A 136,779-nucleotide genomic window follows, 5' to 3' on the forward strand; every position below is an offset into this window, starting at 1 on the left:
AGTCACAGGCCCTGTCCAACCCCTTTGAGTCAAACACTCTAGGGCGTAGATGCCTCCATCATTTTTTATAAACTTTCCATGGATTTTTAACACCTCTACTAAGGCGACACTACTGGGAAGTGTTAAGATAAATCAGGTATTAACTCCCCATTCCTGAAATTCTGATTAGATCGAGTAAGGTGTGGTAGCACTAAAATCTTAGCACTTGGGAAGCAGGCACAGGAGGATTGCAACAGATTCAAAGCCACCCATGGCTACACAGTAAGACTTTGGCTCAAAAATAAAAAAGTTTACAGGCAGGAGTGGGAGGGAAGAGGACCTCCCAATAAAGGGTAAGATGTTGCAGAATATTATTTTAAGTAAACAAAGTTGTGCTACATTGTTTTCTGCTGCATCTGTTTAATTCTGTAAAGATGTGTTGCCTCTGTTTCATTTTGCCTGCCTAAAGCATCTGATTGATCTAATAAAAAGCTGAATGGCCAATAGCTAGGCAGAAGAGGGATAGGCAGGGCTGGCAGGGAGAGAGAATAAATAGTTGGAGGAGGACTCTAGGCTGGAAAAGAGAAGGAAGACAGAGAAGATGAGGGAGAAGAAGAAGAGCATGAGCAAGATGCTCTAGACAAGAAGCCAGACAGCAGCCAGGCAGCAGACATGAGCAGCAACTGAAAGAAAGATATACAGAAGGAAAGAAAAGTAAAAAACCCTGAGGCCAAAGATTGATAAAGAGAAACCAGTTAATTTAAGTTAAAATAGCTAGCCAGCAAAAAGTCTAACCTAAGCCAAGCATTCATAACTAATAAAAAGTCTCCATGTCATGATTTAGGAGCTGGTTACATTTAGGAACACTAGAGAGTTCTGAGGAGAGCAGGCAATCAGATGAATGCCATTCTCAGCCCTGATCAAAGGAGCCTCCATTTGCAATGGATGAGAACTAATGCAACAGCTTACAGCTGGTTAAGTGCTCAGAGCAAGTGACTGTTGAGTGCTGTGTTCTAAATGGTACATCGACATTACACATCCCAAAGCTCAGGGAGCGTCACCCAAGGGGGCGGGGGGGCAGAAAAAAGTGTAAGGGCTATAGGATGAGAAGAGCACTATAAAATGCTGTCATCTGCTGACATGACATGGATGTTGGACCCATGGACTCAGAGCAGCAGCAGTTACCTGCATAAGAACTGCACAAGATGGGGGCCCACCGACATGTCATCGTGAGTGGAGGCAGAGCTTTCGAGGGCCCCCTCTCACTGGGGAGCAGTTAATGTTTGTATAATAGTTTTATACATGTTATATATAATTGTATACCATGTTATATAACATATGTAACTGTATATTATATAACATATATGCTTAAAATAAGAAGGAAGGAAGAAGGAGGCTACCTGGTTCCCCAGCTCACTGGCTGCCCACCTGCCTTGCTTCCCTGCACACAAGCAGCCCTGTCTGCTCTCGAGCTGCACACTCAGCCCCTGAATGGACAGACCAGCTTGTCACAACCACCATCTCATTTTCAAAGGCTCCGAAATGTCGAGCTTCTTCACATTACTTTTGTGCTAGTTATGGCTGTTGGCGTCATCATTCAATCAAATCAGGAGATTTTACAGGCCTGCTGTGAGAATCTCTCTGGATGTCTTCACCTTTAGCTGAGGGGCATCTCAGGCGGTCACATCTGCTATCTGGAGGAAACAGAGCTAAATGAAAAGAGGAAGAACCAGCAAAACCAAGGGCCTGGCAGCTGAAGCTCGGCTCAGCCCACCCACCCGCCATGTCCCTCATCCTCATAGACGTCCACTTCATGGCAGCAGCTTGGGTTTGTGCCAGGTCACCAGTCAGGGCCAGGTGGTATGTCTTACGTGTACTTGCAATAATGCACTTCTTAACCTTTACATCTTGGGAATATTTCTAGTGACAATATACTTTTCAGAGTCCCATTTGTAGGCAATGATCCTTTTTTGTGTTGTTTGGTTGAGAAAATCTACAAAGGATTACTCTGAATTTATTTCATTTAGAAATTAATATGCATGGCACATATCAAGTGTTTTAAATATTCTTATCTATGTAGGAAGCAATTTTTTTTACTCAGCCTAGGGGTAGTACTTGGCAGAAGGGTGAATTCTAGGGCCCCTGCTGTCACTTTATATCTCAAAGGGACCCATGACATCTACTACCAGCCCAGGCACACGTGTGTGTGTGTGTGTGTGTGTGTGTGTGTGTGTGTGTGTGTGTATCTGGAGTCCAGAGGTCAATCTCTAGTGTCAGTTTAATTTCTGAGCTAGGTTCTCTCACTGACTCCTAGCTCACCGATTCATTGAGTCTTAGAGCCGGTGAGTGCCAGGGACCCTCCCAGCTCCACTTGCCCAGAGCTGGGTTTCAGGCACATGCCCCTGCAACTGGTTCTTGGCATCAAGCATAGATCCTCATGCTAAAATGGCAAACACTGTGCCAACTGAACCATCTCCCTGGCTCAGTACCCCTCACATTTCAACAACAAAGCATTCCCTGTTTTTCTTTTCAGAACAAAATTACATGTGTAGAACTGTTTTTCCTTTAAAAACAAAGTATGTTTGCCAGCATGGTAGTGCATGCCTTTAATCCCAGCACTTGGTAGGCAGAGGCAGGCAGAGCTCTGTGAGTTAGAGACCAGCCAGGTCTACAAAGCAGATTCCTGAACAGTCAGGGCTACAAGAGAAACCTTGTATTGAAAAACCAAAGAAAAGAGTATGTTCAATATATGTGCCCCAAAATGTTGGTGTGCATAAAGAAAAAAGCAAATAAAATCTTTCGGTATCCTAGAGTACTAGCCCTGCCTTTCACAACACTGCCGACCAGAGTAAGCTGGTTCAGTGCTTGACATTATTGGTTCCCACGGCAGATCCCTCTGTCTAGGCAGACTGTCCTCTTCCTTCCACACATTGCCTACTTTCCATCTCCTTTCCTGGTTCTACCTTACACACTACACGCTAGATGATGTCACAGCCGACTGCTGTGTTCACCACACAGAAAGGAACACTAAAGCCTGGTTCAATAGCTGGTAATTAATGAACTCCTTCCAGGAAGCCCTCCTTGACATCCTCGTTCCTGGGCAGTAGGTGATCTTGCCAGATGCTCTCATAGACCAAATGCAAGCATTCCCACCTTCCCCTGCACTGACCACGTGACCAAAGTCAATTCTTTTCTTTCTCCTTCAGGACTCGACACTCTGAGGCATGTTCTACACAATTTGCCATGGTGATAAATACCCTGGACCTATCTGCTCACATTCTCTCTAGAGAGAAACCCTGCATACTGTTCTGTAAACTGTCTTCTTGTTTTCAGCCTAGACGGTATTGCCATGTTACTCGGCAGAAGTCTGTCGTGATTTCAAACAGCTGCTTCCGTGGGAATCCTCAGACCTTCAATCGGGTTTGCACTGACCACTGCCATGCCATACTATAAGATCACATGACTATTTTGGAATATTCATGCTATGACATGCTATAAGACTACATGACTACTTTAGAACACTCAGTACAGTGGAAGTCATTGGGCTCTGAGTAAGAAGGAGATCACTCTGTTAGAAGGAATTCTAATGCAAGACTTTTCTTCTGTCTTCCCTCTGCTCACAAGGTCTTTTCTTATATAGTGTGCTTTGTGAATGAGTAAAAAATGTCTCTCATAGGCTCATGTATTTGAACACTTGATCACCAGTTGGTGACGCTGTTTGGGGAGGTTGTAAAATCCTTGCTGGGGGTATATGTCACTAGAGAAGGGTTTAGAACATTTATAGTCTAGCTATACTTGTGTCCGTTCTCTCTCCCCCCTCCTTCCTCTCCCACCTCTCTCTTTCTATGTTTTCTATGTGCAGATAAACCTACTTCCTGCTCTGACCACTGAAGTATAATTAATAAAAACTCAGGGTTAGAAATCGGGGTTCAACCTGAAGATCCAAAAAGCAAAACAGCCAGCCACTGGCTCTTACCTCGTCCTCAGTCAGAAATAAAGACCCTTCCTCCAGGAACCTCAGAATGAGACTGTTCATTCAGAGCTGTTTCCTCCCATTTTATAATCCTCTCTAGGGCTGGGATTAAAGGCATGACCATCCAGTTCTATGGCAACTAGTATGGCTACTGGAATTAAATGTGTGTGTTACCATAACCTGGTCTGTAAGGCTGGCCAGTGGAACTGTTTTACTCTCAGATCTTCAGGCAGTCTTTATTTATTAAAATACAATTGAAATGCCATTACATATCACCATTCAACATCCTCCTCATTGGGAGCTATAGCTCCCTAAAATATACACAAGCCAAATACTCTCCCTTAAGTTGCTTTGGGTCATAGCATTTAATACCACCAACAGAAAAGTAACAAATTCACTGTGTGGTAACTACATTTTAATGATTGGCATTGTGACCTTGTAGCCTTTGGCTACAGAGTATATTGTTTTAAAGTTAGTGAGTGAACACCTGTATAATAGGCCTCAGTGATCTTGCCCCAGAGAAGGACATTTCCTATGACATTTACTTTGCGCAGAAGACAACATGAAATACAGAACCCACACCTGACCTTGACTGCACAGAGTTCTCTAGACACTGAGAACGTTCTAGCCCAGGGGCCAGACAGTCTTCACGTCTCCCACCAGATTGAGTTCCCAGGGTTCTGATTGTAAACTCGCGACTGTACTAGGTCCTGTAGAGAGGGTAAATAGAAGAGCTTATATTTTTGTACTGACAAGATATTCGTGCCCAAAGCTTTGGGTCTCAAATCCAACCCACAGGAGATACAAACAGGCCTGCATCCATCAACAACCCTGACCCACCATCTGGAAAGTCAGATGAGTCATTGTGATGGCACTGGGAAGACAATTTGAGGACATGGACGGAAGTGACTAATCTCTCAAAGACCAAAGGGTCTTCAGGGCTATTGAGTCAAGGCACGAGGCAACTAGGCAAGTCTGTAGAGAGTCATCTTTCTCTCCAAATTTAAGCATCATCATTGCTGCATTAGGATGCAGACGTGCAGCTGAGTAATAGCTGGAGATTGGGGGCCATCAAACAGTGTGACAATGACATCAGTATTTACATATTCCTACCCCTGGGGTGCTCAGAGGCTCTTGACAATCTTCTAAACTATAAATGAGAATCTCTGTAATGCTCACAACATTCATCTCCAGAAAAGACACAATGAGAGCCAAATAAGACAGGAAGCCCAGCTTCCTCTACTTACCCTAGATTCAGCTTCCCTTGTTTGTTTGTTTGTTTGTTTGTTTGTTGCCTCTGCATCTTGATTGCCTGCTGTGGAGAAACAGTCAATGTTGAAGAGATTCTCAAAGGGCCACTAATACTGTACAATCAGCCCCAGAGTTGGGTTGGAGCCCCTGGACTATGTCTGACAAGAGGGATTATTTGTGTCACTCCTGGGTTGAGGCAATTAGAACAAATCTTTCTGGGCTGGACAGACACCTCAGCAGTTAAGACAAATACTGCTCTTCCAAGGGTCCCAAGTTCTGTTCTCAGCATCCATAGTGGGCAGGCTACAACCACCTACCACCCCAGCTCCGGGGATCCTACGCTCTCTGCTGACCTCCATGGGCACCTGCACTCATGTGGACATACCACAGACATAAACAGAGATTAAAAAATGTAAAATATGAAAGTAAATAATTTGTTAAAATAAACTAAATATTCTTCCATTGCTGTAGAGACTCAAGAGGTCATGTGAGACCTGGGTGACTCACAAGAGCAGGGACAGAGGAGCAAGTGCCCCAGTCACCAGGTGGGTGACAGACTCCACCTAGCATTCCTGATTCTCTGTTGGACTAATTCATGCTGAGCAAAGCTGCTGCGGTAGCGAGGTTTATTTGTTGCCTCGGCCCAGCTCTATCTATCCTGCCACATACACTCACTCCATCCGCCATTCTTGCCTCAACGGTCTATACTGAGTCCTCAAAGTCCCAATTACTCCCAATTCCCTCCCCAGCTGGGCACACGCTCAAAGGGACTTCCTCTCCAGCACCAAGATGAATCCTGAGTTGATCTCAGCCAAACGCAGTCCTTGAGGGATTGGGTAGGCTCTGGCAAGTGTAATCTGAACGGGGAGAAAGAAATGCTTTTGGCAATTTCAGGAAAGGCTTTCTTGAACATGGTCCTACACACATGGACAGCTTTAAGGCTAAGGACAGAACCGACATGGCGAAGATGGTGAGGAAGGCAGAAGAAAAGCCAGAGTTCTCGACGTAACGTAGGAGCCATGAGCTAACCAGCCAGCTCTGTCACTAATTAGTCTGCCCTGAATCAGTCGCTGTCTGAAAAGTGTCTGCCAGGGGAGTTGGCAGTTTCAACCAAGCTGTGATTAAATGGGGGAGAGCTTGAGGTCTAGCCTCGCCTCAGTCACACCCCAAGATTGTGTGCTAATCCAGACCCAGAGGACAGCCCACTTTGGGATAACAAGGACAGCAAACACACCTGTCTGATAGCTGTGTCCCCGGGAGCAGCAGCCTAGGGACTTCATCTGCTCGTTAGCACACGCAGCATTGCTACAAGGCAAAGCTCAGACCCTGCACGGCAAGAAAAACGAAGAAAACACGGGCCACCTCCCTACTGCCTCTGTCACTGTTCCAGGGCCCGACTCTCTATAAACTGTGGTGACCGTTCCCCAAATTACAATTGTCCCTTCCCCTCGTCTTGCTTTCTAGGACTGAAAGGAGGGCCCTGACTTCTTTTGGCCCCCCTGTGTGCTTTCCCTGATAGATCAAGGCGGTCCGGGAGGACTCTCTTCTACCGCGTACCACTCAGCAGCAGAGCCCAGATGCAGCTTCGCCGGAGCCTCGCTGTGAATCATCCTGAAGCCACAAGGCGACCCACCTATCTCGTAGCACTAGGCTAGTGCTTCACAGGTGTGGCGCAGCGTGTCGTGATACACACGTCAAATGGGGAAGGGAACTTGCTTGGGATGGCGAGGAGATGGAGAGTACAGGAGCACAGGACTGGTGGCTGAGCTTAAAACCATGCTGCACTTCTTCAGATTTTAAGTGGTGCTGCGAGAGAAGCGAGAAGCGGACCTACACAAGACTCTTGAGGTCTAACCTTGGAGCTAAGAAAACGTTACGTTCTCCACATTCTGTTGAGGACAGTGGGCCAAAGGTCCGTATGCCCCATGTAGTAAGGCAGAGGCTCTGCTCATGAGTGAAAGAAGCCAAGCCACGTGACAATGGAAATGGGATTAGGGGAATCGTTCTCTCTTTCATATCATACCACTAGATTCCATCATGGCTGCATGCTTGGTCACCGTCACTAAAACCCTAGCTTCAGTTCTGCTGCTGTGACAAAACACCCTGACCCAAAGCGACCTTCAGGGAGGAAGGAGGGTGATTTGATTTATTCTTCTAGGGGACAGTTCATCACCGAGGGGCACAGTTAGCATGTGCAGTCAAGAGCAAGGGGAACCAAAAGGACTCAGCCGTCTGCTGGCTTCTGCTCACGTCTAGCCTTCTCCCGTCCTGTATGATTCAGGAACTCATGTCCGGGGAATGATGCCACCTCCAGGGGACTCCGTCTTCTCACACCAACTCACATCAACAACGACCAGGCACGACCCGCAGACCTGACCACAGACCAACCCCATCTAAACACTTCCCAACTGATGCTTTCTTCTGGGGCAATTCTAGGCTTTTCCTGGCTGGCAGTTAAGAATTAGTCTGCACAGCTCTCCCATAAAAAGTCTGAAGAGAGCCGGGCGGTGGTGGCGCACGCCTTTAATCCCAGCACTCGGGAGGCAGAGGCAGGCGGATCTCTGTGAGTTCGAGACCAGCCTGGTCTACAAGAGCTAGTTCCAGGACAGGCTCCAAAGCTACAGAGAAACCCTGTCTCGAAAAACCAAAAAAAAAAAAAAAAAAAAAAAAAAAAAAAGTCTGAAGAGCTCGGTGCCATGGCACTGTAAAGCGCTAAGCAATAAGGTGGCTTTTGTGGAACTGCAAGCAGTTCCTCTCGAAGAGTAAGAGATTTTGCCGAGCGGCCACTTTCCCTTTGGAGAGCTGACAGTTCACCCAGAATGAAGAGGCCAGTACCACAGCAACAACTCAAAACTCAGACTGTAATTTCCAAGAGAGCTCCCTCCCCAAACACCCAAACACCATCTCATAAAGTCTGCTCCATGACCTTGAACTCCCAGGACAAGCACACTTCATTTTTCTTCAAATTACCTCCAAACAATTACATCCGTATTGTACTCATGGCCAGCAATCCGAAACCCAGTCCTCCAATTTGTCTGTAATGTGGAACATGACTTACTCATTCCCCAGGAGAATATTTTTGCCTGGTGTGTGTGGTGACATCTTTTAAACAGATTCTCACAAATTGAACTTCTTATGGGCTATGTAAAGTTGTTTAGCATGTGGAGAGAAATCTGGGTGGCAGAAACCCCAGTCCACCAGCAACATGCGCTAGCTCCCCATGCCCCCACTCCTCCAGCCAGACTGAAGCTCCCAGGTGAATGGGACAGACCCACAGTAGTTCTGCCCCTCTCTACTGTCACCCCTGCTACCCCAAGTGTCCCAAAGACCCGTGGGATGCTTATCATTACTTCTGTATCCCTATGGCAACAATACTCTATAGAAAGAATAAAAAGAATGGACAATTGATTTTGACTCGTGACTTTAGATCTCAGACTAGTATCATGGGGAAGGGAACTGGAATATCATGGCGGTGGGAATGAGTGGCAGAGGCTCTTCTCTGCACAGTGGAGGAAGGAGAGAAACCAGGACCTGAGCAGAGGGCTGCCTATAAGGGCACACCCTTGAGATCTAATGCCACCAGCTAGGTTCCACCTCCTAGGGGTTCCACAATCTCCCAAAACAGTGCCACCAGCTGGGGGCCAACTGTTCAAAAGACAAGATCTGAGATTCAGACCATCACAACATACCAGGCTTTTCGGGTGTCAAAATAAAGGGAAATTTTGCCTATAAAAAGCAACCCAGTTATCTTTTTCCATATGTCCCTTCTATTTTCTTCCAAATAAAAATATTAAAATATTGGAAGTACTGTGTGTGTTGAGCATCTAGAAGCAAGAGGTCAACTTCCATTATCTTCCGCCATCACTCTGCTCCTTGATTTTTAAGACGCAGTCTCTGACGAACCTGCAGCCAGCCTGGCTGGCCTCATTCTAGACTACAGGTCAGCACGGCCTCACACAGCTTTTTCCGTGGGTGCTGGGAGTCCAAACCCATACCTTGTTCCTGCACAGCAAGTGGTTTAGCAAGAGAAGCATCTCCCAGCCCAGAAACGTTGTCTTGTAGAGGAGAAAGGAGAGCAAGAGAGAGATTAAACCCCACCTGGCAGCCAAAACTTTCAAATGGGTTAGGGGATAAAGGAGTTGAGTTTTCTGCATTACATGACTTGTCTCTGGTCTAAATCACTCTTGACCGTATCAGCATCAACCAGGAGAGCTGCTCCACTTCTGCAAACCGCTGCCCGTGTACCCCACATTGCTCCTTCTCCTCTCCACAGTCCCCCTCTTCTGCAAACCGCTGCCCATGTACCCCACATTGATCGTTCTCCTCTCCACAGCCCCCCTCTTCTGCAAACCGCTGCCTTGTACCCCACATTGCTCCTTCTCTCCACAGCCCCCCTCTTCTGCAAACCGCTGCCCGTGTACCCTGCATTGCTCCTTCTCCTCTCCACAGCCCCCCCCTTCTGCAAACTGCTGCCCATGTACCCCACATTGCTCCTTCTCCTCTCCACAGCCCCCCTTCTGCAAACTGCTGCCCACGTACCCCACATTGCTCCTTCTCCTCTCCACAGCCCCCCCTTCACCACAATGATCTTGAGGGAGCCCCTAATACATTCACACCAAACCAGGACTCCAGTATACAGCTCAACCCTAGCCTGTTTATCTTGATTTTTTGACAAATAATTTATATACATATGTGCATCCTATACATTTTTGGGGCCCAATATGTTGTTTTAGTTTGTCTTTATAATACATAATGACAAGACAACTAATCAGCAAATCTATAACTTCAGGTACTTATCCTTCTTTTGTTCAGAAGTCATTTAAAACTGTCTAGCAGCTGTTAAATATATAATAGGTCATGGTTCGTAAAGATTTGTTTATTTTTAAGTGTGTGTGTGTGTGTGTGTGTGTGTGAGAGAGAGAGAGAGAGAGAGAGAGAGAGAGAGAGAGAGAGAGAAAGAGAGAGAGAGAAAGAGAGAGAAATTGTGTGTGTGTCTGTGTGAATGTGCACTTGAGTGTAGCAGCTGTGGAGTCCAGAAGCAAATGTGGGATCTTCTGAATCTGGAGTGTCACGTCCTCGGGAGCCATGTGACATGAGTTGGGAGACTGAACTTGTGCCTTCTGTAGGAGCAGTGTGCTTCCTTAACCACCAAGGCATCTCTCCAGCCCTACATTGGCCACCACTCTGTACAACTAGTCTCTCTAGCTTCTTCTTGCTGTCCAAATGAAGTTCACACCCCTTGATCAAAGGCCTCCTTTCCTTTAGCCACCCTTTCTCCTCTCCTGTTGCTAGTTGAGGGGAGAGGGTTTTTCCAGGCAGTGCCAGTGTCTCCCTAGGGAACGCTTAGGTCTCTCCAGGGAGCCCTAATGGTTTCATATCCCAGTCCTGACCCTCAAACCTCCACAAAAGGTTGTGGAGCATCTCCAATTGAACCTCTGATGATCAGACAAGTTTGGCAACAGGTTGATCGAGAAATCTTAAAGATCAGACATTACCAGCAAACCAGAAAATAGATATGGTAGTATCAGGCTCTCTGGGGAGAAGGGGAAATCACAAGAAACCATTTTGCCCATGCATGTAACACTGCCTGAAGATGGCATTTTATGGACTCTAGCAGGTGTGAGCCATAGGATTTCACTAGGAGAGGAGAGAGAAGAAGAGCCTTCCAAGCAAAGGCACTGTCTGCAGTCACAACATCTTGAACATGCTTGCTTTTGTCTGGTCTCAAAGCTAAGCAGAGGTGCACCTGATCAGTCCTTGGATGGGAGAGTACAAACAAAGTCTTGGAAGAAATAAAGAAGCACAGTACTCACAACATGTTGAGACACAGACCGAAAAAAAAATGAGATTAGCATCAGAAAAGGCCTTGCTGTGTAGTGCAGCAGTAAGCTTGTGGGTCTCAACTGCAAAAGAAGAAGAAGAAGAAGAAGAAGAAGAAGAAGAAGAAGAAGGAGGAGGAGGAGGGGGGGGGAGGAGGAGGAGGAGGAGGAGGAGGAGGAGGAGAAGGAGAAGGAGGAGAAGAAGAAGGAGAAGAAGAAAACACACGTGTTTACATTACAATGCATAACAGTAGCAAAATTACAGTTATAAAGCAGCAACAAAAATAATTTTATGGTTAGGGGTCACCACAACCCGAGGAACCACATTGAAGGGTCGTAGCAGTAAGAAGGTTGAGAATCACTACTTTAATGTATGCTGAAGGGATTGAGCATTGTCATAGTAGCAAACATTAAATCCTTCTTTAAACTAGGAGGTGGGTGGTGAGGACTTTAAATGCAGCCTAGCCCACTACTTCCTGTTGCTGTAATAAACACCTTGACCAAAGGGAACCTTAAAGGGATTATTTCACCTTAAAGGTTATAGCTCATTATCATTATTGAAGGAAGCTGAGGCAGGAGCTGACACAGAAGCCAATGGAGGAATGTTGCTTACTGGCTTGCTTTTCCATGGCTTGCTCAGCTTACTTTCTTACACAACCAGGATGACCTGCTCAGGGCTGGCACTGCCCACAATGGGCTGAGCCCTCCCACATCAGTGGTTGATCAAGAAAATGCTCCCTGGCTGCCCACGGTCCAATCTGGTGAAGGCAATTCCTCAGTTAAGGAGTCTTCTTCTCGGGTGACTCCAACCCTGGACAGCCTTCCCTTGGAAGCTTAAAACCTCACACACTAGGGCTGCTGAGACGGCTCAGAGGTAACGGTGCTGGCTGCCAACCCCAGCTACTCAAGTTTGATGCCAGGAACACATACGGTCAAAGAAGGGAAGCAGGTCCTATAGTTACCCTCATCTCCACGCATGCGCCCAGTCATGTGCATGCACACACATAAATAACTACAAAAGATAAAATTTTAAGTACACATATTCAGCTCCTGGGCCACAAATTGCAAGGAAATGTATCCAAGCACCAATTATCATTTTAAAGAATCATGATACTTCCCAAAAATAGCTCAAAGGCCTCGCCAGTATATACCCCTATCATTTAGAGGGCTGGAGAGACGGCTCAGTATTAAGAGGACTTGTTACTCTAGAAGAGGACCTCAGGTCAGTTTCCAGCACCCACCTGGTAGGGTCACAACCATGTAGTGCAATCTGTAACCTCAGCTCTAGGGGATCTCACACCCTCTTCTGACCTCCCAGGGCACATAAATATATGTAAGCAAACTGTCATACATACAAGATAAAATAAGTAAATCTAAAAATAAATTTCAAATCAATAATTTATTGCTATACAAATGAATCTAAAACCTTCTGTGGATGAAGAATGAATCAGTAACAAGTGCTGGATTGGTTGGGGGTCTTTATTCATGCACAGCCTCTCATTAGCCCATCAGCTAGATGTGGATAATAGGCACAATTGTATTTCTTGTCTTTGCAAAACTACATATACAGTTCTAGAAAATGCAAACCTGCGAGTTTGGGAATCTGCAGAGAGCAAAGAGTGAATGTATTTAAAGGATGGCAATGCAGCAGCAATCAAAATTGCATAGCACAAGCAAACAATAACAAGATAAAAACAAAGGAAGAACTGAATCAAATTCTATCTGGGTATGCAGAAAATTCTACGCTGTTAAGTAGTTTTAAGGGGAATAGAGATAGATATGTTTCTGAAGTGGTGGTTTCAATGTTACCAGGAATTATGAATACATTATAAGGGTATGGAAGAGACCTTAGCTTTCTCAGGCAAAGGGACATTGTCTTCTGATGACTTAGCCCATTATGATATAGAAGAGGCGATTAAACCAAAATGAACATGACAGAAAGATAATTGCACATCATATTTAAAACCTATTCCTAGCACCACCACCAATAAAAAAAAAAAAAGATCTAAATTTCAAACTAATAACGGCAAACAGAAAAGTAGTATTTCAACACAACTCATTATGCCAAGCCACATGGATAACTCAATAAAACAAAACTAGCTCCAGGTGCCTGGCTTTATACATCATCAGAGAATTCATTTGCTTCAGTTTGCCACCTACAACAGAGAAGAGTTTATTAGAGACACCTGGGAAATAAGACATCTCAAGAGGCTTCATAGCCGAAGCTCCTGGTCAAAGCTCACCACCAAAATTGAATGAGCAATGAGCGATAATTTCTTTGGTCTTGTTTGTAAAAAGAAAGTAGGAAAGAGGCAAAGAAGATGACAGGAATGCAGTGGGCTTACTAGGGTAAAGGGAGTCTGTTAGGACCAACTGCCTTCAACTTTGCACATAGAAGACCAAAGTACCCGAAATCTTTCTAGAAGTGTCCATTTGGGAAAGGACACAGAGCTAGCATCCCATGATTCTGCAACAGCAGATAACTAAGTCAAAGAAAAACAGGGCAAAGTTAGACAACAAAGGTATTAGAAAATTGGGACTTTTTAAATTCAAATTCTTCGTGAAATCCAAGCAACAGGAAACCACCCCCCCTCCCGCTTGGTAAGAGTTATTTATTTATTTTGTATACAATGTTCTGCCTGAATGTACACCTGCAGGCCAAAAGATGGATCCAGATCTCATTACAGATGGTTGTGAGCCACCATGTGGTTGCTAGGAATTGAACTCAGAGTCTTTGGAAAAGCAGCCAGTGCTCTTAACCACTGAGCCATCTCCCCAGCCCCCAGGAACCCTTTCTTTTTTTAATGGTTTACTTTGCTTTATGTTTTAAAAAACACTTATGAGTGAGTACATATGATAATTGTCTTTCTGGGTCTGGGTTACCTCACTCAATATGTTTTTTAGCTCCATCCATTTGCCTGCAAATTGTAAGATGTCATTATTTTTAAATATACAAAGAACTCAAGAAATTGATCATCAAAAGGACAAATAACCCAATAAAAAATGGAGTACAGACTTAAACAGAAAACTCTCAACAGAGGAATCTAAAATGGCTGAAAGACACTTAAGGAAATGATCAACATCTTCTGTCATCAGAGAAATGCAAATGAAAACACCTCTGAGATTCCATCTTGCACCTGTAAGGATGACCAAAATCAAAAACACTGATGACACCTTATGCTGGAGAGGTTATGGGGTAAAGGGAACACTCCAGCATTGCTAGTGGGAATGCAAGCTGGTACAACCCCTTTGGATGTCAGTGCAGCAATTTCTCAGAAAATTAGGAAACAACCTTCCTCAAGACCCAGTAATACCACTTTTGGGTATATATCCAAAGGATGCTCAACCATGCCATAAGGACATGTGCTCAACTATGTTCATAGCAGCTTTATCATAACCAGAACCTGTAAACAACCTAAATGCCCCTCAACCGAAGAATGGATAAAGAAAAGGTAGTACATTTACACAAAGAAACCCTTTCTTAATCCTATGTTCTGTAGTCATTTGTTAGCTAAAGCACTCCAGTGAAGTGTCATTTATGTGGCTACACCGGAGACTTAGGAAGGGTCACTTCCCCACTAGGGTGATAAATAAGCTAAATAAGCTAAATAAGAGAATTTTTCTCCTGATAAACTAAAAAATTAGCAAATGCTACATAAAGATCTCTCTCTCTCTCTCTCTCTCTCTCTCTCTCTCCTCTCTCTCTCTCTCTCTCTCCCTCATTGTTTTTAACCAGTCACTCAATTGATGGTAAGTGCTAGGCAAAACACAGTGAATTTCTACAGCTAAACTATGACTTCAGAAATAAGTCAGGAAAACTCCATCTAATGTGGTCGCTCTACAAGGCTTGCACTGGCTCTTAACACTACTCCTCCAAACTCAAGACAGGTGCAGGTGACAGTTACAAAAGAAAGACATTGTCATTTCCAGATAAGGAAGTATTTGTCTTCCTCTAGCTAAATTTGCAGCTCCATTGACAATGAAGCCTCTGCAGGGTCATACTGTTCATGTTTCACTTCCTGCTGAGTGAGGGAAGTAAGAGCTCCCTTCCAGCAGGCCAACCCTCTACACAGGAAAGTCACTGCTAAGGCCACCAACAAGTGCGCTAACCAACAGCACATTAAATGGCAACACTTCCTTTTTTATTTGAGATCAGATCTTGTTAGGCAGCCCAGAGTCTCCTAAATATTGCAATCCTCCTGACTCATTTTCCCAAGCACTGAGGATATAGGTGCACACAATCACACTGAGGCTTAAAACAAGACAAGAGCCTGTGTGCTCTCTATATAATATATGTATTTCTTGAATATGTGTTTCAATTTTTTAAAGATTTGGCTTTTTAAATTTTATACTATCATCATTTGAGATATTTTTGCAAAAAATAAGTAAAATCAAGATCCCTTCCAACATATCATCCAAAAGAACTGTGAACTTAGGTATACCCAGGACCCCATGCTTCCTGCCCCCTCTGCAGGTGTGCCCAGGACCCCATGCTTACTGTCCCCTCTGCAGGTGTGCCCAGCACCCCACGATTCCACTTTCCTCTGCAGGTGTGCCCAGGACCCCACGTTTCCAGTGTTCTTTGCACGGAGGCTCAGATCACTCCCCAGTCACTCCCAAGCATAGCATCCAGTGGCAGTTGCTTCATCCATCTTAAAGATTCACTGAGACACAATGGTGAACCGTGGACCATTATAAGTCTGCTCTTTCTCCGCCTCCGTTCTAGAAACTGAAGGGTAAAAAGATAAGATCAACTTGTCCTCATCAAGCTTGATTAGTCCAGGTGTAGTTACATAAACATAATGATTTATGTTTCACCCTAATGTGAAAAGTTGGTCAGAACATCCTGCAGGTTTAAAGCACTGTGTGTACTGGCTATGGTGCCCATGTCCCAGGTAGTTCACACAAACCACTTGGTTTAATTCTGAGTGAGCCTGTGAACAAAGCACTGTGACTTCCACGCTTTAAAGAGAGAAACAGGGGCCTGGAATGCTCAGTAGGCACCAGGGACCACACAAAGAATACATGCCAAAGAGAGCTGTGGGGGGGGGAGGGGGGGGTATCTGCATGAACCCTCTGCTTTTGGCCTTGATGCAGTAGAGATTTACAGAGGGGAAGTAAGGAGCTTCATCTTGAGTGGAGACTGGACAAAGAAAGCAGCACATGCTTCAGAGAGGAGTTGACCCTAGAACCAAGTCCAATAGAATGCTGTGCATGAGATGGGCAGTAAGCATCCTAGCCATCCCAGGGGTCTTCTGGAGGAGGGCTGGAGCCATGTGCTACAGATGTCCACAGAACTGGGAAGTGGAGAGCCTGCTTAACGTTGTAGAATTATCTGGTGTGCTGGAGCAACAGCTCAGTCGGTAAAGTGCTTGATTTTATAACATTCTTGATCACCAGAACTAATGTGAAATTTCTGGGTGTCGTGGAGGAGGGTATGTGTGTTGGGGGGGGGGTGGACGCGCATGTGCACACACATACAACAAAAAAATAGAATGATCTGGTGGCAGGGATGGAAGATGGACTGGAGGGCTGGGAGATAGAAACCAAAAGACCAGGCTGCTGCACTCATACAGGATAAAACCTCTTTCTTACCACTCTGATGGAGGGACGGAAAGGACAAAGCCAATGAACTCTACAGATTGTGACTGACTGACCTGAAGAGGGGGATGGTGGCATGGCAGGGAGCAGTCTCAGTGATGCCAGATTCTGGGAAAAGCAAACAGAAGGGGAAGCAAGGGTGGGGGGAGGGGGAGGCCATGAGATCATCTTTGACTTCATGGACTGTCAGGTTCCCATGGCGCATGGGCTAAGCATGGAGCCATATCCACTGTGGCTGAGGGAGCAGCACACATCAAACACAGTGCAGGAGGAAGCTGTGGACAATGGTACCCTAGCTTCCTGGTATGCCCATGGTGGGTACCAGTGCTGTGGCCCTGGGTGGGAAACCTTGAAGCCCCATGAACTAAGTGAGGTGCACATTCCCAGAATCACCCCCAAGGGAGCAGCTAGGAGTCCCTTCTCCTGGCCACAGCTTGCTCACCCAGTGGGTGATGGCATTCTACCTGCAAGATGGCCCCAGAGGAAGCCCTGTCCCTTTGCCCTTTGGTCCTTCAACAAAGAGGCTAGTTAGGATAAATAATTTTACCTCATTGTTCATGACTTGCTGAAGGAGTGACATGATGATCTAATTCTGCACTATAATATCTCCAAATAGGAACCCAAGTGAGCCGGAAGTAAAGGTCATGGGGGTTTCCTGTGGTCATTTAGTCTTTGGTAACTCTGCTCACTCATGCATATGTTTTGGTCATGGTGTTCTGTATTTATAATCACACGTGAGATTGTTTAAACATCATTTGCCTTCCTAGTCTGCCCATGCCTACTTGTGTAGCCTCAACATTCTAGTTGGCACCTGACATTCAGTAAAAGCTCATGCAACACCCATTGCATGTCAGGCGCCATGCTGAATCTTAGGGATGTGAGATGCTGGGGCCTGGTTCCTACCACTGGGTTGTTTAGAGCCAGTTTATCATCTTCTAAGGGCACAAATTCTGACTCTGTTTCAAGGAAACTTCCTGGGTGTCTCTGCACCAACCTCTGAAGAATTCAAGGCAAACACAGCCCATGCAAAGGAAGCTCCCACAAAATACCAGCTATAGACTGAGCCAGGCCACCACCACCTTCATGAAATCAGCTGTGTAAATTTTAGTCTGTCATGATTGTTGGCTTGTGGGCATAATGTGGACTCATATCATGAGTGAGTCATTGGATCCTCATGTCCGTTTCTCCCCCACCATTTTCTATGAAATCCCACATACATAGTCTCAGCATCTCAGAAGGTGCCACAGTCCAGGCTGGAAAGGCCAAAGGAGAGAATGCCCACCCCACCTGTGTGGCTGTGGAAAAGCTGAAGTCCATACTGGGTAAAGTTTCCAGTGTGGCTGCTTTGGGCTCACTCAGGTTTCTGTCACCAATCTCTTCACTGTGTAAGTAATCCCAGCAAGTGCTCTGTGGAAGTGAACTTGGAGTTGTCATAGGGACTTCAGAGGGAGAGGTAGACATTCACATTTCCCCCCAAAAGAAAGAAATTAGCATTGGCTTCACACAAGACAGGACCAGAAATGCTCAAGGCCCTTTGAATTGCTCTTACAGGTGATTATGAGTGATATCCGTTTCAATTCTTAAGCAAACGGGTGTCCTTATTCCATTAAGAGTGCCCATTGTTGCCGGGCTGTGGTGGCGCACACCTTTAATCCCAGCACTCGGGAGGCAGAGGCAGGCGGATCTCTGTGAGTTCGAGACCAGCCTGGTCTACAAGAGCTAGTTCCAGGACAGGCTCCAAAGCCACAGAGAAACCCTGTCTCGAAAAACCAAAAAAAAAAAAAAAAAAAAAAAGAGTGCCCATTGCTACTTTTCTTATTTGGACTTTGAGTTACTTCACTAGAACCTGGAAATCAGATATCACCTCCCATTTCCACCACATGCCTGGACTCCTAGAACAGTGTGGTCAAAGGCAAGATTGCATATTTGTCATTGACATTGAGATCATTATATTTTTCTGGCCCAAAACAAAAAATTTTAGAAGTCAGTTAAAGAAAGCAGAGCTCTAACACATGATCGGAACGAATGAATCTTGGGGAGCATCACAATTCACAGAACACTGAGTGTTTGTGTTGTGAAGATTCATTCCAACAATACCATGGGGTACAGGCAATAGGGTGTGGCTTCTGTGTATTCCCTTATAAGGAAGAGGAGGGGGCTCTCTCGCTCTTTTGTGTGGTGGTCAGAGATCAGATCACTGCAGCCATAGACTCCAGGGCAGAACGGAAGACTGAGGAGGCTCTCTATCTTGTTCTTCTTAAATGTTCCCTAGTCCAATAAATAAATAAATAAATAAATAAAAAGCCGGGTGGTGGTGGCGCACGCCTTTAATCCCAGCACTCGGGAGGCAGAGGCAGGCGGATCTCTGTGAGTTCGAGGCCAGCCTGGTCTACAAGAGCTAGCTCCAGGACAGGCTCTAAAAAAAGCTGCAGAGAAACCCTGTCTCAAAAAAACCAAAAAATAAAAAAAAATGTTCCCTAGTAAATCTTCGTTATCCTTTTATTCGGACTCTGGCAGATTCATTTAACGTCGCCGACATATTTTTATGGTTGCTGTTTACACTGTAACTTTATACAGACTCAACAGTGAACACTGAACATTCTCATCCCGAGTCAGGTAGCAATTCATCTATCAATCATCTGTCTATCTATCTATCATCCATCCATCCATCCATCCATCCATCCACCTATCTACCTACTTACTCATAGTGTCTCTGTCACTATCTCTTTTACTCCCCCACCCCTACACACACACACACCACACACACACACACACACACACACACATACACTTACTTGTTTTTACATGAGGTCTCACTGTGTAGCTCTGGATGGCCTGGAACTCACTATGTAGACCAGGATAACACTGTACTCATGGAGAGTCTCGTTCCTCTGCCTATCCAATGCTGGGATTCATGGGATACCCTCCCCGGCTTCCACATTTGTTTTATCAGATACAATTCATAAACAGATGTAATAACTTGTTTATCAGATATAATCTATATGCTACTCAATTTGCCCATTTTAAAGAACAAATCTTAATTATTTTTAATATTTATCTAAATTATACAACTATAACTATAATCACTATAATTTCAGGACCATTTTGTTATGGCTAAAAAGAAACCCCGTATACAGCACAGTTGCAACCTTTCTTCCTTGTCCGTAGACATCAGCTATATCCACAGCTGATCTATATGTGTATGTCCACATTTTCCCACACTGAATGCTTCCTATAGAGACAACCCTACCTTTTATTCATCTTTTTCACTAGGTTTTGCAATTACAGAGAGTAATACATTTAACGTTTACCCACGTTATTGAGTTTATCAATACTTTCTTGTAATGGCTAGCTGTTATTCTATTGCATGGATAGAGCACATTTTGTTGATTGATTCCTGGTTGGTGGAGTTGTGAGTTATTTCCTCTTACAGGCTATGATGAATAATATTACCATGAACATTCGTCTGTAAGTATGTCCTGCCTGTATACCTTGGCCTGACTGGCTGGGAGATAAGCCAGCCCTGTGCCCAGGCTTTTAATGTAGCTTCTGTTTGCTTGAATATTAAACCCTGTATCTATTACACAGCTTGTGGATATTTTTCCTCACCCAATGGCTTGCCTTTGACTCGGTTTTCCCAGCACTACTTGTTGGTGAGGCTGTCTTTTCTCCACACATGTTCTTGATATCCATCAAGGCCAACTGATCGTAAAGCGTGAATTCCGTGCTAGGCTCTTCTCCTCCATCCGTTTCCTTGTCTGTTCTCATGCCAGCACCCTGCTATTATTTAACCTTCTGAGGACCTACAAGACTGTTTCCCAAAACACTGAACTCTTTTTAATTCCTCCAAGAAATATGTGGGGTTTGTATTTTCTCCCCATCCCTCAACACTGGCGATTATCTATTTTTTTGTTGTTGACTACCTCAGTGTAAATGAAGTGGGACCTCACAGTGTTGTTGATTTGATTTTCCCTGTTGGCTCATGATCTCGTGGCTTTTTGATGCCTAAAGTTCTAAGGTGTGCTTCCCCCCCCCATACTGAAATGAAAACCTGTCTTCTGAGAACTTACCAATATAAAACCATAACACCTGTTGATATCACCCTTGATATCAGTAGCAGCTGAAAGTCTCATCAGTGACTAGAGGGAGCCATTAATGGTGCAGTTGATATAAGATAGCAGATAGACTATGCCCATATGCTTGGGGTTTCAGAAAGAAAGAAGCAAAAATACCATTAAAGTTCTACCAATCAGAGCAGGTCTGTCTAAGACCCTACTTAAGCAGGCACTTGTTTTTCTAAACAATAACAAAAAGATGAATTGGAAAGGGCAAAATATAGTCCTGTGAATAGTCCCAGGGAAGATCTAGATTAGCCTTGCACCCTAGACTGGAGATCAGATCATAGGAAAATGAAGTTTTAACTCTAAGAACAAATGAGGATGCTGAGCATGTCCAACCCTCAGCTGCTGATGCTGCAAATTGGCTGTCACCATGGAAATGATCATGACCACTGCCCAAAAGCTCAATGCTATGCGCCCATCTTCCTTCCCCTTTCTGTTAGCCCTCTACCCTGGGATGTGTATGAATCACTATACATTATACAAAATTACAGAAGCCACTTGCTAGATGATGGAGTTCTTAGAATCACTGAAACATGAATGTTCTAAAAACACTACCTAGTGCTCCTATGATTTATTTAGCATATGATATTCATCAATAAACCAAAGTTTAAAAAACTTGAAAGTCACTGTTTGGGATGAGACTGTTATTGAATGGATTGCCAATTCAAGCTGAGTCAGCACACACCTTCCCAGGACCTCTGGCTATACCTGCACCCTGGGACATTTGGGACATGTTCTTCTATAGCTGATCATCCACGTCACCCTCACACTGGATCACATGGGTGATCTTTACAACACACTGTTGCCTCCCCCTACTTCCCAGAATTCCCTTGCAATCGGTCCAAGTATAACCTAAACATCAAATGCTGGAAAGCTCTCCAGAGAACCAGACTCAGGACATCTTTAAAAGACTTGGTGAGGCCCTAATGGAAATTCACTTTCATGCAAACTACCAACCCAGGCAACTGCCTGACACTCACTCTCCTTCCTGAAGGGCCACAGAGCCTTCCACGTGCTCACAGTCAGCCTCACAGAAACAACCTTCAAAACCTAAGGGCATGGAAAGCCTGCCACTCTGCTTGGCAGCAAACTCTAGATCTGATCCATTTAAATTTTTTTCTACAAGCATTCAAGTCCACTGAAGTCGTCAAAGAATCCCAGAAGTCCTGAGGTCTAAACCTCTCGCTTTGCGGATGCGGCACGGAGAAACATCTTCAGTCTTGATGGAGGACCCAAGTGCCACCCTCTCCACCGGACACACACTGTCTTTGAGCAAAGGATGCTTGGGAGGTGGGGGAGATGGATCTGTGGTCAAAAGTTCATCACCAAAATGTTTGTTAACGAGGTTGAAAGTTTCCACGCCAACCCAGCGAGGCCAGGTGGCTCCCATTCTTTCAGTTCACATTCATCTAATTATGGGTAGGTACAGTAATTAGAAACAGGCAAGGATTCAGGAAATGGAAACCTCTAATACAATTCTGTGTGGAAGGGCCGGCGTCCACGATGGCAAGCAGCTGGGACTCGTGAAGTCTGGTCTGAGGGGAGTAAAAGGAGGCGCTTTCCAGGAGTAGGAAAAGCGGGTTTAAAATACAGGTCCCAAAGTCTAAGTGCCACAGCCCCTCCTAGATAGCAAGGGCTGGCTGTGGGCCACGCCACCATCCAGTTTCTGTATGAAGAGGCTTACGCAGGATTCACTGTGCATGCTTGCTTGCAGTCAGGAAGTTATTCCACGAGTAGGTACCAGGTGTCCTCTCTTTACACTAGCCCGTGTAACTCTTGAAGCCATTCTGTGAGGTACATACCCCCCTTTTTGGCAAAAGAAGTAACTGAGGGTTAGAACATCTGAGTTATCATCACCTTCTGCCCCCGAATTCCAATCAGGAGTGGCATCAAGAATAAGAGTCGCATCCATCCGGAACCAGAGTTCTGGCATCCTCTATGCCACACCATCGACCCCTTCCCACATCAGCAACCTCCATTCCTAAAGGAGACCAATGTCACCCTGACAGACAGAAGCACCAGGATCCCCTCAGAACGTTTTTGGACAGAGCAAAGTGGGCATTGGAATGCGGGCCATGCCACCCACTGAGGACACGCCCCTCTGGCGCTAGAAAAGTGCTCCTAGGAGTTCTGCCATCCCAAACCTGCAGACGCAGGCATCTGCGCTGCTGTGGTTCTCTACAAGGAGACCCCGGATCCGGAGCGACTGTCTGAACCATCTGGCTCAGTTGCCTGTCACACTGCCATGTCAGCCAAGCACAGGCCTCCAGCAGACACAGTTTAGCAAGCTCACAGCTCAGTGACTCCCTAGATGAATTACCCACACTCTGAGGCCAAATTTTCTGCAAAGCCAGCTGCAGGTGGCTTCTCCTGGTTGCCATCTGTCTTGTCAACAGGACGTGATATATAGGTCATCATTTTCCCCTCTGGTACCCACCAGCTGGGCTATAGTAGTTGTGTGGTAGTTAGGGGCTAATATTCTCTCTGTGTGTCTGTCTGTCTGTGTTTGTGTCTGTGTCTGTGTCTCTCTCTCTCTCTCCACTCCCAAACTGTGACCTGACCAAACCTTAATGAAGGAAGGATTTGCTCTGGTCCAGCCTGGAGGACTATGGTCCATTACTGGAGGAAGGTATGAAGTGGCTGGTTACATTGTGTCCTGCGTAAGGAGGACCAGAAAGATGGATGTCAGTCCTCAGTTTGCTCTTTTTTTCTTTTTCCTTATTTTAGGGTTACGGCTCATGGCGAGGTAACCCCCACATTCAGAGTTGGTTTCCTTTCTCAGTTAAACCTCTCTGGAAACACCATAACAATATGCCTCCTGGGTGGCTCTCAGTCCAGTGAAGTCAACAGTGGAGATTAACCAGCATGCCCCTTCCTTGGCCTTCCCTCCTTCTGCATTCTGATCTTCAAGTTCTTTTGTGATTGGGGTTAAGCTTAACCTCCTTTGCTCTGCTTGTCAAATCCAAATGCAATTTGAGGATGCAATGCCCCCATTTTACCTGATGGGGGCGGTGTAGGATTCTACCTGATGACTGAGGCCCACCCTTCTTTACCCTGAGGTTTCCCAGGGCTTCAGGGAGACATTTAACTTACTCTTTGCCTGCCTGACAAAAACCCTAGAAGAAGAGCCTGTGGGCACCAGAACAAAGGCTTCTGGAAGTAACCAAAGGTGGGGAGAACCACCCACAGACACAAGTCTATGTGTACACACACATGCATGCTCGTGGCACTCAGCAGGCTGCCTTTGACCTTGTGTTTTCCAGATGCCACACTCAAAACCTCAAGCCTGAATCGTACAAGGCTCCAGAGTCGCACACGCCAGCACACGCCAAGAAACACAGGGCCCTGGGAGCTTGCTAGACAGGACCCCAGGCCACAGAAAGCAAGCACTAGGTATGGGAAGCCGCCCAAGATTCAACCAGGTTTCCTACACAAATGATTACAAGAGGAATAAAGAGGGAGAAAGAAACAGAGGTCAGAAGAAACTCTAAGACTTCCCTTCGTGTGACTCTTGTCCAGATCCTAAATTGGACAAGAGGAAGAGGGATGGAGAGATGACTCAGCAATTAAGAGCCCTGCTGCTCTTCCAGAGGACCTGGGCTTGATACCCAGCACCCACATGGCAGTTTACAACTGAGGGGATCTGGCACCTTCACACAGATGTGCATCAATGTAATATACCGCATAAAAATAAATAAATCTTAAGAAGAAGGAGAGGAGGGGGAGAAGGTAATCGGACAGTGGCTGGAATTAATGCTGGTGCTTTCTGGGAGATCACTGGATTCTGATTTTTTTTTCTTACAGGGCCTCATTATCCTCAGCTGAATGCTGAGATATTTATGGATGAAGAGATAGGATGGGAGAGATTTTCTTGGAAACAGTCCAGGGGTAGAAGAGAGAGGGGGCATGGCTGGGAGGAAGTTGGCTCTGGATTGGCAATAGTTGGAGCCCATGACTGCAACATGACGCTGCTCCTACCACCACTTAGATGAGTGTTTGGAATGTCCCATGGTGAACAGGAAGGTTTTTCGTTTTGGGGGGTTGTTGTTGTTGTTATTTTGGTTTGGTTTGGTTTGGTGTTTTTTTGTTTTTTTTTTTTTTCAGAACACTCCAACTCTCTCTGAGTCTCTGTCTCAGAAGCGAGGAGTGCTGCTTCCCAGGCAAGTGGCTAATACATTTGCCATCATGGTCATGGCTTACTATTTGTTGACTTCCTGCCCTAGACACAGGCCTCTCCTTTGGGTCACCTGACTCTCCACATGGCTTTGTCACATGGCCTGGACATCCCCCTGAGTTCTCTCCTCAGCCTCTAGCCTGCGTTGTGTCCAGCAATAGTGTTTGACTGACTAGAAAAATGTAGGCTGTACTTCTAACCTTAAGGTACCATTTGCAGGCAGTATGCTGCAAGCTATGGTTTTTAAAAGAGTCTGTTTCTATCTCTTCTTTGCTATGTGGCTCCAAGCAAGAATCTTAACCTCTCTGAGTCTTGCCTCTCATAAATCAAACAGACGGATGGCCTCCTGCCTGCTGGCTCCAAGCGTAGCCTTCTGTGGCTGTTCCTCAGGAAGAGAGGAGACCTGCACTGGTGGGGACTGCCCAGGTCCCCACACACAAAGCAGCTCCCTAGGTAGCCCCAGTGGCCCTCAGCTTCAGAGATGCCAGCATGTCAACCCTTTAGCCTTCCCTCTCTACTTGGTCCTTACTCCCTGGAGTTCCACGATGACTCTGCACAGGTCCTGGGCGAGTTTCAACACTAAGGTTCTTGTAGTGGTAACCAGCCCCTAACGCCATGATAAAATAAGGACATTAGCACTCTAGGCAAACCCACTACCTGGCTAACCCAGTGAGGGGTTGTTAAGGAGCGAGGGTTATGGTGGAAGCAGGGTGCCTGACTGCAGGAGACAATGTGTCATCTGCTGAGGAGAAAAATCCAGCCCGGCAGGTGTGGCGTGGTGAGCAGATGTGCCAGCAGGCCCAGGGACACGTTAGCGAAGCTGACATCCCATACAGGATCACCGTGCATTCCTGAGTACAGGACAGCCTGTGTGGAGTCAGCTCTCAGGAGTCCCACCAGCTCTGTTCCCTACAGCGTATGACACCCAGTCCTGCCACTGTCAATGCTTCCAAGGACCCAGCAGAAAGGCCAGTAAGGCTGTGGCTGAACAGCCTCCCAACAGGGACTCATGGCTGCTGGTGGCTGGTGGCCCTGGCTCTTCAAAAAAGCTTAGCAGAGTAACTTAAATGGGTTCATTTAAAATATAAGAGTTAGCTGAAAAAGACGCCTAAGCTATTGGCCAAGCAGTGTTGCAAGTCAAAAACAAAACAAAACAAACAAACATAAAGCTTGGCAGAGGACAAATGAAGGCCATGCTTCGATAGGCTAAGAGTCTAGTTCCCTGGCCTAGAACAGCTTGGCAGAAGGGAAGGAGGGGGTTCAGGAAGCTGGGGAGAACCATCATTATCCGGTTCCAGAACACCCGGGCACAGTAGCAGTGCCTGACCTTGGAGTGATGGCTCAAGACAGGCCTGGAGCACTGAAGAAGAACGAACACATGCTGTCTCTGACACCATGGCTCTGCTGGTGAAGTCGCTTGCTGCCAAGCCTGCGACCTGAGTTCCATCCCTGGGACCCACCTGGAAGGAGAGAACTTGTCTTCTGCTCTCCATGCCCCTCTGCCCCTCCCCAACACTAAATAAAATCTAATTTCAAAAATCGTTTTAAAAGTACATGCTAAAGATGCCTTATCGTGTCCGGGAAGCTGGTCATCTGGAGAAGGAGCAGGCTCCTGGGAAAGCCAGCGCATGCCTGTGAGGGCTGACTGAGTCCCTAAGGTCTCAGCAATCCAAAGCCCCGGGAAAAGCCAGGGTCCCCAGAGTTCACACTGGTAAAGATGGGATCAGTTCTGGGCACAAGATGCCCCAGGAAACAACAGGCACACTTGAGCAGGAAAAGGGTTAAGTCTTAACTGTTAAGGGGCTTAAGGGGATGCGAGAAAATAGTCCCTTGGCTGGGTGTTTAGAGATCCCTAAAGCTATTCCCCAAACCTCACACACTTCCCCAAGTCTGCTCCAACTCCAGGCTAAGAGGAAGGACGCCTGTGCCTTCTAGTGGACCGGACGCCCATAGTCTTAATGGCTCCAGAGGCCCCCTTCCTTCAGTGGAAAGGACCCAGAAAGGGACAAACAAGAATAAAACTGTGGATCGCTTTACACTAGTCTCCAGCCCCGGTTCCCTTTCCTCTATCCTCCTCAGCGGACCCCCATTTTCATACAGATCGTATCCAAACTTACATCCTCCCTTCAACCCCTTCCCAGCTTGCTCGTTTGCGCTCATGTAAAACATACTGTGAACGAATAAAAGAGATTAAAATGGGAGTCTCATCCGGAGAAAGTCAGTTTCAGCGGGCAAAGCCTGAGCTGAGTCCAGTTCCCTCGATGGTTTGGGCAACAAAGGGGCGTTTCCAGGTGGCCAGGAGGTACTTGCAAGGCTCTTTGGACTTCGGGAATTATTTGCACCCTACTTTCGGACAATATAAAGATAGGCCAGAGTGGGTAGCAAGAAGGAGCCTGATCTCAGTGATAGGACTTGGAGTCCTCTGGCACCGATGAATGGAGAGCTGGGGAGAAAAGACCCGCACTACCCCTCACCTTTCGCAGCCCTTGCAGGCATTCATTCCTAAGGGTTCCGAGACAGCAGACGTCCCGCAGCCACAGGAGCCTTCAGCTTCCCGTGGACATCAAGCTGCCCCAGCCACTCCCTCTGCCACGCCCCATGCTTAGGCCAGGTCTCCGTAGCTTTTCCTGTCCTGATTTCATTTGAGGAAGCCATCCTGGGGTCTAACTCTGGCAATCTGTGACAAGCAACGCTTAAGAAGTACTCGTGGATGCACCCACGCACCCTAGATGTATGGGCGGCCTTGGCCATGGTTTTTATTTTTTCTCCCCTCTTCCTGTCTCCTTTTTTCTTTAAACTCACCTAAGCCTGTGGCTAAGAACCCCTGGATGAAGTTCTATCGCCACCTAGTGGGCAGATCAAAAAGTGAGGCAAGGCCACACCCAGCGTCCTGGTACAGGTGGGCTCAATTGAAGGAGATGAAAATCAATGTATGACTTTAAGACAGAATGGGGTTGGGAAATCCCAAAGTCTGTTTATGCAGAGGCTAGACCAGTGTGTGTCGAATGCTGGCCAAGGAAGGAGTAGGCAGGCAGAAGGAAACCGAGTTTGCGGAATTTCTGAAGAGGCAGATGAAGAGCCCCTGAGCTGAGCTAACCTTTATAAAGCAGCCATAAGCCAGGCTGGGGCAGAGAGCTAGGAGCGTGTTCGCTCCTTCATGCTGTCACCTATTGGAGGAAGGCAGATCGTCAGAAAACAGGTTCAAGACCCAGTGGTTTGTAGGTGTGGAACTTGAACCGAGGCAGCCTCAACCAGGTTCTGCCTCTGAGCAGCAAAGCTTTGGTGACAATATCATACAAACGAAGACAGCTATACCTGAAGCTGCTGCAGATGGGGTGGTGGCTCCGGATGCTGACGCTAATTTCTATGGGTTCAAAATTTTCCGTTGGCAATTTAGACTCCATACCAAAAGAAAGCAATAAAAAGGCACTCACCCATGACTTTCCACACAGTGGACATCATTTCTTCTCGCTGAGGTCCCAACGGTGAGATCGGCTGTTCATCACAGGCAGTGGTGATGTTGGGGTTCACACACACACACACACACACACACACACAGCCACAGCTTCGGCCCCTTTGCCCTGGGCTTGATACTGGCATGGGGCTTCACATTTTGAAGGAAATAATAACTTTCTGTTTCCTAGTGCTTCTCCATTCTACCCCTCCTCTTGGCCCACCCCAGATGAGATTTACCACACTAAGTCCTGCAATCCAAACATCCACAAAGAAGGCCAAGGCTGGAGAAATCTGAGGTTCGGCCTTCTCGCCGCCGACTTCCCTGAAGAAGCTGAAGAGTTTGTGTGAAGAATTTCGCCCCGCTCTCTCCACTTCTTCATCTGTACAACGGGAAGCAGCTGGTTCTGCCTGCACAGCTGGAGACTGGCAGCTCGGAGACTGGCTGCCAGTTTGTGCCCAGAAAAAATCAAATTCCTCCATCTGCCCACTCAAAAGGTCTGCTGTCCTCTGTTTTAAAGATGCGTGCATTCAGAGACACCACTGTCTGTTTTAGAAAACAAAACTGCACAGGCCCAGCGATCAAATGACCCTAGGCACAAGGGATGGGCAAATGCAGCAACAGAAAAACACACCTCTCTGTTCCCCCACAAAACCCCAACTCCACATAGGAGTATAGATCTAACAACTTTAGCCACAGCCAAGGGTTTACAGAAAGAAAAAAGAAAGACTTCCAACAGCTTAGAAAAGGTATTCCAGTTGCTTCGAAAGTCAAGTGCAAGTAGATCAGCCTGGAGCCTCCAAGTTACCAGAGTGGACAGGTGACAGCATCTAGGTCTGCACACAGCCACTTATTGTTTGTCAAATCGAATCAGCAGGTGAGGTCTTGAGAGGTTCCCATCTCAGCTCTCTGTTCTTCCCTTTCCTTCAAGGGTGAGAACCCCACAGTCATTCCCTCATCTCCACAGCAGCCTGGCAGGCTCTGGAACCACCTCATCCAAAAGCAGAGTCCTTGGGAACTGTTTCTTGGGTGTGGCCCTTGTCCCTTTGGAGACACAGTGCTGCACAGGGTGAGGGCAGGACTCAACACTTGTATGATGGCCACATGCTCAGAAGAAGGCCGGCTCTGCATAGTGCTGGTACTTCCTGGACACTGAACTCCCCAGTTTTGACATCTCCAAGCATTGTGGCTAGACCCTTCTCAAAGGAACAACAGAGGGGCCACTCTCCATCACTATCCTCTCATGGGGCTCTCATACAGCTCATCCGAAATGTTTAGGGGTGCTGGAGAGATGGCTCAGTGTTTAAGAGCACTGATTAATCTAGAGGACTCATGGCTGTGGACCATTCAGGTCTTTAAACCGATCCACCCAGTAGGTGTGGAGTTCAGATCCATGTGGGGTGCCATATGAAGAAGGATGCTTAAAAGAAATTCTACACTAGCTCAGAACTGAGTATAAAAGAGGGTTATTTATTTAGGATTAGACTCACAGATCACAATCCTCTCCTGGAACAGGGAACAGCAACCAAATCCCGCAGCCAGAAAAGAGGCTGGATGTGCACTTTACATAGGCATAAATAGTATAAGAGGCCACGCCCATGGGCAATTTAAAGGCTACTGGTGGCAGGAATTCCTACAGCATCCCAGCACCAACTTAGTGGTTCACATCTGTTGGTGAGTCCAGTTCCAGGGGATCCAACATCCTGTTCTAGCCTCCAAGGTCCCTTCAGACATGGTGCATAAGTACTCATGCACACATACATACACATAAAATATTCTTGACTGTCTAACTTCAGTCCTTGGGAATGCTGACTCCTGACATATGTTCACAGCTCAGTACTGCCTAAAGAAAGAGCAAAGAATGCCATCTTTACCTGGTTTTCTAGAACCAGACAAGAGACAGGAGTTCAGCAGCAAGTCACCTATGTGCAAGCTGATGTCAGGAGGAGCCGCAAGGGACTGACCAGAGGAGACAGAGGGAAGACAAGAAAGGAGTGTTGAGTGGGTAGCTGCAGGGGCAACAGAAGCCCACCAGCACCCGGACCTTCAGAATGTTCCTCAGAGGCAAAGAAGCTAGAGGCAGAGACTGGGAGCTACTGATCAGTTCCGCCTTAGAAACTGGAGGTCATCAATGAGCTGTTGGCTCACCAGCACTTGGGCACAGACTAAGGGCATCCTCTGCAGATTCAGAAGAGATGGGTGGGGCACCCCCACAGGAGCTCCCACAGGCGACTCTCATGGTAGCTAAGCAGAAATAGGTCAGAGACCTTCTGAATCCACTGGAAAAACCTGCCTCAGGAAAACCTGGTACAATAAAAGAAGCCCGTCGTCAAGCTGAGAATGAGTTATATTTCCGGGACACTTCAACGGACTCATCTGCCAGTTACTTTGTTAGGCTCACTTATAAAAGGGTGAATTCAAGCATGTGCCCCAAGCCATGTAAGCAATTAACTAATTTGCTTTGCTCCATCCAGAACACATCATGGAAGCTGCAACCTATCTGTGGCACTCAGTTTGGCTACAGAGACCCCATGGTCAGTGTCTACCATATTCCAACTCCTCAGAGCCGTGAATTCCAGACACTCCCTTTTGTATGTCTGTGCATGTAGTCGACATGTATGGAATATGAGCATATGTGCAGATAAGGGCATGTGGAGGCCAGGGGAAGACCTTGGTGTCTACCTCACTTCCTTGAGATGGGGTCTTCACTGAACCAGGAGCTAGACTCTAAGTCAGCAAGGATTAGTGATCTTCCTGTCTCCACCCTCTACAGCCATGGGTCACAGGCATTTGCAGCCATGCCTGGCTTTTTCCAGCAGCTGAGATCCCAGCTCAGGTAGATCCCCACGATTGCACACAGCACTCTATTCTAGTTTCATCCTCTTAGGATAAAACACTCTGACCAAAAACGACTTGGAGAAGAAAGGGTTGGTTTCACCTGATTCTTCCAGTCACCGTCCATGGCTGAGAGCCAGGGCAGGAACTGGAGGAGGAACCCACAGGTGGAGGCTGCTGACTAGCTCTTTCTTACAGGGTCCAGAACCACCTCCAGTACCACCCACAGTGGGCTGGGTCCACTCGCTCACCAGTCATCATCCAAGACAACCTCAGACACAGCCACAGGCTAATCTGGTAGAGGCAATTCTTCAGTAGAGGCTCCCTCTTCCCAGCTTGTATCAAGTTGACAAGATGTAAATAGGACATACTGTTACCCACTGATTGATTTCTCTTACCCCCAAATGACATTACTATTACTTTTAGCCCCAATGTTTTATAAAATTATCTTCTGGGTGCTAAGATTTTATTATTATTATTAAAACAGCAACAAGAACCAATCACTGAAGGTGACCCTGAGTGAACAGATAAGAAAAGCAAAATACATTTTCATAGAGAGACATCCAAATGCAAAGACGTTGGAAGTGAAAAACTGAATTCCATGCTAACCACAATGTTAGCACTATGTTCCAGTGTTCATGTTAGACATACTTCCCCGAATCAAGTCAACTCCATGCCTTCTGTGGAAGAGAAAGTCCTTGCCGAACACACGAGGCTTGAAAGTGACTGAAGATGTTAAGAACTTCTGAATCCAGAGTTGGAAGCCATGTCGGGCACTCAAAAGGGAGATACATTGTTGTCAGTCATGTGACCGCTTCCATCTCCAGATACAGTCCTGGGCAGCTACCTCTGGATGCACTCAGAGGAGCTACAAAATATCTGAACTCTCATGAAGGAAATATTTTATTCTTAAATAAAAAGTAAGCTAATGTTGTTGAGCAATTACTATAAACTAGGGGAGAAGTCTAGGACGTCACTGTACTTCTGTAAAGTTAAATGTTCATGAGAGGTGAATGAGGAAAGGCACACTGGCGGGATCTCCTGAGACCTGGAGAGATCTCTGCTATGCGGGCAAGCATCCCCATCTCCACGTGCTTCATCAAGGCTGGAGGGATGTGAGCCGACAGAGTCAGGGCTGGGAGACTCGCAAGTTGATCTCAGGTTACAAACCCAGCATTTTAATGAAGTTCTATATGAAGTCAAGCAAGCATCATACACTGAATAACAGGAAACTCTTAGCAATAAATCCAAGACATTAAAAATAAGTTGGGGTTTTTTGTTGTTGTTGCAAGACAGTGGCTGCACCTTCAGCAACTGTTTCAAGCGGCAACTGAAACTCAGAAGCTACCAGCAGCCAGGCAGGAATTGTCTCCCCAGGCACCGGCTCTACCACAACTGCTAAGGCAACTTTACCTAGATTTCTATCCTTCTATATAACTCAGGATACAAAGGTTGAGGTGAAATCCTGCTAGCTCCCAGAGGCTGAATAAATAGCTAACTTCTCTCCTTGCTCGTGTCGCCGGGAAAAGGGGGCATCCTTCTGCTCAGTCACCATTGAAGAATCTTGCTACACTTAGTTCCTCCCTACTTCCTGTCAACTAGTTGCTGACTCAGCCTTCTGACCCCAGATTAATTTTATTTAATCAAACAAATGTAACACATCTTTGCATTGTTAACAAAAGCAGCAGAAACAAATGTAACACCGTTAAAATAACATCCCACAACAGGTTGGTTTTTTTTTCTGGTTTATTAAAACAAAATCCATTTCCATGCTTCTCAGGATATACCGTCATCAGGCATAAAAATCAGCCAACATTTCCAAGGCAGTGCCACTCACAAAATCATACAATGCTATTCTACAGTAGTAATTCTTTCCAGAACAATCTCGTGTATGTTGTACAATGGACAAATACTGTAACAAACACCTTCCATAGAGACAATTAGCCCTTTAGCTTTTGGGAAGGAAGGTCGAAAGTCTCTAGAAGCAGTCATTGCTTGTACTAAACTAAATGCCAGATGGCAACTCTCAAGCTCCTAAAAAGTGTTAAAAAAAAAACAGATTTACATCCCATAGTAAGTCTTATAAATGTCAAAGATAGAGTCTATCATTTCAAAACACTACAGTTATCTACGGATAAAAATCTGCATTCATTTGTGCAGTGTTTTCTTGTAGATCTGAATTAAAACCTTTATTATTTACCCCCAATTCATCCTTGTATTAATTCTGCTATTTTCAGTTTAAAAGGCCAGGGCCGTGGGTAGCTGATTTCCGTCAAAGGAAAGCGCTCCAGTTAATGTTCTATTCTTCCGCTTTCCAGCGAGGAAAAATAACGTCCTCACTCGGTGCATCGTGGATGGTAACAAAAGTCTGTGAATTCTGCCTTGGCGCCACTGTCTGTGACCAACTGGTCTGCTTAAAGAACTAATTAATGTTTTCCATGGCATGCAGTGAGGTGTCCCAGAGGGGAGAGAGGGCCTGAGGTCAGAACAGCAGGCTTGTGTAGTGCCCCATGAACCCTTGCAGCGCTGCAGTGCGCTGCAGGGTCCCACGTACCCCAGAACCCAGACACACATCTCAGAACACTGGGAAACAGGGTGCTCCCGCTCGCGGACACCCCAAATCTACTTTCTGCACTCACCCTCATGACGGCCAAGGTTCAGCAAAGCCAAGAAGGGCACAGCGCATGCCCCCTGGCTGCACTCCCCTTAGCACTTGGTTCAATAGGATCACAAAAGCAAATACTCCTCCCTCCCCTTTCTGATTTACTTGGGTTAGCCTCATTTAAAAAGAAGTGCAGCTTCATATTGCTTAGTATTAGGTTTGTATTTATTTAACTTGACTCACAGTCTTCCCCTGAAGGGCATGCATTTCAGTTTGACAGAAATGCAATAGAGTAAACTGTAATAAATTATATACAAGCACCGAGTTTGTTTAATCTTCCCAGGAAGCCACCAACTGCAGGAAAACAAGGGGACGGACTCTATTAGCCAAAGGCTACCTGCAAGTCTTATCGTGATGCCTTTTTTCTTTTCTTTTCCTAACGAGGCACTGAAGAATGAGTTGTGCTAAATTAACTCAAGGGTCAGCTTGTTGGGATGAGCATAACTTTGGTTGAGATTTCTGCTCCGTAAAAAAGGTTTCAAAGCACCAGTTAATTACAAAAGCATGCACACATCTCACAGTGAGTTAAGTGTCGGCAACAGCATGTGAACTGAAGCCCCTAAAATGAAACTGACGGGAAGGGAGGCCGCGGCAAGGGAAGCGCGTTTCTCAAGCACGTTTCTCTGCGCAGGCTGCAGAAGCAGCAGCTGCCTGCAGGTGCCAGGCAGGGCAGCAGCGCCCACTGGGAGGTCAGGTCCACAGCTATGCAGCCACCTTCAGCAAAATGCTTGAGTCCCCAGAAGGGTATCCCCAAGGGAATAGGCCAGACTCTCTGGGTATCTTCCAAGCCCATCCTCGTTAACAACATGGAAGGCTAACAGGTGAACATCTCACGCCACACCCACGGCTACAATGGACAGGGAACTGAGGCAGAGGAGAGGGAGAGCTGACGTGCACAACTGTGCAGGGTGGAGACCAGCACAGCACAGCCTTATTGCTCTGAGCTTCATGCACCGTGTGATGCCAGGCAGGACCCCACCTCCCCAAATACACATGTCTCTCGTAGGATACTATTAGTGTTAAAAATTCAAGTTCAGGAAAGTACAAGTCTCATCCCTAATACTTTTACAAATTCAAATTATCTATGGAACACTCATCACAAAAGTTCCTATTCCATAAAATCATAGAGATATGGACAGTAGATTGCTAGAAACTGTATTGTCACATGATCATTAAGAAACCACCATCATTACCACAAGAAACTAACAATTATGCTCCTTGCTCACAAAAAGGCACCTACACCTTGAAAACAGAAAATTTTCATAATTATTTGCCTTTAAGTGGCAATGGAGTTTGGGTATGTAGCCCATACAAATGTCTAAAGAACCAAGGAGTCTTCTCAGAGCTTACAATCTACAAAGGCCTGCAACCATCTGCCACTCTGTAGGGTGACTGTGCATGCCACACAGGCTGCACAGCACACCATCTGAGTACTAGTCGTCCAGACTGGGGAGCAGCACCCAGAGAGTGGGCAGTGTCTGGAAACCCTAGGCCAGCAGTCGGCAGCCAGTGTGCCATGGGCTGCCATCCCTCCAGCCGAGCTACAACCAGCACAGAAGCTGACTGGTGGAGGCCCCTAAGAAACGCAGATGCCTGCCCTTAAAGGGCAGGAAGGGTACAGCTGCCAAACAGCAGCGACTCTAAACACGTGCTGGGCATTAACTCCATGGCACTTTGTCAGTGAGCAAAGCCTCCCGTGCCACCTTCCTGGCCAAGCGCAGCTTCATCTTGCCACTCAGATTCACCTCATGGCACTGGCCCTTTGGTCACCATACCTCACTTCCTGCCTTACACAGTATCGTCTGCTTCCAGGCAGCCATTCAAATGCACGTTGAGACTGCCAACCCAGGGCAGAGTCATTCCTTAGTAAAGCACACCAGAGCTCTGCTGACAGCGGTAAGATGGTGAGACGGAGAATGGACCCAATTACTTCAAAGGAAACATTATTACATACTATACAGGACTCAGTTCTACAGACACCTCTACGTCCATCACAGTAACTAGTCCTTAAAATTCAAACTTAAAATGTGAATCTTTAATAAACTCCAAAATAACTTACTGAGATTTCCCCTAGTAACCTAGAGATCATGAATCACACATGGCACTGGCCCCGAGTGCTCCGCCCGCAGGCCACTGCGATGGTGCTGGGCGGAGCGCAGGTCCACGGGGTGGGCAGAAGGCACGCAGCTCCCTGGAGGTCTCCTCGGGTAAGGCAGGCGGGCCACACCAGGACACCTGCCGCTCTGGGTCAGACTGGAGCCTGCGAGAGACTCCCTTGCCAGCAGCCCCTCCCTCGCCGTAGGTGCCGAGAGAGCCCTACAGCACCACGAAACTCAGAATGTACTCCAGGAGTTTCTGCCGGTTGCACTGAGGTAGGAAAGTGCCGCTCAGTTCCAAAACTGAGACTCTCTTCTGCTTGGTCTCTTTGAAAACCTGAAGAGAGAGGAAAGAGAAAACACAAGTCAAGAAAGGCCCGGGGTGAGGGAGCACCTTGTTAGCTGCCGCAGACGTACGTCTGAGACCCGGAAAGACAGAAAGGTGCAGGGGCTCCACAGAAACGTGGCATGGAGCTGTGAGTGTTGGGTGTTAGCACGTAGGTTTGTGGGTCTGCTGCAAGCCCGGAAGCACGAGACGGGGGTTTCTGGGGGAAGTTCAGGCAGTGCCTTGGCTTTCACAACTAAAGTCAGAAACAAAGCCTTATCAAAGGTTACGTGCAGCTCCGTGGAGCTCATCATACATGAAGGTAAATAAACCTGAGGCTAATTTTAGCAAAGCTGGTAAACATGCAAGAAAATAATAGACTACGGAATAGTTAACACAGAACTTGCCCAGTGGCTGTTACTTCAAGTTTGGGGGTGAATATGAAACCTGCAGAATCAAACATGCCTTCGACGACATGTCCTGCCCCAACTCTCCCCCTAGGAGATGCATCCCCAATTAGTTCAGCAGAAAATGCTTCTTCTGGACCCCAGAGGAGCGACAGATTGGAGACACAGGACTAAAGGGCAGCACGGTGGTGGACACATACCCCAATATCCTTAAACATTTTCACAGCGTTCTTCACAAGACAGTAGGTGGCACTCTCAGCTGCAGAGAAACACAAGGCCCTGTCAGTGTTCAGACTCCGCACACACAAGCTGACATTGGAGGCTACAGAGTGTGAAGGCAGAAGTCCAGATTGGAGCAAGCTCCCTACTGTAGCTACTGGCAACTCCCACGGCCTCCTTCAAATGACCTACTTACCAGCTCTTCAAACCTATGCTATCGTCTACTAAGGAAAACAGAGAGAAAAGAGTCAGAGGGGAGAGGGAAGATACACAGAGCATCCGCCTCACAGGGGTTTGTGAGAATCCAACAAAATGGTCTGTAAAACTCTAAAAACTGGCAGTGGTGTGGGGATGCTTCTGAGGCCCACGGCCACACATGAAGCTCAAGTCCAGAGATCAGGAAACAAGAATTCTAACCTGTTTGCCACTAATTTGCCAAGGGCCCAGGACGGGTGTCCCTAAGAGGCATGATGGGATTAACCATCTCTACCTCCCTCTGGCCCTGACGCTGACTATCCTGCAAACACGGCTAGGGCATGCGCTCCGCTGTGGTGACTGACCACCTGGATGCGGACGGGTACAGAGCTCGTCACTGCCAATGGCCCAGTACGCATCAGCAGCAAAATGAAAGGGAGTGGCACTTGTATAGTGAAAGACTACATAGCAGACAGAACCACGGGCTACATGTATGAATATCACACATCATGTTAACTGCAAAAAAGCAGACAGAGAATACACAACTATACCACTTAATCTATATGACATACCATGCAGGTCTAAGGAATGAGGTCAACATAATTCTGCATTTTCCCCAATTTCCCAAAATTAACAGATTTATATAATAGGGCAACAGTTCTAAAAGAAGCCAAAACAGTGACTCCACATACCATAGACTGCGACATTTCTTTCTGTCCTGGTGAGAAGGTACCTGTGCAGCTTCTGCAGGTACTCAGACTCAGGGACTGGACCGCTGAAGTTGTGGACGAAGATGGCGGCAGAGCTGTAGGCCTCTAGCAAGGGCCCCAGGAGCCTCTGCAGGAAGCTGATGAACTGCTGGTGCTCCTTGGACTGGCTCACCTGAGAGGTGAGGGAGGGGTGAGGACACAGAAGGGACGGGACAGCAGAGCCCCCTCCTGCCAGCACTGCATGAAAGCAGCTGGCTGCCCCAGCACAGGTTAACCAGGGAAGAGCAGCTGAGCGCTGTGTGTTCTTCAGTGTGCTCATTCCTTCATTCATTCAGCGCGCAGGACCTGAGGGCTGGGTCCACTCAGCAGTCATCTAGGGGAATCGTCCCAATCGACTGACAGCATTATGACAAAGTCTCATCGCTGAAAACAGCTGGACTAGGGGCTGAGCCCTACAGGGTTTGTAATCCAAGCATCACAGCCACTCATGCACGCAAAACACAGGGAACAGCAACTATATTTTCCTGTGCATGAAGCAAGACCACTGTCCAATGGGAAACTAGTAAGACCCGAATGGAAAGAGAGGGCGTGCCTAAGTGTCATTTGGACACTGGGTACAGACACCTGAGCATCTCCTGGAGGTGCTGAAAGTCACCTCTTTTCTTCATCCTAGCTCTTCAAATACCATTCCCTTTCCATTTACCAGTCCCCAAACTTGACAACATAAGGCATTAATTTAAATTTACTTTACTCAGTGAAAGGTACCAGAGCCGGCTAGCGCTGGCCCAGAAGTACTTTGGACATGAGTAAGTCACCATCCCTCTTATCCAGCTGTAACATAAACTTAATGCTTCGCTGTTGTACACCCAGAATCCTTCACCAAAGTACCTTCAGATAGCAATCTCGCTGCTCCTCACCAAAATCACTGTCTTCATCTTCCTCGTCACTTCGCCAGTTCAGAGGTTCTGGAAGCTTCTTGTCCCACTGCTGTTCTGCAAGGCCAGGACTGACATCTTCCTGGTCATCCTGCTGTATCAGGAAGACAGCTGACAGTAAGAACACATGCCGAGGCACACAACCAAGCACCCATCAACCCTGACAGAGCAATCTCTTCTCAGAGCCTGCCTCATCCTTCCCTGCTGCGCAGCCCTCAGACTCGTTCCAGCCTTGGGAGGCAGCAGGGGGGGAGGGCAGATGGAGGGTGGGGGAAAGCTACACTCTCCGAGCAGAGAACTGCTTTCCTAGTCCCTCTGAAGGACACGGAATCTATCAGAGCAGACCCGGAATCTCAAAAGATAAAAACGCATTATGCATGAGCTACAAGTGATATGCTTCCTGTCTCATCCCAGAATGTCAGAGAATCAAATCAAAGTATTGTTTTAATCTATAAAATACCACTTATAAAAGAAATCAAAATAGTAAACGATCCCAAGACCCTTGTGTCCCATTCTTACTGTCCTTTTCTATCATCTGGACATAAATACATATAGCAAATGGATTTATTAGCTGAAGTAAGTGGTAGTTTAAATAATTGGTGGGGAAGGAAAATGAAGAGCAAGCAGCTAGGCAGAGGAAATCGCGGTGGCGCTCACCTCTGCCACGGTGAGAATGCCGTACTGGATGAACTTTCCCACCGTCTCGTGACAAACTTGGTGAAAAGTCTGGCAGGGCTGGAAAGAAAGTCATTTAAAGGTAAGTCGGCCTCCCTTCTCTTGGAGGCTGCAGAGTGGCTGTCAGCCCCTCCGCTCCACCGCCTCCTCCACCCTGACAAAGCCCTAGGATCTCTGATGTCCACGTCTTGATAAATGGTCATGACAAGGCCAGAGAAGAGTCCTTTCCCAGGAACGGCCATGGACTTATGTGGTCCCACCTATGGAGAGATCTCTGGAGCCCAGTGCCGGACCAACTGCCCGGACCTTCTGGGAACCTTTGTCTCTCAGGGAAGGCAGTTCACACGAGTAATGAACAAGAAACACAGCACTCCAATAACGTGAAAGACCCATAGAAAACATGAGGCCCACTTCAGCAGCCCTATCTGCCCACACCCCTCCTGATCCTGCCACCCAAGTGTCAAACACACATGAAGAGCATGTTCAAGACAACCACATTCAAAATGCACACACTCGTGAATGTCCCAATCATGAGTCATATGAGAGAAAAAGAGTAACACGGTGCAAAAATAGATTGTAATTGGTTTTGAGTACCCAAAATCTGCTTACTGTGCAGCCTCATTTTAACACTGTGTAAGGATGTGAGAAGGGGAACACTCACACTTCTGAGCCCCTGAGTGTGCAAGCTGAGGTGTTCTCTACCTATTTATCATCTGGGTTCCAACATCCACAAGTGGGTGTGCTCCTTACTGACACCCAACACAGCACCTTCTGCACAGCCACTGAGCAGTAACTTGGGGTCTGACTGAGAATTGCCAGCAATCTCTCATGTCTCAGAGCCAGGGCACTGGGCACTCAGCCAGACAAACCAAGACAGTCAAGGCCAAGCTAGATTAGTAGTCACTGAGACTGAGAGTGGACCAGAAAGCTCCAGCCACAGGGCAAACGTTCTCTAGAGAAAAGCAAAGGTATTTCATGCATCCATGCAAGCAATACAAAAGGATCAGGGAGCATGGTGGAGCCTTCACTCACCAGAGAGATAGTGCCTTCGTTGGAAAGAAGGTAGCACAGGCTGGCTGCCTTCCGCACCAGCTGCTCCTGGCTGATCAAGCTGCCAGTGCCACCAGCAGACCCTCCCGAGCCCCTCTTATTCAGAACAGCATACAGGCTACAGGCTGAGAAAAAAAAAAAAAAAAAAAAAAAAAAAAAACACACAAGGAACAGTGAGGGACAGCGGGGTCGTCAGTGCCGGGTGGCCTTTCTATTACCAATAAAGCCTATTAACAAAAACTAACGGTCTGCAGACGCCTCAGAAATGTAAGCAAAACTCGACAGACTCCCATTCTGTAAGCAGTTCAGGTCCTCTGGTCTCCAGAGCTCTCACTCAGCTCCACACTAAAGAGCGCAGTGCCGGGAAGGCAATCCAGTGGCAACATTTTCACTGGGGACTAAACTACAGTGGTGCACCCCTCCAACAAGGCGCTTGCCGCCTAACATACCTATGATGGCTTCCATGATGAAGACATGAAGCACCCCGTTGCTATAGAAGTTGAGTTCGAAGACTGCGGGGACAGTTGTGCTGGGGGTGATGAAAAACTCGTCCTTCCTGCTAGTGTGCGTGATGGTGACGCAGTTCCCCAGGAGCTGGATGGCGTGCATGACGACATCTTCCGAATTCCCGGAGAATCCCAGGTCAAAGTCACGAGCTAGGACTTCCTCCTTCATCACAAAGAAGTCTTCCACCAGTGTGGAGAGGTGGATGCCCTACAAAGAGACAAAAGTGGACTGTGACGGCGGAAAGTCTCATCTCCCAGACTTTCTTCCTACTGTGGCTGTCCAGCGTGTACACACAGCAACGGGCCCAGACCAGCGAGGGATGTCAGGGCACGTGTCACATCGCAAACCCTGAGCACAAGGGACCACCAAGGGAAGGAGACACAGTCTGAGAATCGCGATCAGTGCTCAGGGAGGACCCCGCTTGAAGCACTCGCCTCCCGAATGTTTAGTTGGCGCCGACATACAAACCCCATGTCTGGTGTCAAGAGCGTGACAAAGAACATGAAAGACCCTGCCACAGCAGAGCTCCACAAGCCTATGATGGGAGGCAGAGGGAGCCTCACATACAGTGCAACTTTCCTGGAACTTCTCCAGCGGAATGCATACTGTGTGTCCCTGAAATACACCTTCCTTTAGTTAACTACACACCGGAGCGAGTCTGGCTCAGTCTCATGCAACTTCTTCCCTCACTGGGCTGATGAATTCTGGGCAGGACGCTCTGCTTCTGTCACTGTCATCTCACTGCCTCGAACAGGCAGACACCCCCAGGCTTCCTAGGACCACCAGGACCACCGGACGTACCTGCCTGTGTCTGTAAAGGAGCAGGCAGGCCACAATGTGGGTGGACATGATAGCACAGGACTTGCTAGCAGCTGGAAAGAAACAGAGCATTAGTTGGCCTTGCTCTAACTTACGCGAGACCTTGGAAATACCTTAGCTTTAAACAGGAACGGGGAGCTAACCGTATCTTCCACTGTATTTCCTATAGCTGCAACTTACAATGGAAATATAACTGGATTTGCCACTGTTCTGGTACAATGGAGCCTCACAGCAACCACTAGCCGTGAGACGTATACCAAGACCCAAAACATAGGCACATCTGGAACTCTAAGCCCCCTCCCCCATTGTGTGCTTTGGCTACAGCCTTATTTCCTCTTCTGTATCTCCATGTGTAAAAATGAAAGTACAAGAGTGGGGAAACGGTAGACCTGAAGTCACAAAATTAGGGCTCAAATTCTAACTTTTACACTAATTGATGTCCTGATTTGGAGTGAATTCCCAAACTCTGGAGTCTCTATTTTTAAAACGTGGAGACATTCACTGGGGTGCAGGAAACAGGCTGAAGGCCTGGTAGATACTCTTAGCAAGGGATGCTCAATATGCTTGCATTTCCTCTTTCACTGTGGCCCAGAGAAGCAGGGAGGAGACACGGAGATACATTTAGAACACACCTATGCTTTGGAGCCCAGCTCTTTGAGTTTGTAGAAAATTATCATCATCTAGAGAACCATGAAACAGAGATGCCATTTGTGAGTCTCTGAAATGACAGTGGATTTAGAAATACTACACTTGCAATTACAGCTGCCTCCAGTGTTTGCAATGCATCCAGCATCATTTAACAGCCATCAGGAAAAACATTTATGAAAAACTTTAAAACACCAATAAATATGGAATAAATAGAAAATAATTGACAGCCAGAAAATATTTTTAGAGACTAGCCATCAGCACCACTGATTATCAGAAGATGGCTTTTCTTACTTATTCCACTTCTGCCTTCCTTTGATAATTACAAAGAATCTGCTTTGGCATCCATATCGGAGGTGTGGGGATACAGTCACATATTCTTAAAGAAGAGTTCCCTGGGCTGGGGGCCTGGCTCATGGGTAGACACCTGCTTAAAATGTGTGAGGTCCACAATTCCATCCACATACCACACACACACACACACACTCACACACACACAATCTTCTGGCCGGGAGTCAAGTAGGAAAAGCAGCAGCCACGGTGGGAAAATGGGAGACTCGAGCTGAAGGAAGGGACCCTCTACAACAGTGCTCGCAGAGAGAAGTGGCCCAGGAAACGGAAAGGAGAGCCAACAAGAGCTGAGCCCCAGGGCAGCACAGTGCTGTCTATGTTCAGGTCTTCAAGAGCAGAATGCTGTAACTTGGAATTTAAGGAGAGCTTGAAGGTGGCCGGCTCCCCTCTGCTCACTTAGTCTGGATGCACCATTTGTGCACAACTACTCCAAGACAAAGCAGAAGTTGTCAGAGCTACTGGGGTTCATCTGCATCCCCACAGCTGAAACAACTGCAGGGTGGGTGGCCACTCGACATTCACTGAGTTAAAATCTGCATGGGGCTAGAGGAAAAAGAGACACCGAACTGTGAGCCCAGATATCATGCCATACAATACTTCAGGCTAGTTATGAACAAAAGGATCTACAATCATCCAGACAAAATCTGTTTTAAGAACCACGAGAATTGCTGCACACGGACCACTGGGTATTTTTCAGACACCCACCCACCCCTCGCTGTCACCTTCCTTCCAGGTTCTCGCCTATCACGACCTATGGAATAGGTGACGGACTCACGAGAAACTTGAACAGACTTCCAGCCTGCACGGCCACACTACTCCACGTGCCCTGTGACCTGTGGGTAAGTGTGGCACGCTACTCACTGAAGAGAATGTGCTCGCCCAGGTTCGCAATCAGTCTTCTTCGGAAGGCTTCGTCTACGGTGTTTCTGGACTCGTTACTGGATGTGTCTTGACTTTCATCAGCAGCATCGTTAGGTCTAAAAAGATTTGTAAAATTAGTCTTCTATAACTCCACACTTCAATTTTATTTTATTTAATTCATTTATTTATTTGAGATAGCATCTTATTCTGTTGCCCAGGCTAGTTAAAATTCCCTACAGACTAGGCCCGCCTCAAGCTTGCAACGCTCCTCCTGCCTTCCAACTTCTGGGGTGACACCTGTACCACACCCAGTGCTATGCAAAAAATATAGGACTAACTTCTAAATGTATGAATAGTTCTGATCATCATACATTTTAAATTTAAATTATAAATAGATAATTTCTCTGGGTTGTTTTCCTCTACAATGTAGAGCTAATGCATCTTTTTCAGACAGAATACTTTATTTATTAATAACTAAACAGTCAATTAACACAATACCCAAACGCACTGACAGAAAGAATGCAAGAAGCAAGAGACCATGTTTTAGAACATCTGAAAACTCAACATCTTACCTACTATAAAGGGAGGGCTCTAAATTACACTGTATTTTCTGTTCTGGAAAATTCAATTACTATCAAACACTCTTTTATAAATCTTACTCACAATATGCATTACCCAAGCGACTCCCAAATAAATTCAGTTCAGGTATATATATCAAGTCATCTAACAAGAGTCACAAAAAGGCTCAACACAAAATTAGACAAAGCCTTCAGAGAAAGAGAGAGAGAGAGAGAGAGAGAGAGAGAGAGAGAGAGAGAGAGAGAGAGAGAGAGAGAGAGCGCAAGCGAAAGCATTCCCACATCTTTATCAAGAGGACTGTCACTGCACTGAGGATGGAAATAAGAAGGAGCATGCTCCTACTAACATTAACCTTTGCCCCATGCAATGCAGGAATGGGAGTTCCCGAACAGGTGAGCTAGCACGGGGCTGAACACCCTACCTTGTAGGAAGGATAGCTGGTAGCAGTGCTTGCTCCAGAGAAAGGGGAGCAGACACAGGTTTCTGACTTTGGCTTTCTAAATATTCCTGGAAAAATAAAAAGGAAAGAAGAAACCCTTCATAACAACATATAAACTGTATTTCGTCTTCAGCAGTTAAGAGGAACTGCGGACACAAGCTTCAGTCCAGGGCTTGCAAAGACTCTCACCTTCAAGGAAAACGGCTGTGCAAAGTCCACCCTGACATATCCATAGTTCTTCCGCAGCATCCTGATGACACCTCTCGCCACGCTCCAAAGACTCTCATTCTTCTTGGGCTTGCCCTAAATACAGCAGTGAAGGGGAGGGTGCTCTGGTGATGCTGTTTCTTCTGAGACAGTCTCACTATGCTATCCAAACCTGCAATCCTCCAGCCTCGTCCCCTTGCAACTGTCCAGAGACAGCCATGAGACACCATGCCTGGCTTAGAATAATTTTTTCATAGAAACCTGACAGAAAGTGCCTAGTATTCAAAGATGCTCGCAGATGCAGCCGTGTCATTCAGGGAGAAAACTGAGCAAAGAGAGAAATGTAACGCGAGCACATTGAGAACGCATTCCCTCACCTCAGTTCACAAAGACACAGCTCAGAACAGCGAAGGACAAAATGATATACTGTCCTGGAAACTCCTCTCATCTGGGGGATGCCAGCCAGTCTCACGGTGGCCTTCCCACTAACGAGACACTTAGAAAGTATTTGCTTAACAAGTCATCCCACAAGGCACACACAGTGATGGCACAGATTGTCGAGAGCCATCCGTCCCCTATCCTTAAATCCTCCAGCAGCCAGGAACCCTCAAGTTCTGACACACTGGAGCACAAACTTTGAAGCACATGCATTGCCCAAGACTTCCACACTAAGTCAACAAAACGGGCCCCTCTGGCACCCGTACACTGCTGGTCAGAGTGGTCGGCTAGTGAAGCCACTGGGAGATAGACTGATGGGTGGGGCAGTGCTTACAAACTGCGTACCCTTAGGTTACAGCTAGCACCTCCCTTCCTCAACACACACAATCCACAGTGAACCCAGAGGGCTCCAGGAGAAATGCACTGAGACTAAAGAGCCTTGTGGGTGATTTATTCACACAGCGGAGGAACATCTCCCCTGTGGGGTCTGAACTGCATTCAAGGCTGAGCCTCACAAGTGCCTGTGCTTACAGGTAATCAGACACAAAAGAACCACATACATATTATTATTAATTATTTTCATTATTATTATATAAAGTTAAGCAATGCAGAAAACCAATCTCTCTGTAAGAGGCTGGACAAGTGGCTCTCCTGGAGGAAGCTAACAGGAAAGGTGTGGGAAGATTTCCGGGACCCTGACATCACTCCGCCATCTGGGTACTAGGTTCACAGGTGACGACTTTCTGATATCCAATCTCAGTGCTTATGACTTGTGCATCCTTTGGCAAAAGTTTGCTGAAAAGATTACTCCCATTTCTCACACCAGTTTGCAGTTGCTCAGTCAATGTGACCCAGCAGGTCTTCGGGATTCACTGAAATCCGCTCAGAATCAAGCCACAGACCTCAGAGAGGAGAGCATGGATACCCACACCGCCCACATAGTGGAGATCACAGCTCACTGACAAGTGGCTTTCCACCTGCAATCCCTTGATCAAGGCCACCACGTCCGACGTACGAGTTCACATACTTCTCCAAGCCCAGGGAAACACAAGAGACTCACTCACAAGCTGACAGACATGATGAGGACAGCTCACCATGCCCATTCAGGCAGGTTTCAGATAAGCAACAAGAAAAACCACGTTAGCAAAATGCCACTCTGATCTAACACTAACCATTCAATATCAAAGCAAAGTTTGGAAGGCGAAGACGGCCCTTTGCGGGCTGGCTCCTTACCAGCTGTTCGCCATTGTAGTGGCCTTCGATTATCCGATCGTAGGAGATGCCCACAGGAATGACAAGGATGTCAGGGATGGTGTTGGAGGACAGAGTATCCACTATCACCGACAGCAGCCCTGCCCGAGCACAGGAGGTCTTCCCACTCCGGGAGCGCGTGCCTTCCAGGAAGATCTCCAGGAACTGCTGCTGCCGGAGCAGTTCAACTATGTGCTGGACAGGAGAGAACCAAACGTGAACTAGGACCTCGCAATTCAGGTGAGCTCAGAACAGAAGAATCTTAAGATGAAATGGGAAAATGTAACGTCACCACTAACTAATCATTTCCCCTTATCCAGAACTGCAGAGCATCCCACCAAGGCCACCAATTCTGGGCAGATTACAAAAAAAAAAAAATAAAATAAAAATAAAATAAAATCACTCATCTCTGTCCAGTCACCTCCCAAATCAAAGAACAAATTTGTAAAAGTCCTAGTTCCAACACAGCTCCATTGCTCTCTGTGACGGCTAACACTATAGCGCTGAGGGAAATCAAAGGCCATACGCACCCCATGAAGCAGCGCTCTATAGAGAATGTCTTTGCGTCCGTCTGGGGTTTCATCAAGCCTCCTTCTTATGAAGAAGCCCCCAAGCTTGTGAATCAAGGTGCTACAAATGAAAGAATGCACAAATTACTTATAAGGAAACGTGTAAAGACTCAAATGTCAAGCTACTCCACAGCACTGCCCATGCAGACAGAAGTCCCGTGTCATTCGAATGTTGACAGTGGAAATGCAAAGCTCATTCTTCATGCCGTCGACACGCTTCACCCATTCCTCAGCCTCTGGGGTACCGCTGCAGAAGTTCTAAGCCTCTGGGGTACTGCTGCAGAAGTTCTAAGCCTCTGGGGTACCGCTGCAGAAGTTCTAAGCCTCTGGGGTACCGCTGCAGAAGTTCTAAGCCTCTGGGGTACCACTGCAGAAGTTCTAAGCCTCTGGGGTACCGCTGCAGAAGTTCTAAGCCAAAAAGGAGTTCTGATTTGATGTCATCCTCAAAGGTTATGACACAGTTTTGAAGATTTTGGAATGCTTCTAAATTTAAAAGTAGAGAATCACTGCCTTCAGTTATATATCCACTGGTGAGTCCTCCAGGCTCCAGTGGACAGTCTGTCCAGTGCTCACACAGATGGAGTCCTCCAGGCTCCAGTGGACAGTCCCATCCAGTGGTCACACAGATGGGAGTCCTCCAGGCTGCAGTGAACAGTCTGTCCAGTGGTCATGTAGATGGAAGTCCTTCAAGCTCTAGTAGATAGCTCTGTCCAATGCTCACACAGATGGGAGTCCTCCAGGCTCCAGTGGACAGTCTGTCCAGTGCTCACGCAGATGGAGTCCTCCAGGCTCCAGTGGACAGTCTGTCCAGTGCTCACACAGATGGAGTCCTCCAGGCTCCAGTGGACAGTCTGTCCAGTGCTCACGCAGATGGAGTCCTCCAGGCTCCAGTGGACAGTCTGTCCAGTGCTCACACAGATGGAGTCCTCCAGGCTCCAGTGGACAGTCTGTCCAGTGCTCACACAGATGGAGTCCTCCAGGCTCCAGTGGACAGTCTGTCCAGTGCTCATGCAGATGGAGTCCTCCAGGCTCCAGTGGACAGTCCCATCCAGTGCTCACACAGATGGAGTCCTCCAGGCTCCAGTGGACAGTCTGTCCAGTGCTCACACAGATGGAGTCCTCCAGGCTCCAGTGGACAGTCTGTCCACTGCTCACACAGATGGAGTCCTCCAGGCTCTAGTGGACAGTCTGTCCAGTGGTCACGCAGATGGAGTCCTCCAGGCTCTAGTGGACAGTCTGTCCAGTGGTCACGCAGATGGGTGGTCTTGGTAAAACTAAATGGCTCACGGCCTGGACAGATAGCTCAGGAATTAAGAGCACTGACTTCTTGCTGAGGACTCTGGTTCAATTCCCACCACCCCATGGTGGTTCACAACCATGTGTAACTCCAGTTCCAGGGGATCTGACATGCTTTTCTGAACTCCTTGGACACCAGACACACAAAGAATGCTTATACACACATGCAGGCAAAACATTCATACACATGAAAGAAATAAATCTTAAAAAAACTAAACACGAACGGGTCACATCCACAAAAGAAAACAAAAGTGAAAGCCATGAAATGAGAAAGGGCTGACTGGTAGGGATGGGGTAAGGCTAACAGAGATGAGAGAAAACTAAGAGAGGATGAGGAGGGAACAACCAGAATACGCTGCATACATCTATGAAACTGTCAAAACCAACAACAATGGCTGAGCATGTGGTGCATGCCTTTATCCTCAGCACTCAGGAGGCAGAGACAGGATTTTCAAGTTCAGCCTGGCCTACACTGCTGGCCAGCCAGAGTGACAGAGTAAAATCCTGTCTTGGAAACAGAAACAAACAAACAAAAGAATTAACTAATAAAAAGAAAGTTTTTAAAACTCTATCCATGCTCTCCAAACTCTTTCCAAAGAGTTTGTCTTAAGTTTCAGACAAATAGACACTGGCCCGTGGCAAATTTGCAAAGTGAACTAATGTTCTTTAAGGAAAATCCTCTCAAATAACTAATGAAGGTCCCTATGGTAAGAATAATTTTATCAAACCAAAATCAAATATAAGCATCTTTACAAAACCGGAAACAGGAGCTAGAGAGACAGCTTAGCAGTTAAGAGCACGAGCTGCTCTTTCAGAGGACCTGTGCTCAATGCCCAGCACCAACATGGGACAGCTCAGAACCCTCTGTAACATAATTCCAGGGCGTCAGATCCCCTCTTCCAACCTATGTGTTTAAAACACCAAAACCTAGGTTTATTTGCACACACAGAAACAAACAATTCTGCTGCCAACCCCAAGACTCTTTCTGCAACACTGATAAGTTTAGATATGAAGCTGAAAGTTTGTCAGAGTTCCTGAATATACAGCCTCAAATGGAGCAACTGTTTTCAAACAGATGTTAGTATTCACACTGGCGTAAACAGACATTAGGGTTCACACTGGTGTAAACAGACATTAGCGTTCACACTGGCGTGAGTAGCCACGCTATATTAAAATGCTAACGTGCTCCGGTCTCCTTTATAATCTGTATATGGAAGTCAGGGTGAGATGTGGGTGAAGTGTGAAATCACTCTGAGATTCCCAGAATAACTTCAGTGAGGGAACAGTGTACCCTGAGATGTGCCGTCACTGCGGAGACGTATATGTGGCAAAAGAAAACTGCGAACAGACAAGTTTGCCTACAGCCGCTATATCTGAAGGAAAGGCAAGCCGAGCAAAGGCTGGCATGAGTTCCTGAAAGGAAACACTCAATTATGAGAAATTATCAACACTGACACTTAAAAGGCCTCACGAGAACTAGACGAGGAGGAATGAGTATATGAGCTGCTGCTTGACCACGGGAGAGTACCAGCAGAAGAGACACCTTAGTTCTGAGAACAGGCCTTCCTGTGTGTCTGTGTCTGTCTGTCCCTCAATCTGTCTCTCTCTCTCTGTCTGTCTCTCTATCTCTGTCTGTGTGGGGTGTGTGTGTGTGTGTATGTGTGTGCGCATGTGTGAATGTCTATGTGTAGGTGCATGTGAGCCCAGAGCACAACCACGAGCATCATTAACCACCAAGACCTATCTACAGTTTGAGACTGGGTCTCTAACCGGCCTGGAACCTGACAAACAGGCTAGGCTGACTGCCCAGAGAGGCCCGAGGTTCCGCCTGTCCCAACACTAAGATCACAAGCAGACACCACACCCACACTTTTTCCCACCTCAGATCCTCAAGCCATCTTCCCAGTCAACCTTGTTGATAATGTCTAATTTAGCTTCTCTGTCCCTTGGTGCTGGGAAAAGATACCCTGGAGTATCACACGGTTGTTCTAGTTCCTGGGAAAGGAAAGTGTATTTCTCCTGTAGGCTGGCTGTTTGTCTGGGCTCCCCTTACAGGACAAGCTATTTGATAGCAAGGACTGTATGTGTCTTGTCCAAGTTTGCTTGATGCTCATTAGAATAAATCCCACTGGCTTCTGCTGATGACATCTGTCTGGCTAGCTGCAGCACTCTGGGAACCAGAACAGAGCACCCAAGGCCAGGACTCTGGATGCCACTGTAGGAGGCTCCGCCTGCCAGGCCACCAACACTCCCTACAGTTTCTCTCTGTGTTCACCCTCCTAAGTCACATCACATCACAGAACTGGCCTCAGTGCTCTGTGCTGCTCGGAGTTAAGAGTTCTGTTTCTCAGTTCCACCCAGTCCTCTCTGGCTCCTCAGCGAGCAGACTTGGTAGAGTAGATCCAGTCTCCTACACCCTCAGCCGAGCCCCACATCTGGACAAGACCTGACTCTTGGGAACTAAGCTCACTAATTCCTTTAAGCCTCTGCCCTCCTCCCCAAAAACACAGCTATACTTCTCATGCAAGCCCTCATCATTTGCCAGAACTCTCACAACAGAATCAAAATTAATTTCTTCAATTCCAGAATGGCCACTCAACATACAGGTCTGACCAGATCAGTGTTCAAAGCCAGGACAGATGCCAACCCTCAGCTCAGAGCTGCTCTTGAACTACCCCTCACTATCTGTGCAGCTGCCCCTCCAGCCTCTGGCCTTTCTTTGAGCTGCCAACTTCCCTGCTTGCCTACCCACCACATTCCCACCACCTTGCTCTTGAGTCCCTGCCTTTGAACACACTGTTCCCTTTGAGTAGAATGCACAGCATCCTCTGGGAATGCAGAGAAACACCTCCCGGGTTGCATCGGAATCTCTCCATCATGAGGTCAAGAAAACAGCAGAGTCAGTCTCGCCAGCCTTTATCTACCACAGTGCCAGCACCTAAGCCTCCTCTGACAGGGCTGGTACATACCCTGCTTCACTACTTCCTAACAGCCGTCCATCCACCTGACGAACACTGCCCCTCAGGTTTCCCTAGGCACAGCCCACCATGCAGCCCATACACAGAAATACGGCGAGGAACAGTGAACACTAGCCAAAGGCTACACAATGAAGCACTGGTTTTCTAATAAAAAAGGGCCAATGCCACTTTTATAACATGTATCAAAGATAACAAAACAAATGCCAAATTCAAACCAATCCTTTTTTGTTTTTTGAAACAGAGACTCACTAGACAGCCCTGGCAGACCAGAAACCTGCAATGTGCACCAAGACAGCCTAGAATTCAGAAATCCACCTGCCTCAGCCTCTTGAACACTATGACTAAAGGCATGTCCAACATGTCAGACAGAACAATCTTTTTAATACCTTGAATCTCAAACGAAGCTGATCTCACCTGAAGATGGGAATGTTGAGGTTATTGCCCGAGGCGATGTACGGCGCCTTGATGTTATGGCAGAAGAGAATGAAGGTGAGCAACAGATAGTCGATGTGGGATCTATGCACCGGCAGGAACAAGAGCGGCAGGTTCGTCTAGGGTAGAGGGAGGCGCCAACTTTAAAGTTCAGGTGTTAACGGTTGGTTCCACTTTGTCACTGCATTTGGTTACAGTCACTCATCACTGGCTAATCAATGACTCGCTCTCTACACACATGCTCCTGTGATTCTCCAGTGCCTACATATCCAGATATAAGATCCACTACTACAACAACAGCAACTAGTGGGGGAAGAATCAACAAGTTCAAGTCGACCACACCTCTTCTAAGACACAGTCTTCATTACGGAAAATGAGCAGAGCTTTTGGGAGCCAGGCTTGGTTTAAAACACTAAGAAAATTACTCACTATCTGTGACTTGCGTTAATGTTTCCTACCACCTACGCCTCCATCTCCATCTCCCTGTGTATAAAACAGGTATTACATGACCTGGTGTTCAGGGTTGTCCCCAGGGAACTTAGAAAAGCAATCCTATACATTTTTGATAGGTCCTGCTTCTCTCACAAAATGAACTGCAGTTATCACAAAGTGGGATGCTCCCCAAAGCCTTCAGAACCCCGACAGCACAGGGGAGACTCTCTGAAGGAGCTCTAACAGCACACCACACCCTCAGGAGAGACAGAGGGGGGAGCAGATAGCCTTACCTCGGTTGCAGCTTTAACCATCTCAAGCTGACCCTTGTGAATCTGAATGTTCCAGAAGAAACTGTTGAAGAGCTTTAGCAATACCCAGCCAGTCAGCCTGAAAGAAATATAAACATCTGAGTCTATACAAACATAGACAAACATGTGTATGTTATAAATCTGCATACGGTACACTTTTGCTTCCCACGGCTTGTGTCTACAACCTAAAAGCACTTGTATATGACTTCATGTGTGTGCACTTAGGTATCTGGACTGATGAGTGTTCTAATGTATAGAGACACTGCTCACACAAGTATGTTCTCACTGTAGATTGTGAACACACTTTCCTCTGAAAGCACTCAGTCCAGCAAAGGTGAACGGTCATACTAAATTAGTGACTGAAAGAATCCTTCTAACACAGGCAACCACTCCCTGTAAGACACTAGACTCTGCCATTTGAGGAGAATAGGTGACACCCATAACACAGTGGCTGCTACCAATCAGCATGGACAAAGGCAGATCGAAGCCTTTATCAGGCTATTTCACATTTGAGTAAGTATATATCACACTGAAATACATCAACATCTTTGCTCACATGTTTTCCTTGAGCTAGGAAAGGAAGATCCAATAGTTATAACTGACTTGATAGAAAGAGGCTGGCTTTGGCCTCAAGCCACCATCCCTTAAATAAATACCTGATCATGCCTGGGGAGACAGTAGCAACCATTTCCTGCAGGATCTTCCTGGCTTTCTTTTTAACTTTCTGGATGGCTTTGGACTGCTGCTGGGCAGATCCATCTGGGTTCAACTCAGCAGCCACTTCAGCAATTGCCTCTTGGACCCTGATTTGAAAGTAAAAGTCAGACAATGAAACTGATCGTATGTTACTGGGCACATTTGGTATTTTCTAAACTGTGGCTATAAATGAATAGGATGGGAAAACAGAATAAAATGTCCATTATCTTTAATATGCAGAAAATGCAAGTTCTCTTGAAGAAGTAGTATAGTAGCAAAAGAGAAAGTTTCAGTTTGGACCGTTAGCCTTTGTTGTCTATCAAAACTGACGGCCAGGGCTGAGTGATGGCTCAGTGGTCAAGAGTATGCACTGCTCTTGCAGGGGACCTGAGTGTGATTCCCCAGCGCCCACATCAGGCAGCTCACAACTGCCTGTACTTCCACTTCTAGTGGATTGGCCACCCCATGGCTTCTTCTTGCTCATACATATACTCAGATATACATAAGTAACAATAATAATATAAAAAATGGGCAACACATTCCTAAGGCAAAGAATCCCTTATAAATCTGGACAGACGTAACAATTTTACTCAGATCCTCTGAGTGACTGCTAGCGATAAGGAAAAAGGACATGTGTACACTACCCACCATGGAGAATGTACTCAAAGAAAATGCAGACTTCGTGAAAATGGCTTTATGCGATTCAGTATAATGAAGAAAGTAAAACAAACGGCAACTAAAACGTCAAAGTAGTGAACAACTTTCCTTCAGAAATCATAGTCTGTTATTGTTTCTATTGTCACAACACCGGAGCATGTAGAACTCTCTGAGAAGCATTAAAATGGACGGAATGATTTACTTCTTGTTTTCCAGTTATTTTTCCAGCAGAGCTCAGGTTCGAGATCAACACAGCGACAGGAAATGTGCCAAAGGAAAAGCTCATCCCAGCAGACAGGTCCTCCTGACTGAGAGCGTTTCCACCGCCCTTGCTACCTGGAGGTTTCAACTAGACAGCATTTACTGCTGGAGCTAGGATGTTTCTCGTAGCTAACGAGGTATCGTTACTGTCAACTATTCAGCATTTAACGTGTTTTCCTAAGTAACATGAGCCAGCACCACTGGGGTTGGGGCCACCGCCCCAACACGGCTACAAACAAACAAACTTTATGAACTCTAAGCTTTCTGTCACCCCAGCTCTAGTCTCCAGCTATACTGAGGTGGGCCACACCCAAGAGGCCAAGCAGAGAACTCTCACCCAAGCTCCTACCCTTAGTGGCTCAGAAAACCACCCCACAAAGTATGGAGCAAGTTAAACTTCAAATAAAGGTAAATGGGGGGCCTTGGAAACTGTCCCAGACTTCCTACTTCTCTGTGGTCTCCCCTGAACTAAGGCATTAGGAGGGGCTCTCTGAAACTCCTAGAACCAATTCAGCAGGTAGGAAGGCTGCCAGACCAGGACTCGAAGTCCCAGCAGTGTCGGGGTGATATCACCAGGCTTCCAAGGAAGGCTCCCAGCTATCTGTGCAAGCTAATCACTCTGTCGCCAGTGAAGTCCCATGGCTCATCTATCTCCCTCCAAGAGAACTCTGTCCCTGACACTGCTTCCCCAGCTCATTCATAACTCCCTGCAGCTATTTACCCCTCAAAATCCCCTAAATCCCCTTGTTTCCTTTTCCTTTCAACTACTCCAGTTTCTGGCTGCATTGGGCAATCACTCCCCTGGGGGCTGGTACACATTAATGAAGGTGTGTGGCCCTTTTTCTTCATAGTCTGCTGAGGCCAGCCTCCCTCGCAGGTAAACATTTTCTCTAAGAGTAAAGAATTTTATTCCTACTATAAGGGCTTGGCCGTACGTACGCAAAAACCATTACACAAAATACCAAGCACTTTGGTCTATCAAAACAGAAAATGGGTTGTTCCCAAAGTTCATCCTATAGAAACTAGTGAGGAACCCTAGGCACGTGTGCACACACCTCTAACTCATGACTTGACTTTCACATTCTAGGAGACTATTCAGGCCATATTCATCAGACAGGACTGTCCGTCTGTCTACACGGCACTCTCCACACAGCCCATCAGACAGGACTGTCCGTCTGTCTACACGGCACCCTCCACCACACCCCACTCTCCTGACTTCCCTCAACTTCTTTTGTGGCTTAACACTTACTGCTCAGAAATGCAAGCATTTCCCTAGAGAGAAAAGCAGAGAAACCACAGAAGAGGCTCCACTCCCTCTCCTCCCACCGCCACACCCAGCTGCCCTCACCTTCCCAACTGCGCCCCACCTCACCTGCTGCTGTTCAGTACGTTCTCAGTGATGTTGGTGGCAAACATGCCCTTATGGACGTCCCGTTCTTGAACAAAAAGGATGTAAGAAAGACGTCTTGCCAGCCATCCTCGGTGCCTGCAACACACACACACAAACTTCTCAGCAAGTCCTGCGCACTCCACTACACAGTGATTTTCCACAGAGAGCGCTCCGGTCACTTATTCCAGCCGCGGCCTTAGAGGTCAGAACACTATGCAGCTGTCTGGCTCATTACTTTCATAAATTCTCAGGGAAAACTGAAACTTGGAAATTGTTTATCAATGCGTAAATTGTCTTATTTTTCTGACTAGTAATCCAAATCTGAAAACAGAAGAGACATCTGACTTTATCAATAGCACTACAAGGGCAAACAAGGGGGTGTTACTCATTAGCTATGTAGGAGCTGGGGGACAGGGGTGGGGATAGCTTGGAGCTACAGCCATAGTCTACAAAGAGGAAACTTGGTGGTCCCTTCCAAACACAAAGGGCTATATTTTTTTGTATTTAAGCATTCTTCCAAGATAATCACAGAGTCTTAAAGTGAATTAAAAGCTAATCAGGTCAGACATCCAGCTTCTGAATGCCTCCATCTTTCCACTGTAAACACGCATTAGGTCTAAGCGAAAGGACATCCTGGTGGAGGTGATGGCCACCACGTGCTGAGGAGCTGGGGGACACAGAGCCACACATCAGAGTAAGATGCTATGACTCTCACTGTGTAATGATTTGAAACAATGTATGACAATGACCGAAAGCAACATTGTTATTTCCTCCATGTGACACCAACAGCAGATTCAAACAGGTCAACAACTCGGAAAAGGCGCAGAGTGGAAGTGTCTGTGAACACTTCTCCTGTGGCCTGACTCTTCCTTTCCTGTCACCAGGTTCTGAAAGGTGAGCTCCCGGTGCAGCATTCTCCCTAGCCCTCTGCGGTGAACATTTCAGATGACGACGATGACAGGAAGCCTGAGTGATCCCTGAAATGGCTTTGCAACCTCCTGACATGGATTTGTGTGGTGTGGAAGTGTGGGTGAGCGAGCACCCGAGGACGTGAGAGAGTGAGAGCGCATGCGAATGTGTGCGAATGGCCCAAGTACGTGTGGCAAGACAGTGCACACCCACGCTCACAAAAGCTTTCAGCCTTTGTCATTTAACACACAAGAAGCTACATAGGCAACTTGTTCCATGAAATAGTTTGAGCTACCATCAGGTCAATATAGCTGATGCCTTTTAAAATATCTTCAAAACTGTTCCAGAAATAACACACAAAAAAAAATATGGCTTCATAGGTAAAATGTCTGTTTACATAAAGAAGAAACAGTTTATTTACTTAGGATCACAGTCATGTCTACTAAGAAACAAGAAATAAAAACGAATTTCAAGGATCAGTCTCTCCTCTCTGCTTTAAATTTAAATGAAGGAGACAGAGAGGAACCTGAGAAATGGAAAGGAAATGCTTGGATTTGGCCTCTGGTTCTATTACAAAGGCAAACTTGAACACACAAGCGGGTCTGGCTACTCTCACCCAGGACCCTCTTCACCTAGTTAAGAGTAGTGCCATGCCTCCAAAGCCACGCACTGCCTTCTTGGATCACCTTTCTAGAACTCCAAGCATTTCCCACCCCGGAACACTGCTTCCCGCCTTCGGGCATCTGTTCTTAGAACCAAAGACTGGTGGTGGCTTTGGCTGCTGTTTCTCTTGCTTTGTAGACACAATTTTCTAACTTCCCCTTATATAAAGCAAACGCCCCTTTGTCCCTGGCACCTACCAGGTCCCTATGTACTGGAATTCAGAAATCAGATCTCCTTTTTTAAATTATCTTCGCTATGTAAGTCAAAGAACATTTACTGCAAGAGGGGACCGACAGCAGGGAGAAAGGACAAAGGTAGACAGACAGCGAATCTGAGCACAGTACAGAGACTGATATCATGAAAACACAATGAAACTCACCGTCTGTACAGGAGATGCTCACTCATAAAGGGGGCCTTACTAAAGAGGGCTCTACGGAGTAGGGATATGTCAATCACTTGTCTATTTTTCATTCCTGTGTTGGTGTATGTCTGCACACATGCGAGCACACATGCGAGCAGCCCGAGATGACTCAGGAGCTGACACTCTCCTTCCATCATGGGTTTCAGGAATCAGACTCAGAAAGTCAACAAGCTAAGCCTTCTCGTGGGTCTCATTTATATGTTTTTGCCATATAAAATAGCTACAATGTATCATAAGACATGCAAACCTACATCTCTTGTCAAAGAAATACTTCCTACTGCATAGCAAAAGTCAGTGTCTACATGTGTTAAAGAATACCACAGGTGACAGACAGGAGAGCAGCATCAACCGTGAAGGCCCCCAACGGCCGTCCTGCTTCCGATCTTTAGACGAGCTCGCTTGTGTTAAAGGCTCGCATTCTGCCCAGTCTCACACCACAGTACATCTTAAAGTATGCTAATTACCATTACAGAATTTTACTTCTAAGACTTAGTAGAAGTATAAAAAAAAGTCTTTTTACCTTGTGTGAGTTTCATTGATATAAATAACATTCCGCAAACCCAGAGATGGGATACTGGGGTTGAAAAACCTTTCCTGTAAAAACAAAATGAATGTAGACGTGAATTCACAGCTGGGTTGATGGTTATGAATCCCAGTAATGTCCCTAGAAAACATTCAGACTTCAAGCATAACAGTAGCAATTGCTGCTTCCAAACTTGTAGAATGAAGAAAATACATTATTTTGTTAAATGGTACTTTTTCTACTTTAAAGATTGTCACTAACTGAAGGTTAACTTTGAAACCTCCATGGTATCCCTTTCCCACCACCGCTCTCTCCCCTCCAGAGTAGGGACCTACAATCAGCTTCAGCCACAAAGGCACAGATTTCAGTCTTTCCCAAATGCAAACTATTATCCTAAATATCAGTTACTGTTTAATTAACCCCTCAGTAAGAAAATTGAGATTGCCACAACTTGAGCATTCAATCTCAGATATTTCCATCTGTAAAACAGTTGAGCACCTCACGGTCACCTAAAAGTCTGTCTACCAGTCACTCTCTTGACCGGAAATCTTGAAAAGATAGTCTACCCCTTTAACAATGTGAGCAAAACAGTAAAAGTCCAAAAATAAATGCAAAGGTAAAACGTGTCAACAAGATGTAATGATCACTGCAATGAAATCCCTTTATAAAAAACTGGGATTTCAAAGACTAGATGTCAAATATCAAGAACTATTTAAAAACGTACTAACAGATTATTTTAAATGAGCATGGAAGAAAGTCAAGATGAATGTAATTCCATCCATTACTACCTCGACACAAAAAGCAACAGCTTGTTACAATGTATCCAGCCAACCCCAGGCCACAGTCTCACCAACAATAGCTCTGGCTGACAGTACACTGTAGCCCTGCAGTTGCAATACTGTTTGGTGTAGAACTGTAGTTGCGGCATTACCTTGCATTCAAAATTAGAACTAGGTGAGAGGTCAGTCTAAAAAGAAAACCCATGTGGCCTTCTATTTAAATCTTTGTTCCCACTGCCCTCTAAATGCGAACTGGCCTCACTCCTGGACTGGCAATCTTCATGCCTTCAGTGGTAGCGAATTCCTGTGTTACAGCACCTAGAGTTCGCAAGGCACCGCTCTAACAACCCATTCTTGAGCAGACCTCAACACTGAACAGGAACCGCAAAGGCTCTGCCTAAATCTCACCAATGTTAATAAAGCCCTCTATGCAGCAGAACTGAGCCTTCTGCCCAGTCAGCCTCCAGTGGAGAATGCAGCCAGCACAGCCAGCCATTCACACGAGTTACTCCCACCCTCTGTAAACAACAGCTTCTGAGTCCTAAGTATTTGCTCCACCCCAAGAACAGTTTAATAACTAATACAACCTTTCAAAACATAACTCTTGCCTTAGAGCAGTAGGGGAAAAGATCCTATGGTTGCTAACTCATCCCTGCACCAAATGCCATCAGCAGCTCACCTTTCACATAGTCGGCTCTTCTCATTTCTCAACAAAATAACAAAAACTAAGAGCATTCTTGGGGGCTAAAAGTCAGCACCTACCATGTACTGAGCATGCCATCAACTCTATGGATGTTAACTCAAAGTAAAATCTACTCTCCCCCTAACTGTAGATCAGCATTACTGAATAAATGAAGTAACTCCATTTCTTTACTGGAAATGCTTGACTTGGTTCTGCAAGAGTCAAATCCATTCAGACAAAAAACCAAAATCCACAAAACTGAAGCCTTCTGTGGTGAGCGTTCTTACCCAGCTCTGGGGCGTACAAGAGTAGCAGCACCTTCCCACGAAGGGCCTCTTCCGGCTCATGAGACTCTCCTTCCATTTTAATGTCGCAGATCTGAAGAACGTAGGTTTGAACCCACAGTCACCCTGATAAGTGTAAGAGAGAAATTGTGTCTAAATGGCAAGAGGATTGTTCTCATCTTATTGGTCTCTAAAATTAAGATATTTTAAATAAAAGAGAAAATGATGCTATCTCTTTGGGCAGCATAATTACATGTGCCTTGAGTGTTTTTATGTAAAGTACCTTGTTCCACGATCATTTGGGAAAAGCTTGTTAATATAAAAAAGGTTGGTTTCCTAAAACTATAGTCTGTAACAGTTGCTGCATGCTTGATGCAGCATTATAGTTTGTAACAGTTGCTGCATGCTTGATGCAGCATTATAGTTTGTAACAGTTGCTGCATGCTTGATGCAGCATTATAGTTTGTAACAGTTGCTGCATGCTTGACACAGCATTATGGTTTGTAACAGTCACTGCATGCTCAATGCAGCATTACAGTTTGTAACAGTTGCTACATGTTTGATGCAGCATTAAAGTTTGTAACAGTTGCTGCATGCTAGATGCAGCATTAGAGTTTGTAACAGTTGCTGCATGCTCAATGCAACATTCACAGGTTTTATCACAGTTCTGGTGTTCACCAGAGGACAAATGGATAAAAACACAGCATACATATTACCCAGTGGAATATTATTCAGTCACAAAAAAGAAGCCTGGAGTTCATTATGTTAACAACAGCCAGGACATAAATGCAACCACTGCCCTTCTTACATGTGTAAGTTGAAAATGTTGATCTCAGAGAAGCAGAGAGTAGAATAGTTGCAAAGGTCAAAGGAACTTGTGACCATGGGGTGAAGAAATCAGACTACTGAATCCCTAGCTCAGTCAACCTTATGCCCTCCCAAAACACCCCAGAGGAAAACTATGAAGGCCTGACACAGTGAGCAGTTGTTCTTATGATACTTTGGAGGAAAAACAAAGTACACTTAGTAACATTCTGTCATCAAAGCATTGAAAGGCAGAGACAGGAGTCAACCCCTGTTCAGATTTCTCCTTAACTTTGAGAGATAAAATAATAAACACTGATAAAATGATCTTAAATATAACCAAATATGCTGGGCGTTAGTGCTGCACACCTTTAATTACAGCACTCGGGAGGCAGAGGCAGGTGAATTTCTGTGAGTCGAGGCCAGCCTGGTCTGCAGAGTGAGTTCCAGGAAAGCCAAGAGTACACAGAGAAACCCTGTCCCAAAAAAAAAACCAACAAAAATAAACAAAAATAAATAAATAAAATATTGTTGTAAATTTGTGTTGAGGTATTTTAAATATTCCATATTAATTTGAAATAGTAACCTAAGAAAATGCATGCTCTTTCAATTAGTTTAATAAGCAAGCTTCCTATTTTTAATGCTTTTAGAGTTTTCTTCCATTATAAAATTCACGCTTTCCCAATATAAGTTGTGGCGTGAGTACTGAAAGAAAAAGAATTTACAAGCACACCACCCAACACAACAGCCACTGTTTACACCTCCAGGATCTGCTTTGTATGCAATGTGATCACCATTTTGAAATTTTCCATCCAGGTTTTTTTTCCCAATGAATAGTAGTAAAAATTTTAAATTATTCTTAGACTGCAAAAACACACTTCTCACGGCTGAAGGAGCTCCCACAGCAGGAAGCAGATGCTGAGATTCTGCAATGATTAATCTCTACCTGATACAGGCACATAGTTGAGGTGGACTGTGCTGAAGGTGTAAGCTTACCCAGCCCTCACTGGCATGTTTACATCGGCCAAGGCTGTACTCTGATGAGCTGTGCAGGTAAGAAACGTCTATCGTGCCAAGCATCACTGAAGATTCATCCATGTCACCGCATGCAAGGTCCAATTCATGTGCTGTAAGAAATAAGTACTACTCAAGGAGGCATCCTGAAAGTGCTGATCTCTACAGGATTCTGCTCAGTAACTGGGTATCAGATGAACTGACAGACTAGTGCTGGAAGGCACTGCAGAAAAACTCCAGCGTGGTCCTGGAGTGCTCGCTTATCTGGCCTGCTGTGCTTATGTCTCTGTGAAGCCGCCCTGAGAGGAAAAGTCAACATTTGTAAACCAGTACTTCCTGAACATACAAGGATACGTCTGTACCCTTCAGACTCCTGAGCAACTTGTAAGAACGAACAGGTTAACGTCAGCATGCAACAAATAATTATTGCACTTTGTTAATAACTGAGCAATTCCTGAGTGGATGAAGACATACTTTTTATTATTTATTTGTGACTATGTATGCACATATGTGCATTTGCATACGAGGGCATGAGACCCCCTGGTCTAGAGTTACAGGTGGTCTGGAGGCACCTGATGCAGGTGCTGAGAACCAAACTCTGCTCTTCTGAAAGATCAGCAAGCATGCTTAACCATTGACCATTTCTCCGGCTGCAGCACAAGCTTACTTAGTGTGATACATGTTGTATGTATGGGTACAGGGTCGCTTTTTCATAATTTTTAAAGACTTTCTTAAACAATTTTTAATTATTTTAGCTATGTGCTATTTCTCACCTAGCACTAGATTCTCCTCTTAAAATGTACAGATCACCTTCGGTTAACAACGTTCTCTAACTTGTTAACTTGGACTCTGCAATCCCCACGTGGATTTGTTCCAGTAACTGTTTAGCCTCAAAACAGCTGCACCTGCATAAGCAACCAGCTGACACCAGAGACGAGTGAGCATCGCACCTGGGGGGGAAAGTTCTGTATCATAAAAATTCGGCTCTCAGCGACCAACTTCCGGTCCAGAATGGCCACACGACAGGGGGAGCGCACTCCTGCCTGAGAAAAGAAATGAGGAGATCAGAGGAGGAAAAGGAGGCTGTGCCAAGAAAAGTCCACGCCTTGCTTCTCCCGCCCCACAGGGTTTACCCGAGGTCAAGAAAGATTTTTTTTTTCTTACAGGACAGGGGAGAATTTAAAAAGAAAACACGTAAATCCCAAAGGGTCCAGACAGCTGTGCTGAGCAGGGCAGAATACGAAATCTGACAGTCTGGCACAGGCAGAGGCAGCGGCCCCAATCTGGAGTTTAAAGCCCCGCCTGCAGCCCCGCGTGGGAATTTGGACAAGTTAGTTAATACTGCATTAACTTGGGTTTCCCGTCTGGACAACGAGCAGCACCGCAGCCAGCTCGACCGGCTCGCGCTGCAGGGAAGGCAGGGGTTTCCACTGCACGCCCGGGACACCGTGGAGCGCACGGCGCTCGGTCCCACCCCGCGTGGCTGCTGTCAGCGAGCGGTCCCCAGAGCCAGCTGCTCGCGGAGCGCCCAGCTGCCTCGGTTTCCCCGGGAGGTCTGAGATGACAGCCCTGCCGCTGGCTGCACCGCAGTCCGGTCCCTCGAGCATTGCCGTGCCCACCCTGCCCGGAGCCCGGCCCACTTCAGGGGGGGAAACCCGGAGTCCGCCCGGGACACTTGCAAAGCCTCGGGCGGGCCCAGGGAGAAGGGCGTCCACGCACCTGTCCCCGCGCTCGGGCCCAGCGGCGTCCCGCAGCCGCAGCCCGCCCCGCGCTCTGCTCCACCCGCCCGGCAGCTCGCGCCTGGGCGCCCGCAGCTGCCAGCGCTTCAGCTCTGCGCCTGCTGCAGCGGCGCGCCGCGATGACGCCAGCGGCGCGCGGCAGTGACGTCAGGAGCAGCTGAACGCCGGGCTCGGCACAATGTGCTTGAACGAAGGGCAGCGTGCGTACTCTGAGCATGGGGAGTGAGCCTCATGGTTCCATGCTTCGTGCGTCGGTCGGTCCGTCTGTCTGTCTGCCACTTCCTCATGTGACCTCAGCTGACCTGGGTGCTCTCACCAGCACCAGACCCCGTGGTGGAGTGCGTGTGGGCTGTGTGGGTTTAGGTACCTAAGCGTGATCTGGCCCTTTTACGAGACATGTGAGAGTCAGCTGAATTTGTTACGAATGTGGAGGCAAGGGTTCCAAAAGGCAGCTTTGTGAAATTTCTGTGAGTGGCTGATCCTCAAAGAGGGGGGAAAATGAAGAATGAACAAGGTAAGGCTTGAAAGATACAAAGCCGCCAAGGCAGCAAGAGTCAGCTTTTTTCCTTTTTGAGGGATAGTGCGCAAAACAGTGTATGCGGCGATTGTGCTAAATGACCGTGTTCTGACTTCCGAGGGTGTTGAGATGTACATTCCAAATGCTCTCACCACAAAAACTGCTAAGTGTTTAAAATAATGGTGTGCTGATTAGCTCAGCTTAGTTATTTAGATTGTACTCATAATTCATAACAGCCCCTCATATGTGTGTTTATATGTACATAAGCTATTATGTATGCATTTACAATTAATACCTTTTTCAGAACCGCTTGAAGAAATTCAGGTCAAACATTACTTCACTTGAGCTATTTAAACAAAACACTGGGCAGGAAGGGGCTCTTTTGCAATATTTGCCAGAACTATTGACGAGGCCGATGGTTATCAAAAGCATTAGTAATTTAAAATGGAAAAGATATACCACTCAACACACCTTAAATATAATCTAGAATCTGGGAACACACATAAATAAGACATGGTCTGTCCTCAAGTCACTGCTGTTGGTTCTTGTCCATCTTGCATGCTCTCACCCTAATCTTCTCAAACCTTTGTGCATGAACAACCCAATACAAACTCAGACATAGCTCCCTAGTATTGAAATTCCTGGGCCCACACATCAGGCCTGCACCTGGAGGCCCCTCTTTCCCCACTCCTCCGCAGCAGTTGTCCCTTCCATGGTCCTGAGACGGGCTGTGCCACTCCTACCAGCATCCTGTGGTCCCTAAACTAGTTCTCCAGGCCTTCCCTATTCTCTCGGAGCCTCAATTAGCACACTCTACTGTGATGTCTCAAAGATTAACAAGCACCAAGTCCTAGGCCCTCATCAGTGCGTGTGATAATTCCATAAGGTTGCAAACTCATGATGCCAGAGCCTTGCACCGCATAAATATCTGAAGCTGAGGCCCAAGAACAAGACTTTCAAGCCCATCTGAAGGAGCAGATATTCTCTTCTGGAAAATAACCCCAGAGATTGGAAATGGGTATTCATACAATAAGCACTATTGGCCTTCTTGAGGTCAAAGACCCCACTGTCCTTTAGCCTCATGTGTACCTGAGCAAAAACAGGAAACACTTCACTAAAGGTCTGGAGCACTGTATATTGGCTAATGTAATTAAAAATATAATAAAATATTATAGTAAAATATAATAATAAAAGAATAATGGAAAAACATGAAATTTTGTGCATAGGATACTGGGCCCTAACAACAAAACAAAACATGAAGGGAAAAAAAATTTTTTTAAAAGCCTTAGGTAGAAAGACTGACACAAAAATTCTACACTATAAGCAAGAGGGAAAATATGTCATACGTAAAACTCAGTTGTGTGGATTCTTCTTGCACAAGCGATACTGTATGTGTCAATGTGGGTCGCCATGCCAAGAAGTCCAGGTTACTTAATGAAAATTGTTTTGGAAACAGGTGACTCCCTAAGCAATCTATTTTATCAACAGAGTGAATTACAGTAACCAGTCCAGCCAGTCAAGATGGAGCAATGCGTGAATTCACTGCCTGATGTAACATAGGAAAAACCAAACAGGGAGACATAAAACAATGACAGTCACACACCAGACATCATATACTGAGATGGACAGTCCAGGGGGAGGGAAGCAAGTGAGTAGAGCCCCCATCATTAGGCTGATTTATCACCTAGAAAGAGGAGGAACTCAGGAGTGTAGGTAGACTGAGAGATCATGTCTGTTGGAGTTGGTGCAGATTACCAGAGAGAAGAAAGCTATGTGGCACATGGAGCCATGAAGGCCTGCAGACCTCAGTCCAGCTGATTCCCACACATGTCAGGAAGCTATCCACGTACAGGGAAGAAGGACACATAAGCACATGAAGAGAAGAAAGAACACTCCCTGTGGCTTGCACAAGATAGGGGATTATTCTTGTTCCTACAAGTCAGAGTTAAAAGATTCTCAGTGGTCATACAAGACTGTAAAATGCCTGATCTTCAAAGAGTGAAAACCCCATAATCCCTGACATAAATGATCTCACCTCAGTAGCAGAGCAAAACTAGCCCTACAGTAAATTCTATTATGGTCCTATTTAACAGACCTTAAAAACCAAGCTCTGCCCCCAAACCCTTGATTTAATGGCTTTTTTTTTAAAAAAAAAAAGTATCTTAGAATAATGCATGAGAATACTTACAGGGAATAAAACATATTCTGTACCCTGTAACTCACAGTGAAATCCTCAGTACAGTGAAATTATTAGGTATGAAAAAGGAACAGGAAAGAGTGATGCATAGCAAAAATGAGGAAAGCGACAGCTGAGAATCCTAGAGATGATAGGTTAATTGCAAGCAGAATAGAGACAGGGAAAAAAACAAGCCACATCTAGACTGGGAGAGAGGGTGTAGCTCAGTTGGTAGATTGCTTGCTTAGGTTGTATGCATGAAGTCGTGTATCCCATACATAGAACCACACACCAGTAGGTGTGGAGACATAGATAGACTTTTAATTCCAGAACTTAGGAAATAGAGGCAGAGGATCAGAGTTCAAAATCATCCTCCACTATAAGGTGAGTTCAGTGCCTGCTGGGCTACAAGTGACCCTGTCTCAAAAAAATCTAAATCAAACAGACGTTATAAAATCACGTCTGAGATTTTTTTTTAAACAAATAAACACACACTTGCGATGAATTAAGAGCAGGTTAATTGTTACTGAAAAATAAACTGAATTCCTTTCAGACCCTGTGTGAGAACTACGCAGAACGCAGCACTGAGGAACTGGAAATAATGAACGCAGCATGGGGGACTCGAGGTGCCTGTGACTGGTGTCCACGAAAGAAAGGAGAATAGTAAACACTGAAAGATTCGTCTAGAGAAGACTCGGGCTACAAGAAACGTTACTGGTTTTCAAACAAAAAGTAAAATGCTGTAGATTGAAATATGAACCTATACAAAAGCATTACGAGACCTTAAGGACCCCGGGTAATGTTCATAGTAAGATCTCTTTAAAAGATATGGCTTTACAACAAAAATAAGAACAATGGAGGGGGCTGGAGAGATGGCTCAGCTGTTAAGAGCATTGCCTGTTCTTCCAAAGGTCCTGAGTTCAATTCCCAGCAACCACATGGTGGCTCACAACCATCTGTAATGAGGTCTGGTGCCCCCTTCTGGCCTGCAGGCATCTATGTAGACAAAATATTGTATACATAATAAATAAATAAATAAATAAATAAATAAATATAAAAAAAAAAGAACAATGGACTGTGGAGTTTACAGCACGCAGAACTAGCATGTCTGACAGCAGGGAGGCCAACCCCACAGAGACGGAAGGTAATGGTGACAGGACCAGAACCCAAGCCTTTCTCACACTTAAGCTCCATGTTTTCTCCAACATTTACGCTGCCTATTTAATGGTCCCTCTCCAGAAGGCTTCCCTTGGTGATCGACAGGAACATGCGTACATTTGTTCCAGTTATTACTGATCCACTGTACGCTTCTCCAAAAGAGAACAGTATTAGCTGACTTTTCAAAATCCAATCTTGTAGTCACTAGCCATGGCATCTCTTGTTCTAAAACACAACAATTATTCTACAAAATTCTAGTCAAAGAAATCAGTTGAATGACGAAGAGGCCTATGCTTCTTTTTTCCTTACTGTCTACTTTTCTCCAGGCTCCTTCTGGGTATTGAATTATTCAGAAACTATTTACAAAGCCTCTCCTTGATGCCAGGCACTCTGCTGTAAATATAGCTTTAACAGGACAGTGCTGTTCCTTCTCTGGAGGGTATAGCTGGTATATTTACTCAACTCCTGTTTATTGCCCTCCAGAAGATTCAAAGCTGGCGTTAGCCCTTTGCCTTGTGGCGTCTAGCCTTCTCTCAGCTGCTCTCCCTGAGCATCTATCTGTCCTTTCCCTCTGATTTTGTTCAGGGTGATCTTTTGCCAGGCTCTGAGAAAAGAATGAAACAAGACATCTAAGCCAATTAGGATAATCTCATTCCCGAATATTGCAACTATTGGCTGCAGCCAAGATGGTCACGTGACTTACTTTAGGGCAGAGTGACCTAAGAGAAAAGCAACTGTGAGGATTGCCCAGCTTTGCTCTCCCAGTTAAAGGGATACAGCAGACATTGCTGCTTCCCTGCTTCCCCGAGTCTAGCTGCCTTGATCGTCAGATCAGATCCTCACCTACTTAAACGACTGGCATCTGACAGTCTGTCCCTCTTGGGCAAAGCTACATCTGCTTTGACTTTCATCCTGGGCACAGTTCTTGCTGCTCGAATGACTCAAGTACATGAAAGAGTAAACAGAGAAGAGAAGAGCTCTAGAAATCGGCCTTGCTAGCCTGCAGGCTGGGAGCTGGCAGTGGAAGGGGTGGACGCCATCCTTTAGACATGACCTCAGGCCATAGGGGACAGAACGTTCCTCACTCACTCTGAGCACATTCACAGTGCTACAGGGACCTCACTTTCGCTGAACGTTGCTTCATCAGGGAACAGACACGTAGATTAAGCTCCAAATAAACCCAAAGGAGGATTTCCACGTTAGGTATGGTGCTGGCTGGAAACAGCTTGACTACATGATATCTTCAGACTGATGTACCTATCATATCTTTATTGGTTTAAATAATAACACTTCAAATCCAAACAATTCAGAGCAGAATAATGACTGGTCTGGCTCCTAGAGAATTCAGGATCCTCCAAAGTACTACACCGTGAAAAGTGGTCCCAGCCAACAGCCAGAAACCACTCGCTCAGCCTCAACCAGTATTTTCTTCCGAGTTTTGAAATGGGCAGAACAGTGGCTAGTGACCTGTAAACTTCTAGTCTCAGGTGTCGGACATTGAGCCTCCTTTAAGAATGAGAAGACAGACAGAGGCAAACGAAAGTCCCCAATACTGAAGCCAACTGTGGCGAAAGATAATGTCTAAGGGTGTACAAGGCCAGCGTTAATGACCGCGCACGCTGAATGGGGGAGGGTCTATGTGGCAAGGCAGGTTGGCGCAACAGCCTTTCAGTGTGGCCCTCTAACCTGCCTGCAATGGTCAGACTTTGGGGACCCTGACCTGGCACAGCATAGTGCCTAGCTGATAGGGTGAGGGACAAGGCTAACCATTAAGAAAGAAAACAAGGCAGAGAGTAGATGGACTCCAAGGCCACAGCCACTAGCTGTGCCTCAGGGTAGTGACTTAGTGTAAAAGAGAAACTGTCTATAGGCAAGCAGGGCAAGCAGTCGGTAACAGAGAAATTATCTAGTATGTCTTTAAAAATCCAAGCTAGAAATTAGCTAGTATGTCTTTAAAAGGCCAAGCTAGCTCACGCTTACGGAATGAAAGCTATTTCCTCTCTGCTCTAGAGTATACCCAGACTTAGTTGCACTATCAGGGAGGCCAAGAAGCTGCAGTTTGTGACAGAACACAGAAAGAACAAGAAGCTGCCTGACTGGGGTCTCCTGGCAACAAGACAAGCTCAAGAGAGCTCCACTTTCTCGCTGGAAGTTCAGCTGGATGGTGTGAGAGGAAAGTTGTCCGAAAACGGGGGTAGGGGGGTGGGGGATGGGCAGAATTCAGCACAGCCCAGACACTGAGAAGCAAACCGAGGGATCTAACTGTGCTTCAGCTATGAGGGTCCTCTCATCCGCTGCAGCGTCCCCGTCTAGGGAAGGGCGGGTGGTAGAAACTGAAAAGTCATAAAGGTCTGGTCCTGCAGAGGGAAAAGTTTAGTGGACCTTGACACACAGCAGTGGAAGAAGGATGAGAGGTGACAAACAAAACAGGAAAGATAAAAGAGGGATCTCAGGATCCATGTCAGAACTCCTCGACGGCCTCTTTGCTCATGTTCACTCTCAGCCTTGGAGTCTCCTCCTGTTCTATAACCACCTTTGCTTATCGTCTATGCGCTACTCTGTCCCACCTAAATCATACGATGAGCATCACAGAACTGAGAATCCCAGGCGAACCAGAAATCCTAGTAACATCCAGAGAGCATTTCTAGGTGGAGGGCTCCACACTTGCCCAGGGTGAAAATGACCTCCCTGTAAAAAGACCACAGAAAGTACCTGACCAGAAGCCAAAGAAACATTCCAGAGCCCCGCGGGAAGACAGAGCTGGAAATCTGAGCCAAGGCCAGTGAAGCTAAGAAAGAAGGAAGTTGCAGAGGAGGGGCAGAAGAAAGTCAGGACCAGAGCAAGCACGGTGTTGTAAGCTGCATTCTCTTTGAAAACTTTAAATTGTGACACATGATAGGGATGTCGTGATGGAGTCTGCATCTCCCTCACCTTGTTAGATTAGGTAAGAGCTGACAGACGGGTCTAAGGCTGTGAGCAGTCTGGAAGGAGGAGTGGGCAGTGGCTCTGCAGCTTTGATGTCCCCAGGGGCCTGCCTGGGGCATGCTAGCAGTGCAAGAGCTGGTGGGCAGTATGGCCACTCTGTAATCTCCCTCCCTCCAGCACTTGCTACTTGCTGAGCACAGTCCTCAGCACGTTGTAGGCACTGTGTCAGGCTGACCTCTCTCTCAGCCACGGAGCAGCCAGGAAAACACAGTCCATGCCAGAGAGCTCGAGAATGGCACTTTCACACGGAGAAGCACTTAGAAGGATCCTGAGATTGCTGTGTGAGGCAACCCAGATTAGCAGGAACACAAATCACTATGCCCCCAAAGCCTGGAGAGACGCTCAACTAGAACACAGGAAGCAGGCTGCCAAGAGGTGTCTAAACCACAGAACCACCACCCAGCAAGAGGACCAGAGCCTGCCTATCCCTCTCTCAGCAATTTAAACACTGGCTGGCCTTCTTATGAGCAAAATACAAGCTGCAGGGAAGCCTGACCCATCATTTCCTCAATGAGGAAGAGTCTGGGAGTGGGAAGGCAGGGGGAAGGAGAAAGAATCTGCTGTCCAAAAGGAAAATGGGGAAGCCTGTCCTTCCCACAGCCACACAGGCTAGGAACTACTTACACATCTACTTCCAGAGAGGGAAACTGAGGCACAGAGGGAAGATCAGGTCAAGTGAATGTAGTTAAGTGGCGGAACCCCCACACTAACTTTGATGTCTGGCTCTAGAACACATGGCCGTAAATCTTACATAGTCTGGTAACTAGGGCTGGGATGTGATGTCCTTAGCCTGAGAAAACAGATCCTTCTGTGAAGACCCTCAGCCTGAACAGCTCAGAACACTGGCACACACACACACACACACACACACACACACACACACACCCTTATAGCAGAATGTCTGAACGTTCTGTGAGGGATGTGGAGACAAAGAGCCTGCTTCCCCTACTGGATGTGCCCCTGCTTTAACCCTCTCTGACCCTCAATTCACCCACCTGGGTTGTTGATTCTCTAATGTTCGCTTACTCTTTGTATTATTTGGGAATGGAAATAATGTATACAAAATCATTAGCACAGTGTGAGCCATGAGTGGATTTCCTCAATGGCAGCCATCATTATACTGAGTAGAGATGTGCTGTGGATATAACCATAGTTCTTCGAGAGTTCTGGTCTCCAAAGATCTATGGTGGAAAGTATTTCTTGGGAATCCTCAGGGCCATAAATGAGAATCCTGTTCTCTTGAGCTTGGATTCCAACAAAGATTTTTCTCCAAAATTCCAAAGTTCACATAAATCTTTCAAGTTTGTTTTCTGGCAAGAATGCCTCTGGGTCAGTCAGGATAAGCTGAGTTATACTTCAGCAACAAGTGACTCCACGTGTTAAGACAACAGAGGTTAATTTAGGTCAATTCTGCATGTGTATTGGCAAATGGTTCTTACAGGGGCTGTGCTCATGAAGATCCCTGGGTGAGCCAAGCAGAAGGAAGTCATGTGTTGACAGGCACCTCACTGATTGTCAAGACTGGGGAAAGATGACCTTGCCTCTTCATCTACATATCGGCCTATTCATATTTTACTAGCTCTAGTAATCACACCAACCACATGGGGAGAGAAAGGAACAGCCCAGTTGATCTCCAGAACAATCAGTGGCAATTCTAGTTGGGCTGAGATAAAGCAAAGGCCTTAATCTGGGGTGAAGAAATTGAGGAGCTCTAAGGAGCCAGTGTTGCACATGCCAGCATGCAGGTGTGTTCTCATCTTTGCTCAGAACCAGGTCATTGCACCTCTGAAGACGGCACTTGGTTTAGGAAAAATGGTTCCTAAATATTGTTAAGACTGTGTCTCTGAAACTTGCCATTTGTCTTTGAAAGATACTAGGTAAGCTTTCTGGTGAATGTAAGATGCTGACAGAAATGGAGACTAGGCATCTGGTCTCAGAGGGCACCTAGGGGAACAGAATACCTCCAAAGGAAACTTTTCGACTCCTGCATGAGTTCATAGGTTATGGAGCAAGTTGAAGCTGAGTATAAGGAAAACCCCCTTCCCTTGACAGGACAAGCCACACCCTCCCGAATTCCTTTCTACCACTGGACAGACTTCCCTCCACGTCTTCTGCTGGCTCAAGGTTCTCCTCGGTTCCACCCCACACACTCTACTTATCAGGCCTAGGACACAGGCAACATTTAGACTTCTTTCCATAGCCAACCCAACATGAAGCCCCATTTGTGTTCTCTCCTGAGTTGCCCAGAAACATCACCCGTCTCTTTCCCTCCCCTCCTACTCTACCCTAGCCCAAGCCACCATCGCATATCTGGGAGGCAGAGCAGCTTGCTGCTGGGGTCCCCATGTCTAGTTCTGCCACCCTTTGCCTTTTCAAGCATCCTCTGCTCACATCATCCAAAACAAACATTTAAAAAGACAACACAGGCCATGTCAAACACTTATCCCTACTCCAACTTACCAAAATTTATTCAAATATCGTCTTAAATATATTCTCTACTCCGTGTCAAAGTTTGCCTTAACCAAGGTCCCTATCCTCATTTTCCTCTCATCCTTTCTCTGAATTTAGCTGCCTTGGCCTTTAGTGCTGGTGTGAAGGAGAAATGGTTCCACAGTCTTGGGCATTTGAACATCTGCCCCCACTCAGTGGCATCGTTTTGGGTGTTTCAGGTGTCACAGCCTTGCTGGAGGAAGCTCATCATGTGTGGAAGCCTTACACCACCTCCAGTTCACCCATTTAGCCTCATGCCTGTGGCTGAGGATGTGAGCACTCAGCTTCCTGCTCTGGCTGCCATCCCACCCCAATGGATCCTATCCCTCTGGAATCGTAAGAAACCCAAATAAACCCTTTCTTCCCTAAGTTGCCTCCACACCCCACCAACATCTGGGTCAGAGTTACAGAAGCAGTGTAAGTAGAGTAATGTAATGAGAGTGGGTGCTAGATCCCCAGAAGTGAGCAAGTACACAAGGTGAGGGGCCGGAGGCCCTGGACCAGAACAGTGGTTCTCAACCTTCCTAATGCTGTGACCCTTTAATACAGTTCCTCCTGCTTTGGTGACCCCACCATAATATTATTTTCATTGCTACTTCATAACAACAGTCTTGCTACTGTTGTGAATCATAATGTAAATATTTTTGCCAAAAGGGTCTCACCCCACAGGTTGAGAACCCACTGGATGAGAACGTCAGCCATGAACAAAGCCGAGTTGAGGATGGGAGCTAAACACACTTAGGTCCAAAAATTACAAAAAGACTTTTTAAGTATTTAAAGGAAGAACTAGAAGTGACCAGAGATGGTCTTATCACTATCCTTCTCTCAGTATCAGAAGGTCAGAACTACTTTGCATGTTTTCTGTTTCTGATGAGTTCAAAGAAAACTAGGACTTCACTCATTAAATCTAGCTGAGAGTAAGATCAACCAAATTTAATCAACACTTTTTTCTAGGGTACTTCTGAGAAAATTTGGTTTTATTTCTTTCAAAAACACAGAAAAGTTGAAAGTATTTCTTTTGGGAAACTTGGGCATTAGAAACATGCTCTATGCAAATGTCTTTGATTTTAACTTACCAATTTCCCAAAGAAAAGGTTTCCAAAGTAGAGTCAGTCATCAAGCGACTGTCACTCAAGGTGAAGAATGTGTCCGTCTCATCACACAAATCAGACACAAAGAAAAATGCAAATATGAAGTGAAAATATAGTCGCGTGTGGTCTTCATCAGATCTAGTCTTGCTGCCACTCGTCATGTAAGAGAGTCATCTCCTAACACAGAAGCAGCTACTGGGGGATGGGTTTTCCTTTATCCAAAGTCGGAGGTGCAGTGAGGTTTGGTCCCAGTTCCCTCTTGTCACCCCACCACTTGTTGGATCACAAAGCCAGCTAGTCACTCGGGGGGAAGAAACATCCATCTCATTGCACATGTTTTCTGTCTGTGATGCAGTGTGCCCCATTTATCAACGACACTGCAGTGACTGCATCCGAAGGCTCTCCGCAGTTCTGCCCACATGCCCCTGCTACACTCCCACGAGTCATGTGTCAGTGACACAAGAATCGTAGAATTCTGAGGAACTTCAGTCAACAAGTAGGTGAATAGATGTCAATGCGAGTGAGGTTATTTACAAGTGAAGTCCTCAGCGTAGCCCATCTAAATCTGTAGTTCACTTGCTCATTAACTACTGCACAAATACAATCCAAACCAAGAATTAATGATTATCTAAAGCCTCGGCAATTGATCAGACACTGGAATGAGTGGAATTTCAGCCTCTCAGAGGTAAGACTTACTTGATTCCTAGCTCCACAGAACTGGGACAAGCCCATGAACACTGTGTGAATTTTAAGTAATGGTAATATACCTAAAATAAAATTGCCTATGTAGCTAATTAACCTTATGTATTTAACCAGAGTGACTCTCCGACAAATTGTAATTAAGCAGAACAATCAACTGTCTGACCTCAACATGTGACTGGCAAACTTTTATTATTCTACAACCATGGTGGCACATATATGTATCCTGTTATTAATTAGGAATGTGCTTTGGGATTACAGCAAGGCATAGCTGCTGCTCAGACATGTCCAAAAGTATAATTATTCTGAACTCATACTTAAGCCTGGTCAACCACATATCCATATTTTGTGAAGGAATGTTGATGTAAATGCAGTTATGCAATTTGTTTTTAATTCTATCATCATCGTCTGTCATCTATCTGTCTATAGTAGAACTGTCAATCTACCCTCCCTCACTCTCTCACTTATTCCCCTTTTGCATCTGTAAAACAAAGCTTATAATAATACTAATTTATACTTGTAAGGGCTTAGAGTTAAAATATGGCATGTGTATAATCAAAACACTCATAAGGTTGAAGCAGGAGAATTACTAACTGTGAGGCCAGTCTGAGCTATATAACAAGACCTTATCTCAAAAATCCAAGAAAAAAAAAATATAGGTCTCTGAGACTGGCCCTGATATATAATAGATACTGTATTGTACCTTTAAGAGAACTAGAAAAATGATCCAGGAATCAGTCCCAGTTGCTTTCAGGGATTGTTATTGAGATGGGGGTATTTGAGAAGTATAATATTTAGATATTTAGAAGTAGGGCCTTAGAGAAGTGAATAGGGTTATATAAGGCAACAAGAGGGAGAGCCCACCCTTGGATCCTGGGAGCTTTTTAAGATGCAGGAAGGGATTATAGATACACACATAGCCTCCATGTTTCTTGCCATGTGACACCACAGGAGGCTGCCAGCAAGGATGCTATCACCTTATGTGGTCCCTTAACCTTACACGTCCAGAACTTTGAATGACATTAGACCTCTTTTCTTTATTAAATTAGCCTGCCTTGAGTACTTCGTTATAGTGACAAAAAGCAAATCATCCATACTTCAGTAAAGAATCATTCTGAGGATGGTGAAGATGATGGAGAAGAAGACAAGATAAAGAAGAAGAGAAGTTATCTAAATCAGAAGGTAGGGATTATGGTTCAAATGTGAATTGTCCCCCACAGGGTCATGTGTTTAAACACTTGGTGGTGCTTTGAAGAATGTTCTGGAACTATTGGCACCTAGGGCCTGGCTGTTAAATGTAAGCCGCGGGAGAGGCCTTCAGATGTTTAGCCTCATTCCACCACTGAGATTTCCACTTCCTTATGTACCAAGATGTCAATGAGCTGAGCCACCACTGCTGCCACCCCGAGCTGAGCCAGTCAGATACCACACCTTCCCCTAGGGTGAACGGCACCCTTCGCAGCTGTGAGCCGAAACAGAGCAGCCCTGTCTCTGTAAACTGCTTCTGTCAGACATTATGTCCTGGCAACAATAAAAATCGGCAATCTGAAAGGGCACCGTCCCTTCCAAGCAGAGTGTACAGTTGCTCTCTGTGACTCTGGCTACTGCAAGGCTATTATTAGCGGTTGTGGGGCAGCTGGGGTAACTGACGGTATCCAACGCTTTCTTTAAACCTCATACAGGTAAAATATTATCACGTAGGCCCTTCACGCCTGTTCGGTGATTCAGACAAAATAAAAATGCTAATTTGGGGAACCAGAGCCATGAATGCTTATCTGGTGGTCTTCTGTTGCAGGGAACCAATTGGAAGCTTTAAGATTACATTAACTGATAAGTCGCTTAAGTGCTCTACCTGGAGAAGCACTAAGATTCCTGATAAAGAGCCATTTCAAAGAGTTGCTGGCTTGTCCTAAAGATTTGTCAGATGAGTTAGGGCACTGTATGGAGAAAAGCCCCAGGAGATGGCTGAGCTAAGTGTGTGTGTGGTGGTGGGGGGCGGATTTTCACAACAGAGACAGGGCTTGTGAGGCCGCAAGCTCATTCCTGGCTCCAGCATGACTCATGCCAGCATCAAGGAGGAATAGTACTTCCTACAAAGGAGGCCACAGGCCTGCTTTCACTCTGTCCCATCTCTGTCTCAGATTTCCCTGATTCTGAGCGGTACCCCTTCCCCAGGGCACAGGCTCTCACCTGCTCTACCCCTGTCTGTCATTCTTTACCTGCCCCCTTGCCACTCTCCCCTCCCTCGGTGCCACCTTTCTTCTGGAGCCAGTCTAAGCTCGTCTGGCTCAGAACTCTGTGAGTCTGGCTGCCCCTGCCAGGATCATGCTTCCGCGAGTATTTGTATTGCTGATTCATTCTTATTTTTAGCTCTTAGCTTCACTTGCACTTTCTGTCCCAGGCTTGTCATCTTATTCGGTGTCATTCTGTTTTATTTTCACCACTTGCCCCTGTCTAAAATTAACCTGTTCTTTCCCCTTGCTCGCTTCCAGCAGAACGCAAGCTCAGGGAGGGTAGATGCTGATAGGTAGCAGCTGCCGTGCAGTGAGCAGTCACCCACACTCACATCGCTCGACGTCTGAGTGAATGCCCCTCAGAGCTACCACTTACTGAGACTTTCTTGGTGCCAGGCACGTGGTGTAGATTTCCATAAATACAGTCGCACTCAATCAGCCCAGATTTATCATCCCCATCGCGTAGATGCCAGATCCGTAGAGGGATTGTGCACCTTTCCCAATGTCACAGCTAACAAGAAACCAAAGCCCCATTTGAACTCCAGCATGATTGAGTCCAACACTAATACTTTAAGATAGGAGTCAGTACATTATTTTTCAATGAACCAGATAGTCAATATTTTGGGCTTTTCTAACCATATGGTCTTCATGACGACTGCTCAATCCTGCCATGTGAAAGAGGCCACAGAAAATACATAAGTAAATCAATGGGGCTTTGTGCCAGCACAACTTTATTTACCAAGCAGGTGGCGGGCAGGGATTGGCCCATGGGCTACAACTAACCTTTCCTTTTTGAAGTGCTCATTCTATGTCTAGCTGAACTGGGGAGCTCAGGGTGTGCTGGACAGCCAGTCTAGCTGAACTGGGGAGCTCAGGGTGTGCCAGACAGCCAGTCTAGCTGAAAAGGTTTAGTGGGAGAACCTTGTCTCAGACAACAAGGTAAAAAATAATAGAGAAAACACCTGACCTCAACACTTAGCTTCCACTAAGCTATGCATGTGCTCCTGCACAAACACATGAACACAGGGACCACACACACACACACACACACACACACGGGGGGGCGGGGGGAACAGAGAGAGTATTAGAAAAGCATTAAGCATCTGACCTGTGCTTGGTGAGTCTTTTGTGATAAGGAAGGCAGCAGGCAGGTAAAAGGTCAGTCAGGGAGGGTAAATAGAAGGCAGAGTTCTGACAGGAAGTGGGCTGTGCTAAAGCCTGGCCTGCACTGGACAATGGTCATCACTATAGTGTAACCCTCATTTAGGATCAAAGTGGAGATTAACTCCGTTTACTTCCTTTGGCCAAGATTTCATTCATATGTAATTAGACATGATGTCGCATGCCAACACCCTCAAACATCTACATTACACATGTACACCAGGAGTTTCCCTTGAAGGAAGGAGTGCATGAAGTCACTGTGCTAAGCACTACCTCTCCCAAATGAGTCTGGACACGTTGGTCTTTCCCCAGCAAGCAAACTTAGGAGTGGCAGATCCCAAGTCACAAGCAAAGTCAGGACAGTAGCTGTGAGCCAGCCCAGAGGCATCTCTTGCCACCTTGTTGAGAAGCTGTGTTGTATGTGTTCATTTGTTGGGCCCTTTGAATGGCTCTCAACCCTGAGTATCAGCGTTACCGCAAAAGACCATTCACCAGTCCCTTGGATCTGTGTTGAACACAGATGGTAAGAGCAAAGGGCAAAGCCTGTGTTTTTATAGTGCTGGCTGGGCATAAGCAACACAGCTCTGGGCTAGATTTTGAAGAGCCTGTCCCCCATGGGCACTCTGCTTTGAGAGGCAATGAATTAATGGATGAGACTGAATGTGTGTATGCATGTGTATGTATGAAGTATAGGTGGCATGCAGAAAGGGAGTGGGTCGTGCTGGGGGAGAATGTGTGTATTTGTGTAATATGTGTGTATATATGTGTTTGTGTGGTATGGTATATGTGGGGTATATGTGTGTGTGGTCTATATGTGTGTGAAATGTGTGGAATGCTTCTGTGGTGTGTGTATGGTGTTCATGTGGGATATGTACATGGGTATGGTATGTATGTGTAGTATATATGTAGTGTGTATAGTGTATCCATGGTGTATATCTGATATTGTGGCGTGTAAGTAGTATGGCATGCATGTGTGGTATATATGTGGTATGTGGTATTTATAGTGTGTCTATGTGATGTGTACATGGTGTATATAGTGTATATGTGTGACATGTATGGTTGTGTGACTTGCACATGGTATGTGTAGTCTATATGCGTATGAGATATATAGTATGTATCTGTAATATATGTGTGCTATGTGTATGGTATGTGTAGTTATGTGTGTGTGATCTGTGTGATGGTTGTGTGTGTGTGAGATCTGTGTGATGGTTCTGTGTGTGTGTGTGTGTGTGTGTGTGTGACCATGTGATGTGTAGTACTTCGTCTCTTCTTCCTGCTGAGATGGAGAATTAGATCCCCTCCCTGGGGATCTAATTAGAGATATAGGAGGGGAAGCAATAATTTTCCTGACCCTGAAGAACTCCCCCCCAACAGTAGCGGCTATGAAACAAGCTCCATGAGCTACACATGGATCTAGCTTTATTCTCCTCAACTTTATACAGTTTTCTAAACATGGGTTTTCAGTGTTTGAACAAGAAAGCAGTCTCAGGAACCGGTGTGTGAGAGAGATGTCAGCTATGCCAGCTCTGTCATTAATCAGCACTCAGTGCTGGGAAACCACCTCAGTTGTCCCTTCTCCAAGCTCCTTTTCTTATCAGCCATGAGTCACCTCTTACCTCCTGGCCCGCTAGCTCCTGAGCTTTTAACTGTGTGTTTGTCGTATCTTTATTACTGCAGATAGCTGCTGCTACTTAAGTGTCTGCTACTTTTCTATTGCTGTGATAAAAACACCACGTCAATGTGACTTCTACAAGAAAGCATTTAATTTGGCTTACAGTTTCAGAGATTTAGAGTCTATGATGGTGGAACAAAGGAACGACTGAGAGCTCACATCTTGACCCTCAACCATGAGGCAGAAGAGATGACTGGGAATTGCAAGCATCTTTAAAAACCTCCAAGTCTGCCCCCAGCACCTCCTCCAACAGGGTCACACCTCCTAATCCCTCCTTAAAAAGTTCTACCAAATGGGACCAAGTATTCAAACATGAGTTCATGGAGGCCTTTCTCCTTCATACCACTACATTAATATAACAGTGTAGAGTTGGGGAGGTAGGGAAGTGAAGAGATAGGATCTGGGAGGAGCTGGGGAAGGGGAAAAGCATGGTCAGAATATTTATGTGAAAATTTTTCAGTAAAATAAACAAACAAAAATAGTACAGGTTGCTGGGCGGTGGTGGCGCACACCTTTAATCCCAGCACTTGGGAGGCAGAGGCAGGCGGATCTCTGTGAGTTCGAGACCAGCCTGGTCTACAAGAGCTAGTTCCAGGATAGGCTCTAAAGCTGCAGAGAAACCCTGTCTCGAAAAAAAAAAATAGTACAGGTTATTTGGCACCAGCAGGACCATGTTATCGGCTGTGTGCTCTCCATATGTAATATTATTTCACTATTTTCTAAGCAAGGATGGACCCTGCCAGGGACTTCTCAGTTCTAATGGGCAGTCAATAGTCGGAAAGAAGACCTGAGCTTCCCAAGATGAGCCGAGCAGCAGCTGGCAAGCCTGGAGATGGAGTGAGAGCTTATTTTGTCCAGAACTGCTATCTCTAGAAGGTCTCCAGAGCCCTTGATGGAGAGGAAAACACAGATTCACACATCCTTACTCTGAAGTCCATCTTACTGGGTCACCATGTCTCTCCCCAAGCCAGGGTTCCAAACACCAAGGCTCTTTCCACAGAGGAATTGACACAGCAGCCACCATGCTGTCCAAGGCATGGCCTCTGCCCTGGCTACACTTAGAATTCAGAGAAGGTTATAGCAGTCAGTGCCCCAGGAGGAAAAGATCTGGTGGCACCCATAGGAGGAGTACCCTTGCTCTTGGTCCTTTGTCACTTGCATGCATGAGCCTAAGTGAGCAGTGAGCAATGACTTCTGCAAGTCTGTGCATCAGAGAAGCTTCTTCCAAAGAGAGAAACAACCCCATCAAGGAAGGCCCAGATCAGCGATCTGAAAACACTCCCCTTCACACTCGAGGCTCAAGGAAGTGGGAATAGTAAGAGCAGGAGGCTGGGGAGAAGTGTTGGACATGGCAGGCTGTTGTGCATGTGCAGATGAGGTGACTTGCACAAGATGAAGCCAGCTGAAAGCTCCCCGCATGAACCAGGTGGGATGGAGCACACCTTTAACTCAGGAGGCAGAGGGAAGCAGAGATACACAGTGAGACCCTGCCTCGCTTAATTGATTCATTTGTAATTAATTAAAATTCCAGCACTAAGCCAGGAGGAGCTCCCAAGACCTTACCCCTAGCTGAGGAGCTATTGGTAGTTGGTGATTCTGGGGAAGGGTCGATCACTTTTCCTTGCGTGGGTTCCCACACCCATTTGCATATGGGTGGCGCTAGTGGGACTCAGTGGGCTATAAATTATTTTGAAAAGATTTGCAGTTCTTAGGGAGATAGTTGTGTTGAGGGGAGCAAGGGGGTGTCAGAAGGAAGGAGTGGGGATATTATAATCAAGATACATTGTATACATGTGTGAAGTTTCAGGTTAATGATGAACCCCACCACTCTGCAGGCATATGCCCTCCTGAGCAGACTGCAGCTACCGGAGAGACAGTGAGGGGAAGCTGTGCTGGGGAAGGAGCCCAGGGAAGTCAGCCACAACGATGTGAGTTCAAACGAACAGCGCTTGCTGCTCACCAGTCTGGACAGCTTGGAATAGACATCCAACGAAGGTTCCAGAAGACAGAAGCTCCAGACGTCCATCCTCACCTGCAGACTGTTGCTGCTTCTTGCTCCCCACACTCCCTTGGCTTTGGTTGCTGATCAGCCATGGTAATGAAGTCACAGAGAACTTTTAATAGCTAAACGGGCAAGTTAAAAATAGTAGCAGCCAAAGGTCATATAGATTAAGATAGAAACTTCCAGAAAGTAGTTGCCTCTAGAACAGATTAGTCTGTTGTATTAGCATTATCGTCAACAGGCTGCACCTTCTCCCCACCATGGTACGTGCCAAGAGGTGTGCTGAGTCCCTAGGAAGAGATGTGGTCAGACAGCGAGAGGAAAGTTGATAAGGCGCTCCCCAAACAGCTCTCAGTCCAAGTGTGAGCTTTTTCTGTGCAGCTGAACATGGTTAACCCACCTGGCAGATGAGCATCTAAGCCGAGTGAGAGCTGCCTGTTGTAAACCGCATCTAACCCAGAAACATGCAGCAATAGCTCAATTACTTGAGCATTACGACGGCAATTATTAAAATCTGAGTTGCCTGGTGGGCATTTTCTTTTCCCTGGTAGGTAGGAGGCGGTTGCCAGTGCTCTGGCCCATACTGAAAATATAAGTAAAAATAGTGAGATAGCCTGATGTCTTCTGACCCCGTGTGCACCCAGAGCAGATCTAACGACCCCCTGATTCCCCAACCTCAGCAGGGGGACAGAGGAGCCTTCCTATAGGTCAAGCTAGGCCAGGGCACTGGCAGCTCTCACCACAGTGTCTAAGCGAAGCGCATCTAAGGGGAAGTGACAACTTGGGTTAACACAATTCCTTCTACCTTGAAACACCAATGAAAAATTGAGCAGCCTGATAACGCCGGGTACCAAAGGCTTTTGTTTCCACTGCAGCTTCTGTCTGAGAGGGATAATTCCCTTTTAGAATTTCATGAGTTTGGCCCAGAAAGCAGATACTCAAGGCATTAAACATACAGGAGCCTGGGACACTAAGAACATGATAGATTCTATTTAAGGGTCTAACTGCCACACCCAGCTGAGCATCTTAGGAAGTGATAAAATTCAACTAAGTCCCTGCCACTCAGCCAGTCTGGGACTCAGACTCTGTGAAATCCACTCCAGGGGCCTCTGCTTGGGTTTGGTCATTGTTGTGACAAGCAGGCAGTTTGTTGGACAAGACTTGCTGAATAGCCGTCATGCCAAGACAAAAGCAAGTCTGGGTTTTTAATTGTGTGCGGCCATTGTATTAAACTAAACTGTCCATGGACAAACATCACCATCAACTGATTAAAAAGAAAATGCTTTCTTACCCAACAAGCACGAAAGACAAACTCAGAAAGGGAAAGTTCTTCAGTTGAATAAGTTTAGCTGTACTAAAAACCTGCAATTAGGGGAAGCTGGGGTCTGGGAGATAGCTGCCACCTCATATGAGGACCCGAGTTCCAACCACAGCACCCAGGCCAAAAACTGGGTGTGGTGGCACACACTTGTAATTCTGCACTTGAGTGTAATTCTGTCTCCCTAGCAGAGATAGGTAGATTCCTGGAGTCCACTGCCCAGGCAGTCTCCCCTAAGGGGCAAGTCCTGGGTCCTAGTGAGAGACTCTGTCTCGGAAACTAGGTGGAAACTGCCTGAGCAAGAACATGTGAGGTTGTCCTCCAGTCTACACATGCGTACACCTGCACACATACACACAGTCCTGCACACATGCACACAGTCCTGCACACATACACACAGTCCTGCACACATACACATAGTCCTGAACACATGCACACAGTCCTGCACACATGCACACAGTCCTGCACAATACACACAGTCCTGCACACATGTGTACACCTGCACACATACACACAGCCCTGCTCACATGCACACAACCCTGCACACATGCACACAACCCTGCACACATGCACACAGTCCTGCACACATGCACACAGCCCTGCACACATGCACACAGTCCTGCACACATGCACACAGTCCTGCACACATGCACACAACCCTCCACACATGCACACAGTCCTGCACACATGCACACAGTCCTGCACACACACACACACACACACACACACACACACACACCTTGCAATTTTATTATTAGTTCAATGGAAAATTTATCTGCTGCCTGTGTGGTTCTGAGAGTGTTTGGAGCCAGGAAAGGCGCTGGAGAAGTAGCTTAGAGGCTCAGCTGAAGAAGATACACCGACAAGGACAGAGAGAGGAGAGAGGAGCAGGAGTCACACTAGCGACAGGGCTGCCCCGTGGACACACTGTACTGCTCCATGGTCACACTTTGCACATTGCAATATCACATTCATTTCTTACTAATGACCTGTCCCCTCTTCTGGGCCGTGCATTCCTTCAGTGCTGTGACTCTGCCTGTGGCTGAGTTCCAGGTCTAGTCAGAGGTCGGTCAGGGACACTGGCCTACCAAAGGGGTGCTGAAGAAATAAAGTCCTAAAGACCCAGAGTGATGCCTAGCAGACCCATGGCACATTCCGTGATCTAGGGGTGCCAGCTGTGCTGCCTGCTTTCAGGGTACCCCCATCCTGTTCTTCCTGTTCACCCTAAGCATCAAGGAACAAGATAATTACATGGGATTGAGACTGCTGCAAGGTGCTTGCAGCCTTGTAAACAAAATCTCAGCATCTCCTGCAAGTCCCTGCAGAGGCCCAGATAGAAGCAACACCAGGGGAGGGGGAGTCAGCCTTCTGCTGCTGCCTGGTTTTTTAGTTTCCATTGTCAAGGCTAAAGTTCCCATTTTCCCAGGCCCTAGTTCTTCCAAGTTGCTATTTGAAACTGATTCAAAATACACAGTGTTACCAGCAGTGTTCAAGAGTTCCCATCCTTAGCAACCACCCCTCCTCTGCAGGGAAGGCTAGTTCAAGGGCTCACAGGGAAACTTTCAAGACTCAGGTGGAGCAGTAGATGGGGATGGTGGTGGTGGGTTGTTTTGTTTAGCTTGGTTAGGCTTTTTGTTTGCTGTTTTGGGGGGCAGGGGTTTGACTGCCATATACAGTCACACCCCCATTCTGGGTAGAGATAAAGTTAAGCTTCCAAATTAAGTGCCTCCATGAGGAAGCAGGATGGGTAGGAAAGCGGGGAATGAGGTCCACTGCAGCAACTGCTGCTGTGGGGGCTCCTACTGAGGCACTGCAAATGGTGACAGAGGGCTTTCATTGTCACACCCAGCATGACACCCAGAACCCCACCCCACATCTGAAATGAACTGGATGTCACCACCAATGTGGGGGGATCAGGTTCAGGAACTGAGCCTTGACAATGGACTCCCCTTGCAATGGTACTGTCACTTTCTTCTTCTGAGTGGAGGGAGAAGCCTGGGACTGCCCTGGAGTATAACGTGCCGCCGTCTGAACTGCCTTTGGAGACGCTCTTGGTGTCTGTTTCTCTGCATAGTATTTTTGTTCCTTTCTCAACATCTGATCCTTGGAGTGCCCCACCCAATGAGCAGTTTTAAAACCCAGAATCCAAGTGCCGAGTGCTCTGTGCCTTGGACCACAGCGCTGCTCCATCCTCCCAGGAATTCTTTCCTTGGGACACCTTTGCCTAAAGCATCCAGGCCCCTGGGAAGCTTCTTTACACCTTGTGCCCAGGAAGCAATGGGCAGGGATTGACTCAGAGACTGCCAAAGGCAGGAGCGAGGCCCCAGGTAAGGAAAGGGAGATGGAGAGAGTTGGCATGTTGCCAGAGACCAAGGGGGCAGACCCTACAAGAAAAGGCAGGAGGAAGTTCAAGAGGCTCCTCTCGCCGCTGTCCAGGACCCTGAGGCCAGCAGTCTTCTCTCACCACTTAACCTTCCAGCGGACTCCTAGCCACTGGCTTTGTCTGGAAACTACGCTAACCAACTTTTCTAAGTGTTGTCTCCAATGTCCTGGCTGAGCTGACAAAAGATGACAGATGCAGGCACATGGTACTCCTAGGGCAGCCAAGTGGCAGCTTTGGGGAAATGGGACAGAAAAGCCCCAGAAAGAGAGTCACATGACTCTCTTGCCGTGTGCTTGGACATGGGTCAAGAGCATCTGGGACATCAGCATGATGTCTTAGGGACCACTCAGCTCAGCTTTCTCCTCTTGTTCTCAGACTCTGAGCCCCAAAGTGAGCAGGTCTTTGGCTCATGCAGGACCACTGCTGCCCCCACCCCGAAATGAGGGGTGCATATGCTGTGGTTTGCCAAGCAGCCCTTTCCTGACTGGCTTGCACCCCCTTCTGAGTCCAGTCCTTTGTCCTCTCCACAGTTGCAAATGGCCTGTTTGTCTGCTGCTTTTAACGCCCATGCCCGATGTCCTTTTCAGCCTTGGCTTCTGCAAGGGCAACCAGTTTTCTCTCCACTGTTCCCTCTGCTGAAGCCACAGTAAGTGCATCACATAACCATTGTCCTCAAAGTCATTTATAAACAAAACCAAAGTCATTTATAAACAAAACGTTGTGCCTGTTTTACAGATGGAGAAACTAAGGTTTGAATGCCAAGGAGAAACACAGGATTCAGTTGCCAAAAAAGATAAACAAACAACAATAGAATAACCCTTTTCCTCCCACGCTCTACTGTGATTCTAGTAAGATTAACCCAACCAGAGCAGTCCCTTAAGTTGAGGCTCTTTGCATAGAAGCAAATACATAAAGAACATTCTCTGGGAGTAGAGGATGGGGAGTGTGGTCCCTTTAAGACTGGGGGGCAATTCAGAGGGGTTACCTCAGATAATAGTATAGGCCCACAAGCATTAGTGGCCTAAGCCGGTGCTAAACTTGAGGCCCAGGGAAGAAATGGAAGGCTGAGAACCCTGTACACTGAGGATCCTCTGGTGACAGGGAGGGAGATAGGGCAAGATCATCTGCCTGGCAGGACTATTCCAAGGGCAGGCATCAGGGTGCAGTAAGCCCAAAGCTAAGGGTCCAAAGAAGGCTCCCACTGGGTGAGAAAGCAGAACTGAGTGGCGAGTCCAGAGCTGCCTGCTATACAGCCCCAGCTCCTGTGCTGCTCTGGAGCGCACGGTGACCTTAACCCCGCATTCCATGCACGAGGTTCACCGGGGCGAGGCACAGCGCGTGAAACACCGAGCCTTCGCATTGCTAGCTAGTTACTTCAGAGCCAGACGTGAAATCTCCCTGGTTCTCTAGGAGGAACTGAGATGGGTCAGGCAGTCTATGGAAGCAGGAGGGGGGGCTAATGGAGAAGGCAGATCTTGACGGAGGGTGAAGCTTAGACCCCAAATATTTCATTTGGAGGTCTGTACCCACTTAGACACCGTGTCCTCACAGCCAAGCTCACAAGCTGAGACAGACTCGGTGCTCGCAGCTCACGGGCATGAAAAGGCTACCAGAACACGTGGGGCCCTTGCTGTGCTCCTGTTGTTAGCCTGATGGTTAGCCTGTTCCATCCCTGGTTCTTCTCTCTGCTCCACCACGCCACTGTGCTGTGAAAACATGGGGCTCTGAAGTCTCCATTTACTGCATTAGCTTCTGTGCATCCCTCAACTTACAACCCGCTCATCCCCAAAATGAGCTGATACATTTCTTCCCCAGCTCGTTCTGAAGTTTGAGTCAGTCGATGCAAAGCACTTGGAGGGTGCTGAGCAGGGAGAAGAAGATTCTCCATCAGGGTTAGACGTTGCGAGCAGTGAGAATGCTGCATGCCAGCAGCTGTGCAGCTCCAGGACCTGGCTGCCATGCTAAGCCCACTCCCTGCCCACACAAAGCTGTCTGTCTGGCACCGGCAATGGATCGGAAACTAGCAATCTCAAGACAGCCCAGAGTAGTCCAGTAGAGGAAGTCCCTCGACTCCTGACTTGCAGAAAGGGTAGAAAGGAGAGACCCCAATGTAGTAGCTCTTCAACTTAACCAGACCTAGGATGAGGGGCAGAGTGAGGTGTGTGTATGGGGGTGGGGTCGCAGGGCTCAAGGACCATACATTTTGCAAGACAGAGAAGAAAAGGAGTGAAGGAGAAGGCCCCCAAAGTAAGCAGACCCAGGTCAGCCAGGCCATGGGAAGGAGGACATATCCAAACAACAGAGAAGAAGCAGACAGGGAGGGAAGCCCTGGCGTGGCTTGTCCTTCATCCCCACCATGCCCCTTAAGTGGCAAAGAAAAGCAACATTCACTCTGGTGAGCTCCCCAGACCTATGACTGCTGTTCCCAGAAAAGCCAAGGGGGCTCCACAAAAGCAGCTCCTGGGGAACACATAGAAAGCAAGGAGGCACCGCCATCTATGTAGAAACACATACAATGGAGCTGTCCCCTCCTCCCTCCACAGTCGGCAAACTGGAGGCAATCTAGACCCAAACATTTGAGAACTGCGACAACAGGAGAGGCACACCTGGGAAGAAGTGGCCATGAAAGGCCATCTGTATGGGTAGTCTGTGACCTGTGATGTGTGTGCAGGACAGGATAGGCTTAAACACAAAGTAGCTAGGCATGGTGGCACTCGCTTTGAATCCCAGCACTTGGGAGGGAGAGGCAAACGGATGTCTGTGAATCTGAGGCCAGCCAGGGATTCATAGTAAAACCCTGTCTCAAACAAAGAAACAAACAACCCAAAGTAGCATGAAAGAATTCTTTCCCACTCAACCACTAAAATAAAGTAAGTGGCTTTCTTTGTTTTAACACCACATCCTGCCCTCCTCAGCCACCTCCAGGTCTAAAAATTAGGATCTTTCTCCTGCCTTTCATCCATCCTGGAGCCCAGCTCTCATCTGTAGGAGAAGTGTTAATCCCAGAGCACTCTACCAGATGCTAGCTCATGTCGCATGAGATGCCTGCCATCCTCGTGTCTCACTGAGGATATGGTGGCATCGGGACAGTCCTGGCACATCTGACACAGCTCTCAAACTGGGGAGCTAGCTTAGGCATGAAGTGCTCAGCTCAGAGCTTCTCCTTTGTTCTATTATTTTGCTGAAATAAGAATACAAGGACTTGGGTTCTTACCCCTCAACAGCACATTTGAAGGCCGTGTCCCAGTCACAAATCAGATTTAGTGATGTTACAAGTGAAAGCAATCGGGCTTTCCTCTGAGACACAGTGACAGGTGGCAGATGTCTAAAGAGTATGCAGGTCTACATCCTCTTTAGACCTCAAGAAGAATTGCTTTGGGTGCACACAGACCAACTCATGCAACAGCTATCTTGCAAACACCCCTGCACTTCACCCGAGCTGCAAACACCTCTGCCCAAGAGTGCTGCTTTTCCACAGAGTGCCGGGATTCTCAGCTCTCTCTTCTTAGTCTTGCTTCCTCCACCTTCATCTACGTGTTCTGTGTTCCACTTCATTTCTCTCCCAGACTCATCCTACCCCCATGTCTAAAGTCATCGTACCCTGAGACACTTGGTCCCCATGTCCCCAGCTGCTCAAGTATACCTGTATCCTTGATGTGGTGTCTGAGGAATTATTTCCCGTCAGCCGACTAGCAAAGCTGTCCCAGACAGCTTCAGCGGAAGACAGCCTCGATGTGGGTGGTTTAAAAACTTCTCCAGGGGCCTATCTGTGCGAATAGAGGCCAGAGGCCTTTGGGTGCACTGCAGTGACCCCAGAAAAGCAAGGCAGGCAGAAGCAAACACTCCCGGGATGGTTTTGCAACAGCAGAGGAGGAGGCGGAAGGCTCTTTCATCAAATAATAACCAGCCGGAGATAAGGCCCGCTAGGCTGAGCTTCCTCAGCCAATCGCAAGCTTGAGAGCATGAGAAGAGGCAGACCCAGGCTCTGGAGATGGTTTTAGGGCTTGTTATAATTTAATGACGCTGCATGGGGGTGGGGTGGGGGTTGGGGTGTCTTCTTGGCTTTGCCTGGTGGGGATTTTCTAACCAGGAAGTGAAGCTCTGAGCTCAATAGCCCATTCTCTATGGGGGTGAGGGCAGTGTGGGGGGGGGGGGCTGCACTGAGCATCACATGGGGCTCTAGGCTCTGAGCCTGGCTGTGTCTACTTTGCCAAGAATTCTTTCTCTCTGCCTCTGGGGGGCTGGGAAAGAGACTTGAGTGGAGCTGAATAGTGCGGGGTTCAACAGAGGGCAGGCACAGGGACCCTGTCTATGCAGCTCCCTGTTGGTGACACTGATGAGGGATACCCTGGAAACTGTTGGTCATTCCTTTGAGCTGGTACCTGCATGCCATGGTACCTTCTTGATGCTAACTTTCCTGTGTGTAGTGATGGGGCCTCTCCATTCACTCAGCCTTTGCAACCACGTTCTTTACAAGATAGCACTGATCTTTTAAGATGAAAGACCTATGGTAAAGACGATGTGTTCTGGAGGCCCAGCTGGCCTGGAGTTGCATAATGGGCACCGCATCCTGCCAGCCCTGTGACCTGGCTGCAGAAGCTAAATCCAGGGGGAACTTCCCCCAACTCTCTAGAACATAAGACCTTAACTGGTGTGGCTATGTTGCAGGTGAACATTGAGAGGAACTTAAAAGAGGGCCATCTGGTCTGTTAAAGAGAGTTTTAAAGATGCTTCTCTCATTAACACTCACTTCCCTTCCACCCCCCCTACCAGCTCCCTGAGAAGAACTCCTACCATACTCTGCCCAACCCCTGATCTACTTGGATTCTCTGTGGAGTCAGGAGTTCCAGACATTTTCCATAAGCACGCGGGCTCCACGCATTGCTTCTTTCACGTAGCATAACGCTTTCACAGCCTTCACCATCCATTCTACGAATATGTGACAGCCTGTTTACCCACTGACTAATAATTTCGTGTCACTATGAATAATGATTGTGGAATATTCGTGGGCAAGTGTTCTCTATCCTTTGCTCTCAAGATCACAGGGGGGCAAGAAGGAGAAGCAGGAGAGAGAATCTGCTACCGGAGGGCTTGTCTCTCAGCGAAGGTGGACTAGCACAGCCGTAGCTGATCCCTAGCACATAAAGCTGGGTTACACACTCATTCCATAATCACCCTCCCCACCATGCCAGCCATGGCAAGACAAAGGGTCATTTTCCCATTTCAAGGGGGTGGCTATGGGAAGCCAGAAAGTTTGAGCGATTTACCAAAGGCTACCCATCCAGGAATCGAAACCAGAAGTTCCACGTCCTTTCTACCCTGGTTCCTCAGGCACCAACATCTCCTTCCTCTTGTTCAGAGTCAGCCTTGGCTTTAATGATGCTTATTAGCTCAAGGTGAGGAGAAACAAAGACGACTCTTCTAAACTGAAGGGGGAAGGGGGCAAATAGTTGAGATTGTGGCTAAAGGTTTTTACATAAGGCTAGTGGGGATGAAATCCTTGTCTTAAGGCTCGGAGTCAGGGGCCCTTCACAGAGCAGTCATGAGTGTCTTATTCTTGAATGTCACTGGCCCAGGTGGCCTTCCTTCCAGCAGCTGGCTAAGCGCAGTACTTCCCCTAATGTCTTAGTTGTTCAAGTAGGAGGCATGGGGACTTTAGGTGAGTCTCTATAGATTAGGGTGAGACAGAGTAAGGTGACCTAAATAGCAGGGAGGTACCCATGTAGATTCTGCAACTGTGGTAGTCTGAAGACGCAGGGCAAAGAGGCTCTGAAGAGCCCAAGAGCAGGAGAGAACTTGGAAAGAATCTGAGGAAGGTTACACTGGGAGGCCAGTTTCCCAGTTTGCCTGTGGGCAGGAATGTTGCATTCCAACCCTTGAGGTTATTTGATTAACAACCTGATCAGATGTGCCAGACTGAACCACGTAGCAAAAAACATCGACCGGAGATGGCAAGCATGGTAGTGGGACTGCAGGAGACCTCCCACATTCTTATCACCTGGCTAGTCCCAAAGTCCACAACTCCGGCAGAGGTCTGCTGGAAACACCCAGTCTCTGTGGGGAGAGATGAGGCCGAGCTGAGCAGGAGAGAAAAGGTAACAGGCTGGACGCAGGCCACTCCTGAAGTTGGGTCTCTAGGGCAAAGTGCTTTCCACCTGACACTAAGGATGACCGAACAGGTAGTGGCCCCTGTGAGTACCAAAGGCCTTGGACCACCGTGCAGCTCACAGATCCTGAACCCTGGATTATTGCATCACAGTCACGCCAACTTTCTTTGATTTCCACTTTATTTATTTAGGCGCATGACTTGCAGCACTCAAGGGCACCTGGCTAGTCATTATCAGAAAGAGAATCAGTTAGACAAGCTCCCTAAAGGAATGGCTGTGATTCTCCTAGTTCCAGGCCCTGTTGTTCAGGGATAGCTGTGCAATCTTTTGGGAAATCAAATTTGGAGCCTGAGGCAATCATGGATTCAGAACAGGTCAGTAGAGTCTTCTTGGGGGTAGAGAAACAATAGTTCTTGGTACTCACCTAAACCAGTGCTTCTCAGTCACGTTTTCACCTACGAAAGCTCACAATCCTTTCAGAGAGTGAAAAGGCAGAACTTGGAGGTCAGCTAGCCCATACCATGAATACAGACGTGGAGGGGCTGAAGCCTGAACCAAAGGCTGTGTGACGGTCAGCTCATCTGCCTGAGCCCATACCATGAATACAGACGTGGAGGGGCTGAAACTTGAACCAAAGGCTGTGTGACTCGAATCTATCCCATGCCACTATATGCTGTCACCCATGAGTTCCTTTAACTTCTTTTGCTTATTTTATTATGTATTTATTTATAAGAAAGAGAGAGATAGTGTGTGACAGAGAGAGAGCAACAGAGAGAGCAACAGAGAGAGAGAGAGAGAGAGAGAGAGAGAGAGAGAGAAAGAAAGAGAGAGAGAGAGAGAGAGAGAGAGAGAGAGAGAGCATGAACTTGTCTTGGCACTCATGTGGGGTTCAGAAGTCAACTCCTTTGGGGAGAGGGTTCTCAGTTTACCTTGCCTAAGTCAGGGTTCCCCGGATTATTTCTGTTACTGTGCGGTATACTCCAGACTGACTGGCTCCCAGGCTTCTGGCTGAGTCTCCTGTCCTTGGCTCCCAGCTCATCACAGATACGCTGTGATAAGCACCACCACAGCTGGTTTTGACAGGGATTCTAGGAATGAGACGCAGGTTTCTGGGCTTGTGTGGTGATCTTTTCCTGGTGATCAGTCTTTTGGCCCCACAAGAGTTCTTAGGCTCACTTTTCTGTCTCTCTTACAAGCTTCCACTCACTTCCATCCTCCCTCAATGCCCTCTGTATAACTGTCCAAATCACTAATCATTTGTAAGTTCATATGTAACTGTACACCTAGATCTACACACATACAGACACTCATCTTTATGAGAATAGCTCTCTATGCACCCCCCCCTCTGTATCACATCTTTAACCAGATATGTTCCGTTGTCTTCAGAGAAGGTACAAGTGGCTTCAGTTTTAATTGTTGAGGCTCTGTGCAGACCTTGGGATAGTGGGCATACAGCAGGCTTCTTGTTTCAAATCAGTTCTTTTTTTTTCCCTCAAGACAGGGTCTCACTATGTAGCTCTGGATGTCCTGGAACTCACTATGTAGACTAGGCTAGCCTCGAACTCACAGAAATAAACCTGCCTCTGGCTCCTGAGTGCTGGGGGTTAAAGGCATGCACCACCACTTCCCAGCTTCATGTCAGCCCTTAAAGAGAGAAATTAATTCCTTGTGAGTAGGAGAATCACCACATTGTAAGCACTTCTGAGTGCCTTGTCTGGGGATGGATCTCTCATCCCAGACAGGAAGTTTTAAACAAACTTCCATTCTTGGGACATCTCCATAATGGGACCTAATGATGTATATGTCATAACCGTACAAAAACTTTTGATGCAGGCTAAATCATCACTGACCCAGGATGGGGTACACACCCATTCATACACATGCACCTGCCAGTGAATGTGTAGACTGCCCAGTATATCACAATATCAGAAGCATCAATGTGCTAGGCAGCTAATGTAGAGTTAATATGTGTATATAAATAACTAACGTAGAATAAAAATGGATCTGATGTGGCTAGCGTGGAATAGTGGGGTCTTAAGGACAATGGAGATAGCTTGACTACAGACATGTACTCCCTCATGCAGTAATGAGGGGGAAATGTGAGGATGCAATGTCTCTAAAGTCAAGAGAAGTTGGACATGTCAGCTGATCTGAAGTCTTCATTTATTTAAATCCTGGCAACTATTCAAGTCCAAAATCCCACAGAGATTTGCAAGATTAATCACACTAGCCCATGGGCTGCTGGTTGTCCCTGTTCTCTCACTCTCTTTCATGGACAAAATGTGCACTTTGCCAACATATTGTAAACTCCTGCAAATGGCTGGAAGTTCTCCATGAACCACAAGAGCCAGTCCTGATTGCATGTGATTCTGACACTTGCTCCCTCTGTCTACAGTCACCAAAGTGTGGTCAGATGGCCCCTATATCAAAGGTCTAAATAATGATACTAAATAAATGGATTTATAGGATTAACTCTCAATACCTACTCAGAAATTTGCATTATTTTTGAAACAGGATCTAATTAACCCAAGTTGCTCTTGAACTTGCCATGAAGCTGCTACTAGGATCAGAGCTGGGTCTAATATGCTTCCCTCCCATCCTCAATAGACCAGAGGAAAATTAAATAGGGAAAAGCAGAAAAGGGAGATTGAGTGAACGTGGCCACATGGGGAAGAGGAACAAACTGATTCCATGAGGCCTCCTCATGAAGTTCGTCTTATGGGTCCTGACTTGGGGTTAGGTTTAAACAGAGGCATGCAGAGATGAACTGTTCTTCTCAATGTGTGGTCCCCACCACCATCAGTATCTGTCCTGCTAGGAGCTCTCAAGTTGCCAGGGCCATGTGAAGTCTCATGCTGGCACAAGCTTACACCTTCTTCTCCCAACATGAGAGTTTGGGAAATTCCACTGGGGGAGTCCTATTGTTTCAGTAGTCTGAGAGTTAGACAGAGGGAGGGGTACAAGCATCTCTTTAGACTGTCTTTACCTCTGTGGATGCACCTTCACACCTAGGTGCTCTTGAACCCCAGATCCTTCTGACTCTACTTCCTGAGGGCTGATATTACAAAAATGCACTGCCAAGCTTAGCCAAGAAATTTTACCAGGATCACACAGATCGTCTAAAACACACCAACGTTATTAAAGAAGCATGGACTCTTGGCCCTGAAGGGCAGTGGCTATTAAGTTAAAGCATTCACATGTGTCACAGATTCTCTGTAAAGTAGGTGGAGAATAACACAAATTAACTTTGTTTCTAAAAAGATGGTCCCAGCGAATCATGTTACATCCCAGAATAAAGCATCTTGACTGTGTCCAGGTCCTGTCTGCCTGAGAATCGCCTTGACATCCTGCCAGAGTGCTGAGTTGTGGATCTTCTTTTTTGTAGTTTCCCACATGTGTTACACCCATGGTAGGGAATGGACTAGGAACATTATACAAATTACAACTTAAACCTCTCTAACATAGATGAGAACATGAGGTTCAATGGTACAAAACACATCATAGCAGTACAGTGGAAGTATTTTAAAAGAAAAGGAGCATCACAAGTTACCTTTCAGAAATGCACACCTTAATATTCACCAGTGAAGAAGGAAAAGTGTCTGGGAGTTATCACCAAAATAATAACAGGGAGATGAGTGAGGTCAAAATGGAATAAAATTTGTCTTAGTTGTTGTTATTGTGAGTGATGGGAGTTTTCGAGGCGCAGCGTGATTTATTATTCCATATACTTTTATTTTTTATATGTGTATTTTTCTATTGGTTCATAATTTGGGAGAATAAAAGACTCTATCCCTACATACCACTTCATTATGTGCTAGAGAACTTGGTAGATAGATGGTTGCTAGCAAATGGCTTACTCATTGTTTGAGCCTAGCCACATTCTGGTTATTAAGGGTCCTGCAGGAAGCATGCCTCTTGGCCCAGGCCTGTAATCCCAGCTTCTCTGGAGGACTGCGAGTTTAAAGCTAACCTAGACTACAGAGTGAGTTCAGGACCAGCACGGGCAACTGACGAAGCTCTCCCTCATAATTCAGAAAAGGCAATGGGAGAGCTATGGAAGAGCATGTACCAGGCCCTAAACTCAATCTGGGTTACAGTGGGAAGGGAGAGGAGGAAGAGTCCCACAAGAGGCCACACACACTTCTGTAGAATGCTTTTAGTGACTCATTAGTGACCACAGCTCCTTCAATACCATAGGCGTGTTTATAATCAGATGCTGGCTGATAAAATCACTGAGTGTGGCATGCAGGATGCTACTGAGAGACACTCAATTAGAGCCAGTGGGGTAGAGGCAAGTCATGGACACGGGAAAGCCTTAAATGATGCAGAACACCCACACCCACACCACCACACACACCTGTCCTAATACCAAATGGGAACGTCTCAAGCTTTCCTCTTGGGGTCCTAGAACACCTTGTTCCTATCATCTGACTGCACCACAACCCACCCCTTTTTATTATTGCCTTCGCCATCAATCAACACCTCTTTGCCTGCTCAGGTACCCATGTTTGGTATTCCCCAACAGAGCACAAGCTCCCTGGAGACAGGAACAATGGCCGTCAAAGCTCTGTAGTCTCCAGCCCGAGCACAGAGCATAGTGTATGATGCACAGGTAGACAATGGATGCCACAGCAGCCACAAGAGGCGCCACTCTGCTCCCTATTCAGGTCTCCTGCTACAGGAGCAGAGCTGAATGACAGCCTCATGGCGCTGCCCTTTGGGTCCACCCCAGCATTCCCTTAAGCCTGTCCTGTTCAGTGGCTGAGCATAGGGAAGAAGTCAGCCCTTCCCTGTACTCATGCACGTGCACATGCGGGCACACACACTCACCATCACTTATCAGACATGGTATTATAACTGTGCTACAGGCTGGAGCCACTCCTGCATGGCTTCTCCTTCCTCTGTCTCTGTTCCTTGGAGTCTCACCTGCTCTGTGGTCCTTGTGCGCCTGCTCTGTGGTCCGTGTGCGCCTGCTCTGTGGTCCATGTTCACCTGCTCTGTGGTCCGTGTGCGCCTGCTCTGTGGTCCATGTTCACCTGCCTCTTTTTCCTCCGCCTTGCACTTGCATAAGCATTCCTCTCAGTGAGCAAGAGCTCTCAGCTTCTCTTTGATGTCTGCCTCTCGGGAGCTCCAAACTATTGAAGACTTGCTGCTTAATACACCTGAACTTTACCAATAACAGTGGACTTCCACACTCTTCCTCATAAAACAAACTCTCTTAACTTCTCACTTTTCTTTTAAATATTTGATGTGAACTTTTTGTACTAAAACAAATTCTTCTGCAAGGAACATAAATCCTCTACTGGAGTTTGTTTTTGTTTTTAAAATAGGGTCTCGCGATGCAGCACTAGCTGGGCTGAAATTCACAGTAACCCTCCTGCCTCTGGCTCCTGAGTACTGGGCTTACCAGCATTTATCATCACCCCTGCCTTGTTCAAATATTCTGTTTTGAAAACTTATGTATCAGTGACTTGGGGAGCCCTGAATAGTAAAAACTCATGCTGTGACTTTGATCTAAGTACATCTCACAAGGACTTACGTTCATTATTCTTAGAGTGAGGTTAATAGAACCTCCTTTCCTCCTTCACGGAGATATTAGAGCAATATCTGCTCCAAAGTTGTGGCTGAAGAGAGGGCTCCAGGGTTAAAGATGCATACCTCTCTCCCAGAGACTGGGGATCTCATCCCAGAACCCACATGAGGTGACTCAGTACTACCTACTCCAGTCCTGGAGGATTTGATAGTCTCCTCTGGCCTCTGCATGCACCTACACTCATATACACATCTCTCTCTCTCTCTCTCTCTCTCTCTCTCTCTCTCTCTCTCTCTCTCCCTCCCTCCCTCTCTCTCTCTCTCTCCCCCTCCCTCCCTCCCTCTCTCTCCCCCCCTCTCTCTCCCTCTCTCTCTCTTTCTCTCTCTCTCTCACACACAAAATTAGAACTGAAATAATAAATTTAAAAACAATAATAAAGGCTCTAAACTACTCTAATGTGGTTTGGTAAACTTTGATGCAAAGACTCCAGTGATAAATATTTCAGGCATTGTGGACCACAGTCTTTCTCGTAACTACTCAGTCTGTCATGCAATGTGAAAGCTTCCCCAAGTAGTGCATGAGGGAGTATGACTGTGTCTCAATAAAACTTTATAAAAATGAAGTTAGAGCATTGTATGAGCGTGAAATGAACCTGGTCAAAGAGCTTCAGCTTGATGATACTTATCCCAGAGTCACAGAATCTCACAATTAGACAAGTTTATAGACATCATACTAATGGGTGGTCAGACTGTTCCTCGTGGTTAACACATGCTTTTAGATGACTTCACCTGGTTAGGGCTTCCCAGTGGCCCTAAGTGGACAACAGCTTAGCTGCCTGACAAGGAAGTTTCCAGAGAGTCCCTCAAAGGCCAGGGGCTGCAATACGGGTGGTAGCTTCCATCCTGGAAGGCAATGTGAGCTGTGTTTTCATAGTAAGTCATTAACCACACTCCCTTAGCATACATAGCTCAAAGTCGACCACAGCTTCAGAACTCCAGAGAGCTAAGTACTGGCAGATCCTCTCCCTCCTCCTCCTCCTCTTCCTCCTCCTCCTCCTCCTCCTCCTTCTCATCCTCCTCCAACTCTGTCTCTATCTCCTCCTTCTAAGCATTTTTAGAATTTATGTGTCTGAGTGTACTGCTCACATGTATGTCCATATGTCCTGTGCACCCTGGAACTGGAGATTTGGACGGTTGTGATCTGCCTTCTAGGGACCAAACCTAGACCCTCTGCAGGAATAACAAGCAGAGGTTTTTCCACCACTGAGACATCTTTCCAATGACTCTGCCTGAGAGCTACTGACTTCTAGAGACTGGACTCTTGAAGTTGGGGACTATTGAGTCAAGTCTTAAAAAGCCACAGACTAAGTAAGGTTTAAATAATAATCAGAGTCTCGGGTCACCTGGCCATGTCTGTCACTAAGTGTGAATTCATTGACATCTGCCTCACATGGAGAGGGAGTTCCCACTCCTCACGTGGCACCCACCAGTCACTGTTATTCCTAGAGTGTCTGTGAGCAAATAAAGGGAACCTAATTGTCTTAGTTGCGGTTTCTATTGCTGCAGCGAGACACCACGACCAAAGAGCAGGTTGGTGAGGAAAGGGTTTATTTGGCTCACACTCCCACATTGCTGCTCATCACTGATGAAACTCGGGACAGGAACTCAAACTGGGCACGGACCTGGAGGCAGGAGCTGATGTGGAGACCATGGAGGGGTGCTGCTTACTGGCTTGCTTCCCCTGACTTGCTCAACCCACCTTCTTATAGAACCCAGGACCATCAGCCCAGGGACAGCATCACCTGCTATGAACTGGGCCCTCCCCCCCACCCCGCCATTGATCACTAAGTGAGAAAATGCCTTTTAGCTGGATCTCATGGAGGCATTTCCTCAGCTGAGGCTCCTTCCTCTCCGATGACTCTAGCTTGTGTCAAGTTGACACACAAAATCTGCCAGTACAAGAATGCTCAGGAGCAGTGAGTTGGGGAGACTTGAGGAGAATCCTGGTGCTGGGGTTTGCTACAGAGCAGACCAGTCCCTTCGTAAGGAAGGTGTCGTGACCTCTTCATCTAAAGTGTCTACTCTCACCCGGTCTATCTCTCTCATCTGCCCTCCTTTCCCCATCTCACCCAGTCTGTCCCCCCCTCCTCCTACCCCCTCTCATCTCTCTGTCTGTCTACCTCATCTCATCTGTCTTCAATTTCCTCAGCTATACGAATCACCATGAATCACTCATGAGTTGTTCCATAAAATGGCACAGAGGTCTAGTTCATTTCTGTCCCTCCACCAGGACATCCACTTCTTGGCAGTAAGCAAGCACTCATTCATTTATCTGCTCACTCTAGTATCTCTGCCACCTAGAAGGAAGCCTGACGTAAATCCACTGAACAGATTAGCCCAGGAATCACAGAGGCCATGACTCTGGAGCCAGGCTCAGACTCTGCCTCCTCTGGACTCCTGCGATGTTCTGAGGATCACCGCACTGCTCCTGCCATGCTCATCCATTTTCCTCAAGAGCTTTTTACCGAAGCCCTATGGCATGCTGGATTCCATGTTAGACCCTGAGTGTACAGACAAGACAAGCAAAGTCCTCTCCTCCACAGTTTACAGTGCCACTTAGCACATGTCAAGATTCCAGCTTGGGTTTCCAGTTGTTTCCTAAAACTGGGATATGTTTTTCTGGTTCCTTTTTCTTCTCTCCTCTTCTATCCTCCCCCCACACTCCATGTAGTGTGTGTGTGTGTGTGTGTGTGTGTGTGTATGTGTGTGTGTGTGTGTGTGTGTGCGTGCAGGCTGGCACTGCCTGCACACTGGTCAGATTCTTAACGCAGGACAGTTTTGCTCTTCTGTGATTAGGTGGGGGTTGAAGGCGGACTCAGAAGCGGGCAGTGAATGCAGAGCTCTGGGGTAAGGGTTCCAGAAGGACCCGATGTCCATAGGAAATCCTTAACAGGCCTGGTGTCAACCCTCTGACCTCGGGTGAAAGAGCCAGGCCCATGGTGAACCCTGTGACTTTGGGAAAGTCCTTTCCCTCTAGAGGTGTTTCTGGATCAACAACAGCAAATGTTCATCTAAATGACCTCCCAGGCTTTTTTCAAGAGTGAATGCCCACCATGATGATCTTTGCTAACCCTTGCTCCTTCACTCCTTGCAGATGGTCCTGGTACCTCAGTCCTGAAACCAAATATAGTGTTTAAGATGGTCTTTCCACGAAGGAAGATCCATTGAACTTGAACTTTGACTTCAAATGTTTAGAAGCATGTAGGAGCAGACAAAAGCTCGGGCCTTTCTGTCCCTGCTTCTCTATCTACACCTAATGTGTTCTTACCACTTGTGCACTGCACACTCCCTGCTGGGGCCACCTCCTCCCAGAGCCCAGCCATTGGCTGTCCTCATTCTTCCTCTCTTGCTCAAGTGACTTATCTGATTATCATAAGGTCCAAAGCCCATTAGGCTCCTACACTCACAAGAGACCTTGACTCCTGGCCCTATGACCTCCTCCAGTCGAAAGCCAATGAGACTCCCTTCTTGAGCAACTGCTCCCACGTCATGCTGCTCGCGCTTGCAAAGAAGAAAGGAGATGAGAAAAGACACAAGGTTAAGACATTGGAGCTGCTAGCTCTTGGCTTACAGCTGCTCGTGGACAGGAAAAATTCAAGGCTCCCTGCCCTCATTGCCGACCATTGCCCAACCACACCTAAGAAGGAGTGTGCAGCAAGTCCTGCTAGTTTTGGAACCACAAACAGTCTAGATTGATTTGTTCTTATGGCTCATTGGGTAACTCTGCTGATCTCTTCCCTCTTTGCCAGGCCATGAGGCTCCCTGCTGAACCATGACCCATCCAGATAGGCAGGGACATCAGCCTCTCGGTTCTAAAGATCTGAGATGCGCAGTGCAGCCACCAAGTTCAACAGCTCCTTCCAAGGTGTGATGAGACATGAGCACAATCTCTGCTTCCTCGCTTGCCATCCCCAGATCTTTCCCAGCACAGTCTTTCTTTCTAAATCAACCATGTCACACCAGCTCCAGATGTGTCTGAGTGATTGAGTGGTGGCTGGAAATACTCAGAATCAAAGTCTGTGACAGTGTCATTTTGTCAGATCTGCTTAAAGTTTTGTGTTTGTGGGTTCTGTAAAGATATTTATATCTATAGGACATACAATGCAAAGAGCTTTAGGGTGCCGCACCTGCACCATGAACTACCACCAGCTGGTGAACTCAGCTGCCATATCAGCCGAGATCCAGAGTTTTGAGTCAGTCTACCCCAGTCTCCACTACACCTGCCTGCTGCTGGAGGGCCATGGAGGAGCCAGTGCTGCAGAACCAGACCCAGGAGCCTGGCATTGCCCTCAAAGTCGGAACCTGAGTATGGCCATGACAGGAGATGGCAGCCGCCCCCAGCATGGACTGTGAGACCTTGGAGCAGCTCCGAGAAGCCTCAGAGACCCATGGAGGATCCAAGGCGAAGATGCAATGGCAGAGGAGGAGACTGCAGGGCCTGCAGCATCCCTAGAACAAGCAAAAACAGCAGGTCCTGTGGAAAGATGTTTTCAAAAAGTGGACTCGAGAAGTGGGAAGGAAAGATGGAGGAGTAGAGCCTTGCATGGGAGAGAACACAGGGCGTGGCACTGCCCACAGATGGTAAACACACGGTTGTGCCCAGGGAACCTCGGGGTGCTGGGCATCGAGAGGGAGGGAAGGTGGGTGGAGGACTGGAGTTCGCACAAATTCTGCCCACCCCACCCCCGGATACCCCACCTAGCAGCAAGATCACCCTGACTCTGGACAACCACAGGATATCTGAGTCGAGTCCCTGTAATGGTCCAGTATAAACAGTGCTTTGGAAATCAGAAACCTTGAACCAGATCAATGACTCATTGTAGTAAGTATTTGTAGTAAGTAAAGCTGTTTGGGCAAAAATATATACTGCATGACACACTGCTGTTTACAGTGCCACTTCAAAGGACAAACACGCGGTGGAGAGATGGGAAGGATCGAGAAGCAGAGTGGAGCAGAGTGAGCGCCATGGGGAGAGGCAGAGCTAGAGATTCGATAGCGGTGACAGGTGTGGTAGAGAGTGGAGCATGCTGTTGCTGAGAAGGGATGACAGGGTGGGATACAGCAACCTGGCACTCTAGCAGGCCTTGTCCTGCTCTGAGCAATGATAGGATGTCCGAGATGGAGAACAGCTCATTTGCTTGATTTATCTCCTCACCAGACTCCCATGGGCCACAGAGGCCATGTTGTTCTGTACAGTCCATGCTGCCACCCAGGCTATGTTGATGCTTGAGGTCCTTGTGAATGTCCGTGGTCTGCTTTGCCAGCAAGGGCTATGTTGGATCCTGTTACAGCCAGGGTCTGTGTGAATATCCATACTCTGTGCTGCCAACTGAGGCCATACGGATGTCTGTGGGTTATGTTGCCACTGGAAGCCATGTTGATGATGTTGAGGTCCATGGCATATGCTGCCTCTGAGAGCCATCATGATGCCCATGGTTCACACTGCAGCCAAGGATAATATTGATGTCTGCACTCTGTACTGCCGCTGGATACAATGTCAAGGTTCATGATCCTTGCTGTAACCAGAGGTCATGTGGCTGTCTGTGATCTGTTTTGTCATCTGAAGCCATGTTGTATAGACAGAAATGTCTGTCTCACCCAGTCCCACAGCCATTCAGTCCCAAAGAAACATGCAGAGGCTTATATGAATTATAAACTGTTTGACCTATTAGCTCAGGCTTATTATTAACTAGCTCTTACAACTTGAATTCACCCATAATTCTTGTGTATGTTTAGCCACATAGCAAGATACCTTTTATCATTACAGCATTCTCATCTTGTTTCCGTTGCATCTGACTCGTGACTGACTCTCTCCTTTTCTCTTCCCAGAATTCTATTAGTCTGTTTGCCTCACCTATACTTCCTGCCTAAGTACTGGCCAATCAGCAATTTATTAAAGCAATACAAGTGACAAATCTTTACAGGGTACAAGAGTATTATCCCATAATGTTGATGTTCATGGCCTCTGCTGCCATCAAGGGCCATGGTGATGCTCATTGTTCATGCTGAGGCCAAGGGCCCTGTTGATGTCCATGGTCTGGCCAGAGTCCATGTTGAGGTTCATGGTCTTTGCTGCTGAGAGAGACCATATGGATATTTGTAATCTGTTCTTCCTTGGGAGGCCACGTTGCTGCCTATGGTCAGTGTTACCACTGAAAGCCATATGGATGTCCTTGGTCTTTGCTGTCACCTGAAACCATGTTGATAGCTTTGTGCTGCTGCCAAGGGCCATGATGATATCAATGGCCCATGCTGTGGCCAAGGACCATGTTGATGTCCATGGTCTATACTGTCACTGGAGACCATGCTGATTTGTGTGTGTGTGTTCCACATCCATCAAGGAAATGCAAATCAAAACTACATTGAGATTTATATCTATCTCATCCAATCAGAATGGCTGTCACCAAGAGAAAACTATACTAACAATGAAGATGAGGAAAGCAACTCTGGCACTGTGTGGTGGGAAAATGAACTAGAACAGCCACAAAGGGAGCCAGTAGGAGGTTCATTAAAAGCTGAAAACAGGGCTACCATCAGATCCAGCTATACCACCCCTGACAGTAAATATGAAGGTAGAAGTGGAGATCATGATATTGATTTTTTTAAAAGCCAGATTCAGAAAGACAAAACTGCCAGGTGTTCACTTGTATGTGGAATTCACATTAAAAAGAACACACACACACATACACTATAGGTAGATAGATAGACAGGCAGACAGACAGACAGACAGACAGACAGACAGATAGATAGATAGATATAGATGATAGATAGATATGTAGAGAGCAGGGGAAAGAGAGAGAGAGAGAGAGATGTATAGATACTTATGATGTGAAAACAGCAGGAGAACAACTTGGGAAGAGAAAAGGAACCAGCAGAAAGGAAAGGGGAGACATGAATGGTAATGGCAGATGACTGTTATCAAAGTGTAAGATGAACATTAATGAAAACATCATTATAAAACCCATTGCCATGTATAATGAATATATACTAATTTTAAAAGCCTACAAAGATTATCCAAATCTGTAGTCTCCAAAATTCTGCGACCAAGACATCGGTGCATTAAAGTCAACTTGCTAATATCTACTGGGCACTTGCTGCTCACATGGTCCTGTGGTGTAGGTTGTTACACAGAAATATGTAGCTTAGTCTTTGAGTTGGGCATGTGATATTACTACTGGATTGGCCAGGTTTCTGTTAGTATGACAAAATACTTGGAACTAAATTTGTATACAGAAGTTTGTTTGGCCTACAATCTGGGAGAGTCAAAGTTCAATATCTGGTGTAGGTTTAGTTTTTCCTTTCCCGGCAATGCTCCCAAATAACCACTCAGAAACTTAGCATTAATTGTAAATGCTCAGCTGATAGCTCAGGCTCGTTACTAGCTAACTCTTATGTTTAAATTAGCCACTGTCTGCCATGTGGTTCATAGCTTATTTCGTCTTTTTTGTTGTTGTTTTTTGAGACATTTTTTGTTTTGTTTTTAGTTTTTTTGAGACAAGGTTTCTCTGTGTAACAGCCCCAGCTGTCCTGGAACTAGCTCATGTGGATCAGGCAGGCCTTGAACTCACAGAGATCTGCCTCCCAAGTGCTGGGATTAAAGGTATGCCACCACTGCCCAGCTGTTACCTCATTTTCTACACGTCCTATTTCTTCTGTGTCTGCTGGCATCTCTTTTCTGACTCCACTCTTCTTCTTCCTAGAGTTCTCTGCGTCTGGTTGTCCTGCCTATACTTCCTGTCTAGCTACTGGCAAGTCACCATTTTATTAAACCAATCCAAATGTCAAGTCTTCACAGTGTACAAGAGGATTATTCCACAGCAATCTGGTGGTCTATCAGTTCAGTTAGGGTCCCCTAACTGCATCACAACAGCATGGCAAAGAATCAGGAAAGACCCAGTCACTCACAGGAAGGGCCATGTTCACTTTCAGGCACTCTCAATAACCAGCTCCAGGAGGCCAGCATTGATCCTTCCTATGAGAAGCAGCCTCAGAGGCCCCTCACCTTGTACTCAGCCCCTCTTCTTAAGAGACCCAGTGCCCCAGGACCACAGCACCAAGGAGCAGCCTCCAGGGCGCACCTCAGCAGAACAAACACATCTAACTATAACACCCACTGCACGGTGGTGGAGGTCTGAGGAGCTGCACATCCTATATAAAGCAACGTGAGCTCGGCCTGTCACTGGAAACTCCCAGTGAGGTAGTTATTCAAGGAGGCTCCTTGCTGGGAGGAGGCAACATGGCCCCCAAGGTTCTAGGTCCATTTGATGGTTTGACATGGAGCAAAGAGCAGTAAAAATCCAGTCATGAGCCACGTAGACTCAACACATCCCATGTGCACAAGGTCAGGTTGGAGAGTGTGCAAGTTAAGGGAGCAGAGTCCCTGGGATGCTGTTGACAGCTGGGGGGGATAGCTTGTTCTTCCCAGGACTGTCAGGGAGATAGCCAGCTCATAGGTGGGGAACTGCCATGGAAACAATTGATGCTTCTTTCTACTTTTCCCACACTATATCATCTGCTTATGACCCTGGTCCTGATTGCAGACTATCTGAAACATTTGGAACATGATGTCAATACTCTCAGGTGGGATAAAAAAATCTCCCCCTTTTGCATTTTAACTAAATTTGGTCTTTGACAAGTTGGTAAATACTTTCAATTTATTCTGGTTACCTGTGCTCTCTCTCTCTCTCTCTCTCTCTCTCTCTCTCTCTCTCTCTCTCTCTCTCTCTCTGTCTCTCTCTGTCTCTCGCTCTCTCTGTCTCTCTGTCTCTCTGTCTCTCTGTCTCTCTCTGTCTCTCTGTCTCTCTCTGTCTCTCTTGCTCTCTCTGTCTCTGTCTCTCTCTGTCTCTGTCTCTCTCTGTCTCTGCCTCTCTCTGTCTCTCTCTGTCTCTCTGTCTTTCTCTGTCTCTTTCTGTGTCTCTCTCTGTCTCTCTCTCTCTGTCTCTCTCTCTCTCTGGCTTTTCAAGACAGGGTTTCTCTACAGCTTTAGAGCCTGTCCTGGAACTAGCTCTTGTAGACCAGGCTGGTCTCGAACTCACAGAGATCCACCTGCCTCTGCCTCCCGAGTCTAGGATTAAAGGCGTGCGCCACCACCTGGCCGTCCTGTCTCTTCTTATCCTGCTTCCACCCCTGCCAACTCCCCCTCCTCCCTGCAAGTTCCTTTCCACATCCACATCTTTTTGTCTTGCTTTGAGATCCCACTGGCGTAACCACCACTGCAATCGTCAACTTGTGACAGCTACAGTTGCCTACACCAGGGTTGCAGGAGACTGGACATGTCAATGGCTCATCATTAGGGAAGATTCTGGGGTTCTCCCCTCTCCCAGTGACCCATCATTTATGAAGGCATTCTTTTTTCAAACTATTGTCTTTATTGGCAAGGACCTTCTAAGGTATCATCAGGCCAGAACAGACCCCACAGCCACCATAGCTGCAAGGGAGTGATATTTTGTACTTTACGAGTTCCAAAGAGGAGGTTGGCAAGGGAGCAGGTTATTAAATAAACCCATGGATCAATAGCATCTGACACATCATACATATTAATCATTTAATAAATACAGCAGGTTTTATACTGTCCTACTATTAGAGGTCATCAATGGCCTCAGAGAATGTGCCACGTGACCTTGTTTTAAATTACCGAAAACTAAGTACTTAAATGAACTATAGGATTTTTAAAAGTTTCCTTTTAGCAAATATAAACTAGACATAATAATGGGTATGTTATGACATTTTCATGCTAATATTTCCCCTTACTTTCTATTGGCCCCTCTCAATATTCTTCCCAACTAGTCTTCCTTCTATGTTCCTGTGTGTGTTTATTTTTCTTGGGGAGCCAGTAGGTTTAATTGGGGTTACTTACAGAAGCATGAGCAACATACCATAACTGCACCACTAAGGAAAATTCCTCCCCTTTCCCAGCAACCACAGGGAGGTTATAGCCTCATGAGTGCCTGCCCTGTCAACGAGAGGATGTTGACATGCCTAACTTCATGTGGATCTTGTGCTCCTAATCACAGCCACTGAAAGTTCAAGAATGCAATGTGCAATGGCCATGGTGTGCACTAAGACAGGATTGCAAAACACCCCATCCCTTGCCCTCTTCCCTAGTGTTCTTGGAGCCTTGAGGGGTTGGTGGCAAGGGTGTGTGTGTGTGTGTGTGTGTGTGTGTGTGTCTGTGTGTGCGTGCATGCATGCATACATGAGGGTGCACAGGTGCACATATGGTCATCGTGTGTATGTGCATGCGTGTGTGTGTGTGTGTGTGTGTGTGTGTGACACATTAGGGCTGGGCACTCAACAGGTACTTACTCTCAGCACTTTGACCAATCAGGAGTCTGCAATAACCTGCAGACGACAAGAAGGAGCCTCTCTGATAGAATCGGACAGAGCACTAACCTGTGGGCAGGAGCAGAACTCCACAGAAGGCTGCTGTGTAGACTCGGGATGTCTAACAGAACAACAGCAGCAGTGTCCCATTAGAGCACAACTAGTAGATACACACATGACCGTATGTCTCTGCATGTACACACTATTGTGTGTTTTGTTGTTGTTCAAGGCAGTGCTTCACTATGTAGCCCACACTAGCCTCAAATACACACTTCTGACTTAACCTCCTAAGTATAGGGACTACAGGTATGTAGCTCCAACCCTTACTCAATATGTATCTTAAGTAACAGCTGAATTCCTAATTTGTGCTAATTGTCTCCGGAGGGTGAATTTTAGTACTTTTTGTTGATTTTTACATGCTATCTGCTTTATTCTTTTATTTTGCTTTTAACTGTAACAGAAGTTTATTCTCTTGTAACAAGGAAAAACTTCTTAAGACATTTGGTGGCCACTCGTGGTGCACGTCACGAACCAGCAGTGGATGGGACACGGTCTCTGTTTTCAAAAATACATGTGAGAAAGCAAAAGTCTAGAGAAATGCCTCCAGATGTTTTAAATATAGATATATATATATTTTTTTCTTTTCTTCTCTCTGCTTTCTGGTGTTTTCGCAACCAATCATTATTTACACGTGAAACAATTGACATTCATGGTAGAGGGAGCAGTTGTTCTCACTGGCCTGGAAGAAACCGAGAAACTGGCTTTGGCAAGAGGAAGGGAAGGAGGGACAGGGAGAGAGAATGAATAGGAATTCTAGTGAGGAACAGGCCTTTATTCTTTAGACCCAAAAGGCCAGGGTAAAATGTTGACACCTCCCACTTTCTTTATCCAAAGGCAGTTTCTGCTAAGAAATTCTAAACCCCCTTAACATTCTTTAGGGGATTCTCAAGTCCAGGGCTCAGAACTATGCATAGAGAGCTGTTTGTTCCTGTGTGGAGAGGCAGCTGGGAACCGCGGCTCACCGCTTCAGCAAATATGACTGCGGGTTGGGGAGCATTCATGGCACCTCCTTTCCGCATGGCTGAAGGGCTGGTGAGCAGGAAGACAGCCTGGACTTCCTGGAGAGGGTGTCAATCTCTGTCCAAACTCAGTAGCCATTTCCTAATCTCTCTGTCTTCTCTCTCTCTGTTCTCTCTCTGTTTTTTTTCTCTCTCTCTCTCAGAAGGAAGAAGGAAGAAGGAGGGAGGAGTTCCTTCTTGCTTCGAGTTTCCAGGACAGTAGGCTAAATTGCATGGTCTGGTGAGCAGAAACAGGCCAGGACTTCATGGAGAAGGAGAAGACCAGACCTAGGAGAGAAAAAGAATTACCTCAGGGAGGGTAAAGCTTTAGGACATCCCCTCCATTCACACACACACACACACACACACACACACACACAAAACATGTTCACGCACACACACATGCACACACACACATGCACACGTGCACACACACACACACACACACACGCACACACGCACACACACACTCCTCCTTCCACAGCAGCCATTTCTAACCGGGACAGCTCTTTCCCACTTACCTGATCCTTAAACTAGCAATTCAAATTCAGACAAGTGTTCCAGTGTCCGCGGAAGGAGAAATCTTGGTCTAACCCAAGTGTTAGGAAAAATGAAGGGAGAAGATAAGAGTTGTCTAAAGTCAGAATGGGAGTTACCTGAGGTCAAAAAAACAAGGTCCCTCCAGCACACACACACACACACACACACACACACACACAGGGGAAGAAACAAGGTCCCTCCAGCACTGCTTACACCAAAGGCCAAGGGTAGGGGAAGCGGGGAGGCAAGTGGTTTTCTGTGGTCATGTCATAAGGCAGGAGAGAGGGGCTTGAAAAACAGCCACAGAGGGGAGCGAGGGACAGGAAGGGTCTGGAAATGGCGCAGCAGAGTGGGGGCAATTCTGCAGGACTGGAGCAACGCAGGAGCAGCGTCTGCTGGCTAAATGAGTGGCTTCTTTGCAAAAGTAGGGCAGATGTGAGTCAGGAAGCTCCCCCCACCCCTCACACACACACAAGGTATTTATCAGCCAAAGAGCAAGTAGCTGAGCCATGCTGAACCTGGCACACAGCCACCACACAGGCACCAAATCGGGAGACTGGGATTACGGCTTGCGGTCATAGCTATTGTTAGCGCTCGCTCACTCCTGTATACATTCACCCATCGGTGCTTAGAGCCCGTGCTTTTCTAGATATTAGGGATTGTAGTGAGCAAATTAACCACGTGTTTAGAAACCACTGAAGAATTAGTTAACACAGGTCACATTGAAGTAGTCAGCCATGGATTCGGGGGAAGTGGTGGCCTTAAAGGGTGGCATGGGAAGAGAGACACAGTACGAAGGCCATCTGACAACAAAGGCAGAGGTGTGTGTGGTACAGCTGGGAACCAAGAGATGTTGCATACCCATCAAAGGCCAAAAGAGGCAAGGTAGCCGTCACCTCAGGCATCAGGGGAGCACAGCCTTACCCACACCTGGATTCCAGACCTCCAGCTTTCAGACCATACAGCAGTAAATTTCTGTCGTCCTAAGCAAACAACAGCCACAATTAATAACAGCCTCGGTGGTCGCTAGCCATTCTTGTCATCCTTCTACAGGTAGGGCAAAGGAGCATCTTTTAGGCTAGAGTGAACTTGTACCAGGCTTTTGGTTTTGGGCCACCAACCAGCTCCCAAATCATGACTCAGAGGCTCATCATTCTTTGTTACAAGTGCCCAGCCTCGGCTTAGGCTCATTTCTGGCTAGGTCTTTTAACTTAACCTGTTTCTCTTTATTTACTTTTGCTTCAGAGTTTATTACATTTCTTTCTTTCTTTCTTTCTTTCTTTCTTTCTTTCTTTCTTTCTTTCTTTCTTTTTTTGCCCGTTTCTTTCTGGCTTTATTTTGGCTTTCATGTCTCACTATTTTTTTAATTAATTTATTTTTTATTGAAAATTTCCACCTCCTCCCCTCCTCCCACTTCCCTCCCCTCCCCCACTCCCCCTCCTACTCCCTCTCCAGTCCAAGGAGCAGTCAGGGTTTTTTACCCTATGAGAAGTCCAAGGTCCTCCCTGCTCCCCCCAGGTCCAGGAAGGTGAGAATCCAAACAGACTAGGCTCCCACAAAGCCCGTCCATGCAGTAGAATCAAAACCCAGCGCCATTGTCCTTGGCTTCTCAGTCAGCCTCCACCATCAGCCACGATCAGAGAGTCCAGTTTGATCATATGCTCCATCAGTTCCAGTCCAACTGGGCTTGGTGATCTCCCATTAGATCAGTCCCACCGTCTCAGTGGGTGGACGCACCCCTAGCAATCCTGACTTCCTTGCTCATGTTCTCCCTCCTTCTGCTCTTCATATGGACCTTGGGAGCTCAGTCCATTGCTCCAATGTGGATCTCTGTCTCTATCTCCATCAATCGCTGGATGAAGGTTCTATGGTGATATGCAAGATATTCATCAGTGTGGCTATAGTATAGGGCCAGTTCAGGCGCCCTCTCCTCTGCTGCCCAAGGAACAAGCTGGGGACATTTCCTTGGACACCTGGGAACTCCTCCAGAGTCAAGTCTCTTTCCAACTTTAAAATGACTCCCTTAATTAAGATATCTACTTTCCTGCTCCCTCATCCACCCCTCCTCCATCCCAACCATCCCATTCCCCCAAGCTCTCCCCATTCTCTTCTTCTCCCTTCTCTCTCCCCATCTCCCCTTATCCCCACCCCACCCCCGTGCTCCTGACCCCTGTCCCGCAATCTTGTCCACTTCCAATATCCAGGAGGATAACTTTATGTTATTCTTTGGGTTCACCTTCTTATTTAACTTCTCTAGAATCACGAATTATAGGCTTAATGTCCTTTATTTATGGCTAGAATCCACTTATGAGTGAGTACATACCATATTCATCTTTTTGGGTCTGGGTTATCTCACTCAGGATAGTGTTTTCTATTTCTATCCATTATTACATTTCTTACGTTTATCTATCTCACTTTCATTGCTTCTGGTATCTTCTGACTGGCAGCTGCCTGGCTTCTAGCCCAGGCATCTCCTGTATTCTCTCTTCTCTTCCCTCTTTCTCCTTCCCTTCTCTCTTCCTCTCCAGCCTAGATTTCTCCTCCTATTTATTCTCTCTGCCTGCCTGTCCTGCTTATCCCTCTCCTGCCAGTTTTTTATTAGACCAATCAGGTGCCTTAGGCAGGCAAGGTGAAACAGATGCAACACATCTTTACAAAATTAAACACACATCCTTACATCATTGAACAAATGCAGCATAAAAAAATGTAGCACATCTTTGCCTAGTTAAAGCAATATCCCCTAACACCAATTCACGTTCCCCTCCCAGCAGCAAGGGCTAGCTTTTGAGTTAGCCTTTATGTATACAGCAAATTCACACTCACTAAAATCAGATTCAAAACTGGAAACCTTCAATTCTTCTTTGGATTGGAGAAGTGTGGTCAGCAGCTGTGGAACTGCCCCCATTGAAAGGCATCAGTGTGTAAAGGCTTCTTGCCGGCACGCCATCTCTTCACAATTAGCAGGGCTACTGAATTTTCTTTAAACTGGTCATTTGGGACTTTTGGAATCTTTTGGCCAGGAAAGAGCAAGCAAGCTCTTGAGAGGGGTTTTGAGGGGACACTGTAAAGACATGAAGGTCTCAGGCAAAGAAGGGCCTGAAATTGAAGAAAAAGTTTCCCCTCATACTGGAAAGTTGAGTTCAGATTTACAGACAACAATCCTACTTACAGGGTCTAGAGTTGACCATGCTTGATGGTGTGTCCCCTACAGGGAAGTCTCATCCAAATCAGATAAGGAGTCTTCTTGGAGACAGGACCTGCACTGCTATCCGGTCTTCTTGCTGGACCAGGACCTCCCATCCTGTGGGAAGACACTGCCTGTATCTTCTTGTGTGGCCGTGGGATGTGTAGAGGAAAGAACTCAGCATCTGACAGCTCTGACGTCAGTTGTAGCCACTTCACAGGTAACGGAAGGCTCAGAGCTTGAGTTTCTTCATGAGTAAGGAGGATCATCAGGACTCTTACCTTGTAGGATTACGGAGAGAAATGGAGGATGTACTAAGAACCGGAGGCCCACTATAAGCATTACAAAGAGTCCGTCTTCCTATACCACCGTTGCGCTTGATATTAGAATCGAGTTCTCAGGCTGCCTTAGACTCAGTGCTTTCCGAACTCAATAGTTCTACAGTTCCATTGATCCCAGCCTGATCACATCCCTGTCGCTGTACACCTTCAGTCTCCAACCTCAGTACCCCCCTGTATCACCTCTGTGAGCTTCATCCCGAGTCTGCCAACCTGGACCACAGTTCTCTAACTTTGCTGTGACAGAAGGACTCTACCCAGGGCAGTGGGTCTCAACCTGTGGGTCGCTACCCTTTTGGGACATCGAAAAAGATGTTTTCACAGGGGTTACCTAAGATCATCAGAAAACACCGATATTTGCATTATGATTCATAACAGTAGCAAAATTACATCTATTACATGGCAGTAGAAAAACTACATTCATGAAATAGCAATAAAAACAGTCTTCCGGTTGGGGGTCACCACAACCTGAGCAGCTGTATTAAACAGTTACAGTATCAGGGAGGTGGAGAACCTCTGTTCTAGAATCTAGAAAAGACAAGGAAGAGACAAAGAGCTCACTGAAGGGGGCCGACCTGATTGTGCCTTGACCTCTCACTGGCTTCCAGAGCTATAAAAAAATCAGCTTGTGTTATTTTGTATCATTAAGCTTGTGTTAACTTGTGGGAGCGGCAATGGGAGAACTAACACACCCTTGCACACACCTTACAGTTCCCAGTTCTGTGTTTAAACCGTGCTGCGGAGCTGGCTTAGTAGGTAAAAGGCACTGGCCCCAAGCCCAGACCCTCTAACTTTTTATCGCTAGCAACACTAGCAGGCTGCCCCGACCTCTGCACAGGCGCACTGCAGTACACACCTGCACAGAATAAATAAACAGAAGTCATAAAATGCAAATGTGCTGCGTTTGGGCTCTCCAAATCTCCATTCATTAAAACGCTCTCCCCCCCACAGCAAAGATAAAATTTACAGAGGGAAAGAAACTGAGAGGTGTCACTGTGCACACCACCGTCTCCCAACCTTGTTCATAATTCCAGCATTGCAGCCAAATCCAGACGGGAGAAGGGACGACTGTACCGAGGCCACCAAAGTCAGCTGCGCATAGTCCTCGCTCTGCTGGAAACCTCTCTTGAGTCCTTGTCATGTCGGCTTGCTCTGCTGTGTTCTGTTTTTAGTGCGTTGGAGAGTCAGCCTGGTACTACACATGTACTCTACGGCCGAGATTCCATCCCCGTCCCTCTTCAATGGCCTTTTCTGTGTCACATTGGCTGTTGGCTTGGCTACAGTTCAGGTGTTCTGTCAAACACTAACCAAGGGTTAAGAGGACATCCTGGCTTTAGGAATGGACAGTACCCAATAGGATTTGAGGCGGCCTGACTGAATTCCAAGTGAGCTGGACACTTTCAAACCAGACTAGACTTCCTCGAAAGGGGGAGAAATCCTACTTGTGGACCGTGTGGAATTTCCAGCCCACCTTGCCTTCCCCGCAGCCCACCTAACAGGTTTCAGACTCGCTTCACCAGCTCCCAAATGCCGATGTCCCCTCCATGCACAGATGCTCTCCTTACCCCACTGGCTCTGGATCACTGTCTGGACCCCACTCATAGTCTCCTCAGGCTAAAAGGAACTGTGCCTTTCAGAATTCAGCCACACAATGAAGGATGTTGTCTAAGTACAACTCCCTGCTCGGTACCTGCCTGCTCTTGTTCCATTTTGTATAATGTGTGGTAAATAGCAAACTCACGGGCAGCCATTAGTCCTTTCCCCAGTCCTGTGCAGGTGTCCTCGCCATCCAGCTGAGGACTGCTCCCAGATTGCACAGTCTGTTCAGGGGCTTGAATGGAACCCCCACAGGTGCATATATTTAAATGCTTAGTCATCAAGGAGTAGAAGTGTGGTCCTGTTGAAGTAGGTGTCACCTTGTTGGAAGAAGTATGTCACTGGGGAAAGGCTTAGAGGTTCCAAAAGCAATCTCTCTCTCTCTCTCTCTCTCTCTCTCTCTCTCTCTCTCTCTCTCTCTCTCTCTCTCTCTCTCTCTCTCTCTCTCTCTCTTATATCTATCTATCATCTATCTATCTATCTATCTATCTATCTATCTATCTATCTATCTATCTATCTATCATCTCTGCCTCTGCTTGCTGATTGTGTGATTGTGGATCAGGGTATAAAGGTCTCAGCTACGACTCTAGCTCCATGCCTGCCTGCTGCCACAATGATGACAGACTAACCCTCTGAAACTGTAAGTAGACCCTCAGTTAGATGCATTATTTTATAAAATTCCCAACAATAGTAACCCTAACTAAGACACCAGGTGGCTTTGTGTATTCAAATGGATAAAAGCAAACGTGTTGCCAGTGGAAAGTAGGAGGATATTATATGCTGGGTTATCTTCTTTTCTTATGCCCAGAGTCACTTCTTCACAGTATGGAGAAGCCCAGACCAGTTTGACAAGTGACACATTGCCCAGTCGCAGATCCACAGAGAAGAGTCTTTTGGCTGATATGATAGCAGCGTATCACAGACACATCAGTGCCCCATGCGCGACCTGCAGAATGTCTCCATGGAGCCCTCATCAAATTACAGAAATGTCAAGCATTCCTGGAAACCCATCCGAAATGCTGATTCAGCAAAACCTCTCAGGACCACAGACCCAGAACCAGGGGGCCCTCTCTGTGCTATTTGTTCCTCCTGATGCTTATCTGACACCATGTCATATTGCAGTTAGCTCGTACCTTTCTTATGCTACGTCTTCATTGTGCAAGCTTCAGCCTGTGCCACATTTCCCCGGGATGTAGGAAGCTCTTACTGCACAGCTGTTCAAGAGAACTGTATTACATGATTCATTGCGTCACCACCCTCAAAACATCCCCAGTACCAGGCTTCGCCCAACTCAGCCCAGGTCCCTGGACCCTTCTGTATCGGTTCCTTTTCTATTGCTGTGATAAAACACCAGGACCAAGGCAACAAGGTTTTGTTTGGACTCGTGACTTCAGAGAAATGAGCATCCATCACTATCATGGTTGGAAAGAGTGACAGCAGGGAATTATGGTGGCCTAAGCAGAGAGCACACTCTTCAACTGCTCTGAAACCTCAAAGCCTGCCCCTGGACATCTTCCCTCCATCAAGGCTTCACCTCCTAACAGCTTCAACCTCCATCAAACAGCTCCACCAATTGGGTACTAAGTATTCAAATATCTGAGCCTATGGAAGACATGCTTTCTCCAACCGCCACACCCTCTGACTGCAGGTCCTAAGGGCTTTACTAACGCACAGACCCACCCAGCCTGGCCTCATCACAGCTCCGCCACCTCCACAGACAGGCCTGCCATCCGACAGGCAACTTTCTTCTTGTTTCCGCTTGCCCTGTGGTTGGTGTACCCCACGTTATAACCTTCCCCAACTCTTTGCCTAAATTCCCCCTCCCTAAAATTCAAGAGCTAAGCTGAAATAAAAGGAAAATCCAACTGAAAAGTTGGAGAAGGGTTTTTCAGTAAACACTTCTCCAAATGTGATGTAACAACGAGGTTCCACCTAGACCGAGGATGGCTGTCAGCAAAACACAAATGGTGAGTTGGTAAAAGTAAGGAGAGACTGAAATGAGCCTCTAGACGCCACGCAGGCGAATGCGAAAGGGTACGGCTGCAACGGAATATGTAGGTTCCTCAAAGCAATCACACACAGAGCTAGCCCAGGCCCTAGTGATCTCCCTTCTATGTCTTAGTCAGGGTCACTATTGCTGTGAGGAAACACCATGAGCAAAAAGCAAGCTGGGGAGGAAAGGGTTCGTTTGGCTCACACTTCCACATTGCTGCTCCTCACTGATGCAGAGGCCGCGGAGAGGCAGCGCTTACTGGCTATCAGAATATTGGAACAGTGGTTCCCAAGGCTCTGACTGAACCTTCCTAGGAACCGGCTGAAGTCCTGGTACCACCCAGAGGAAGAATTTGTCTCCTAGGAAGAGATGTCACACAATTCTGACCACTTGTCACCCTGCAGGAGAGACTGAGCTGAGGTGGATGGTGGCATCATCGGATGGTGGCACTACCCCTTGACCAGGACCCCTTAATTCTTCCTACCTCTTACTCCCTGTGTGAACCTAGGCCTCATGTCAAGAGCACAGAGATGGACTTGTGGGGCCATGGAGCCACTGGGCCCTCTATTTGTTCCTCTTCTCCATATGGCCACATTGAATAATATCTCCTTCTCTTTCCTACACTTTCCCTTGTCTCGTTGGCCTGATGAGGACAGGTGGCCAGAGCCTGGCCTGTCAGACCTGACAGCTCCAGTAGCACCGCCACAGCGGACTGCACACGTAGGTCTCATTCCCTTCAGCTAGAGCTCCAGGTCTCACTTGGGCTGTAAGGCCAGGCCAGAGAAGCAATGACATTAAGTGGCAAAGTCCACGTGTGGCCAAGCGTTCTTTGTTCACGTGAATAACAGCTCTTACCAAGTTGACCTGACCCAGTTTCCCCAAGACTCCAGAAAGTGCTGGACACAAAAGCGACCCACAAAAATGTGGTAATCATCTGAGCAACACTTTATGTCTCAGATGTTTGCAGTGGCCGCTGGCCCCTGAGATGAACACAGAACTGACTTTCCTGCTTTGAATGTCCTTCCCAAGACTAGTGGTCCTCAACCTGTGGGTCATAACCCTATTGAGGGCCTAATGACCCTTTCACAGGGGTCACCTAAGACCACTGGAAAACACAGATATTCACATTACAATTCATAACAGTAGCAAAATTACAGGTATGAAGTAGCAACAAAAATAATTTTATGGTGGGGGTCAAAAGGGTCGCAGCATCAGGATGGTTAGAACCACTGGCCGAGACAGACACACCAGCACACACAGCACAAAGACACATGGAATCACGGTGTGCCAGATCAGGTCAGACAAAGGACTTAGAGAGCTAAATTCGAATCTGGCCCTCTTCTCATTGGAGCCACAGCTTGGCCTAACTCTGGACTCTGCCCCCTGAGCCTCATCTATTGTCAGTTTGTGGCTGAGTCTTGTGCAGCCCAGGTTGACCTTGAACTCACTATGTAGCTGAGGATAACTGAATTTCTGATTTCTGCTGCCAGCTCCTGACTGCTGGGATTACAAGAGTGACCACCATGCCTAGGTCATGTAGTACTGAGGACTGCCAAGGATTCATGTATGCTAGACTAGCGTTTATCAACTGAGCTGAACCAGCCCATCTGAGCTTCACTTTTATGAAAGGCAATTTAATTTAGATATCTTCATATGTTCTCTCTAGCTCTGAATGGCAGTGCCCATGACTCGCTAAGTCTTAGCATAGATGCTGACACTGCAAGGTTCTCATGCTGTCTTCCACCTCCAGATCCCGGGATCCTCTCCCCACATTTCCCCTGTATGAAATCACCTGCTGCTTATCCCAGTAGCAGTCCTGAGTGTGACCTCTCTGGGAGAATCTGCTGAACTTCTCTTTAATCACTCTGAGTTTGAATAAGCACATAGGTCTCTAGGGGCTGGATGAGCATGACATGACCAAATAAACAGGCATTGTCTGCTCACATCCTTTGTTGGCTTGGACTAGTCACTTATATGTGGCTGTGATTTAAGCACCATTTCCAAGCCAACCTATAGAAGGAAAAGTTCACTGGACTGAGGGTTCAAAAGGATAAAGAGTCCATGTTGGTGGAACAGCGTAACAACAGTGAAGGCATGACAGCAGGAACAGGAAGCTGGTGTGGGAAGTCCTTCTGTGTATGTGCTTGCTTGTATTGGTTAATGAACAAATCTGTTTCGGCCAGTGGCTTAGCAGAGTAGAGCAAGGCAGGAATTCTAAGCAGATAGAGGAGGAATGAAGGCAGAGTCAGGGAGAAGCCATGGAACCACCGCAGGAGATTGATGCCAGGCAGAACCTTGCCAGTAGGCCATGAACCTCGTTGTCAAATATAAAATAATAGAAATGGGTTAATTTAAGATATAAGAGCTAACTAGCAATATGTCTAAGTGATGGGCCAAGCCGTGTTTTAATTAATACAGATTTCTATGTAATTATTTTGGAAGTATGGCTGGCCAGAAAACAAATGAGCAGCCTTCCCCAACAGGAAGCCAAGAACTCACATGTAGAACTGAAAGCATGAAGCAGAAAGAGCAAGCTGGAAATGGCACAGAATCTGAACTCTGACAGTCCTCTGCTTGTAACACACCTCTTCCCTCAAGGCTGTACCTTCTAACCTTCTCCCATCAGTGACATCAACCAAAGACCAAGTGATCAAGCACTCAGGTCTATGGGGGCATTCAACCACTACACAGCTTCCATCTTGCCGAGTTCCAGAAAGGACAGATCACATGAAACCATGAGTCTTAGTCTCCATCTGTCCTCTTTTTCTGACTCCATCCTGGGAGACAGTAGGCCAGGATACTTAGTCCCTGCCCTGGTTGTGTGTTCTGCCCAGGCACTGAGCATCATGACATTTGATGTGGGAGTCTCCTCTGTATGTTGTGATTACAATTAATGAATAAAGAAACTTCCTTGACCTGTTGGTAGGGCAAAACTTAGGTAGGTAGGTAGGTAGGGAAAACTAAACAAAATGCTGGGAAGAAGAAGCCACAGTCAGAGCTAGATGCCATGGAGCCATCAGATACAGACATGCTAGAACTTTGCTGGTGGGCCACAGCCTCATGGTGATACACAGATTAATAGAAATGGGTTAAATTAACATGTAAGAGCCAATAAGAAGTTAGAGCTAATGGGCCAAGCAGTGTTTTAATTAATACAGTTTCTGTGTGATTATTTTGGTTCTGGGCAGCTGGGACGAACAAGCAGCCTTCCTTTTTTTGTGATTTTTTCAAGACAGGGTTTCTCTGTGGCTTTGGAGCCTGTCCTGGAACTAGCTCTTGTAGACCAGGCTGGCCTCGAACTCACAGAGATCCACCTGCCTCTGCCTCCCGAGTGCTGGGATTAAAGGCATGCGCCACCACCGCCTGGCTAGCAGCCTTCCTTTTATAGACATTAATATACATTCAGAGGCTCCTAAACAAAGATTGTAATACATTTTTTCATTTCATCGTCACAACAGCCCTGTCAAATCATGGTTGTGTCACCATTTTGCAGATGAGGAAGCTGTGGAATTCAGATCAAGCAGTTTTATCTATAGATGAAAGTTTCTGTCCTGCAAAGCCGAGTTAGCTCAGTCAGTAGAGCATGAGACTCTTAATCTTAGGGTCGTGGGTTTAAGCCCCATGTTGGGCACCATTGATCAAAGTCACTTACAAGCTCTTGGGTGAAGTGATGGGATTCAGGTCATTTCCTAATGTGATATTTTTCTCTCCCTGAGCCACCTAGTAAGATGGACTTGAAGGAATGAGTCTATCTGAAGTGCTGAACATTCATGCACCAAGTTGGAAATGGAAACATTGCCTGGGCCACAAACTAGTCATTTCCCTAACAGGTACCATGTCTTAATGAGTGAGTGGTATGAACTCCCATGCAGATCCTTGCCACCCAGCAGGCCATTGAGCTCAGGAAGCACAGGTGTATGGGCAGACCCTGGGCTTCAGTCAGGCTGAAAAGAGAGTAAATCTCAGTTCAATTCATTGGCTATTTGACTTTGAGAAGTTAAATGACTTTTCTGACTGCCAGTTGTTCTAGGAAACAGAGATGAGATTTGTCATCTTACAGAGGTTTGAAGATTAAACAAGACACAGAGTAATCGAAGCACCATAACCAGCCCCCAGCAATGAGTTTTGGTTCCCTCTCCCTCCTGACTCTGAACCTCAGGATTTTGGCCACTGATGCAAGAAGGCCAGCTAGAAGAATCAATATGTTTGCTATACTCACATCCCGATACCAGCAAGGATTCCAGCTGCCTTAGAGGAGAGTCCTTACTATGATGAACATAAAATAACAAGCAAAATAGTGCTCAATAAGAAAAATGATGTGTGACAACCTTGTTACAAGACTAGGGAGATGGCTCAGTGGGTAAAGTACTTGCTATGCAAGAGTAGAGACCTGAGTTTAGATCCAAAGCTGGACACTCGCCTTGAAATCCCAAGGTGAGATGGGAGGTGGAGGCAGGAAAGTCCCCTGAGGCTCATGGGTCATCTTGAAACAAAAATGTGAGCAAGGAACCCCATCTCCTCTTAAACACAGAGAAGTGAGAACTGACACCCCAGGTTGCTCTCTGTCTTCACCCTTCTAGTACCCACAGAGGAAAAGCTGAAGGACAGGGGAGCACCTCATTCCTCAAACTGACGGCTGGTTATAGGGAGAGCGACAGCACTGGCTGGGGAGCCCAGAGGTGGGACTGTGCTCACCAACTGAGATACATCTGCACTCAAATGTTTTAAATTCTATTTTTTATGTTCAGTTTTTTTGCTGGAAACACAAACCTTATCATTTATTTTTATTAAAATAAACAGCAATATTAGGATGAAACATGAAGGGTTTTGTTTTTAGTTTTTGTTGTTGGTTTGGTTTGGTTTTTAGTGGGTTTCAAAGACCAGAGTGAAGAGGGGCCATACCCAATTCCCACAGGCTATTGTGAGGTAGAAAGGTTTAGTAAATGGAGTACGGTGGGCTCCCAAAATTCTCAGGGGATCCATCTGTGGCAGCTCCAGCCTACCTCTCCAAACAACAACACCGTCAGAGAAACCAGAGACCAGTCACCAAATTAACTTATAAAGCCAGAGAAGAGAATTTGAGTTCATCTTGAAAAGAATTGGCTCAAACAGCGCACAATGGAGAAAGTGGACAAGCTGCTACTTCGCCAGGCTGACGGTCCTGGGGGATGTTTTCATTCTGTGCCCAGGATGAAAGGCCTTTGTGGACATCCCATGGGCAAGGAAGGCACCCCGGTGATGCAGACAGATAGGGAATGGGCCACTCACTCTCATGCGTGCAAAAGGAAGCCCGAGCCCAAATGTTGCTGTGGAGAGCAAGGGCACCAGTCAGCTAGACATCAAGGATGACAGCATTCTTACTTCCAGGCATGCTTATGTTCTGAAAGCAACTCATTCCACTGCATAAAAAACACAAGCCAAGGGTAAAACTCACCCAGAATCCTTTCTCCAGCGGACAACAACTTCTGACTGTGTCATAGAATTTTGGTGTCTCTTAGAATTATTTCATTTTTAATATGTGTATGTGTGTAGGGGTGTCACGGACGTGTGAGTGCAGGTGCCAGCAGAGTTCAGAAGGGGGTGTCAGTGGATCCCCTAGAGACAGAGTGACAGAAGGATGTGAGCCACCTCTCGGTGGTGCGCCCCCTCTCAGGGGTCCTGGGAGTCTCCGTAAGTGCAGCATGCACTCGGAGCCACTGAGACATCTCTCCAGCTCCTCGGTGTTGTAGCTTTTGATAGACAGACGGGTTGATGTGTGTCTGTGGATGTGTGTCCAATTTAAATTAATGTTCATACTATCCACAACGTCCTATCTACTTTTCACTAAACATTAAATTGTGAGCATGTTTTTACCAGTATGTTCTAAAAATGATTACTAGTAGTTCCTCATATTTTTCTGATATATTATATATTAAACATTTAGTAAACTATATTTTTGAATAACAGCTGCATGTTCATTTCAATGTATAAATGCCCGATTATTAAAAATTTATTCCTGATTTTTCACCATTATAAACAACACTAGAAAAATAGCTATTGCATGGTGTACTGCACACTCATTGATGGTTATTTTACTTAAGTCTTAGAGTAATACCATTTGTTAGGCACCATTATTATTAACCCCATTTTACAGTTGCAGAAACAGAGAGACAAATCCAGGAACCTACCCCAGGGTGACAGAGCTTGGAGGGCAGGTACCCAAGATGCGCACCCAGGACATGCAAACAGAATATGCAAGCAAGACATGAGAGCAGGATGTGTAAGTAGGACCCAAAGATAGGCAGCCTCGTTACCGTTGAGGAATCTCACTGAGGCTCAGTTTCTTCATTAGTAAAAATGTGCACATCCTAATCAGTCCACCTCATTGCTAAGGATAATGCAGCAAGGCTAAGTGCAGCAGCCATGCAGCCAGGCTTTTCTGAGTCTAGCAAACCTGCACTGTTTCTTAGCAAACTGCATTCTTAATGCTTAGCCTTCCTGTCCGTAAGTGGGGCTGACAAAAGTTCCTGCTTCATTGGGTGCTTTGAGAAGGGAGACAGTGCCTTCAAGCCACACAGAACAAGAACAAGCAGCAACACTCAGACATGACTTGTGGGATGCTGCTGTCGCATTGGACCGAGGGACTCACTGAGACTACAATGACCTGCTATGAAGTCCTTAGAGAACTGATAGTTTTGCCACCCTGGAAAGAAGAAATGAGCAGCTGCGGGGGGGTGGGGGGGTGGAGAAACAGCTTAGTTGACAAACCTTTTACTGAATAAAGAGAAGCTGTGAGTTGATCCACTCCCCAACCCACATTTAAAAAACAAAACAAGCCAGCACAGCAGCCACTGGTCTGTAATCCCATTGACAGGAAGGTCCCTCAGTTCATTGGCTTGTTAGCCAAAGCAGTTAGCTCCAGAATTAATGGAGAGCCCACCTCAAAAGAGAAGTTGGAGACAGATTGAGGAAGACAACTGACCCCAGCCTGTGATCTCCATATACACCTGGTATATACCTGCATGCATGTATATATACATGCATACACATCTGCCCATCTGCATATACATGCACATACACCCGCATGTGTGCATATATACCTACATGTTTGAATATATGTGCATGTATTACCTATGTGTCTGTATATACATGCATACACAGCTGCATGTGTACATATACACCTACACGTGAATAAACATGCATATACACCTACATATGTGTATATTCATGCATACACACTTGCAGATATGCATGTACACTTGCATGTGCGCATATGCAGGCATGTACACCTGAAGACACACATATATACTCTCATGCATGCACACATGTGCACACAAGAGAGAGAGAGAGAGAGAGAGAGGAGAGAGAGGAGAGAGAGAGAGGAGAGAGAGAGAGAGAGAAGCAATTAATCTAAGCAGTATCAAATTTCCTCTAGGTAGTTTCACCTACCATTAGCAGACATGACAAAGGATTTAATTAAAAACTTCAGGCCACATGTGACAATCAGTCCCTTCATCCCAGACAAGAGACTGAAGAACATGAGTTCTCTGCCCTCTGTGTTGGCCAGTCACCCTCCTGGCCAGATCCAGGACTAAATGTCCTTGGAGGTATGGGTAAGAAGGCCACGTAGAAGAGAGTGATACTAGGGGTGTGCAGGTGCCAATCACCATCCGTGTCCTCCCAACAGTCTCTGGAGTCTGCCACCACAGTCTCCTTGCAGAAAATGTTTGACTTTCTTACTAATTAGTAACTGGACTAGAGGCTTGTTCTCTGTGGGTGAATAAATCTTGACATTTGCTATCCTAGGGTTGTTCAATCTACAAATCACATTCTCCATGCTTCTGCCCACTGAAGTTATAGCAAACTTCAAAACAGTCCAATTGTTGTTGGTTATGTATATAATCCTACAAAGGACTGGAAAGATGGCTCGGTGATTAAGAGCTCTGGGTACTCTTTCAAATGACCCAACTTTGATTCCCAGCACCCCCTTGATGGCTCATAACCATCTATAAATCTAGTTTCAGGGACCTGACATCTTCTGGCTTCTGCAGGCACCGAGCATGAAGGACAAATATCCAAACATGTAAAAATAAAGAAAAAAACACTATGCATGTTTTTGTGATTTATTATTTTATTTTTAATTATGTGCCTCTATTTGTGGGTCTACACACGTCTGCTGTCCAAAGATGTCAGATGTATCCGATCTCTCTGGAGTTGGAGTCACAGGCAATGGCAAGCCTCCAGACGTGAGTGCTGGAACTAGACTCACTTGGATCCTCTGCAGGCCAAGGGCATGCTCTTCACCGTCTTTCCAGGCCTTGTCCCAGGCTTCTTCTTTCTGACCACCAACCAGCTCCCAAATCATAACACCGAGACTTCTTTGTTTCGAATGCTTGGCCTTAGCTTATACTCTGTTGCTTTTTACCTTTCTTTCTGTATGTTCTACTATGTGTCTGTTGACTAACCACTGCCCAACTGGCACTGAGTGTCTCCCTCTTTTCTCCCTCATTCTCCCCTCTCTTCTTCTGGTTCTTCTGAACCTAAGATTGTCCTACTTATTCTCTCTGCTCGCCAGCCCTGTCGCTCTCTCTCCTGCCTACTTAATGGCCTTTCAGCTTTTTATAATAGGCCAATCAGATGCCTTAGGCAGGCAAGGTGAAACAGCAGCACATCTTTACATAGTTAAACAAATGCGCAGAAACAAATGTAACACATCTTTATATAGTTAGAGTAATATCCCACAGCATAAACAAATGTAACACACCTTTACACAGTTAGAGTAATATCCCACAGCATAAACAAAAGTAACACATCTTTATACAGTTAGAGTAATATCCCACAGCATAAACAAATGTAATGTATCTTTGCCAAGTTAAAATATTCCACAACAAGCCCCCTCTACAGCTTTTTTAAAGCTTGTATTTTATGGTTTCTTCAATGAGAAATACAGATTCCTGAAAAAGTGGACCTTTAACACCAAACTGAGATGCTCCTAGCACTGTCTGCAAAGTGACGAAACAACAGCTTTATTGGGTGACTTTTAAGAAGCCTTGTTCCAAATGTCGCCTTTGGTAGATGAACACCTACAACTTGGAGAAATGACCTCCTCCAGATAGGACGTCGTTGTGGTGACAGAAAAGGACACTGGCTTCTACTGGCCAGGAAAGACCTCTGTCACCAAGTGGCCGAGCCCTGAGCTGTGACAGCAATCCCACCTGCCAAGCAACGGCAACTTGGTACTCACCCCATCCCTAAGAGAGCAAGGGAGATTCTTGTGAATTCAGGGAAATTGTTGTGATGTGTTTCTAAAAGAGCAATACAAACTGAGAGCTCTGTTGGCTTCCTGATGCCCCCCACCATTCCGTGCTGTTTAATGACTGACAGGAGGTGGGCAACAACAGCTTTTCAGGGTTCAGGCTTCTGCAACCTTTGTTTCTAGTCTCCAGAGCCCCAGTTCTGCTCTCTTCCCCTGGACACACGCAGCTCATTCTAGCGATATGAGGACTCACTGTGGCCTTTCACTTTCCAGGACACTGCCCTTGAACTCTCCCCAAGCTTTAGTCATGGAAAAATACCGAAAGCTGGAAGCCAGGGGGAAAGAAGAACACAGAAGTCTGTTGGCCTGGATGGGTCCAGGTTGGAGGGGCTAGAACAAACAGAAGGGAAGGGGTAGCAGGGTCTCTGAGAAACATCCTAGCAACATAGGAACAAGGAAAGTAAAGCCAAAAGCAGGATACAAGCTCCCTGAGGAAGAAGAGCCATCAGCTCCAGCTCCCCAGTGTGACTCTGTGTCCCCCTCAAGCCCTGACATTTGATGAGATAAGCCCTGATCCACAGATCTTTTATCTTTTAGAGAGTAAGTAATGATTAGAATCCCTGAGTTTGGGTGAGGAATGACTCTTACATGAGACCCTTGAGAGAGAGACAGAGACACAGAGATAGACAGAAAAAGCAAATTAAGAGGCGAGGCCACCCCTCCAATCAGACCACCGAATGCTGGACAGGGACTAGACAGTATCTCCAGAAGTACTCTAGGGCCTGACTCTTCCTTCGCTTTTACCTCCACACTTCTGGTGTGCAGAGAAGCTCCGCCACACACGATGATGAAGCATTTAAAGCTCTCTTCCCACGGCGACTGTAAGAATCAACAATCCCCTTGGCTTCCTCTGTCCCTTGTCACTTCCAGATACAGTCTGGTCTGGTAAACATAAGCACCAGAAAAGGTCACCCTGGAGGATGAAGGAAAATATGTGTCCTAAGTACCCCTGAAGGTCATCACAGTATTAGCTGAGTACATTCAACCAAGTCACAGTTAACAGTCCCCAGACCGAGAACACGACCCAGTGTTCTGTGTCAGCCCGAGCTGACAATGAGACATCAAGACTGGAGCCTTCAGCTTCAGACATTCATGAAGATGGATGGAGGGCAGTCGACAACATGAGAACCTCATTTCAGGGCATGCTCTCATCCACATGAACTGTGTCTTCAAAGACTTCAATTCCAAACATGGTCACATTCTGAGGGAGCCAGGTTAGGACTAGGATGAGAAAATTCAGCTCCTAAAAGATATCTAAGGGGAGCAGCAAACCTGACAGGCAGGCAAACACACCGTGGGCTCCCTCCCAGCTGGCCTCATGTCTCCCTAGGTCAGTGCATGCTAATGCTTATTTTATTTTACTTTGAAACACAGTCTTACATATCCCAGTCTGGCCTTCAGCTCAATATATAGCTGAGAATGACCTTGAACTTCAGCTCATCTGCCTGTGTGTCTCCCACTTCCAGACTGTTGGTATTATAGGTGTCCACCACCACTCCTGCATTATGTAATTCTCAGAATCAAGTCCAGGGCTTCATGCTTGTCAGAGAAGCACTCCGCCAACTGAGCTACAAAGGCCATGCTTTTAAATTTAGAATGAAGCCGCATGGTGGTGGTGAACTCCTTTAATCCCATTACTTGGGAGGCAGAGGCAGGCGGATCCCTGTGAGTTTGAGGCCAGCCTGATCTGTAAGAGTTATGTCCAGGACTGGCTCTAAAGCTAAAGAGAAAGCCTGTCTCGAAAAAAAATATATTTTTTTAGAATGAGAGCCTGAATGTGACCCTTGCCCTCCTTCTGTCTCCCACCTCCCACCTCATAGCTACTGTACTTCCACAGTGTGTAATGGCTCTATCTATGGTGGTCAATCTCCTGACTAGATTAGCATTACCCAGGAAATGCACCTCCAAGTATATCTACGAGGGCATTTCCAGAGAGGCTGAATACAGGCAGCACCATTCCATGGACTGGAGTCCAAGGAAGAATAAAAAGAGAGCAAGAAAATAGAACTCCAGCATCCCCCACCCCATCCTTCCTGACTGCAGATACACCATGATCAAACCTCTCACTCCCGCTGCCACACTCTCCCTGTCATGACTGAGCCACTGCCATGTTCTCCCTGTGATATAGGTGTGTCTTCTATCTGTTGATTTCATTGGTAAAGAAATTGCCTTTGCCCGTTTGATAGGACAGCCCTTAGGTGGGTGGAGTAGACAGCACAGAATGCTGGGAAGTTAGTCAGACCACCCTGCCTCTCGGGACTCTCTGGGACAGATGCCATGAAGCTAACCACCAGGTCAGATGTGCTGAATCTTTCCTGGTAAGCCACCACTTTGTGGTGCTACACAGATTACTAAATATGGGTTAAAGCAAAATGTAAGAATTAGCCAGTAAGAGGCTAGAGCTAATGGGCCAGGCAGTGTTTAAATGAATACAGTTTCCATGTAATTATTTCCAGTGTAAAGCTAGCCATGTGGGATCCGGGCAAGACAAAAAGCAGGCCTGCTTGTCTCCTCACTACATCCCTGCCATGACTGAGCCACTGCCATACTCTCCCTGCCATGACTGAGCCATGAGTCAAAATAAACCTTTTTTCCCTAAGTGGCTCTGTGAGGTACTTTGTCATGGCAGTGAGAACAGCCACGGATGCGACCCCCAGGCTGGAAAGCACTGTAATTTTCCTGAAAGCAGGAGCTGTAAACATAAAAGCCAGGTGCACGTGTGAGAAGCAGAAGCTGAGAGAAGCACACAGGAAAACCCTCGAGAGGTCAAACAGTGCAATGGAGAGACTGTGATTAATCCACCAGAAAGAAAAACAATGAAACTAGAAGCCTCAACTGAGGGAGGTTATGGCGGGGGACAAATATTGGAATCCAGAAGTAATGAGGAATCGTTGGAAATGCATGAACAAGGGAGTGTCGGTGGCAGGAACATGGTTGCACATACAAAAGTGCACATGCACTACAAAGTCCTCCTCTGAAACGTGGGGCTCTCTCTCCTCTGTGAGTGAATGAGTCCGCACGCTGGTGAGAGCTGCATCCTGCTCTGTGGTACCAGGTCAGCAGAAACCCGAGTCCGGAGTAGCTGCACTGAATGATGGACTCTGTTGTGTTCTTTTTCCAAGAACCGCTCTCCTGTCATCTTCTCACTTGTAATGTGTATGCTACCGCTAAAGGGACACCTTGAAGTTACTTAATATGGGTCCCAAAAGTCCCGGGACAAGGGCACAACTCCTTGGGGATGCCATCGTTGGTTCCCTTGCCATCACTGACATAGACAATGGGGATTGCCTGGTAGGATATGGTTTCCGTGTACTGAAAAGGAGGCCCTGGCAGGAAGTCACGGACTTGAGTGAAGAGAAGAGAAGGCTGATTCCACTCAGGATAAGCTTGAAAGAGGAGAAAAGAGGGCCATTTGCATCTTTCCAATGGCCCTTTGATAGGGTACCTGTGCAGGGCCTGGAGTGAGGCTCTGGAGGTCAGTTTGTGGGTCAGGTTGCCATTCACCCATCCTAAATCCCACTCACTAGTTGAAAAGCAAAGACTCCTGCATTGATCCTGAGGCAGTTCTCTGAGGCTCCAGCTGTCCAAGAACTGGGGAAGATAACATTAAGGATACCTGTTTCCGAACAAATCAATATTCACCTGCAAGATGAAAAGGGGCAGTTTCAGAGCAGAACTCGATTCCTGTTCCCAACTCTATAAAAAGCAACTCATCGTGGGTGTCAGATCTTAATTGCGAGATCTGACGCTAGAAAGTGCTGGCAATAGAGGCGCCCAAGGACTTCTGCAGGACTTGCATGGCTCAGGAAGGAACATGAAAAACTGACAAGTGGGGTTTCGTGACAATAAATGATGTCTGAAGAACAGAAGGAACAACAGAGCAAGTGAAGAGATGGCCTGCTGGGTGGCAGAAAAGTCTCAAGTAACTACACATCTGACAGACGATTAACATCCGGAATATATAAGAAACTCAAAAAAAAAAAAAAAAAAAGAAAAATACTAAACATTGCAATCAGCAAATGGCGTGATGGTAAGGACAGACAGTTCCCGGAAGGTGCACAGAGGGCTAAGAATGTGGAGCAAGCCCAACATCCTTAGTCAGGGACATGCAAGCTAAACACTGCGGTTTCATCTTTCATCACACTGATTATCATGAAGATAACAAAGAAGGACCCACTTGTGGCTCCCATGGTACGACACTAGCTGTGCAAGCCTGGCTCCACTTCAAGCCCCATAACCCTCAGAAGGATAGAGCCAGTTCTGAGAGTTGTCCCCCAACCTCCACCCACACCGTGACACACAACCCAAATAAGTGGCAAGAGCTGGTTAAAATGTGGGACAGGGGACGTTTAAGCACTATTGGTGGGGTGTAACCTGGTAGTGCAAAGTCCCCTAAAAGCCAAAAACTAGAACTACCGTCTTACCCAGCTTTGCTACTGTGGATACACATCCGAAGTACAGTCAGTACACCCCAGGGAAGCTTACCCAGTCACATGTCCTGAGGCAATACTCATAAGAGCCAGCTGTAGAGTCAGCCTGGGAATCCAACAACGGATGAAGAGAAATGTAAACAGCTCGTGTATCCCAACACTTCTACTCAGCCATGAGGAAGAACAAAATTACGTTATGTGCCAGAAAATAGATGCAAAGGTCATCATATTAAATAAAATACATCAGCTCAGAAAGAAATAATCATGTACTTTCTCTCATTGATGGAATATGTGTGTGTGTGTGTGTGTGTGTGTGTGTGTATAAAACATCAAGCCATATATGTATATATATGGCTTGATGTTTTTTTCTCTGATTTCTTTTTCATCCCATTTATCTTCTGTGTAAAGGGGGACACATATATAAATGGCTTGAAAGCAGAAGGAAGAGTAGGAGAAAAATAGGGAAGACTAGCCCAAGGGAAGGGGGTGATCAGAGATGAATACATTGAAATTATGTAACATACTTGAAAGAAATTGCCTTTATGAAAACAAACAATATGTTCATTGAATCTAGATCAGTAAAGAACATTTTATTTATATTATAAAATATTAGTGAGATTTTTCTTTTTTATTTATTTTTATTTTATATGCATTGGTGTTTTGCCTGGATATATGGCTGTGTGAGGGTTTTGGGTCCCCTAGAACTGAAGTTATAGACAGTTGTAAGCTTCCATGTGGGTGCTGGGAACACAGGTCTTCTGGAAGAGCAGTTGGTGCTCTTAACCACTGAGAAATCTCTCCAGCCCAAGAATATTTGAAAGAAAAAAATCAATAAGATATGTCACAATGTTTGTGATGAGACTGGCTTTCAAATAATCGTGACAACCATCAATTGCACATTGCAAGAACGTGTGGTAGAAGGAACTTCTACAACTCATAGACACCTTCAGTAATATAGCAGGATACAAGATTAACTCAAAAAATCAGTAGTCCCCCTTTACTCAGAAGATAAATGGGCTGAAAAAGAAATCAGAGAAAAAAATCACCCTTCACAATAGCCACAAATAGCATAAAATATCTCGGAGTAACTCTGACCAAACAAGTAGAAGACCTGTATAGCAAAAACTTTAAATCTTTGAAGAAAGAAATTGAAGAAGACACCAGAAAATGGAAAGATCTCCCATGCTCTTGGGTAGGTAGAATTTACATAGTAAAAATGAAAATCTTACCAAAAGCAATCTACAGATTCAATGCAATACCCATCAAAATCCAATCAAAATTCTTCATAGACCTCGAAAGAACAATACTCAACTTCACATGGAAAAGCAAAAAACCCAGGAGAGCCAAAACAATCCTATACAATAAAGGAACTTCTGGAGGCATCACCATCCCTGACTTCAAACTCTACTTCAGAGCTACAGTACTGAAAATAGTCTGATATTGGCATAAAAACAGACAGGAGGACCAATGGAACCAAATCAAAGTCCTGGACATCAATCCATACATCTACAATTTTTGACAAAAAAGCAAAAAACATAAAATAGAAAAAATAAAGCATATTCAACAGATCAACAGGTGGTTCTGGCATAACTGGTTATCAACATGTAGAAGAATGAAAATAGATCCATATCTATTGCCATGCACCAAACTCAAGTCCAGATAAATCAAAGACCGTAACATAAAGCTAATCACACTGAACCTCATAGAAAAGAAAGTGGGAAGTAGACTTAAACACATTAGCACAGGAGACCACTTCCTAAATATAACCCAGTAGCACAAACACTGAGAGAAACAATAAATAAATGTGATCTCCTGAAACTGAGAAGCTTCTGTAAAGCATATAGTCAACAAGACAAAATGGCAGCCTACAGAATGGGAAAAGATCTTCACTAACCCTATATCAGATAGAGGACTGATCTCCAAAAGATACAAAGAACTCAAGATATTGGTCATCAAAAGAACAAATAATCCAATTTAAAAAATGGGGTACAGACCTAAATGGAGAACTCTCAATGGAGGAATCTAAAATGTCTGAAAGACACTTAAGGAAATTCCCAACATCCTTAGCCATTAGGGAAATGAAAATCAAAACAACTCTGAGATTCCATCTTAAACCTGTAAGAGGGTGAGGGGGAATGGGGGAGGGGAAGGGAAATGGGTGAAAATTTGTAAACTTATATAATAATAAAAAAATTTAAAAAAAGAATGGCCAAGATCAAAAACACTGATGACACCTTATGCTGGAGAGGTTGTGGGGTAAAGGTAATACTCACGGATTGCTGGTGGGAGTGCAAGCTGGTACAGCCCTTTTGGATATCAGTGTGGCAATTTCTCAGAAAATTAGGAAACAACCTTCCTCAAGACCCAGCAATATCACTTTTGGTTATATATCCAAAGGATGCTCAAATGTGCCACAAGGACATGTGCTCAACTATGTTCATAGCAGCATTGTTTGTCATAGCTAGAATCTGGAACCCTAAATAACCCTCGACTAAAGAATGGATAAGGAAAATGTGATACATTTACACAATGGAGTACTTACACAGCAGAAAAAAAAATGACATCTTGAATTTTGCATGCAAATAAATGGAGCTAGAAAACATCATATTGAGTAACCCAAACCCAGAAAGACAAATATCATATGTACTCACTCCTAAGTGGCTTTTAGACATAAAGCAAAGGAAACCAGCCTACAATTCACAATCCCAGAGAACCTAGACAACAGGGAGGACCCTAAGAGAGACATACATGAATCTAATGTACATGGGAAGTAGAAAAAGACAGGATCTCCTGTGTAAATTGGGAGCATGGGGACCTTGGGAGAGGGTAGAAGTAGAGAACGGAGAAAGGGAGGGGAGCAGAGAAAAATATATAGCTCAATAAAAACAATTTTTAAGAAGTCTGTTTCCATGGCTTTGATGTAGGGGTCCACTTCCCTCACCTACAGAATGAGGACAGTGCAATAAAGTGAGGCCAATAGATATAGACGGTAGATGCCCTGCTCTGTCTAGCCTCTGCAGAGAGGGGAGGGAGGGAGGGAGGGACGGAGGGAGGGAAGGAGGGAGGGAGGGAGGGAGGGAGGGAAGGAAGGGGGGAGGGAGGGAGGGAGTAGAGAGAGAGAGGGAGGGAGGGAGGGAGGGAGGGCAGGGAGTGAGAGAGAGTGATGATCGGAGGTAGGTGAGTGCTGTAGTTTTACAGGGAGAGGCCAGTTGAGATGATCACCCAGCCACTGTCCTTATTCTGATGCAGAGCTCAGGGCAACCCTTCACACACATGGGTTTCCACTTACTGCACCCCTTTCCACCATTGCTGGTGAATACTTTGAGGCTACAATTCTTCATTGTGATCTTCCCTATCCAAGGAATGATGCCGTGAAGGAGGCCGGAGTTATGGGGTGCAATGCCATAGTCAGTGGGCTACGGAAGAGGTGCTTGGGGCCACAGTGTGGTACAATGACTGTCACTCATGTACCAGTTAGTGGAACCTCAGCAGAAGCGAGGAGCAGGGAAGGTAATATACAGGAGAGGCTTCAGGAGAGACTTAGAATCCAGACACGTGTTAGCAGATACAGAGATGTGGCCCTGCCAGTCACTGGGCTTGTACTGTGCTGCAGCTGGAAGTGGGGACTTGAAGGGCAGCAACAGTTTATAAGCAGGGAACTCTCAAGGATGCCCTTGAAGAGCACGGCTAAAAGTAGTAACAGCAAGACAAACAAGGAACTAGGTCAAAGTTTGAACAGAGGTTGTTGCTTCAAGGGGATAGAACTCTGTCTCTGCTTCCTTCATATTTTATGCTTCCTAAATATTCCAATATTTCTATAAGATCCCTGTATTATTTCTATAGTATAAACAACAAGCAAAAAAAGAAGGTGGGGAGATGAAAATAAGAAACATAACAAGGAAGACTGGAGCGTAGAAGATTGTCCCAGCCAAGCGCTAGCAAACCTCGGCTCAGAGTCACTTCTCAAGGCCTGTCTCTGCCTGCACACCCAATAAACTAGTCAGCAGGACTTTAGCCAGAGATAAAGTACCAGCACCCACAAGGCTGGCTTCACTATCAGAAATGCCTTGAATGGGTGACCTTGTAGCTTTGAGACTGTGTACACAACCACTGTCCACCTGCCAGCCTCTCCACTTAGCAAGACAGGAGACAGATGATTAGATAGAAGACAGATAGGTAGACAGGAGAGAGAGAGAGAGAGAGAGAGAGAGAGAGAGAGAGAGAGAGAGAGAGAGAGAGAGAGAGAGAGAGAGAGAGAGAGGCATTTAGATAGGGATTTGGCACGATTTTCTATATGAAATACTTCGGTTTTTTGTTCTTTCTTTCCTTCCTTCTTTCCTTCCTTCCTACCTTCCCTCCTTCCTTTCTTTCACACAAGGATGGATTTAATGGTCATTATTTTGCAGTTAACAACGTTAATGGCTGATTTAGACTCTTCGTGCCATTTATCCCTGCCACCCCCCCCCCCCCACCTGCCTCCAGGAATCTATACGCAGGTCCCAGGACTATGAAAGCTAATGAGCAGGAAGGAAGCTCCCTAGCCAGTACTGACTTGATTTCTTCACGTCCTGTGGCCAGTGTGCCTGTGGTGTCCTCCGAAATAGGGATTCACCATCAAGTTATGGTGGATGACCAAGAGCAATGGTACTACCCTGTGCTTCAACACTTTCTGGATGCCTCATAACTTCCACTAAAACTCTTTATGGTGCTTGCTAGAAATCCATGACCAAAGCAGATCCATTTGCCCTTGGTCACACAGAGTTACAGGCAGAAATGCAACCACAGGAGGGTCTAAGTACCTCCTAAGCCCAGATCCTGCTGTGAGGGTCCTCTGCCTCCCCCAGGGCAGTCAATCCTGAGCTGTGAAGCTCTTGGAGGTATGAAGAGAGATGCATGTGGATCTTAAGTACCTGTTTAAGTTTGCTAGGATCATTTCCACAGCTTCTGAATACAGCTAACCCAAGTCCCCCAAAACATGATGAGTCCCTGAAAACCTAACCAGCGGAAGCCTGAGGAACGTCTACAGAAAGAACCATAAATGGTATAAAGGTATTCTCAAGGTTAAATACCTTCTGCCTTCACGTGTATCTCATCTTCATGCCCTGACACAAAGCATCAGGTACAGATCCTCATCTTAGCACTCACTCCACTTGGACATCCCTCCCCACCTTTATAGCCCCTCCCACCTCAACATCCTTCATCACTGGAGCAATTACAACACAGTCGTGTACCGAGGCCATGACACTTTCTTCCGATTAGCAGAAGACTCAGCCAGAAATCATGGTATTTTGTGTCACCATTTAACATTCGGTGTTCAATAGTGGGGGTTCAGTGGGGTAATGGGAATGCTCAATTAGAGACGGCACCATCACCACCAGGATGCCAGAGTGGGAGATGCCAGTGTGCAACAAGAAATGTTAAACGCATGCCAACACAGCAGGCCTCCAGGGATTTCAAAAAGCAGTTTTTTGTTTTGTTTTGTTGTTTTATACTTAAAGAAATCCTTGATGAAGCAGCACATTATTAATTTAAATAGGTTCTTTCTGGTCTTATATAGAGATTATTAATAACTGCATTGCATATAGGAAAGTAAAAAAATACACATAAAAAAAAATACACACCAAGCCGGGCGGTGGTGGCGCACGCCTTTAATCCCAGCACTCGGGAGGCAGAGGCAGGCGGATCTCTGAGTTCGAGGCCAGCCTGGTCTACAAGAGTTAGTTCCAGGACAGGCTCTAGAAACTACAGGGAAACCCTGTCTCGAAAAACCAAAAAAAAAAAAAAAAAAATACACACCAAGGCCAGTAAGATGACTGAGTGGGTAAAGATGCCTGCCACCAAGCACGAGGACCTAAGTTTGATTCCCCCACCCCTGCCCCCACCCAGAACTCACATGGCAAGAGGAAGGAACCAATCCTAACAGGTTATCTTCTGACCATGACACTGGTACAGCGGTGCATGCTCTCCTTCATGCCTACACAGAAACACACGAGACAAATAAATACAACAAATGAAGACTGCATACCAGACTGTGACTGGTCGCTATCTTGAGAGAAGTCGTGTTTGAATCCCCGGATGAACTCACTGTGGGTTTACAAAGCTCTCTTTGCTTCATTGAACAGCTGATGAGCAGGTTATGAATGCTCAGACCTGGGTCCCTGATGCTCCCAAAAGTGACCAAGGGAGCTTCCCAATCCCGGATAACAACCGACAGTGTTTGTTTTCAGTGATAAAAGTTGAGCTTTCCGGCCAGCCATGGTGGCACACCTCTAGCACTCAGGAGGTGGAAGCAGGTGAATCAGGAGTTCGAGGCCAGCTTGGTTCTAAACAATATGACAAAAAGGTGAGTTTCATTTGAAGAAGCAGAGTTTCCAAATCTTGTGTCTGGTGTCATGAACAGCTTCTTTAGTACTCTCTGGGTGATATTTGGTAATAAAGAATATTGGAAAATTCTGCAAAACTGAGAAAACCAATGTTGTCCAAAGATCAATACATAGATAGGGTGTTGTTATAGAACATTCCCAACTAAAAGACCAATTAAAGTACAAGACGACAGGTGATCTGTAAGGCACTATTTGTTGACTTCCATGATGCAATTAAAATAAAATGCCCACAATGACCTTAAAAGGCATATTTAAAAAAAAATCTTATTTCTGCTTCTTCCACTATGGAGCTACAGAGACGTGCCCTGGCTCTTGTTATTTGGGTTTTCTTATGTAGCTGCTTGAGACCTAGGCCTGGCAAACTTCTCAGCTCTGAAAAACATCCCTTTTAATGACAGATTTATTTTGCAAATGAAAATACAAGTTACTAAAGATCATGCCAGTGTCCTGGGCAGAGCCCGCAGAAGTTCTCCTTCCTCGTGACCCCTCCTTGAAGGAAGACATTCTCTCGGACCTGCTCACCACAGTTTATCAAACTTGAATTTGACCTGCCAGTCTCAGCCAATGAGACAGGGATTGCTCCATCTACAGGCTCTAGGTAGCAAGAGGCCATCAGCCAGCCAGTCAAATCTTCTT

At 46.4% G+C, this 136,779-nt stretch overlaps 1 protein-coding gene and 2 long non-coding RNA genes across 13 annotated transcripts; 1 reads left to right on the forward strand and 2 right to left on the reverse strand.

Annotated features, from left to right (window-relative positions):
- Positions 1 to 35,882: 35,882 nt before the first annotated feature.
- Gpam (glycerol-3-phosphate acyltransferase, mitochondrial) lies at positions 35,883 to 89,192 on the reverse strand. 6 transcript variants are annotated; one of them, XM_038333584.2, is made up of 23 exons: positions 88,948 to 89,192; positions 81,562 to 81,725; positions 62,630 to 62,722; positions 61,662 to 61,792; positions 59,865 to 59,987; positions 58,114 to 58,187; positions 55,583 to 55,696; positions 53,253 to 53,399; positions 52,579 to 52,675; positions 51,836 to 51,972; positions 47,109 to 47,208; positions 46,561 to 46,773; positions 44,872 to 44,985; positions 44,665 to 44,750; positions 43,665 to 43,780; positions 41,790 to 41,860; positions 40,931 to 41,195; positions 40,464 to 40,606; positions 39,414 to 39,491; positions 38,710 to 38,850; positions 37,804 to 37,993; positions 36,898 to 36,956; positions 35,883 to 36,302 (listed from the first exon to the last, which is right to left on the reverse strand). In XM_038333584.2, the coding sequence occupies exons 4-23, from the start codon at positions 61,761 to 61,763 to the stop codon at positions 36,186 to 36,188; spliced, it is 2,487 nt and encodes an 828-aa protein (XP_038189512.1). In that variant the 5' UTR covers positions 61,764 to 61,792; positions 62,630 to 62,722; positions 81,562 to 81,725; positions 88,948 to 89,192; the 3' UTR covers positions 35,883 to 36,185. The 6 variants fall into 6 exon arrangements, with proteins under 6 accessions (XP_038189512.1, XP_038189530.1, XP_038189496.1 ...); XM_038333602.2 differs by lacking the exon at positions 81,562 to 81,725 and having other exon boundaries at positions 38,710 to 38,847; XM_038333568.2 differs by lacking the exon at positions 81,562 to 81,725.
- Positions 89,193 to 91,626: 2,434 nt separating this feature from the next.
- On the forward strand, positions 91,627 to 115,938 carry LOC119807912. Of its 3 annotated transcripts, none has more exons than XR_005284367.1 (4): positions 91,627 to 91,785; positions 100,098 to 101,825; positions 112,136 to 112,328; positions 114,851 to 115,938. It is a non-coding gene; the product is annotated as an uncharacterized LOC119807912 (long non-coding RNA). The 3 variants fall into 3 exon arrangements; XR_005284369.1 differs by having other exon boundaries at positions 100,098 to 101,584; XR_005284368.1 differs by lacking the exons at positions 112,136 to 112,328; positions 114,851 to 115,938 and adding an exon at positions 104,488 to 104,539.
- LOC119807925 lies at positions 108,138 to 113,727 on the reverse strand. Of its 4 annotated transcripts, none has more exons than XR_005284374.1 (4): positions 113,464 to 113,727; positions 112,094 to 112,389; positions 111,748 to 111,985; positions 108,138 to 109,907 (listed from the first exon to the last, which is right to left on the reverse strand). It is a non-coding gene; the product is annotated as an uncharacterized LOC119807925 (long non-coding RNA). The 4 variants fall into 4 exon arrangements; XR_005284372.1 differs by having other exon boundaries at positions 108,138 to 108,672; positions 108,906 to 109,907; positions 111,748 to 112,389; XR_005284373.1 differs by lacking the exon at positions 111,748 to 111,985.
- Positions 115,939 to 136,779: the final 20,841 nt, after the last annotated feature.

The sequence above is a fragment of the Arvicola amphibius genome, chromosome 1 (genome assembly GCF_903992535.2).
Source record: "Arvicola amphibius chromosome 1, mArvAmp1.2, whole genome shotgun sequence".
NCBI classification, from domain to species: domain Eukaryota; kingdom Metazoa; phylum Chordata; class Mammalia; order Rodentia; family Cricetidae; genus Arvicola; species Arvicola amphibius.

Excerpts from the sequence above, each read along its gene's own strand:
- Gpam (XM_038333593.2), bottom strand. The coding sequence starts at position 61,763 with ATGGATGAATCTTCAGTGATGCTTGGCACGATAGACGTTTCTTACCTG. Across the intron at positions 53,400-55,582 it reads AACGTACTGAACAGCAGCAG|GGTCCAAGAGGCAATTGCTG; the intron begins GTGAGGTGGGGC and ends CTTTCAAATCAG. Across the intron at positions 44,986-46,560 it reads ACTACAATGGCGAACAGCTG|GGCAAGCCCAAGAAGAATGA; the intron begins GTAAGGAGCCAG and ends TGCTGTATTTAG.